This window comes from Chenopodium quinoa, unplaced genomic scaffold, assembly GCF_001683475.1.
Source record: "Chenopodium quinoa cultivar QQ74 unplaced genomic scaffold, ASM168347v1, whole genome shotgun sequence".
In the NCBI taxonomy this organism is placed as follows: Eukaryota; Viridiplantae; Streptophyta; class Magnoliopsida; order Caryophyllales; family Amaranthaceae; genus Chenopodium; species Chenopodium quinoa.
In genome coordinates this window covers 995,440-1,139,618 of record NW_018742292.1, presented here as the reverse complement: position 1 = coordinate 1,139,618, position 144,179 = coordinate 995,440, and the positions used below count along the sequence as shown (strand labels likewise).

General features: G+C 35.6%; 7 protein-coding genes and 1 long non-coding RNA gene across 14 annotated transcripts; 7 read left to right on the top strand and 1 right to left on the bottom strand.

The window, feature by feature from the left end:
• Window positions 1–8,856: 8,856 nt before the first annotated feature.
• Window positions 8,857–10,165, bottom strand: LOC110686613. The gene is made up of 4 exons (XM_021863214.1): window positions 10,036–10,165; window positions 9,741–9,994; window positions 9,615–9,661; window positions 8,857–9,280 (listed from the first exon to the last, which is right to left on the bottom strand). Exons 1-4 carry the CDS (start codon window positions 10,163–10,165, stop codon window positions 8,857–8,859), a joined length of 855 nt encoding a protein of 284 aa, XP_021718906.1.
• A 6,631-nt stretch (window positions 10,166–16,796) lies between these two features.
• LOC110685918 (heavy metal-associated isoprenylated plant protein 28-like) lies at window positions 16,797–17,946 on the top strand. Its single transcript, XM_021862476.1, has 3 exons — window positions 16,797–16,881; window positions 16,986–17,061; window positions 17,291–17,946. Exons 1-3 carry the CDS (start codon window positions 16,873–16,875, stop codon window positions 17,668–17,670), a joined length of 465 nt encoding a protein of 154 aa, XP_021718168.1. The 5' UTR covers window positions 16,797–16,872; the 3' UTR covers window positions 17,671–17,946.
• A 30,174-nt stretch (window positions 17,947–48,120) lies between these two features.
• On the top strand, window positions 48,121–58,414 carry LOC110686153. Of its 4 annotated transcripts, none has more exons than XM_021862754.1 (8): window positions 48,121–48,382; window positions 49,397–49,446; window positions 54,297–54,598; window positions 54,675–54,911; window positions 55,024–55,323; window positions 55,413–55,820; window positions 57,907–58,176; window positions 58,253–58,414. In XM_021862754.1, exons 3-8 carry the CDS (start codon window positions 54,323–54,325, stop codon window positions 58,283–58,285), a joined length of 1,524 nt encoding a protein of 507 aa, XP_021718446.1. In that variant the 5' UTR covers window positions 48,121–48,382; window positions 49,397–49,446; window positions 54,297–54,322; the 3' UTR covers window positions 58,286–58,414. The 4 variants fall into 4 exon arrangements, with proteins under 4 accessions (XP_021718446.1, XP_021718438.1, XP_021718452.1 ...); XM_021862746.1 differs by having other exon boundaries at window positions 49,397–49,827; XM_021862760.1 differs by lacking the exon at window positions 49,397–49,446.
• LOC110686603 lies at window positions 50,687–52,393 on the top strand. The gene has a single exon (XM_021863205.1). The coding sequence runs from the start codon at window positions 50,687–50,689 to the stop codon at window positions 52,391–52,393; it is 1,707 nt and encodes a 568-aa protein (XP_021718897.1).
• Window positions 58,390–59,919, top strand: LOC110686183. Of its 4 annotated transcripts, none has more exons than XM_021862786.1 (6): window positions 58,390–58,584; window positions 58,691–58,882; window positions 58,974–59,090; window positions 59,209–59,272; window positions 59,363–59,464; window positions 59,547–59,919. In XM_021862786.1, exons 1-6 carry the CDS (start codon window positions 58,409–58,411, stop codon window positions 59,646–59,648), a joined length of 753 nt encoding a protein of 250 aa, XP_021718478.1. In that variant the 5' UTR covers window positions 58,390–58,408; the 3' UTR covers window positions 59,649–59,919. The 4 variants fall into 4 exon arrangements, with proteins under 4 accessions (XP_021718478.1, XP_021718470.1, XP_021718495.1 ...); XM_021862778.1 differs by having other exon boundaries at window positions 59,191–59,272; XM_021862803.1 differs by lacking the exon at window positions 58,974–59,090.
• A 21,184-nt stretch (window positions 59,920–81,103) lies between these two features.
• On the top strand, window positions 81,104–102,648 carry LOC110686145 (uncharacterized protein C9orf78 homolog). Its single transcript, XM_021862734.1, has 7 exons — window positions 81,104–81,372; window positions 81,569–81,722; window positions 82,148–82,345; window positions 82,717–82,840; window positions 101,477–101,550; window positions 101,629–101,786; window positions 102,049–102,648. Exons 2-7 carry the CDS (start codon window positions 81,646–81,648, stop codon window positions 102,210–102,212), a joined length of 795 nt encoding a protein of 264 aa, XP_021718426.1. The 5' UTR covers window positions 81,104–81,372; window positions 81,569–81,645; the 3' UTR covers window positions 102,213–102,648.
• A 3,528-nt stretch (window positions 102,649–106,176) lies between these two features.
• On the top strand, window positions 106,177–110,096 carry LOC110686136 (14-3-3-like protein D). The gene is made up of 7 exons (XM_021862721.1): window positions 106,177–106,519; window positions 106,801–107,107; window positions 107,229–107,316; window positions 108,104–108,213; window positions 108,340–108,488; window positions 109,531–109,586; window positions 109,696–110,096. The coding sequence occupies exons 1-7, from the start codon at window positions 106,447–106,449 to the stop codon at window positions 109,696–109,698; spliced, it is 786 nt and encodes a 261-aa protein (XP_021718413.1). The 5' UTR covers window positions 106,177–106,446; the 3' UTR covers window positions 109,699–110,096.
• A 1,072-nt stretch (window positions 110,097–111,168) lies between these two features.
• On the top strand, window positions 111,169–113,224 carry LOC110685913. Its single transcript, XR_002504120.1, has 3 exons — window positions 111,169–112,215; window positions 112,304–112,842; window positions 113,014–113,224. It is a non-coding gene; the product is annotated as an uncharacterized LOC110685913 (long non-coding RNA).
• Window positions 113,225–144,179: the final 30,955 nt, after the last annotated feature.

Below are 144,179 nucleotides of genomic sequence, written 5' to 3'. Positions count from 1 at the left end.
TCATTGGGACAACTAATTGGCTCTAACCTATCATTTAAATGAAATCTATTATCAATCACAACTTTACTATGTTTGTCGCATACAATTTGAGATACTACTCTACATAAACAATTGATAATGTTTATCACTGTTTGAGATTCAGCTCCCTTCCAATGCAAGCCACCTTAAGACATTATATGTGATCGAGGCATTTGATCCCTAATATCGGTCAACCCTGTTGTGCTGGAAAAATGCCGAATCAAGGCGTTTGTATTATGAAAATATTGTTCCTGCATCAAAATTGGTTGGCGGTCTCCATGAGTTATTCACTCATGCTCTTGAAATTCCCTTTAGTTCCAAAGTGAAACTCGCCGTAAGTGATGAGCTGTCATCACGATAAGCTGAAGCGATCTGTAATACAAAAGTTAGACAAATTTTCACAAGATATTATATTAACTAACAAATAGTAAAATGTTATGAAAGATCATAAATAATCTTGCAGCGAAAACAATACTCGTTTTCCGATCGTGTATAAATAAAATAGGCTAACAATTATTTCTATAATATAATAGAATAACTCAAAATGTGTTTATAAACTATAAACTAATATTCGATAGTATATTATACTCTTAAAATTTAAGGTGTTTCTCTATTTCTGAATATGATTACAATGTTACAATTTCTGAACCCATTAACAATCAGTCTGATTACATAGCCTATTACTAGGAAGCTAATGATGCAAATTAACGCTAAATAATTTGCCATTAGTTATTTCTTTCTTTCTAATTACTCTCCTTTTTCTCTCCTTCTTTTTCTCTTATTATTTTACTAATTTAATCTTCTCCAAATAAGGAAGAATATATAAACTACAAATCTCCCCTTTCTGAATTATTATGAGATTTTGGATAAACTCACTTCCTCTCAACAAACATCAAGCTTCTGTATGGTCAACATCTTTGCATGTCATCATATCCGACCATGGTCAGTATGGATCTTTTCCAAATGTAATAGCTTGGCTTGGCTTGGCTTCAAAGAATTCTCGTATCCAATGATACCTTACATTTATACGTTTAGAAAGGGCATGGAGGGTAGGATTTTTCATAAGATGAATAACACTTTTGCTATCACAGTAAAGTATTTACTTATCTTGTTTAATTATTAACTCTTGTAGGAAATTCTTCATCCACAAGAGCTCTTTACAAAGCTTTTGTCACATCAATATACTCGGCTTTTGCTGTTGATAATGCAACATATTTTTGTAACCTTGATTGCCATGATATAGCCCCCCCCCCCCCCCAAGTGTAACTTGATACTGACTATCGCGAATCAAAATCATTAGATATATGCATCTATCTAACCTCTTAACACAGGGTCTCCTTGATCAAAACATAAGCACATTTTTTATGTGCCCCGCAGATACCTTAGAATCCATTTTACAACTTTCTAGTGTTCTTTCCCTGGATTCGAGAGAAATGTACTAACAACACCTACTAAAGACCATAACATACATCAAACTACCGTCTGCGGATGCATAAGGAACTTTATTCATGTCTACTTTTTCTTTCTCACTTGTAGGACATTAATGAAACTTAACTTAAATTGACCAGCAAGTGAAGAGCTCACCAGTTTTGACTTATGCATATTAACCTCTCAAGTAGCTTCTCAATGTATTTTCCCCGTGACAACCAAATTTTCATGCCCTCTACAAATCTTGTAACAAACACACAATGGTCTAATGTTGTCTTCTGATATTTATGTTCCTTCATATAGGATTCAAACTTTTGATACCACTGTCGCGGAGCTTGTTTTAAGCCATACAAGATCTTATTGAGAAGACATACCATGTGCTCTTTTCCCTTAACCTGAAATCCTTCTAGTTGTTCCATGTATATTTTTTCTTCCAAATCACCATTTAGGAAGGATATTTTCACATCTAGTTGTTCAATTTCTAAATCTTTGCATGTTGCCATGTTAAGAACAACTCGTATTGCTGACATTTTTGGAGAGCATTCAACGCGCCACATAAGTAAAGGTCTTATTTGACCAATTAAAAATTAGATTTCTATTTTATTTTAGAATTAAAAAATTCACTTGCCACCTAAGTAAAACTAACAAATGAGATTTAATAATTTTTCCAAGTTGATAAAAAAAACTAATAGTAATTTTTTAGATTGAAATTATTTAAAGAAACTAAAATTATCTTTAAAAAAAAGAAGATAAAAATCAACTTTAGATATTAGGATTTAAATAATTTTTAAAACCTAATGAAAAAATTATATTTTGATATTACATTTAAATTATTAATTAAAATATATATGTTAATAACAAAAAGATTTAATTGATTTAAATTTAAACATATCTACCATTTGTTTTTTTTTTTTTTTTTTTGAAAAAACATATCTACCATTTAAATGTTATTATCTACATAAGAAAGATTGAAAAGCAATAAAAAAAAACTACATTCATGTATAAAATTGTGAAAAAAATGTTCAATTAACATATTTGAAAAGTGATAAAAGTACAATATATGATTGTAACAAAATTAAATTTATTTAAGAAAGATAATTTCAACTAAAAAAGTAAAAAAAATCATGTTAAATTATTATAAAAAATATTCAATTTTGGATTTGATAAAATAATAATGTAATAAGAAAAGTAATATTCTTTCAAAAAAAAAAATTTGACAGAAGAATATACATTAAAAATAAACTAATAAAAAAATATAAACACGATCAATTTTGGATTAGATAAAAAAAATCATAAATCATTAAATTAAAAATATCCTTTCTTTTTATCTTGCAAATAAAAAATAATCTGTTAACCATTTATCATTTATTCTATTAAAAAATTAAATACTATATTAACAAAATTTATCATATTTAATGATAAAAATTTATCACAATATTAAATTTAGCACTCTTTTATAATCCTACATGACCAATCTATTGTTAATCTCATAGATTTACATAAATAAACATACAATTTTATAAGGATCCCAAGTGCCAACAATATTTACAGGCAAAGAGGCGTATTTTAGAAGTTGAACAATATAAAATTCTTGGTTTAGAACTCAACGACGGACACAATCAGCGATTCATTATATTTTATTTTAGTATTATAAGATTAAATGACGTCAATTGTCACTTAACTAACATCAACCGATAAGGTTACATTACAAATTACTTTCATTAAGATATTATATGGTTTAAGTAGGAAAATTATATTTTCTTGGAATAACATCAACCGATAAAGCCACATTTTTACATAAAAATAAAAAAAATATCTTTTTTGATAGACAATAGTAATTTCATTACATTACTATATGGTTTAACAAAGAAAGATAACTTTTCTTGAGATTTATGTATGAAAAAAACACCTATAAAAAAATATGTATGAAAAATCGAGTATCACACGCGGCTTTCATCTAGTTAACTATAAAATAAACAACTAAATCTTGTAACCATACATAAGTTTTGGATTGACGTCACTCAATCTGATGGTTGATAGACGACTCAATCATAATTTGTTAGATTTCGGGAAAACTCCTCAATTTGCATTGGAGTGTGTACCATTGATTAATATATAGTGTTTACGATGCCAGTCCTAATCACTTTAGGAAACATAGTACGATAAGGATACAAAATATACATTAAATCTATCCTAATCTGCGACAAATATTATCATAAATATAATATCTATCACACCCCGCAGTCGTAGCGGGAGGAGGTCGTACGCTAAGACTGGATTTAAAATCTAGAAATAATTCTCGTGGTAGGCCTTTAGTGAAAATGTCCGCGAACTGATATCTAGAAGGAACATGCAGAACCCGAACTTGCCCCAAAGTAACCTTTTCTCGAACAAAGTGAATAACCATCTCCACATGTTTGGTGCGTTGGTGTTGAACTGGGTTGCTAGAAAGGTAGATAACATTGCCATTATCACAATAAACAATAGTAGCCTGCCGTAGAGGACAATGTAACTCAAGCAAAAGATTACGAAGCCAACACGCCTCAGAGACAACATTTGCGACGCCTCGCTATTCTGCTTCTGCACTCGACTTAGACAAAGGATGTTGGCGCTTAGATGACCAAGACACGAGGTTTTCCCCAAGGAAACAACAATATCCTGAAGTTGTCATCGGGTATCGGGACAACCTCCCCAGTCAGCGTCAGTGTATGTAATTAATCGATGAGAAGCAGATGGATATTAATGTAAGTCGTGATTAATGGTACCCTGAACATAATGCAGAATGCGTTTCAATGCCTCATAATGAGGTTCCCGGGGATCATGCATAAAAAGACACACCTGTTGTACCGCATAGGTAATATCCGGCTTGGTGAAAGTGAGATACTAAAGAGCACCAGATAAACTGTGATACATAGTAGGATCCCGAAAAGTTGGTCCTGCATCTACACTAAGTTTAGAATTGTGTCAACTGGAGTAGCTGCAGGTTTACATGAGCCCATACCTACTCGCTCTAAAATATTCTGTGCATAATTTTCCTGTGAAAGTAGCAAATAAGAGGGTGTACAGGTTATCAAAATCCTTAAAAAATAACTCAATGGAACCAAATCAGTCATAGGAAACTCAGTTTGCAACTGAGAAATGATCCCTGCACGCAACCTGTCAGATAAGGTAGCTAAAATAATGTCATCAACATATAGTAGCAAATATGTCATATCATTACCCTGTCAAAAAGTAAAAAGAGAATTAGTTGTAACTCTTAGCAATAACAAAACCCAATGTGATCAGAAGTTTGCAAATCGCTAGTACCAAGCTCTGGGAGCTTGTTTCAAACCATAAAGAGCCTTTCTGAGTCAGAAAACATAAGAGGGAGCTCTCTGATCGACAAAACTTGGAGGTTGGTGCATATAAACAGTTTCCTGCAAATCACCATGTAAAAAGGCATTTTTTGACATCTAATTGATGAATCGACCACTTTTTAGCCATGGATAAACTGAGAACAGTACGAATAGTGACCGGTTTAACTACTAGACTAAACGTCTCATCACAATCCACACCAATTTCATGTGACCTGCCATCACATACAAGACGAGCTTTGTGCCTTTCGAGGTCACCATTAGACTTAATTGTATTTATGCTTAAATAGCAACATACAATATTCACCCCCGCAGGCCTAGGCACCAGTTCCCATGTCCCTGTTTTAATTAAAGCACTATACTCATCATTTATCGCTGAATTCCAATTTTGGTCATTTAAAGCTTGTTTATATGATTTTGGAAGAGGGGATTTAAGGTGAGGTGGACCCGAGTGTTAAATGGTGAGGTTACAATATTTCGGGTTAGGCTTAAAAATACCCCGTTGACTACGAGTGACTTGGGGAGAGGGGGGTGGTGGCCGAGTAGGCTGCGGTGGGGGGATGCCATGCATAGGTGGCGGAGAGTAGGTTGTGGATGACTAGGCTGGGCTGCTGACCGAGAGAGGGTGGAGCAGTGAAGTCCGCAAGGTGGCTGCGGCTAGGGAAGGAGTGCCGCAAGCCCCTTGTAGAGTATTCTGCTGATCAGGATTGTGAGTGGGTGAGTTAGGTGGGATGTGGGCTTGAAGTCCATTTGGAGTTGGGCTTGGTTGCATATGGGCTTGAGTGGATTGGAGCCGTATGAATTGGTGAGTCAGTAGTGGGGAATTCTCATCAAATTCCAAAAAATCATACTCCTTTAAAGTGTAATGTTCCAAGTTTTTAAAGGGAAAGGTAGACTCATCAAAAGTGACGTGACATGAGATGATGACTTTGTGGGTTGCTAGTTCAAGAGATTTGTAGCCACGATGGTTGAAAGGGTACCCAAAAAGATGCAAGGAGTGGATCTAAGAGCAAGTTTATTAGGAGCAATTGCCGAAAGATTAAGAAAACATAGACAACCAAAAATCTGTAAGTGGTCATATTATGGGTTCAACGAAACAAAGCCTGAGCCTGGGTCATTTGCTTAAGGGATTTGGTTGGTAAAATATTCAGAAGATATATGGCCATCTCAAGAGCATGTGACCAATAAGAAGGGGGCAATAAGGCATGAAATAATAAGGTGCGCTTGACATTATTTATGGTTCGAATCATACGTTAGGCTTTCCGATTTTGTGAAGATGTGGGGGACAAGAAAATAAAAAAAACCAAACCATTTTCAACACAAAACTTTTTGAATGGATCAATGTCAATTCTTGACCATGATCACTTTGAAAGGATTTAATAGGCCGTTCGAATTGTGTTTGCACATACTTTCTAAAGTGAATGAAAGATTGGAAGGCTTGAGATTTATAAGCAAGTGGTATGGCCCATGCATAATGAGTGAAATCATTGAGAATAACTAAATAGTATTTGTGACCATTAATACTTTGAATAGGAGAAGTCCATAAATCAGCATGAATAATGTTAAAAGCAGAGAAATTATTATTATTTAAATCACAAAAGGGAAGTCTATCATGTTATCTTGTTTGACAAGAATTGCAAAAGGAGGAATTATGCTCCTTATTACAAGAAATAAAATTATTGCTCCTAAGAAAATTTAAAGAAGAGATCATGTCATGGGGTGGCTGCAGTGAGAGTGGTGGCTAGGCAAGTACTTGGTGAACTTAAGGTGACTGGATAGAGTTCTCCGATGCTATTATATCTCGTTATTACCCTCCCCGTGTGAAGATATTTCACAGAAAATCCATTAGGGTCAAATTCTATAGACACCTTATTATCAGAAGTAAATTTTCGGACATAAATTAAATTCTTAATAATTTGAGGTGCAAGAAGGACATTGTTAAGGCTAAGGGAATTAATATTAGGGAGGGTGGTATTAAAATTAAAAGTTGCAGAAGCTAGATCGAAAACCTAGAGCTGTGATATTATGTTAGATTTCGGGAAAACTTCTCAATTTAAAGTGTGTACCATTGATCAATATATAGAGTTTACAATGTTAGTCCTAATCACGTTAGGAAACCTAGTACGATAAGGATACAAAATATACATTAAATCTATCTTAATCTACGACAAATATGATCATAAATATAAGGAAAAATTGTCTAGAAGGGACTTATATGTTGACTCTTTTGTCTGGAAGGACCTTATATGTTCAAAGTTGTCAAAAAGGACCTTATAAATATGTTTTGTTGTCCAAATGGACCTTTACGTCGGATTCTAGTGTTTGACTTATTTACTCTGGCGTTGACCAGTCACGTGATTATCACGTGAGTTTAAAAAATCACCCCCCTTCTTTTTTAATTTTTTCACCTTTTCCCTCAAATTCACATTCTCTCTCTTCAGTTTCCCTCATTTTTTCCCCAAATTGTTTCTCTCTCCTCATGAAACAAGGTTACTAAATCTAATCCATTGCATGTTCTTAATTTTCGAAGAAATTCAAGCAAGCAATTTTTGATTAAGGCCTTTCGCATCAGGTAAGAACAATTCTTATGGTTTTTTTTCCCCAATTGCATTCTTGTAAGATTGAGTGAAGTTGGTTGAAAAATTAGGGTTTATATCTCAATTGGTTCTGAAATCATTTTGTTTTGGTTGTTGAAGCATGTTTTCGACTAAAAGGAAGTTATCAAATTAAAGTGCAATTGTGGTCTTCCTATTGCGCAAAGGACTTCATGGACTCGTGAAAATCCAGGCAGAAGGTTTAAAGCTTGCAAATTTTATAATTTTGAGACAAGGGATAAGGGTTGTGACTACTTTGAATGGGTTGATAAAGATATTTTGGAGTGGCAGAAGGATGTAGCTAATGATCTATTATCTAAAAAACAAAGATTGACTACAGATATGAATGTTTCGAAGGCTAAGGTTGGCTTGTATGGAAAATGAGAAGCGAAGGTTGATTGATGAAAATGAGAACTTAAAGAACAAGATGATGAGGAGCAAGGAAGGTGTTCATAGAACTCAAATCAGGACTGATAATTGGGGAAGGATGGTGATTTATGTGATTTTGTCTATTATTTGTAGTGTGATTGTGGTGAAGCTATGTGTCTAATTAAATGTAGTTGTATTGAACTATGTAGAGAATGAAACAATGATGTAAATAATTCAAATGAATCAACAAAAATCAGTTTGCCTTTATTTTGGTGTTTTTAGCAATTTTTTAACAATTATACGAGCATATTGATATCATAAAAGGGATGGTAACATAATTTCCAAATATATATGAATAATAAAGAGTAGAAAATGTCTTGAAATCATTCAAACCAAAGATAACTACATTATTTCCAAAAGTGACTGTCATAATAACACATAAAGTTCCACAGGAACCTAAATAGCAGTTTGACAGCAAAAGTAGATAACATGCACACTAACACCCTCAAAATACATCATTCATGAGAAACACAACTTTTCTGAGATTGTTGTGAAGCTACCATAGCATTCAAAGAGGCTATTTTCGGTCTCTTGCCTCTGTTAGTTGGAACAAGTTGCTTATTGGCGGTCTTTCCAGTATCCCCAGTTGAAGAAGACCCTTTTCTTTTTGTTTTAGTAGCCCCCTTTCCTGATGCCCTAGCTGCTGATGCACCAGAACCCCTAGCTGTAGGATTTTCTAATGGAGCAGGACCTCCCCTTGTAGTTGGTCCAGAAGCTCTTCTTGAAGATGCTGCTGTACTAGATGCCATGAGTTGTGTAGGCACAGTTGATTGAGATGGTCTTGCCTCTTTTATTGTTTTAGGTCTCCCCCCCTTGTTTACAAGACCCTTTGGCTTTTGAGATTTGAAACAGGTGTTCCTACTATGACCAGCTTCTCCACACCTTGTACAGTTATTCAATTTCTTTGGCCTGTTCACAAACTTATCCTTCCATTCCCCTGGCTATTTCTTTCTTTTCTTCTTGGAGGGCCTTCCTGGCATTACTCCAAAGAGTGGTGGCAGTGGTTCAGCCAAAGCTACCCTTTCCCATTGCTTTTATCCAGGAATAGCGTGAAAGGAAGGTGTATAAGTAGTTGCATATGTGGCAACATGGTAGGCAAGGTGTACAAAGTCTTCATAATTCAACCTTCTCTTTGCTATACAAGCTAAAGCATGCCAGCATGGGATTCCCATTAGAGTCCTCCTATAACACCCACAAGTCTTGGTTTCTAAGTTAACCACAAATTTGTCTCCTTCATGATCAACCTCAAACTCATGCAAATCAGCTTGGGTTAATCTCATGCTTCCTACAATTTTCATACCCCTCTCAATCATTTTCACAACAGAGGGCATTATAACACCATCAAAGTTTTGTAACCCCTCTCTTTTAGCAGAACATCTTATCATGACATATTGTCTAATCCACTCCATTAGTGACAGACTTGGTTTAGCCCTAGCCTCTCTCAAGACATTGTTGAAACTTTCACAAAAATTGTTAAGTAACATACCAGATTTAGACTTAGGACTAAACCCATGCCTTGACCAATGGCATACATGAATTTCATCTAAATAATTAAAAGCCTCTATATTTAATTTTTTTATCTGAGCCATTTGTGATTCAAATTGATGATGTCCATAAATACATAAAGAAAATTTATACCAGTTCACTTTCAATTGCAAGCCATGTGTTTTAAACAGAATTAAAAAAATTTTGTACCTTAGTTGATGCTCTTGCAGCTTTCCAAAACATCTCTCTGAAAGCTTCTCCAGCAAACTTGGTCTTGAAATTAGACCATACATGTCTGCAGCAGTACCTTGTCTCAGCATTGAGAATTACCTTACTAAATGCATCAAGCATACCCTACATACAACAATAATAAACAGTTATGAAATGCTATGAAAATAATACAAAATGCACAAGTTTAGAGGGAAGGAATCACCTTTTGTCTATCTAACATAAAGGTCACATCATCTTCAATTTCACGAACCCATGTTACTGTATGAGCAACAGAAGCAATGTCTTCCACCAACAACTCTAGGAACCATGTCCATGTCTTTGCATTTTCTACTTCAACTATAGCCCATGACATAGGAAAGATGTTCTTGTTACCATCCTTTCCAATAGCTGTCAACAGAATTCCAGGAAAAGGCCCTTTGAGGTGAGCACCATCTACCCCCAATATTGGCCTGCAGCCTGCAATGAAACCTTCTTTGCAAGGTTGAAGGTAAATATACATTCTTTGAAAAAGGGGAGGGGGATTTCAATCCCAACTACTTTCACAACTACTGCACTGCCTGGGTTAGACTTCCTAATAGCCTCATTATATTCCCAAACCCTGTTATACTCATCCGATGTATCCCCCATTTATCATCTGTAATGCCATCTTCTTTGCATTATAACACTTGTAGTATCCAACTTCTGCACCTACCTCTCTCCTGACCCTCATCATAAATGTACTCAGTTTGTAACATGGATCATCCCTCCAATCATCTATGTATCTCTCAGCTAAATACTCAGTTGTTATCTTGGGGTTCACATCTCCTACTAAAGCACTTACATCCAACCCTCTTACCTTTCTTCCAAGGACATTTACACCTTTCAGCACATAAAACAGTTATTCTGTGACTTTTGTTGTGCAAGAAGTAGTAATTATAGTTATTTTCAATGGCATGATGCTGCAATGCCTTCCTAAACACCCACCTAGATGGAAATTTTAGCCCTAAACTGAATTTAATCTTCTGCTTGAAATCAACACTTGAATTGAATACAGGATATTGAATCTCATCATAATCAGATCTAGGGATTTCTTTGAAGTCCTCATCACTGTCATTAAGATCCTCATCACTCTACAGCTATATATCCCCTACCTCAGCTTCATCTCTGAACTCTACCTCCTTTTCATTACCCTCAATCTCTCTGTTCCTTCTCTTTAGCCCAACCAAACTCCTCTTAACAGTCTCAATAATCTGTAGATCTACATTAGCTGCAAATAGATCATCATCATTTTTATCCTCATAATCATCCTCACTCAAGCAAATATCAGAGTCCCTAACCTCACAGTCTAACTCCAAATCCTCATTTTCAGTCTCAAACTCAGGATTGGGTTCCAAAAACTGTCCTGAGTCTTTTTTTGGGGTTTTCCAGCAGCTGATTTAGAAGCCTCAGTTTCAGAGGCATTGAACATATAGGAATTTTGTGAAGGTTGGTAGGATTGAATTTCAAATTCAAGTTCTAGGTTTGTTTCAGAATATTTTTTCCTCAGTTTTCTCTTCTTTGGTTTCTCAACACCAGATTGAGTTGAAGGGGTCACAGTAGTTTCAATTTGTGGTGTGGTATGTGTAGATGAGAAAGGAGCAAATTGGGATGGCTTTGGAGGTTTGAATAAGCTGCTTCCATGAGTTTTTGCGGACTTGGGAAGGGATAAAGTACTAGATCTAGGGTTTGACACATCATCTTTTGACTGGGCCCCACTTACTCCATTACTTTCACGTACAGCTGAGTCACTTCTTAGGGAATTAGATATTGAAAAACTACTCAAACTACTGGACCCCCCCCCCTCAGATGAATCTGTGTAGAAACCTAATCTATTTGGTCCATACATTAGTGCCCTATTATCTTCAATAACATTCTCATCCTCATGCACTAAATAAAGATGGTACCATCCATCATCCTCTGTAGAAAACAGAAAGTCAACAATGTCTCCATCATCTTTTAGTTCTTTTCTACCACTAAACAAAGTGTGACTGTCCTTCCTAAACCAAAGCTTCCCCATTTTTGGGTACCCTAACTCTGTCTTAACCAAATGTACAAATTCAAAGTAACAAACCTCTTCCACATTAGGGTGTAATGACAGACCAAAGTAGTCACTATCACCCTTCTCATAGGTGGTCACCCCCTTTCTTGTCACAAGTCTACCCCCATAATACAACCTTATGTTAATAGGATCCATCACTTTATAAGCTGGGTATTTATGATTAAACCTGAATTACAAATAGTGACACTAATTAAACACAACACAACAAGCTAATCCATTCAAAACAACAACTTAAATAAGCCAACCAAGAATTACAGTACTAAATAACCACATTTTTACAACAATTCCAAGCAAGCCAAACCACACAGACCAAGAACTAAGCAAAAAAAAGGCAACTTTTCAACATACACATTTTTCGAATTTAAAAATCAACAATAAACAAATACTATCCCAGAATTCAACAATAAACAAAGGAATAAACAAATATTCAATTCATGATTCCAATTACCAAAACATACTCCAACATTCACAAAATTCATCAACATCGCAAAAGTAGCCAAAAACCCTAATTTCCATTCATCAATTTCAAAATTCAGTTGAATTTAGTTAGTTTACCTACTAGTTTTAGTGATTTTTTGAACAAAGAACAAAAATTCTCTGCCATGTTTTTGCCCTTTTTTCCCTTTCGCCATTGGAGACCAAAAAAAGAAAAAAAAAATTGATGTACAAAAGAGGAAATGAAAAGGATGGATGAGAGAGAAGAGAATAATCGTATATGGGCCAACTAAGTCCTCTACTTTCTGACTCGAATTCAGTTAGGTAGATGGGAGCAATAAGTTCTCAAATTCAATTCTTCAATCCTTCATTGATTAAGGCTTAGAGAATACGAAAGGAGAGAGAAAATGAGGGGAACAGAAAAGAGAGAATGTGAATCGGAGGGAAAAGGTGAAAAAAAAGGAAAGGGGTGATTTTTTAAAGTCACGTGATAGTCACGTGACTGGTCAACGCCGGAGTCAAAAAGTCAAACACTGGAATATGACGTCATGGTCCCTTTGGACAACAAAACATACTTATAAGGTCCTTTTTGACAACTTTGAACACATAAGGTCCTTCTACACAAAAGAGTCAACATATAAATCTCTTCTAGACAAATTTTCCTAAATATAATATCTATCATAATTAAAGAAAGAAATTAAAATCTTAAGCATGATTGCCTTTGATTCGTATCAATAATGTACTTCGTATAGCATTTATGAGAATGCAAGAGTATTTATCATTCGAAAACAAAATTCCTCCAAAATAATTTGTTACATTATGATGTATTTACATAAACAATGTGACAGCTAAATATAGACTTAAAAAAAAACATAATTTAGAGAAAAGCTAACCTCAAAATATTGCAACACCTCAACATAAATATAACGATAGCATAATACAATTTTCAATGGAAAATCTTTTTAGAACAAGACCATTTACCATTAACCCAATCTTGATGAACCCTCAACTCATGTGACCAATACTTACCCACTTCAACCTCACCATTACCCTCAAATCTAACATAATACCTTATTCCTTTCCCATTCCCTTTCCTTACTAACTTCTTGGTTACATTTCCTTTCCACCATCCGTCGTTCACGTAAGCATCAACTTCATCCTTGTGCTCAAACCTATCAAGCTCGATCACGGGCGGGACCGGTCGAAGATCAACAGCCGAAAGGAACTCTCGATGTGGGTGTAATTCATCTTCCGTCAACAAAGTGTTGTATTGAACTATAAAGAGATTGGTGTTGATTTCGGATATTATTGTTGCTGGATAGAATGAGTTTCGGAAGCCTTCATCTTTGCAGCAGACTTCTACTTGATCTCCTCGCTTGAAACTCGACATTAAATGATGATTTATTTATGTTCGGTTTATTTTTCAATTCTTGTTTCGTGAATGATAGGATGGTTTTTCTGATTTTAGTAATCGCTATTGATTTTGCAGCAATGTGGTATGAACGTATGATGGCTCAGAAACCCTAGACTTTCTTCTTCTTTTTTTTTTTCTTTTTTTTTTTTGGCTTATGAATAGGGACTTTTGTTTTACAGGCTAATAAAAAGTTAGGTTGTTTTTCCGAAATTCAAATTAAGAAAACTGAGTTAGTTTAAAAAAAATAAAAATAATGATGAGATTATTTCAATATATATCATTCATTAATCATTATAATTTATAATCTTTACAAAAAAAAAAAAAAAAAAAAGTTTGGCACCTCAATCTGTCCGTCAAATCTTCATCAGTAAAGTTATAATGCAACCTCATAAATTGCTTTTTTTTTTTTTAAAATGCAATCTCATAAATTCTTTGTAAAGATAAAAACTAATCTATTCAAAAAAAAAAAAAAAAAAAGACCTAATTGCATTGCAAAATGCCATTTACATTATAGCCTTCATTTTTTTAAGAGGAAAACATTCTACACTTTACGGATGATTTTATAGTAGTCGTTTGAAAAATGACTATCATATTATTTTAATAGTATACAATGTGATTGGTTTATTTTTTTCAACTTAAAAAATGGTCACAATTAGTCTTATTATATTTACTATGTATACACATTTATTGAAATTTTTAATTCAATATATAATAATTTTTTTTCGAGAAACTATAAAATAAGAATAAAAATTACATAAATGTTGCTAAAAATTTGATAAATCAAAAAAATGTTGATAATACTATTTTATACCTAAAATTAAGTAAAATAATTAATTATTTGAAAAAAATATCAATTATAAACTTTATAATCATGAAAACATTATGATAGTCATATTTCAAATGACTACTGTAAAATTTTCAACACTTTTAAAATACTTCATATAAGTATATAACGAGTAAATTTTTTTATAGAAATGTTGGACACATAGACCTATAGCTAGATTTGGACTCAGACAATGTCTCGGATCATTATACTGTTTTTTTTCTTTTTTTTGGGAACGGGACGGTTCATTATACTATAAGATTATACTCATTTTCTAGTATTTAATGGCTTATTTGGCATCATTTTTGGTTTTCAGTTTCTTTTTTTAAAAAAACTAAAAACCAAAAACAGGAAACAAGAAAAAGGTGTTTCCACTTTTCTGTTGTCAGTTTTCAAAATTATCATGATTTTAATAAGCCTAAATAACTTTTGATTCATTATGTGACATATATAATATATTTTTAAAAAACAAAAAACCAAAAAACAGAAAACCACAGTGATGCCAAACGAACCCTAAATTTTGAATAAGTTGGACAGCTAGATATTATACCAAGAGCAAAACCTATTACTAGCACTGTCAAAACGGTTTGACAGTTCGGGTTTGGATCAGTTTGAAATCGGTTCGGTATTAAATCGGGTCGGTTTGAAATCGGTTTAAGTGTCTCGCGAGTCGGTTTCAGTTTGATTTAAATAGTTATCGGTTCGATTCGGTTTTGGTTTATTCTTAAGCGGTTTTAATTCGGTTCGGGTTGTAAGCGGTTTGGGAAGTAAACGGTTCGGTGCAGTCGGGTTGCAGTTTGTTAACGGTTTGTATACCGGTTTCAAACAGTTTCGGGTTGGAAACAGTTTCGAGTTAGAAACGGTTCGGTTCTTTTTTGGTTCAGTTTTATTTTGGTTCGGTTTGTTCACGGGTTTGCCTTTTATATGGTTTAACGTTATTCGGATCAGTTCCATTTCACGTTTATTAAATTATGGTTCGAAACGGTTTATTATTTCAAAAAGTCGGTTTTTGGTCGTTTGGATTCGGATAGTTAAACGATTTTGGTTTGAAATTTCATAGTACTTGCTAACCTTTTGCTGGTTAACAAGTTTTATATCAAGACGAGACTTCATCACTTCATATTTAGGCATTAGGCATTATATTATACACAAATTCTCATCGATTTCAAAAATACATATCATGTTATTTTAAGTTTAGTCATACAGATCTTACTAGTTTATTACAAAGTAACGTAGATTATAAAAGTTTAGTGTATTAATGAATTATTATTGTTTTACTATCACATTATTAGCTGCTTCTTATTCAATCATCTAATTGATGTGTCATAATCATGATTTGATGAGTTATTGTGACATCGAAATTACAGTTTGATTTATAGACGGTTCGGTTTGTAAGTGGTTCGGTTTATAAACGGTTCGGTGCAAACGGGTTGCAGTTTGTTAACGGTTCAGTGTAAACGGTTTTTTTTACCTTGGTTCAAACAGTTTCGGGTTGGAAACGGTTTCGGGATAGAAACGGTTCGGTTCTTTTTCGGTTCGGTTTTATATCAGTTCGGTTTAGAACTGGTTCGGTTTGTTAACGGGTTTGATTTTTATACGGTTTGACATTATTCGGATCGATTCGGTTTCGGGTTTACTTAAATACGGTTCGGTCGGTTTTCGGTTTACAAAATCGGTTTTTAATCAGTTCGGTTCTCATTTGGGTCGGTCGGTTTCGGACAGTTAAACGGTTTCGGTTTGAAATTTGACAGCACTACCTATTACCCTTTATGCTTAACTTAATAGAATTGGATGTTCAAATCGATGGGCATTTGGTAAATGGAAAAAAATAAGAATGAAATAGCCTAAAGTGATGTACTTTTGGTGTAAACACTGGGTAAAATTGCTTTCCTTTTCACTTGTATTTGTTGAAATAATTTCCGGGGCATGAGGAGCAAAATAATGCTTTTCCAATTGGATTTTAACACTTGGCTGTCCATAAATAAAAGAAAATTTAAAGTGTGCCAATATTAAGTTGCAATTGAAGCGATTGAGACATGATCCGTTTGGCCCGCCATGATCACCATAATACCTTTTACCTCTCCCAATTGCCACAAATTTAGAATTTTAGAGCTAATAAGTTGAAAAACAAGGCAAAAATAACCCATTTGCAATTTCTATGTGCTAAGCTATGATCAATATCAAATTATTAAACCTTAATTAGTGATAAAGTCAACAACCCTAAGGCATAAGGTAACCTTTGCTTATATTTGACATAAATTAGACCACATGCACAACTAATCAAAACCCACCCTTGAAGCTTCCTTCATTAACATATCCCTAAGTTTCAATTGTACAATGGTACCATAATAATATTATTTTAAGAACTTATAGAAAAAGTGCAAATTAATCATAATCTCTACATAATTTTATTTTAATTGACTAAGGAAAACTAATACTTAATTTAGAGTAGAGAAAGTGCTCTTTATAAGATTGAAGAAATACTGAACCTTGAAACTATATTCAGTTGATCATACATAAACTTCTATAACAACTCAAAATTTCTAGTTTTTGTGTAATTATCATCAACTTCATTTCCTAAGAAAATGACAACGGTAAATTCTTATATTTTCTTCATGCAATGTAATACTATAATTTATCTTTTATATTTTCAAGTGTTAATTAACCAATGTTTTTTTTATCATATTCATATTTTCAGACCACAGAAATGAGAGTGCACATGTGCTGCCCTGGATGTGAAAGCAAGATCAAGAAAACACTAGATAAAATGAAAGGTAAGAAATTTTTTTTTTACCTTAAAATTTCACAAATTTAATCGATAAAACAAAAAGTTTAAGCTAATAGAAGATATCCTACGAATGATTTTATACATACATTATCACGCTTTTTCACTTAAAAGCATTTTAAATAAGTATTTTAAATAAGTTGAAGATAGTAAATCCTAAAATAGTTAACTTTTCAGTACTTATATACTAACATTATAATATAATGACACGTATGTAGGAGTGGACGGAGTTGAAATAGACATGGCAATGCAAAAAGTGACAGTAAACGGAATAGCAGACCAAAAGAAAGTATTGAAAGCAGTAAGAAGAACAGGGAGAAGAGCAGAATTATGGCAATTTCCATACAACCCAGAGCTAAGGAGTTTCACTCATCAATACCCAACTCAATGCCAAAGCAACGGGTCGATTGGGTCAGGTTCAACATCGGCATGTGGTAGTACACAGGCTCAACCAGCCTCATCTTACAACTACTTCAAGCATGGTTATGATGGACATGAATACCATGGCTATAACCCTTCACTTTCTTCGTCGTTCGCGACTGGAAGAACCGGTGATGCGTTTAGTGATGAGAATCCTAATGGTTGTTTCATAATGTGATACCATGGATATTGACAATTTGACATAGTTCTATATGATCGTATACTAGCTACGTTCGTTTATGTTGGTTACATTTTTTTTTTCATCTAGCTCTGTTTAGTAGAAAGTCGTTTTTCTTACACAAATTTCACTTATAACACCGTGTTTTTCTTTTTTTTTTGGAAAATTTTGTCAAGAATAAGTCAACGTTTTAATTAACTTAAAATAAGTTGACCTTCAAAAGTACAAGATGAAGTCCGTGCAATGCACGGTTTGTTTGAATTTTTTAAAACAAAAATTTTAAATTAATGTACTAAAATTGGTTATATATTTAGATAAAATTCCTAATTTTAAAAGATAATATTTTATATTTAATAAATTTAAATTTTAAAATGATATTCGCCAATTTTGCTTACGTGGCATTTGAATCATTTAATTATAATTTAAACTTAAAAATCTCATTTGCCAATTTTGATTACGTGGCATTTGAATTATTTAATTTTAAAAGAAATTAATAATCTCTTATTTAATTGACTATTACTAAAATTTATAATCCTACGTGGCACACTAAGAAAATTAGATCTTACATGGCTCTCTAAAAACTCGGGAAAAAACTCCCCTTTATACTATCTCCGTTTCATTTTATCTGCAACGATTTGACATAAAGTAGAGAGGAAAAATGTATAATAGTTACAAATAATATGAAACGGAGGTAGTCTATATATATTAGATTTTCTTTTAATAGGTCCAATAACCTACAACCTATTAAACAAGTCATTTCTTTAATTAAATAAGTTAATTAAGGTTAATTATAATTTCATTGAAAAAACAAAAAAAATAAAAATCCCAGCCAACTCCTCCCATCATTTCCCCTCAACGTCGGCAACCACCTTTCTCTCTTGGCACCGATAGTCCTGTGCCAGCGATCCTACCCCTCCCTTCCCCCCCACCGGCGACCAACGTCGAAACCCCCATCTCTCTCTTTCCCCCTACTTTATCGCTTCCCCTATCACCCTAAGTCGACCCCCATTCACTTCCGAGAAAATACAAGTTGATATCTGCTATCAACTTGTATTGTTAAAATCAGGGGTAATTCGGTCTTTTTGTCAGTTTAATGAGGGGCACGGAGGTCCATGTAAATAATCCAACTCATTTCCCGTTATGTCAGCCCCATTCTAAGGGTTCAAAGGAATAATACATCATCTTCAAGCTTAACAGTCGACCACCACCTGCCACGCGCTTCACCAACCAACCACTAACACCCTTTAGCTTCACTAGCCGACCATCGCACAACCTCCTTTTACCTTCACCAGTCGACCACCGCACATTTTCTAGCACTACTATTCGATCCTAGAAACACCACAAGTACGAGCTAATCCCTTCCCTAAGGGGTTTGTATTGGTCCAATTTTCATAATTTTCTACTAGGGTATCTATTGTTTGACCGGCCGGCCGGCCGCTTTTGATCCATGAAGGTGGCCGATCTTGGGCATAACCATGGGAATGGAGGAGAGATAAGGAAGTAGTAGCATGTGAGGGGAGGAGAGAGAAGGAAAAATTGGCCATACCTTCTTCAACCCAAGTTTGGAGCAATTTCATCAACAATTGAATCCACGAAACTTTCTTCAAGCTCGATTTTCGTCAAATTGAACCCCAAAGTTGTTCCATTGTTAAACCCAAATACCATTGCTCGAAGACACCTACCATTTTGGGGTTAGCATTCCCCTAATTTATGTATTATTTCTTAGGATTTTCTTTAAGTTTGGCGGCGAAGCCGCCGTCCGTTCGGTATGCATGGAATAAGGGGGTTGTTGGTAGAGTTCATGGAGTGAAAAAGAAGAAATTGTGGTGATGGTGGTGTGCTACTTTTTTTGCCTTGGGAGGAATTATAATACCGTTACAACTGACACAAAACGGTGTCCTTGTCACCATTCCACTACTAAAACATTACTTTTTAGAAATTCATGCCAACTCTTTACAGCTATGACATGTTATTAACAAACTTGGTTGATATCGGATATCAATGGGCACAGCCTTTCCCCTCACCGGCCACCAACGGCGAAACCCTCATCTCTCTCTTTCCCCTTACTTTCTCGCTTCCCCCATCACCCTGAGTCGACCCCCATTCACTTCCTAGCCACATACCACCGCCCCCAACGACCCAACCCCTTAATCCAAACCCTTAACCAACCTAGTTAACTTCGTTAAAGCGGTCGAAACTGTTGAGAAATGGACCTAAAATTTAATCAACGGAAGAAATGTTAACAATAAACCTTTTGTGCGTTGAATTTCCGATGGCTATAGAGCGAAAAAGGAAAGAGATAAGGGTGGGTGTCGAGGTGCTAGGGAAGTGATAAAAGGGGAAAGGGAGAAATATGGGTATTTGTGGCCGTGGGAAAGGGAGAGGGTAGGGTCGCCAACGTCGGGGCAGGTGGTCGTCGTCCGACGACCGGTGGTAGGGGAGCTTCTGGGAAGGGGTTTGAAGTTGGTAGGTAGTGGTTGGGATGTTTTTTATTTGATATTTTTGTTAATTGAAATTTAATTTTTGTAATTAATCAAAAATTAATCTTTAATTTTTTTTGACACATGGCATAATTTACTGAAACAACCGGTTATCTCAAAATTCAAGAGTTCATGATTTGTTTTGAGAAGATAATATATAAAGATCGACTTATTTTCAATTAATTAAAAGGTTTCTTATTTTGAGCTAATCGGATAAAGGTTGGCTTATTCTTAACAATTTTTTTTAAAATTGGTATTACTAAAACGAGTAAAACCACATTTTAATTCTATACAAAAAAGAGTATTTGTAGCTAAATTAAAGGATCGGTGTAGTATTAGCTCAAAAAAAAAAAAAAAGGGATCGATGTAAAATAAACTACAAGCATATTTTTCTCATTTTAATTAACTAGCTAATTGAATCCGTGCTATGTATTGAAACAAGGTTAGACCGCGTGCCATGCACGGTGATATATATATATATATATATATATATATATAACTTTAAGTATTATAATCATAAAATAGTTGAGGAATAATAAAAGTATGTGATATGTTGATTTGGAACTTGCATTTTTTTATTGTAGCATATGTAGGGAATATTTCAAGCATCCCACACTTGAGCCCCACTGTGATCATACACTTAAGCATGGTGGCGTCCAAAGGGAAGGAAGCCAGAGCAAAAGAGTCTCTAACAAGTTTTAAGAACTTGTAAACAGTTCACTGGGTGAAGGTTGCACCCCTTCACAATTCATGAGATCGCTAACTCCATAGTGGTCTAGAACCATGACTAGATATTCAGGGATGAAGGTACAAATCCAACCTAAAAGAGATTGAACCTGCCCTAAAAATAGGCCTATACTTTATTCTTCTCAATGCTTGCGATGAGCTAATACTCAGGCGCTTTAAGCTAAGTGAGACGATCATTTGTCAGGTCGATCACTTACTGCGATTGTAATCGAGCCGACTACTTAATCCTGTCAAATTGCTTATAACGGATAACTGGCGTACCAAGGAACCCGAATTTGCTATATAAGGTCCACATAATCGTTTATGGGGGCCATGCATCCTGTCGCCGCACCAGCGCACGCTGCTACGCTCTGTCGCCTGGCGAAAAGCATTAGCACCTAGCGACAAACTTGTCGTCTGGCGCTGGATTCAAGTTTTCGAAATAAAACCCCTTTCTTCTCCATTTTCGCTACTGCTGCTATTCGATTGCTCGGTTTTGCTCAGAATTTCAGCTTGCTCGTTCTCCTCCATTTCTCAACCAAATTTGCTCTAATTTGTTGCAAGTCAAAGCTTATTTCATCCAGTTTTCCGATCTATGTAAGTTTTTTTCAAACTCACGTTGGTTTTGCTGAATTTTGCATGTTTTGTTCACGAATTTTGGGAAATTCAAAACTCATATTACTTCATTTGCTTTGTTTTTGAATTTTATGCCATGAAATTGCTTGAGTATGCTTGTTTGTTGCCTTAAGAGTTAAGAGTATTTTGAGACTTGTTTGACTAAATTTGGTGAAGAAATGAGCGAATTGCCATTATTGAGCCCTTTGAGTTCGTGAGAACAATACGGCTCGTTCTTCGTATTTTTGCTAGCCATTCTTGTCTAATTTAACACAATATTTGTCATAGTATTACAAGAAATTGTTTTATTGCTGAAAAATTATATTTCTGCATGTATTCAAATTATGCTCTGTTTTAGTACTATGTACTCTGTTTTGACGAACATAGTATCATGCGGCTAGGTGAACCTTATATATTATAGAATCGTTAATATAGCATGGCTAGACAACGCGGCTCTGGTTCTCGTTCTAGGGAGGCTCACCCGGAGGATGATCCAGTTGACGCTGGCATGGGGACCTCTTCTTCTTTAGGGGAGTTCCCAGAGTGGGATGAGAGCACTCTGTATTTTACGCCCGAGTTCCACATCTCGGAGTGCGTTCGGCGCGGAATTCATAGCGGGAGAGTTTGTAGCCATGGTTCAGACAACGACACCACTGGCGTCTCTGTTCCGAGCTCAGCCACTCAGGCTCTTTATTCTTTTGGGCCTAGTGTTACGCGGTTCGAGCTTTGGTGGAGTTCTTGTGGGACACCACCAACACCTTTCATTTCCCCTGGGGTGAGGTGACTATTACCCCTACTAACTTCAGTCTCATCACGGGGGTGGAGTTTCGTTCGGTCGCGCTTTCGTTTGATAGCGAGATCATCGTATATTCTCTAGTGGCACTGGAGCTATTGGGCCCATTACTATTCAGGCTCGTAGCGAGGCCGAGCCAACGCATCTCAGCTCTCGGTGTATCTGCTGGTCCACACTTGCGGCGGTTTTCCAAGATGGTGCGACCACCCTAGAGCGGCGAGTGCACATCTTCACTCTCACCTTGTTGTTAGGGACCTTTTCTCCTAACAGAGGTAGTCGAGTCTTGCTCTATTACCTGCCTGCTCTTCACGACCTTCACATGGTCGGTTCTTATGATTGGGCCAGCTTTGCCTATGCGAACTTCCTAGTGGATTGCGAATTTTTAGTCGTCATGGTGCCTTTGAGGGAGATATTGCGCTCTCCAGCTTTTGGAGACTCGTAGAGGTATACTTTATTTCCTTTAATAAAGTTAGCTCTAGATTTTCATTATCATGTGTTGATACTTCTTTATCTTTGTAGATATGGTTCTACGAGTATTTCCCGTCTCTTGCGCCGGCGAGACCTTCGCCTCGCGAGCTTCCCGTTCCTGCCTGTTAGGGAGGCTGCCTTAATGACCAGGCTACTACCTCTTGCGTTTGAGAGTTGATCATCTCGGTATGTTCCTCGAATACTTGTCTTTTTTCACCTTTTAGTATGACTTCATCTCATGAATATGCGTTTTGTAGGAACCTGCTGTAAAGCTTTAGCCGTGGGCCAAATTAGACATTCCGGCGCTTGCTGCGCAGTACACTGCTCAGCGTTAGTATTTTCAGGGGACTTACGATGTTGTGGTGTACTTAGGCGAGAGAGTGGCTATTCAGCATTCCTCGGAGGCTTTTGTCGTTCCTCTTTGCCCTCCTCGTCACATATTTGACCAAACGAAGTTGAGGAACTTGGTGAGTAGGTCACCAGCGGGCACACATTGGCGAACTCATGCTCGTGCGGAGCTATGCTATAAGGAGATGTTTCTGCCGCTTCTGGCTCCACCACCTGTTTTGCTAGAGGGGGCGGAGGTATTCCTTATTTCCTGTGTTTGTCTTTTAGGTAGCCCCCAAGTATATTCTAATTACTTGGATTTGTTTGCCAGGATGCGCATGCAGAGTTTGTTCCTCCACCCGTATCCATTACCTAACAGGGGATGTATGGTCCGGTTGAGGAGATGATTCCTTTGGCTCGTCCGGAGCATTGCTTCATTGAGCGATCGATACCTTGGCACCAGACCTGGGTGAATAATTTAATTTATTTGTTGTTTACTTATCTTTGATTGTTATTAATTTTGTCTCTTGACAGTTCTCTCGCGAGATGGTAACGAGGATGGCAAGGGGTATGGACGACTTTCGCTATCAGCTGGTGAGACCGAGAGACCGAGCCTCCTTTCGTCGTGACGACACTGCTACAGAGGTATTTATCTTATCCTTATTACATGTTTTATTTGCCTATTTTTTCATCTAACTTGATTTATTTTTGCAAGGACAGCCTATTGCTCCGCCACATACTCGGACGAGACCTGAGGATAGGAGAGCTAGATCCGGTTCTGGCTCGAGACGTTGTGTACTTCTTCTAGGGGCCAGGGTGGCCGGTCGGAGACGGTTCTTGCCGAGAGATCGGAGGGTTCAGGCTCTTCGTCTGAGGGTGCACATGTTAGGCCGACAGGCCAAGGAGGTGTGACATCGGCTCCTATAAGGGGTGGTGGGACATACATGGTTGGCTCGTCATCGCAGCAGTGGTATCAGCCTCAGCTGTTGGCAATTTAGCATCAGGGTGAGCCTGGATGGGCTGGCCCTACTTTGTCGATCCCGACTTTCGATGATTATGGAGCTGGTGAGGGGCATATCCCATGGAGTACACTGTTCTTTGACACGTTGGGATTTCCTCCCCATCTGCGTCCTCCAGCACCGTAGTTGTACTTGTATTTATTTTTATTTGACTTTGTAGGAATTTGCTAGTTTGTATCATATGACTTCAAAAATGTTTGGACACATTGTATATACAAACTTTTATCTGCATGTGAGTGTGTGGAAAATTATGACTAATTTTGCGCAAAATTAATTAAGCACAAATTAATCGAAAAAAGTGTTTGAGATAATGTTGGATAATGCTTTGAGACAAGAGGTCAAAACCGTAAAGTAAATGTACAAAATCGAGTTATAGTTGGCAAAACGTGGTTTGCTATCAGAATAGTGTCCTCAAACAAGTGTATTATTCTGATAGTGGGTTCAAAATTATTAGAAAGCTAATATATTCAGTAAGTTCAAGTGATCGGAATGCCTGGGTGGAGGCCACTTCCGATCAGTAATATTAATGCATAATTAATATTTACAGCTTAATCTTGACTGAACCCTTCGGGTCACACCCAAGCAAACAACGAGCCGAAGCGACGAATTAATTCGGAAGGAATTAATGAGTCGACCGAGTAATAAATATTTAGACGTCGGAAATTCAAGCTTAGAGCGTCGAAATTGAGCGTCGGAAGTTGAGTCGAAAATAGTAAAAGACGAGACGTGCAAATAGTAATAAATCAACGTATTTTCCAAAATACCCCTAGCATCAAAGTGCCCTGAGCAAATCGAGTGCTAGGGGCACAATGCGTAGCATGGTGGCTAGCATGCGCACCAAGCCGAGCCATGGCTGTCTGGTGCGTGCTAGCAGCCAAGTGCACGCACAAGGAAGACCTCTGCACCAAGCCTCGGAAGCAGCTCGCACTTGGAGTGCGCGGCTTGCTGGCCGAGAACAGCAGCAGCCCGCAATACGTGGGTGCAAGGATGGTTGGACCGAGACTAGGGGAAGCAACAAATGAGAAGCCCACTTGGGTGCCTTGGTGCCCAAGTAGGAGTTCACATGTGGCGCAAGGTGAGGGAGAGAGTGAAGAGCAAGTTTGGTCCCCCCCTCTCCAAGTGGTCCTCACTTGCTCTCTCATGTATAGTTGACACTTGTTGATTTATTACTAGCTTGCTTAAATAATTTTATTTTAGCTTTAAAATAAAATGTGAAAATCTTATTATCCCACATTAGTGTTGAGCAAAACTACCCGAAAAACCGAAAACCTGAAAAATCGATCCGTATCGTTCCGAAAATTAGGGTACCCGATCCGATAACCATAACGGTTCGGGTAACCGTTCCGATAATTTGTTATCGGTTATGGTTATGGGTATCATTTTAAAATTAACCGTTACCCGATCCGATCCGATAAGAATTTTTTTAACTTTAATTCCCTACTTAAATCTATTAAATATAAATCTAAACTTTTACTTTACATCATAATCACTTTATAATATCAATGATGATAAGTAATATTATTAATAATTTGGTCAAGATCATATGGTATTTTTGTTAATTAGTTGTAAATTATATCATAATAACTAAATAATTAAGTTTATTATCATTATTGGATATCTTATTGGGTACTCGATAACCGATCCGAAAATCCGGATACCCGAAGTCCGGGTACCTGAACTTATCGGTTTCGGTTATGGGTATCACTTTTAGTGATTTTGGTTATTGGGTACCCAAACCGTTAGTACTAACGGTACGGGTACCCATCCCATGCTCACCCCTATCTCACATTGATGGGAGAGACAATCATACTCTCATCATTTCCTATAAATACCCAAGTAGGGGCATTGGAAATGATGCTTGAGTAAGAGTTGGAAAAGGGATCACTAGTAGTGAAAACCTTTGAACTCAAGAGTTAAAAAAGGTATCACATTTGTGAAAGCCTTTGAACTCAATTACTCGGGTTTTTCGGTCGGGTCTTGCTAACCTCAATACATTGGACTGACGAGGTGTGGAACTAGGTCGTTATCTAATCTTCCCTCGGTCAAACTAAATTTATAAACACTTAACAAACCTATATACTAGTATAGAGGCAAGTCAAGGGTCGAACCCAAAGGAACGGTAATGTTCAAGCGCTCTCAATTATGTTCTAAAGCTAGGTCGAAGACAAAGATAAAGAGAGAACACTAACAACTAACAAACAAAGAAACCAAACAAATAAAGCACTACAAATGGGGATCAACAAATAATCATGACAATTGTAGCAACTCGGGAACAATATGCAAATCAATGGTTGTGAAGACAAATGGAAAGCTCAATCAAAAGAGTTAACAAGCTATCTCCTAGAGGTTAAACTAGCGCCAACTACAAGAGACTCTAACTAGGAGCATCACTAATCAAGCTCAATCGACAATTGCAATTCCTAAATCAATGGTCTGTATCATTAGAAACTACAATGCAATCTAGCATAATTCTCAAGGCCTAATCGAATTACACACATGCAAACTTCCATTAATCACTTTAATCTCAACAATTAATCAACACAATCCCCAAATTAAGGACAATCAATCAATCAATCATACATGTTTCACCCAATTCCTAACAAACAACTACTCTAACATCATCATCAAATCAACTAACAACTAAAGAAATCAAGAATCAACAATGTATGAAGAACAATTACACTAATAAATAATCAAACATCAAAATCAAATCAAACAAACTTGAATATTAAACAAAGCAATAAAATGAGATAGAGTTAAGAATGCTCATTGATAATAGAGAAGATCACCAACACGATTGTCACCATTGAATCTTCAATCTCTTAATCACCATTAAAATTCCTCACTTTCTCTCTCTAAAATCTACTCCTAAACTAACCCTAAAACTAGAGTGAGAAGCTCTCAACTAAGCTAAGTAAAATGGTAAAATATGTGAAATGAAGTTTATTCTAAACTTGCCCCAAAAATCGGGTTTACAAAGGTATTTATTGAGGCGCGAAAATAAAAACCGAGCAAACTAATATCCAGGAAGGCGCGCCCGCGCTGCAGAGGAGGCGCGCCCGTGCTACAGGGGTGGCGCGCCCGCGCATGCTGTTAGGGCGCCCGCGCCCGTGCCTTGCGCGCCCGCGCATCTCTGGATTTCTCCAACTTTCTTGCGGCTTCGTGCATTCTCTAAGGTCGCACGATTATGAAAATGATGAACACTAAGAGAGGCAATCCTAAAAGCACTTGATTGTGGGTTCAACACCCCATCTTTATGAGAGCACGGCTTGAGAGCGCAAGAGCTAGAACTTGGAGGATCCACTTCCTTGCATCTTGAGCTTTCCAATTTCCATGAGCTTGCTCCAAAAGCATCTCCCACCTTAGTGATTCACCAATATCAATACCTGAACCTCAACAATGCCTACAACCACGAAAATAGAGCAAATAAAGGAGAAAAAAGTAGAAAAACCAACAAAATGCATAAAAGCTACAAAATAAGAGAGGAAAGGTAAAACCAATACCAAATGCATAAAAGTAGGCATTTATTGAGCATGAAAGCTAAGAAAAGAGGAAGAAAATAACCTAAATGCTCATCAAATGGGTGCCATTTATGACACCCATCAAATACCCCCAAGCTTACCTTTTGCTCGTCCTCGAGCAAAACAAAACCATGGGAGAAATTGATAAGCTTATTCAAACAAACAAAAAGAAGAGAAGAGACAAGAATATACACTAACTCACTTTCGTAGGAATCACGGTCAATTTTAGCAACTAAAGACAAGCCATTTAAACCCCTAGATTGCCCTAGAGGACGAGTGATGCTCTCGTAAAGGTTTCCTAAGAGATTAACCTATAACTCTCGTAATAATACAAACAAGGAAAAGCACGAAAAAGAAACCAAAATACAAGAAAAGCAAAAAAATGTTCATGAAAGGACTTTTCCAAATGTACAAGCACAAATGAATGCAAATCTTTATAAACAAGTAAGGGAGTGCACATTCCAAGATACCCGAGGTTGATTGGAACATAAATATTCTAAGCATAGGAACTAGAGAAACGCAATCCACTTCATCCCAAACGGTCTTACCGCGTTCTCCCTACTAGTCTCATATCTTCCCCTAGTGAACATCTCAAAAGTTCCCCGAAGGAACCGGAAAAAGAGATAATTTTGGGCTACTCGACGTCTTGATAATGCATCCCCTCTCTTTAGGCTTTAACTCATAATGTCCTCCCTCAGTATGTGACTCAACCATTAGGTCGAAAGGACTTTCCCAAAGGTTGTAATGTAAGAGCAAAAAGGAAAGGGTATGCTTAAAATTTTAAAATTTGGTGGTATTCCTAATTAGTGAAGCAAAGGGTGATCAAACCTTCTCCTCATAACCAAGCAATCGCCAAACAAAAACAAAATAACTCCCCCAAGCTTATTCAAAGCTATAACCACAATCATATATACAAAAAGCGTAAACGCTTCTCCCCCAAGCTTAAAGGAAGCATTGTCCTCAAAAGGGGAAAAGAATCCCATCAAAATATTTTTGTTTTTTTTTTCTTCTTATTTTCACTTATTTTGTATTTTCATTTCTTTTAAAGCAATTGTTCATTCCTCTTTAACTTAGGACGGCTTTTACAATTTTTCACTACAAGAAACTAACCTTTTCGTAGCAATTATTTTAACATTTAGTATCTACTTAATTGTAACAAAAAGTTTTCCCAACAAATGGTCATTTGATACAATATCCCCTGTTGCCTTAGCCTTTAGTAGTGGTTTTCAATATCGCTGGGGTTGGCCTCAATAATCGATACAAAAAACAACATCCAATCGTGGTGATTATCGTAGCGATTACAATCGCTATAAATGTTTAACTCATTTTCCTTAAAAAAAACATGCGTATGATCTTTACAAGATTCGAACATGCAACCTCAAACTCTTATATTAAATGTTTCACCAATAAGCTATGACATATTTTATGTAATCTTTGTCAAACAATATTTATATATCTAGTGTTGATAAGGCTTTTCGTGTCGATTTTTAAGATTTAGTGGCGATTGTAAATGATACGATTTCTCAAAATTATATAAATGTTTAAAAATAGTGTGGATATGTATTATTATGCTTTCCGTATAGATTTTATATGGGAAAACCATGGCGATTATAAAATTATACGACTTCCTTAATTATTTCACAAACATACCTACATATTGTAGCGAATGTACAATCGCTACGAAATAATCGAAATGAAAAGACATTTTTCTTGTAGTGTTTGCATTTGCATTGTCCTTGCCTTTTTACTTTGGACGGCTTTTTTCATTTATTCATTTGCCATTATTCACACAAATATCACAACATAAACTTGATTTCAAGAGAACCAAATATCCAAACTCCTCCACCACAAACTCCAACAATAATGATCAATTGCTTCACAAAAACCAAGAACGGAAACAAAATGAAACAAAAGGCTCGAGATCTAAGGATGTGGCTTGAAAAGAAGGGAAAAGACTCAAATTGTTAGCAAGAAGGCAAATGTAAACCCAATGAACTAAAAAGAAAGAAAATTAACCTAGAAAAGAAAAATTACCACCCCGGAAATATGCCTTTGTCCTCCCTAGATGGCTCAGTCTTGAGTTTGAGAATTATGAGTCAAGATTCTAGATTACGTCCGCAATAGTCAAGGATCCATGCCGCTCATGCAAATATATGTTGAAGGCTTGAAAAATAATGAACCTCACATAGATGTAGCAAAAAATCACTATTGGTGTCAATTCGACTATAGGAAGCAACTACCAACATGCCACAAATTAAACGAGTAGATCGAATCCGGTTTCATGGTCCCACTAGTTCTAGCAACTACCTTAGCATGCTTTATCCTAGAATCAACCAAGCGTACTCTCAAACCGTGCACACTGTTACCATTTAAGAAGAAAATCATTATATTATATAAGTCCAAAAGTATTATGTCCAAAGCAAGAACAAAACAAAGATACATTGCAAATTTTCCTTGATAGAAACAAAAATCTTTTTAGGATTTTTTTTTTCAGAAATAAAGAACATGGAAATGCATATACAAATGTGCAAAGCATATATTAATCAATATCCCATCAAACATGATAGAATACCCTCCCCTAAGCTTGAATGAGACAATTCACTCAAACATAAATCATAGAAACCATGGAAGGGGAAAACAAGGAGATCAATCCAACAAACCGACATATATCCAACAAGTCATCATCCACTTGAGAAAGAGCAAGGAAAGATATTACCGGATATTAGGTGGGCGTAAATACCCGCAAATGACCCAATTAAACCTTTCAAAGCTAATTTCCTCAAGAATTGAACCTTGCCTTCCATATGCTAGCAAAAATAGGAGTCAAACTTCCTTGGTTCTTGATCCAAATCGAAGCACCAAAGTATATCAAGTCATGTACCTAGTAAAAGGCACACAAACATTTCCATGAGAGAAAATCTAATCTAAAAAGAAAAGAAAATGAAACCAATAAAACACGGGTTACTTCCCGAGAAAGGCTTGCTTAAGGTCCAAGCTTGACCGCTCTAGTAAATAATAATTCAATGCACGCAAGAGCTTGTCAAGTGCACTACTACATATTTCGTAAGATAACAAGTAGGCAAATGACGGAAAAAGAACGTGCAACAAGATTGTTGCACGCAAGTGAGGAGGGAGGTGCTAAAAGAAAGAAGAAGAAGGATCAAAAGGGAAAACAAGAAAATAAGAAGAAGAAGGGGGAATAAAAGAATTGGAAAGAAAAAGAAAAAGGAAAATCCTCCTCACTAAAATATTTTTGGGTGGCAACATCACCCTTTTCCTCAATTAGGGACAATTGAGCCACATACAAATCATCATAGACAAGGGGGTCCCCAATAGGATCTTTGAGATAGGAAGGGAGAAAAATAGGGCAAGAAGGGATGTGGTCAAACTTTTGAGAAAAAGGGGTATGAGAAATGGGAAAAGGGGTAGCTACTCCCTCAACACAAGGTCTCACATCACTAATGAGGGCATGAAAATCAATCATAGGTTCCTCAAATGAAGAACTCTCACAATCTACACCCCCCTCATGCTTAAAAACTCCAAGGGAATCAACCTCATCCTCCTTTGCACCACGATAAACAACCTTTCCTTCAACTATCTCAAAACCTAAGTCCTCAAAACCGTGCATGAGTGGAGGTAGAGTCATCGTAAATTCATCTAAATCCCAATAAGCTTTCTCGATGAACTCATCCAAAAATCTATAAATTTTCATATGACTCTCACAAAACAAATGGAATATTACCTCAAAAGAGTCTATGTATTCATAGATTGAAGGCTCACAAACATACACTTGAGGCTCATTAAGATTGGAAAGAGGATTAGGATTTTCAAATTCAACTCTCTCTTTATTCTCAACTCTTTCACCATCACTCATATGCTCATCGAAGGGATCCTCACACCCTCTTGGTTGCTCAAAATTCAGATCATCATCCTCAACACACACATTAGATTGGAATTTTTCACATACAAGCATCAAGGATGACAATTCATTTTCTAACAAACTCTTCTTTTCTTTTCAATTCTTCATTAAAGAGATCCTCACCCTCTCTAATCATCTCCAATTGGCTCCTTAAAGTTTCCATCATTTGTCTCTCTAAGGGCCTAAGATTAGGATTCATCTCTAACTCCCTCAAGGATTCATCAATTTGGCTAAAGGGGACTAGAGACTCATCACAATAGTTTGGAGAATGAAAAGGCAAAGAGGGTTGATCAATAGTAAAAGAAGAGTTACAACCAAGGGTAGGAACATGCACATTAAAATCATGAGCATTTTCATTAAATAGGGGATTGGGGGCACATTCAATCATATGAGATTTGTCAACTTGAGCATGCACCTCATTATCATGACAAAAGAGGAAATAGAATTGGAAGCCTTTGTTATAGGTTCAACTATGGGATCATGTGACACATCATGGGAAATCATGCTAGAATTAGAAGAATTAACACATCGCACATCAAAATTAGAAACATGATAACCCCTATTATATATATCCCTAGCAAACCAAACATAAAAACCCCAAGCATCATCAATTGACAATGCTCTAAATCTACCATTATGCATGCATTCAACTTCATTCCTAGTTTGTTCATTTAAACCAAAATAAAAAATCTCACAAGCCTCCCAAATACTACAACAATGATAGTTAAGAAATCCCTCGAGTCTATTGAAATATTCACAAAAAGGCTCATTGTTGTATTGAGGAAATGAGAAACATGCCATTTTTTTACAAAGCAAACAAATATAAAATAAAAGAAAAGTATATACAAAGACCTAAACTCAAGCAATCAAAAATACTCAAACATAGACACCGTTCCCCGGCAACGGTGCCGTTTTTGACAAGGGGTGGAACTACGCCGTTATCTAATCTTCCCTCGGTCAAACTAAATTTATATAAACTTAACAAACCTATATAGTAGTATAGAGTCAAGTCAAGGGTAGAACCCAAAGGAACGGTAATGTTCAAGCGCTCTCAATTATGTGCCTAAGCTAGGTCGAAGACAAAGATAAAGAGAGAACATTAACAACTAACAAACAAAGAAATCAAACAAATAAAGCACTAGGAACGGGGATCAACTAATTATCATGACAATTGTAGCAACTTGGGAACAATATGCAAATCAATGGTTGTGAAGACAAATGGAAAGCTCAATCAAAAGAGTTAACAAGCTATCTCCTAGAGGTCAAACTAGCGCCAACTACGAGAGACTCTAACTAGGAGCATCACTAATCAAGCTCAATTGATAATTGCAATTCCTAAATCAATTGTTCGTTTCATTAGAAACTACAATGCAATCTAGCATAATTCTCAAGCCCTAATCGAATTACACACATGAAAACTTCCATTAATCACTTTAATCTCAACAATTAATCAACAAAATCCCCAAATTAAGCATAATCAATCAATCATACAAGTTTCACCCAATTCCTAGCAAACAACTACTCTAACATCATCATCAAATCAACTAACAACTAAAGAAATCAAGAATCAACAATATATGAAGAACAATTACACGAATCAAAAATCAAACATCAAAATCAAATCAAACAAACTTGAATATTAAACATAGCAATAAAATGAGATAGAGTTAATAATGCTCATTGATAATAGAGAAGATCTCCAACACAATTGTCACCATTGAATCTTCAATCTCTTAATCACCATTAAAATTCCTCACTTTCTCTCTCTAAAATCTACTCCTAAACTAACCCTAAAACTAGAGAGAGAATCTCTCAACTAAGCTAAGAAAAATGATAAAAAAATGTGAAATGAAGCTTATTCTAAACTTGCCCCAAAAATCGGGTTTAAAAAGGTATTTATAGAGGCGCGAAAATAAAAACCGAGCAAACAAGTACCCAGGAAGGCGTGCCCATGCTGCAGGGGAGGCGCACCCGTGCTACAGGGGTGGCGCGCCCGGGCATGCTGGTGGCGCGCCTGGGCATGCTGTTGGCGCGCCCGCGCCCAAGCATCTCTGGGTTTCTCCAACTTTCTCGCGACTTCGTGCGTTCGCTAAGGTCGCACGATTATGATGATGATGAACAATAAGAGAGGCAGTCCCAAAAGCACTTGATGTTGGGTTCAACACCCCATCTTCATAAGAGCACGACTTGAGAGCGCAAGAGCTAGAACTTGGAGGATTCACTTCCTTGCATCTTGAGCTTTCCAATTGCCATGAGCTTGCTCCAAAAGCATCTCCCACCTTAGTGATTTACCAATATCAAGACCCTAACCTCATACAATACCTACAACCACAAAAATAGAGCAAATAAAGGAGAAAAGAGTAGAAAAACCAACAAAATGCATAAAAGCTACAAAATAAGAGAGGAAAGGTAAAACCAATACCAAATTCATAATACTAGGCATTTATTGAGCATGAAAGATAAGAAAAGAGGAATAAAACAACTTAAATGCTCATCAAATGGGTGCCATTTATGACACCCATCATGGACCTAGTCGGTGATCGTGTTGTGAGTGGATCATCGTTAGAAGCCTTTGTAATTTCGAGGCTAGCTTTCAAATAAAATCCCTAGTGGTTGGGCGAAACACGCTCCAAAGGTAATCTTATTATCTTAATCTTGTCATTAAGTTAATAATGTTTATGGTTTTATTTATTGCGATTGCGGTCTTGTTTTTGGGTTTGTTTCCGCGGTGAGTCGGACTCACCAAACCCCAACAGCGGTATCGGAGCCTCGCTCGTTTATTTTTAAAATCATAATATTTTTCAAGGTGTTTTATGGATTAATTTTTCTAGTTTTAAGTTGCTAATTAGATTAGTAGCTCGTTTTATCCATTTTAACCTTGCATTAGAGCTGACTTCAGCTCTCGAACCCAGATTTTGACCCAAAAATAGTGATTTTTGGGTGAAAAAGGCTTTTTGGAAGTGGTTTTACCCGTTTAGGACTCGATTTTCAGCCAAAAAACAAGCATGAAATGCACTTTTCGAGGGGTTTTTTTGTTTTTACGAAAAATCTTAAGCCTTTCTAACCTTGAAAATTAATTGCATATTTATGGTGGTTATGTAATTGGTTCAATACATATTTTATATACAATTTTAAACCTCTTTAGGCATGATTACTTGGTTGTAATTTGTATTTGAAAGCTTGGTTTAATTTTTTCACATAATTGCAAATCAATTGCATTCAGTGTGAAATTGTTGTTCTTTGAGGCTTCTAAGTACTAAAGATTCAATCTTTAATTATGTTAAGTGATTGAAACGTTGAGTTACTAAATTCCATGAATTTTTGTTGAACTTTGTTGATTTAATCATTTTTTAGTTGATTGGAATCATAAAGTTTGAAACTTGTGATAGAAATTTGTTTATCTTCATATTGAAAGATATAATTTTTCAAGGATTCACAAGTATTAAAGTTGAAATCTTTATTGAACTTATGTTCATTTTTCCAACTCCCTTTTATTTTGTCAAAATCTCAAGATTAATTTAAGTTAATTAAATTAATAGTGAGTAATTGCCCTCTTATTTTTGTTGCACCAAGTTAAACCAATTTTATTAAAGAATGGTTCTTGGAATAATTTTGGTTTTATGCACTTGGGTGAATTTATTTAAGTTGAACTTGTTATATTTTCATTTTTCCTAAAATTAATTGATTCTAAAATTAATTTAGAATTGATTAAACATGTCACACACAGTCAGAATTTTTCCCGAGGCATGAGCACCAAATCGAGGCTTAAGAGCCCCAAGCATGCTCTCGGCAAGTCGGGTTGCTCACGCAACCATATGAAGCTGCTGAGGCTGCTGGGTGCCTCGAAGTGGTGCGTGTGTGCGAGGTGGCTGTTGTACGTGCAGCCCTTGGCGCACTATGGCAGCCATGTGGCTTGCCGTGGGTACGCCACTTAGGGTGCTTGCATTTGAGCTTACTTGAGGGATGTTTTTGTGCATAGCTTGGTACATCTTTAAGGGGAATATGCATAGACATTGCTTGCGAAGCAATGTGGTGCAATGAGATCATGCAACATGGCCATAAGGGGCCACGAATTGGTGTGTGAAAGTTCGTAGATGTGGGCGACGTAACGCCTAGCGACATCATAACCCACTCCCACGTTCCTTGAGCATCATTTGGTTGTGCGAATTATGAGCACTCCAAGTCTTAGTGCTAGGCACTTGGATATTTTGGACTACATAAAATTTTGCTTTTTTTGACGATTTAATTATTTTATTAATTTAATTTGGTTTAATTATTTTAATAAATTTTGGAGGCTAGGCCTCGGTTTGATAAGCGGCATTTGCAAAATTTTATTTGGCAAATAATTGGGATTTATCAGCTTAATTAATTGGATTAATTATGATGGATGTGGAATTTAGTGGGAGATTCAAATATTAATTGCGCTTATTTACATAATCGGTTAAAACAACTTTGACTAATTTTAATTAGGCATGTTAATTAGATTAACCACCTAGATTATTTACTAGTTATCGCGTGCTTATGCATTGTACTTGTTTATTGTTGTAAAATGCATGGGCCATTCACAAATAGTGAATGGATGAATGGAATGTATATTCTCTCACAGGTTTTATAAGATGGCAACTAGTGGGGCTCGATTAGGATAGAAAATACGGACTGCGATCCGTGATGTATTTTTGTAAATCTAAATACGGTCTGCGTACCGTTGAGTATTTTTGTACCTTAATATTTAGATTAGTCCTAACAGTAGATACTAGTAGTTGCATAATTTTGTTCACGTCTTGAAGACAGAGGTTCTTGGAAGACCAAGCCACGAAGTTGCAAAAGAAGACCTTTTGAAGACTTGAAGTATTCAAGGGGTCATGCTAGTTGCCAATATGCATCAAAATGATTATGCTTTACATATTTATTATCATTTATATATGAATTATATCTTACATGCATGTTTAAGATTTCAAATGTTGCAATGATTAATTAAGTTCACTTAAATCAAGCAACATAGAAACCCTAGGTCCCTAAATATTGAGTGAAATTGTCATTCGAAAACAACACTTATCGACCTATTGAGAGTTGTGATGGGTACGCCAAAGCGAGGCATCACTACTACTCCCTAGACTCATAAGGCATACCGGGTATGCAAGTTGGTTTTAGTTGTACTCAACGATATGAGTGATGGAGTCCTAACATGTCGTGGCAAATTGGATAAATTGTTGAGAGAGCATTAGATGCGACGATTTGTTCAACCAAAAATGGCTTAGAGCCATTAGCAAAGCGTTGCTTACCGTGGGAGATTAAGTGCTAAGACAAGCCAAAGCATGCTTATCCACTCTTTGTTTCCTTGGATCTTGGAATTGACTTATTCTCGCCAAATGGGGACAAATTTAATGCGTGGATAAGACGTTTAATATGATTGAGAATTTGCATGAACACCTTTTAATTTTCAAACATATTATGTTATTTACTTGATAAATGGCTATACTTTGCACTTATATTTGTAGAATTCCAAATCAAACTATGTTGTTTTCCATAATTAGTAAAGGAAATCTTTGAGAATGGTTCTAAAAGAAAAGTAAAGCATTTCTAAAATACAATTCTCATAAATGACTTTTATAACAAAGTCTGAAAGGACGGTTGGACATCATGTATTCAATATACTAGGTAGTTTTGATAAAACATGAAGTATTGAGTTGCAAAATCAAATTGTCAATATTGACAACCAACATAACTTTTCGCTTAATACATATATGAGTAAGACTCATTGATGTAGTAATTCAAGCGTGAATTAAAGGAAAATATGGAACTTTGTTTTACGGCGCATTAGATGCTTAATTATGCCTAACAAAGTATAAAAGTCAAAGACTCTTAATAAAGAAATGGTTCTTAAAGATTATGAGATAAAGTATGATAAGAAATATAGGAAACGAGGAACAAAGAAAAGGAATGAGATTCCATTTTACCAAAGAATTCGTGTTATTGAAGTTAACTTAAGAACTCATTATCTTCACAAAGTATCGGATACTCCTTGAGTGTTCCACTTCGAAAGTGACCTCAAGCTATTAAAGATAAGCTAAGTTATCGACTTACAAGCTTAGAATGAAGCAAGTGGTGCTACATTAGTTGTAAGGTCGTATGCTTTGTTTAAAGACCTTTAAGCTAAGGTTGGAACAAATAAATGGTTATTGTGTTCCATAATCAGCAATTGATCCGTTTACACACGGAAAGACTCACATTCAAAGCAATGAGCAATAGTTGCAAATTATTTGAATGGCATGGTTGTCTAAACCATGAGTCAAGAATGCTTTATTATAAACAAACATTTTCTTAACATGATAAACTGGCAAAAGCTCAAAGTCATGGGCATGATTTGCGTTTGGAACATCTTTAGCAATTTCACATCGACAAGAACGTACTCAAAGCTCTATTATATAGGCTCTTGATAGTTGATCGATTCGGAATCGTTCTAAGACAAGCAAGTATTACTTGTTAAATCCGACAAAGTAAAGAGCTATTTTTCTTGGTATAGATAATTGACTCCAAAAGCTAAAGTGGATTCATTTACTTCAACGTTTCACAAAGAATTTGAAAGAATATGGCTATATTCATCAAATGTGAACAAACTTGACCTTGAATAGTTCAAGAGTTCAGTGAAGTACATAATCGACTTGGCAAGATATCAAAACGTCTAGCTTAGATCGAGCGATGTTTGCTTGAGCCAAGCGTGACCATCAAAGAGTTATAAAATTGAAATTTTCATAAATAACTCCACAAAAAACATAGTGTGTCTTCACGGAGACCTCGATGCCATTTAAACATGACTCGAACAATGACGGATCACATCCTTTCCTATAAAGTTATTAAGATTTACACTAAGGACTAATGTTACACTAAAAAAATGTCGAAGCTAAGAAAGGATGCCATATTCAGTTATGGATAGAATTAACTTCTAAATGTCTTTTCAAGTATATGTCTAAGACTCTTAGCCACAGTGGGAGTTCACGGGCTCAGTGGGAGCTAAGTGACTCAGTGGGAGCTCACCGGCTTAGCAAGAGCTAGGTGGTTGAGTGGCAGCTTAATGGCTCATTAAAGGCTAAGATAGCTCAAGTGGGAGCTAACTATTTGTTTTACAACGAACTTTTACCCAAAGACAATATACATGTCTCTTTGTAAGCATTCAAGTGAGACCACGGGCATTACCTCCACAACCTAATTGAGAACATAGTGTTTGTTGCTCTAAGTGGTGTCTTTCTGGAAAGTAACACATTTCCAAAACGACAAGTGGGAGGAAAATGAACTCGATGACAATCTAGCTTAGCAACAAACTAGAACTGAGAATCTCTGAAGACCTTATAAGGGCTTCGTGAGAATACTTGATCAAGAAAGGACTTTACAAGTGCCTTAAAAGATGGCAACCGACACTTTACAAAACTTTTGAAAGTTGGAGTAAGATCAAGAAAATCAAAGGGCTTTGGAAGCGCCTTGAAACTCAGTGTTTGATGCAATTACCCCGTATAGGTATAGAATTCACCAAAGGCTTGGATTGGATCCTATAAATTTTCTATTAAGTTAGAAATAAAACTAAGACTTACAAGCATACTATTTACTATTAGATAGTAAGGGAATAATTTCTTTTAAAATATCTACGAAAAATCTAAATTCTGAATAATGGCTAGAGGCCATAAAATCCGAAATAGACTCCATGTTTGAAAATCATGTTTTAAAACTTGATTAATTTGCATAAAGGGTGAAAGACCCATCGATTGCAAATAAGTTTTCAAGGAGAAAACCAACATATGTGGAAATGTATATGTACACATAGCTAGATTGGTTGAAAAGGATACAATTAAATTCAGGGAGTTGATTTTAATAAAAACCTATTCACCAATCGGAATGCTAAATTCTTTTCGTGATTGTTCTAGCAAAATTGCACATATGAAATATGACAAAATAGATACCAAAACCGCCTTCCTAAAATAGGATTTTGGAAGTGACTATGAAAATATTCTAAGGGTTTTGAAAATCTTAATAATGCTAGATTTGAAAGCAAGCTCAAGGAATCAATTATGGGATTCAAGGAAGCATTGTATATAGGAAGTGGAACATGTTTTCTCATGAAGTTAATAAGAGGATTGACTTATGGAGAAACATTGAAATTCTTATGAATAAGAAGTTTAGTGGGAGCAAAAGTAAATTATATAAAGGTCCAACGAAAAGTTTACGAACTCTATTGTGAAATAACTATCAAATGCTAAATACTTAGATTTGAAAGTATTTTTGACAATGGACCAATCAAAAGACGATACTTAGTACATATAGGGTATTAAGATATATTTTAAAGACTTAATAACATGTTTGAACGTGTAAAGGAATTTACCGTGTTAAACATGAATTGAAAGACTTTTGAAAGACTTTCGACCCGTATGTATAAAACTAAGTAAATGTTTGAACTAAGTATGATCTAGGCTAAATACTAAGTCAAACAAGAAAGACTCTAGTAGAGACTTTCAACCATATCACATAGCAAACAATTTAAGCAAGACTTAGTGAAACTGAATGAGCTAAAATGTCACATGGATGGAATAAGATTGAGAATTACCCTGCAACTTAATCCATCATGTACGCTATGATTTGGAATCGTTGTAGGACTTACTTGCTTAGAGCATTTGAAGTATGTATGTATTACCAATCAACCTAAATCTATGTAATAGATCGTTAGATTATGGCCAAGAACATCCAAAGTACTTTGATAAGTAACATGATTAGTTCTTGACTTGTGGAAAAAATACAATTTGAGAATTGATGTTGCAAGCACAAACCTTAACAAGGATTAGATCCTTAACAAGTAAGCCATTTATAAGCACGAGCTAATAATGAGTCGTGGCTTGAGAATGGTAACATGGATGTGCATCCATGTGTAATGTGCAGGAATTTAAGGAAAGTTTCCATGATCACAAAATGATTAGGGTATCCTAAATCATTGTGAGCCGTTTGGAGTGAAACCCAAGCAAAGCATCATCAGTAAGTCTACTAAAATATATGTTGAGAATATTGTTGCCTTAAAGGCAATAATAAAGAAGGTGTTATATGGAAAGTTTGTTGTTGAACGTTAATGATTGTAAGTTGTCAAGTTGAATATCTCAATCATGAAAATGAGTGGGAGTCATCATGTGGATAATAAATCATAAATCACATATAATCCATGACACTCACAAATTTTATCATTTTATTATGAAAGTGATCAGTAATGAAGATGCTAAGATTAGCAAAGTAATTATAACTAAACCTATGCCATAAGTGAACGAAAACATTCACAATTGCATGAAAGAAATCAAGCATATTATATATGGGTGTGATTTCTATAGATGTTTTATAAAGAGTGATACTCTTAAAACATTCGGAAAAACCATTTATCTAAGATGAACCATTCAGGTTTTGGAGTAATTAAAAATTTCATGCAATTTTATCACTCCGTTTGCTATTTCATTATGGTTTAGGATTGAATAATGAGTCCATTCGATTTTGAGAATATTCAAAATAGGGTATCAAGACCAGTCTTGATAAGTAAACACCTATAAAGTGAACGTTGAATATTATAATCGAAAATTATCCCTAATCGAGGTCATTTAAATGATGGACGATTAATGACCATTTGAGATTAGTGTGTAGTTTGATTTATAGCACCGTTTCTTATGCTACAAGGACATGATCGTCATGAATCATTTGCACAGGTATTGGTTTAGAACCATACTGGATCGACCTATGAGAATACTTTAAGAGATGAAAATTTGTCATAAGTATACTTCTCATTATTGCTATCAGGACCTTTTTCCTCGACCATGAGTATTGTGAGCTTTCTTGTTTGAGTACTAGTCCGCTTTGATTATTGTCAAACGTCTGCCATAATAGAGGATTATAACGGCATCACTCGGGCGGCTAGGTCCTCTTTGTAAGAGAAGCTACATTACAAGACTGGAAATGTCCCCCTACTAAAATAGGGTAGATGTCTTTGTTGTTTACAAGGTCGGCCTCTCGTAGAGCGAGACTGTAAAATTGCATGGCCTTGCACGGATGGATTTTAGAAATCATCTGTTTATTGACAATCGGACTCGAAATCGAGAAACACTTCTGGACGTAATACGGATGACAAATAAATCTTACCTTATAGTTCATGAAGAGGCATTAAGCGACATAGGAAAAGGGATATACACTAATAGCACACTTGTCCGGAAGGACAAGTGGGAGATTGAAAGGAATAGTGTCCTTCGAACAAGTGTATTATTCTGATAGTGGGTTCAAAATTATTAGAAAGCTAATATATTCAGTAAAGTCAAGTGATCAGAATGCTTGGGTGGAGGCCGCTTCCGATCAGTGACATTAATGCATAATTAATACTACAACTTAATCTTTATTGAACCCTTCGGGTCACACCCAAGGAACCAACGAGCCGAAGCGACGAATTAATTCGGAAGGAATTAATGATTCGATCAAGTAATAAATATTTAGGCGTCAAAAATTCGATATTAGAGCGTCGAAACCGAGTGTCAAAAGTCGAGTCGAAAATAATAAAAGACGAAACGTGCAAATAGTAATAAATCTACGTATTTCTCAAAATAACCCTAGCATCGGAGTGCCCCGAGAAAACCGAGTTCTAGGGGCACAATGCGTAGCATGGTGGCTAGCATGCGCACCAAGACGAGCCTTGGATGGCTGGTGCGTGCTAGCGCACCAATGCTAGCAGCCAAGTGCATGCACAAGGCACACCTTAGCACCAAGCATCGGCAGCAGCCCAAACCTGGAGTGGGCGGCTTGCTGACCGAGAATAGCAGCAGCCCGCAATACATGGGTGCAGGGATGGCTGGGCCGAGACTAGGGGAAGCAAAAAATGAGAAGCCCGCTTGGGTGCCTTGGTGCCCAAGTGGGAGTTGACATGTGGCGTAAGGTGAGGGAGAGAGTGGGGGAGCAAGTTTTGTCCCCCCCCCCCTCTCCAAGTGGTCCTCACTTGCTCTCTCATGTATAGTTGACACTTGTTGATTTATTACTAGCTTGCTTAAATAATTTTATTTTAGCTTTAAAATAAAATGTGAAAATATCATTATCCCACGTTGATGGGAGAGACAATCATACTCTCATCATTTCGTATAAATACCCAAGTAGGGGCATTGGAAATGATGCTTGAGTAAGAGTTGGAAAAGGGATCACAAGTAGTGAAAACCTTTGAATTCAAGAGTTGATAAAGGTATCACATTTGTGAAAGCCTTTGAACTCAATTAATCGGGTTTTTTGGTCGGGTCTTGCTAACCCCAAGACATTGGACCTAGTCTGTGATCGTGTTGCAGGTGGAACATCATTTGAGGCCTTCGTAATTTCGAGGCTAGCTTTCAAGTAAGAGCCCTAGTGGTTGGACGAAGCACGCTCCAAAGGTAATCTTATTATCTTAATCTTGTCATTAAGTTAATTATGTTTATGGTTTTATTTATTGCGATTGCGGTCTTGTTTTTGGGTTTGTTTCAGCGCTGAGTTGGACTCACCAAACCCCAACACGAAATACAGCCAAATTTTCCCAAATTATCACAGAAAAATTAGCCCTGCAATTTTATGTATGTCGCCAGACGCTATTGTTTGTCGCCTAGCACTACATACTGTCTCCAGACGCTACAGTTTGTCGGCCGACGCTGATATCGGTCGTAGGATAACAGATTTTCTGTGATGCATTGGTCTTGAATTTTTTACGCCGATTGTCCTGAGTTGACTTGTCGATGATGGGATGCGAGATTTGTAAAAATTAAAGTGGCCGCACCCTATAAGGGTTGCCTACGTATCCTTTCCTAAGGAATCAGGCCAAACGTAGCTCTCTTAAGTATCCTACTTAAGTAATTATGGGTAGTACTTCTTAAGTTGGTCAAGATTTATCATGTTTGAGAACTCATTGCCATCCATATCAGTTAGTTTTGCAGCACCTCCTGATAGGATAGTTTTGACAATATATGGTCCAGACCAATTAGGCCTGAACTTGCCTCTTAAATCAAAAACATTTTTCCTTAATGCTTTTAACACCAAGTCTCCTACTTTGATGTTTCTTGTCTTGACTTTCTTGTTAAAGTGTCTAGCCATACGAGTTTGATAGCATTGAGTATGATGTAGAGCCTCTAGTCGCTTTTCATCGAGTAGAATTAGCTTTTCATATCTTGCTTTGGTCCATTCAACTTCATCGAGTTTACTTTCCAACGCGATGCGTAGGGAAGGTATTTTTGTCTCTACAGGTTGTACGACATCCATTCCATATACTAAGGAAAATGGCGTATTTCCTATTGACGAGCGAATTGACGTGCGATAACCCCACATAGCAAAGTGGAGTTTGTTAGGCCAATCCTTGTAATTTTCTGTCATCTTCTCAATGAAAGTCTTTAAATTTTGTTTAGTTGCCTCAACTGCACCATTTTCCTGAGGTCTGTATGGAGAAGAGTGATGATGTTTAATGTCATACTTTTGTAGAAATTCTTCACATCTGCTTGAAAGTGAGTTCCATTATCACTTATCATTTCACGTGGGACTCCATATCGACAAATAATGTTTCTTTCGATAAAGAGTGTTACATGCTTTGCAGTGAGTTTTGCATATGATGTTGCTTCAACCCATTTAGTGAAGTAGTTAGTTGCTACTAAGATGCATTCACGACCTCCTGTTCCGGGAGGAGTAATAAATCCAATAATATCTATTCCCCATGTTGAGAATGGCCATGGTGATGTATAGGTGTAGAGGTGAGATGGAGGAACATGTTGTAAGTCAGCGTATATTTGGCATTTAGGGCATCTTTTGACATGTTGATGACAGTCTCTATTCATGGTAGTCCAAAAATACCCTTTGCACATTATCTTTTGAACTAGCATTTTGCCATTTACATGTGTTCCACATACTCCTTCATGGACTATTCTCATAGCCCTTTGGGCTTCCTTTTTGCTTACACATAGAAGAGCTTGACCTTTAGGTACCATTTTAAGTAACTCGTCGTTTATGAGCACATATTGAGAAGCCAAAAGTCTTAAGGCTCGTTTTGCTCTTTTGTCAGCATGGAATGGGTATTCTCCTTTGGTGACATAGTTGAGGATGTCCGTATACCAAGGTTCTTCTTCTTCTTCTTCTTGGGCCACTTCATCATCCTCTATAGCTTGAACATATAAACCAGTTTATGCCTTTTTTCTATCTTTAAAGGCATTTACTCAATTTCTGTAGGAATTCTAACCATTGAGGCTAGTCTTGCCAAGCTTCATATTCTGCAGCGTTGTTGGTAACGTCGAAATCTAGCTTTATGGAGATTGAAATATGTTCTTCTTTAGGTGATATCAATAATACCCCTACACCACATCCCTTTTGGTTTGAGGCTCTGTCAAAGTATAGAGTCCAAGTATCATCTTCTGTGACCATCAAGTCCTTATCTGGAAAGTCATTCTCATGTATTAGTGTCGAATCTTTTATTGGGAAGTCCGCTAAGAAGTCTGAGACCACGGGTCCTTTAATAGACTTTTGGGGCATGAATCTTACATCAAATTGGGATAAGTTGACTACCCATCTTGATATTCACCCAATTAGCGTAGATTTTTCGAAAAGATACTTAAGTGGATCCATCCGAGATACTACAAAGATTGTGTAAACGAGCATGTAATTTCTTACTCAAGTGGCACAATTTCTCAAGTGGTGTATAGCGTATTTCATACTCGAGCATCTTTTTACTTAGATAGTAGATGGAATTCTCTTTTCCTTCTACTTCTTGTGTGAGCATAGCCCCCATTGTCTCTTTGGTGAATGTTAGGTACAACCTAAGAGGTACTCCTGGGAGTGCTGGTGCTAATACAGGAGGATTAGCGAGATAGGCTTTAATCTTTTCAAAGGCTTTTTGGCACTCTTCGTCTCATATTATTGGCACATTCTTCTTGAGCTTCTTGAATATTGGTTCACATATTGTTGTTAATTTGGATATGAACCTACTTATGTATTGCAACCGGCCAATGAATCCCCGAATTTACTTTTCGGTTTTGGGCGGTGTCATTAACATGATTGCCTTGATCTTGGTTGGGTGTATCTCTATTCCTCTAGAGCTGATGACATATCCCAAGAGTTTTCATGAGGTGAATCCAAAAGCACACTTAGATAGGTTCAGCCTCATGTTGTATTTTCTTAGCTTTTCAAAGAATTTTCTTAGAGCTACCAAATGCCCTAGGCGATCCTTAGATATCACAATCATGTCATCTACATAGACTTTGACTTCCTTGTGCATCATGTCATGGAGTAAAGCAGTTGCTGCTCGTTGGTAAGTGGCACCCGCGTTTTTCAACCCGAATGGCATCACCGTGTAACAGTAAGTGCCCCAAGGTGTTATAAATGTTGTCTTCTCCATGTATTCTTCTTCCATGAGAATCTAGATATACCCCGCGTATCCGTCCAAAAACGAGAGAAGTGCGTGATTCGATGTATTATCTACTAGAATATCAATGTGTGGTAAAGGGAAGTCGTCCTTTGGACTTGCCTTATTTAGATCTCGATAGTCGACACACATTCTTACTCTTCCATCCTTCTTGGAACTGGGACCACATTTGCAATCCATTTTGGGTATTTGGATACCCTGATAAAACCTGCAGTTATCTGTTTTTGTACTTCTTTTAGTTTAAGAGCTACGTCGGGCTTCACTTAACGTAACTTTTGTTTTACAAGTTTCATTCTTGGAATTAGTGGTATTTTGTGTTGACCTATTTCTCTATTTATTTCTGGCATATCTTCATATGACCAAGCGAATACATCAATAAAATCTTTTAGTAGATTAATTAAATCGGTTCTTTCATCTTTATTAAGTGTTAGTATGATTTTAACTTCTCTTTTAATGGTTGGATCTTTTAAGATATCAATTGTTTCAGTGTGTTCAATTACCGGCGTTTTATTTTCTAGTTTTTCCATTGCTTTAATTATTTATTTGTCATTTTCATTGTTAGTTAAGCAATGCTCGTCATGCTGGGTTAAAGAGTGACACGAGAAGTAAGCAAATGAAGACATATTTTTAAACTCAGAAACCATTACATCAAATAGAGATATGTCCATTGGGGCTTGACTACTAACTATTTTAGGAGAAGGTGCTAAAATAGAAGAATTAGGGGAAGGTGCTATAACTAGAGATTTAGAAGACTCGATAGGGGAAGAATCTGACTTGGACTCTGACTTAAACGATTCTTCAAACATTGATCCTTGTCCAGTTGTTATAGAGATCTTTCTTCCATTTGAAATAGTCACCTTCACGGTCTTACGCCATCCTTGAACTAATCCATCTGCTGGAGTGATAAGCTTAGAATGATCAAATTATCACTTTGTAGTACCGTTTGAATGAGCAAGGAATTATCTTCAATATATGTTGGCTCATTCTTCTCGTTCCCAAAGAGATGTCCCATGACATTAAAGTCAAAGCATGGAGGTGCTTTATTCTTATGGATAAGAGTTGGGATATCATCTAAAAAGTTGCAATCCAAGGAGATTTTAAACCCATGTTGTCTTATCCTATTCTTGACAAAGGGTTCAGGAAATTCATGACGTGGATAATCCTCTCCCTCTCTCATGAATTGCCAATTGAGGGTGAGAGGATAATAATCCATTGGGATTGCTTTCTTTTGGGTACGAGCATTCCTACGTGCGTTGGCTTTTTCCCGGACTCGCTTACGACCTTTTAGTGTCGATTCAAAACCAAGTCCAAAAGTGTCCAATTTAGGGAGGCCAGGTAGTCTCATTTGCTTTGCTATCCCTTTCTTCTTTCCAAGAGTCATTCCACGAAAGTGTCCCTGTTTTCTGAGGATAACATTTACTGTCATGTTAGAGTGGAGGTCGCAGTGAAGAGGGGTCCTTTCATCCTCCTCGATTAAGGATACCTCTTTGTTAAACACTAGTAGAAAAAATGCTATTTGTAACGCCCTAATAGTAACTGGCGTATATTATGCTAGTTACAGAAGTATCAGTAGTAACCGACTAAGATAATGCCAGTTACAAATTCCATGACATTAATAGCCAACATAGTAAATGTCAATTACTAATATGTGGAGTATCTTTATTTGAAGTTTTATTAGTAACTGACTAAATAAATGTCAGTTACAAATGTTCAGTCACAAAAAATTTGACTAAAAAACTTGTAACTAGCTTACAAACACCAGTTACAAATACTTAGTCAAAGAAAGTTTGACCAAAGCGTTTGTAACTAGCTTATAAACGCCAATTACAAATATTAAGTCAAAAAAAGTTGACCAAAACATTTGTAACTAGCTTATAAACGCCAGTTACAAATAACAAGTCAAAGAAAGGTTGACCAAAACATTTGTAACTAGCTTACAAACGCCAGTTACAAATAATAAGTCAAAGTAAAAAAATTTAACTAATTTACAAACGCTGGTTATAAATAATAAGTCTAACAATAACTTTTGTTTTTTTTAAACCAACAAATATTAAGTTTCTAGTTTACTTTTTTTTTTTTTTTTTTTTAAGGAAAGTTTCTAGTTTTATACTTTCTCTTAATTTTATTAATTTTTCATTAAATTTTTTTTTTTTTGAAAAATAATTTTTATTTAAATTTTGATTAAAGGTAAAAAAAAAATAAATAAATAAATTAAGGTAGGTATTACATACTCAGAATTCTCAAAAATCAAAAAAACTAACACTTTCGCTCCACCTTCACGACTGCTCCTCCTTCACCCCTTCACTGCGCGCTCCTCCCTCTCCATCACCTCTCTTCCTTCTCTGTCGCTGCATCTCACTCCATTAATTGTTGTTTTGGTTTGTTCGAATTTGGGATCAGCTTTAGGGGATTTTTATCAAAGTTTGAGGTATGTGTTCCTTTTGAATTAGGGTTATTTTACTTTCGAATTAGTGTTTTTACATGTAAATTCGAATTGACTGTTGTTGTTTTCAATTACTTGATTAATTTTTAATGAAATTAGAATATTAAAAAAAACCAAGGAAATTAAGTTTTGATGAATAATTTCGAACAAAAAAAATTAAGAAACGATTATTGTTTATGAACTGCTTTGTGTAATTGGGGTACATGCATGTCTAATTGGGTTACACTAGCCGAGTATGTCAGGTCTTTTTGGTTGGTTTGTTTGATTCCATGAAAATTATGTATTATGCTTCGTTTAGTTGCTGCTGTCATGTGGCGGTTCTGCTTGTGCTTTGTTTGTGCCCTGTGCTACTGATTGTTCCAGAAATTGTTCATGACCATGTGATGTTAAGACTTCTAGTATATAAATTTGTTATGCTTGACTATAAAGTCCTACAGCCCTATAGACTTAGGAAGAATGTAGCGCTTTCATTATGTAAGAAAATAGTGTGAATTCTCAATTTTTGATATGTTTTAAGATTATTTTGACCTAATTGAAGAATTAGGCTGCTCATTTGATTGATGTTAGGGGCTGTAATTTGTCAATTTCTGGTGTTTTCAGATCAGATTGATGACATCTTTTCATCGTTATTACGAATTAATGATCATTTCGAACTTTTGATGATTGATCATCATCTGATTTAATCTTACTACTTGAACTTACTGACCTGATTCATTGGTTTGTAATCTGTTTTCATCATTAAACAGTAGCCAATCAATTTGAAAATGTGTTAATTAAGTTGTTAGAGTCCTTTGTCCTTCAATTTAATTAAACGTCCATAGGTTTGGATTTGGCATTTCTAAGTGAAATTTCTGTAGGTTTTAGATCAAAATTTGTTATTTGTCGTGTTGGATGTTATATCCTTATGGTTGTACTCCTGCACTTTAGTGTCTAATAATGATTCTAAGAAGAAATATATGCTCTTAACTTGTGTGTGTTTATTAATGTCTGTTTTTCCAGTCTAAAACCATAAGGAGAGGGAGCAAGGTTGGAGATTTCCGGCTTGACAGGTCAACATTCGCCGCCACTGTTCAGGCTATCACACTTTAACATCAGAACTGATTTTAGAGCTGAAATTCAGAACTGATTTCGGAGCTGAAACTCAGAACTGATTTCAGTGCTGAAATTCAAAACTGATTTCAGAGCTGAAATTCAGAACTGATTTCAGTGCTGAAATTCAAAACTGATTTCAGAGCTGAATTTCATATCTGAAGTTCAGAACTGAAAATCAGAACTGAATCAAAACTGAAATTCAAGACTGAAAATCAGAACTAAAATCAAAGTTTTGGATCCTTTTGAGTTTTGAGTGACGAGATAGTACTTGACCAAATCGCTAATACTTCAACATTTAAGTTCAAATCCACAACTTGGATAGCTACAAAAATGGAATTGTAATATGCATTCATGAGTATTTCTTTGCTTCTTTTTTTTTTGGTGAATCCACAAATGTTTGTGTCTATGATCCATAGTTAAGTTTGATCAGTGAGATTTCCCACAACCTATCAAATTTATACATATTCTTAGGTGGATAGGCATTTCTTATAGAGATTACTGATTTGGGTTCTTATAGTATTTACAGTTTTACACTTTACTATGTGGGTTTGCAGTCATTTGTGTTGTACTTATGCATTAGGCTTAGTTGCTACTAGATGCCTGCACTAACTGAAATGTAAACGAAACACCGTGTGCCTTTGTTGTGGTGATTGGATATTTGGACATATTATGGAATATTCCCTGCCGGCATGCACTGTTTTCCATTTTGAGCATCTGTTATATACCTCTTTCATCTTAAGGAATTGAAGTTAACAATTAGCATTGTTTGTTAAGCAGAACATCTGCCGGCATGCACTATTTTGCACTAAATAAAGCTTATTCAGAGCTCAAATTCAGAACTGATTTCAGAGCTGAAATTCTAAACTAATAATCAGTACTAAAATGATTCGGGTTGAAATTCAAAGCTGAAAATGAGTTAACACACCAATTTTATTCGGTTATTCCAATTGGTTGAATTGATTTAACCGAACTATAATTATAGAGAGAAAATGAATTAGTGGTAGCCTGGTAGGCATATATGAAGTGTTCTTGCATTTTGTTCATACCTGTGAGTGTGACTATTTTTTGAGGTATTTTATCTTGTGGGAGTTGATTGATAATCTCTGGTTGCTGTTCTATTGTAATAGTCTTTGTTTGTTTCTAATGTACTTGTTCTAATAGTTATATGCTTGCTTTTTCTATAATTTGTAGTAAGAAATGAATCGTGATTGGATGTATGTTGAAAATCGAACTCAACCCGAGTTCTTGAACGGGATTGAGGAATTTTGTAGAACTGCTATTGAACACCAGAGGACTACTAAAGGAGAAACAATCTTTTGCCCTTGTCGTGATTGCAACAATGTGAAGAAGTGGAAGGAAATTAGTGTGGTTGAAAACCATTTATTTCGCCGTGGGTTCATGGCAAATTATACCATTTGGTATTGGCACGGTGAGAAAATAATTCCTACAACTAGTAGGTCATCAATCAATGACGCTGATATGGAGAATAGAGAACAATATGATGATAATGAAAGGGATACCGATGATTTTTTCGAGGAGGATCACATTCCTGAGATGATGGATGGTTTGGGTGATCATGTGAACGAAGAATCTCGTATGTTTGAAAATGTGTCAAAGGCCGCCGAGACACCTTTATATCCTGGATGTGCAAAGTACTCTAAGCTTTCAGGGGTTTTAACATTATTTAACTTGAAAGCAAAGAACGGTTGGACCGATACAAGTTTCAATTCGTTGTTAGAAGCTTTATCAGACATGCTTCCTGAAGGGAATGACATTCCTAAGTCTACCTACTATGCAAAGAAGCTATTGTGTCCCTTAGGTCTTGAGTACACGAAGATCGATGCATGTCCTAATGATTGTGTACTTTTTCGAAATGAGTATGAAAACCTTGATGCTTGTCCAAAGTGCGGTGTTGATCGCTACAAGCGCGAGGGTTCAAACCCCAATCGCAAGAAGTGGCCACCAGCTAAGGTGTTATGGTATCTGCCTATAATACCGAGGTTTAAACGACTTTTTTCTATCAAGAAGGATGCAAAAAACTTGGTGTGGCATGCACAAGAGAGGAAGAAAGATGGGTACATTAGGCATCCCGCTGATTCGAAGCAATGGAAACATATTGATGATACATTTCCGGAGTTTGGTAAAGAGGCTAGGAACCTGAGACTTGCATTAAGTACCGACGGGATGAATCCTTACGGTACCCTTAGCTCTCAACACAGCACATGGCCGGTGCTTTTGTCGATTTATAACTTGCCTCCTTGGCTATGCATGAAACGTAAGTACATCATGTTGTCGCTTCTAATATCGGGTCCCAAACAACCCGGTAATGACATAGATGTCTACTTGGAGCCTCTCTTGGAGGATTTGAGATTGTTATGGGATAAAGGTGTTCCAATGTTCGATGCCCATACAAGTACAAATTTTACTTTGCGGACCATGATTTTTTGCACTGTAAGTGATTTCCCGGCTTATGGGAACTTGTCTTGGTACAAAGTCAGAGGGAAAAAACCATGCCCCATTCGTGAGGACAAAATGGAACCAACACGCCTCAAGAATTTTGGAAAGGATGTTTATATGCATACTAGACGACTGCTTCGTCGAGATCACCCTTATCGTAAGAAAAAAGCTGAATTCAATGGGTTCCCAGAGAAACAGTGGTTGCGTGAGCCACTTAGTGGTATAGAGTTGTGGGAGAGAATCAAAGATGTTGAGACAATTTTCTGGAAAGTTGGTAAACCTACCTCTATTACGGGTCTTTGGAAAAAGGTGTCTACATTTTGGACTCTTCCTTATTGGATACACTTGTCTGTTAGACATTGTCTTGATGTTATGCATATTGAAAAAAATGTATGTGATTCAATCATCGGGACATTATTAAATATACCTAACAAGAAAGGATACTAAAGATGTCCGGAAAGACATGAAGCTTGCAAATATTCGACCAAAGTTATGGCCCGTGGAAAATGACGAAACAAAAAAGACATTTTTGCCTCGAGCTTGCTACACATTGTCTAGAGAGGAGAAAAAAATATTTTGTGAGTGTTTGTACGGCATCAAAGTACCTACAAGGTATTCGTCGAACATTAAGCGTCTAGTTTCATTGGCCGATAAGAGAGTAATTGGTATGAAATCCCATGATTGCCATGTCATGATGCAAGTGATGTTGCCTATTGCACTTCGAGGTCTTTTGCCAAAACATGTTAGGCACACTATTGTTAAACTTTGCCTATTTTTTAATGCCATATGTAACAAGGTGATTGATCTAGATAAACTTGATGAAATGCAAACTGGTGTTGTAGAAACATTATGCAAATTTGAGATGTATTTTCCTCCTTCATTTTTTGACATAATGGTTCATTTGGTTGTCCATCTAGTACGAGAAATTAAGGAATGTGGCCCGGTTTTTTGAGATGGATGCACCCTTATGAGAGACACATGGGAACTTTGAAAGAAAAGGCGACCAACAAAGCACATCCAGAAGGTAGTATTGTTGGAGGTATTATTGCAGGGGAGGCTAATAACTTTTATTCTGTGTTCTTAACTAAGGCTAAAGAAATTGGAGTTCCAACATCTCGTCATGAAGGCAGACTTCAAGGGCAAGGGACGATCGGTCGTCAGTTTGTGAAGCCTCCATCAGATAGAATCCAGAAAGCTCATCGTTATGTTCTTCAAAACCTTTCAGAAGTCCATCTTTATATAGAAACTCATCTCAATTTTTGAAAAGAATGAATCCAAGAATAGGTACATATGCTTTGATGCAAAAACATAATAATTCTTTTGTTGAATGGTTTCAAAACCAAGTGAAGTGTGAGTTAGGGCAACCGAATAATAATGTATCTGATACGATCAGATGACTTTCACGGGGTCCTCAATTGTTTGTGAACACTTATGAAGGCTATGACATCAATGGGTATTGTTTCTACACTAGTCGCCAAGATGGTAAGAGTGTACATCAAAATAGTGGTGTTATGGTTGTCGCATCTTCCTACGGAATACTCAAGCTCTAAGGATGCTAGGCCTATTAATGCAACACAGTCATATTATGGGGTCATTCAAGAGATATGGGAGCTGAATTATGTTGATTTTGTAGTTCCCGTTTTCCGATGCAGGTGGGCTGACAACCGGCGAGGCAAAAAGATAGATGAACTATTTGGTTTTACTTTAGTGGATTCAAGTCGATTTGTTGATGGGGAGGAGCCCTTTGTTTTAGCTTCACAAGCAAAACAAATTTTCTATATAAGGGATAACATTGATCATAACTGGCAGGTTGTTGTTCAAGGCAAGAGAAGAATTGTTGGTGTCTAAAATGCTGTCGATGAGGAAGAGTATGACCTATTTGATGATACACCGCCTCTATCTATTGGGGTTCAACCCCTAAGAGAGGGGGAAGACATTGTCGCTGATGAGAGTATGCCCATGAGGAGGGAGAATATGTTGATACCTAGGCTTCATTTTTTATCAATCTGTAGTTCTTTTTAATTCTTCGATTAATTTGTAACTATAATGCTAGACAATAATGTTAGATGACTATAAAACCTCTAGTTTCACTTGGATTTTAGTCTTTTGAGCTTTGACATATGAAATGGAATTTTACATAGTTCTTATATATGCGGCACAAGCTTGACTGTTTTTATTGGTATTATAACTTCAGGAATTGAAAAATAATGTCTCTGCAGGTTGCTTTTATTATTTATATTTGCTTTCTTTGTTACTTACTTGTAGATAGAAACCTTTTATAATCTGTAAAAATATAGCTCTGTTCATGTGATATTTAATTCTATCAGTTTTTGTATTTTGTTTTATGCAGGCACTTCTAGATCAAGGAGCATAAATATGGTCATTCAACAAAGTCAAGAGCAAACTTCCTCAAGCCAAGATGTTGCTTTGCAAGCCACATCATCTAAGAAGAGGAGTAGGGGGCCATCAAAGGCAATACAATCAAGTAAGCCTATGGTGCTTGAATTCAATGATTATGACTTGCCTACTGGTGAATGGGAACCCGTTTATGGAAAACAAATTGGTGCATGTGCTAAGAGATTAGACATCACTGTGAATGAGTATGCAAAAATAGATAAAGTGGATCGGGAAAATATATGGGAGGAGACAAAGGTATAAACTATTCACTTGCTAGTTAGTCATGTTGCTATTCAAAATATTAGTTAACTTTTTTTTTTTTAATCCACAGCGAATGTTCCACATTGAGGATCCAAGTGGAGAAAGGCAAAAAAGGTTTCATAGTGCTGTGGCTTCGCGATTCAGCTGTCACAAGTCGAATTTAAGGGAACGATTCATCACTTTTAAAAACCCATACCCGGCCACTTCTCCTAAAGCAAATATGAAGCCATGGGAAGTGTATGAAGGTTACTTTACAGAGGAGAAATGGAAGAGGTTCGAAATATATAGTAAATTAGCAGAATTCAAGGTAACTACATATTCACATGCACTGTTAATTAATCAAACAAAAACTGATTGTGAAGAATATGATAATGTTTAACTCTCTTTTCTTTTTTTTTTTTTTAAAAACAAAAAAACAGGAAAAGAGTGAAAAGGGGAAGGAAAATGCAAAGCTAAACAAATGTCGCCATCACTTGGGTCGAAACAGTTTTCAAAGAGCTCGGATAATTTGGAATAAGCAAAAGAGACTTGAAAATAGATTTCCTGCTCTGGTAGAATCTTCAACTACTGGCAACACTTCCCAGAGCAGTACATCAACTGGTTCTATTTTTGATCGTCGAGCTCTTGAGTGGGTTTTAGCTCATGAAAAGCGGTTGCCAGATGGAACATGGGGCATCGACCCAAAAGATACGGAGACTATTCGAATTGCCAATATAGTTGTATGTCATAGTTTATCAAAACAAAGAAATCTACTGGCATTACAGATTTCTGGTCATCTAATTAACTTTTTCTATGTTTTTTCAAACATGAAGAGAACTTGCAAAAACAAGCAAAGGAATCTGAGGAAGGAGAGTGTAAACAATCAGAGCGAGGCGTTGATGCCCTTACTTTGGCATTTGGGAAAAAGGACCATCGTGGATTTGTGAAAGGACTTGGTGGATGTGGGATTGGTGTCGGCTATAGAAAAGCATTTGGCCCGGTAAAAGGTAAAAACATGTCTAAAAGTGGTTGCTCATTACAAGAACTAGATGAATTTAAAGAGAACTTAACTCGGGAATTTGAAGAAAAATTAAAGGAAGGCATTGCAGCAGCTGTAAATTCTTATCTTTCTGATTTCATACCACACATAACTGCTAATGATTTGCAAGTAAATGATGCTCAACCTTCCCCATCTTCCTCAATCAATCCAACAGAGCTAAGTCCTCGCTTGTTAGAGGTAAACCTTCATTTGATAAAGATTGAACTCTTAATTATCATCACATGAGATGAATACAGAATTGATAATCAAAACTGAATTCAAAGTCGAATTTCAGAACTGAATGCAGAATTGATAATCAAAACTGAACTGAATTCAAAGCCGAATTTCAAAACTGAATTTAGAACTGAAAATCAGAACTGAATTTAGAGCCGACTTCCAGGATTGAATTCAGAACTGAAAATCAGACCTGAATTCAGAGCTTAAAATCAGACCTGAATTCAGAACTGAAAATCAGACCTGAATTCAGAACTGAAAATCAGACCTGAATTCAGAACTGAAAATCAGACCTGAATTCAGAGCTTAAAATCAAACCTGAATTCAGAGCTTAAACTCAGACCTGAATTCAGAGTTGAAAATCAGTCCTGAATTCAGATATGAAAATCAGAATTGAATTTAGAATTGAAAATCAGAACTGATTTCAGAGCTGAAATTCAGAACTGATTTCAGTGCTGAAACTCAGAACTGATTTCAGTTCTGAAATTCAAAACTGATTTCAGAGCTGAAATTCAGAACTGATTTCAGATATGAAACTCAGAACTGATTTCAGTGCTGAAATTCACAACTGATTTCAGAGCTGAAACTCAGAACTGATTTCAGAGCTGAAACTCAGAACTGATTTCAGAGCTGAAATTCAGAACTGATTTCAGAGCTGAAACTCAGAACTGATTTTAGTGCTGAAATTCAAAACTGATTTCAGAGTTGAAATTCAGAATTGAATTCAGAACTGAAAATCAGAACGCAATTCAGAGCTGACTTTCAGAACTGAATTCAGAACTGAGTTAAGATGGATAGTTTGTTCAGCATTGTTTAGTCTTCTTAATTTTAAGATTGTGGAGTTGGTTGGTATTGTTTGCAGAATTTACTGTTGGAGTGGTATTCTTTTTCTTGCTATTTGATGTATATGTCTCAGGTTTGCGACTCACAATTGACCCTTGCTGTCTCTGTTTTGCGCATTGTTGCTAATATGCTTCAAAAAGTCCTCTTATCCGGAGATGTATGAGTCAGCAGCTTTGTGAGTTTGGGTTAGAAAAAACTTTGTTAAATTTTGATAAGACAAAGAGTGGTTTTGAGAGTAAAAGTGTAGCAAAAGCATTCTCAGTTTCATATTCATAAATGGAGAGTTGGAGATTGTAGCAGGTCCAGTAGATTGGATTAGGGTGCTAGTGTATGTTAATGTTACGAGTAATTTCAACTTAATTCCTGAGTTTTATTATTAATTTGAACCAAGAAGGATGACTTTGATAAATTAAACATATGAGGTGTGACAGAGTGTTTGGAGTCTATCAGATTGGAGGTGGAACAGGGTCCAATGGATTTAATTAGGGTGCTAATGTTTGTTATTTATGAGTAATTTCAATGTAAATCCCAGAGAAATATTATTATCTGGAACCAAGAAGAATGACAAGGATATATTATGCACATGAGGTGTGAAAGTGTGTTTGGATTCTTGTCAGGTGTTGGAAGATCATATATCATGCAAGATACTGCTCTCATATAATTAAAAGGCACATTCAAGAGCTGTCAGATTCTCAGATAGACCATATCAACATGGAGTAGGTTTGGTGTATTCTTCTGATGATTTAACATTAAAACCTGAGATATATTAGCAACAATTGTGACATGAGCTTGTCATTGTTGCTCATTGTTGCTTCTCACAGATGCTCATTGTTGCTTATCACAATTGACCCTTGGTGTATTCATGCTGGTTTGCCATTTCATGATGAGGGTATTTTAAGTTTGGCATGATATTAGCCAGCTTAGATTCTTTTTTTCCTTAGTTCAAAGTTCCTCTTGCTTTGTGATATATATATATGCTGCAAATACATCATACTGTGAATTTTGCGGAGGTTGTCCATTAAGTACCCCTGCCCCCTTCCCCCCCGCCTGACCCATATGTTCCTCCCAAAACCCATTTGCCAGAGGTCAATTTAACAAAACATCAGTTTTTGTACAAAGAATCTTACCTGCTTTTATTTCTCATACTTATTAGTTGTTAACTATAGATTATGCTTTCATGTTTCTTACGACGTGATCAATTATGTAGGTCCCAACTAAATGTCGTCTTGCTTTAGTTGATGAGTTCAGTGGGAACTCAGTGATTGTGGCCGATGGAACGGCAGAACCTTGTCCTAGTGGAGTGATTCATAACAAAAAAATGAATTGTGACATTTATAGAGTTAGTGTTGACCATGTTTACAGTGATTATTCTCACCTAAATCTCCCAGAAGAGACTGATGACGGTATCACCACGTTGGGTGAGGCGAAAGGTTATTTTTTGGGGTGGCCGGCAGATTTAGTCTTCTTTACTGACGAGGTAATTCATTGATATGCTATGTAATGATCTAAGATATTTGTAACTAAATTATATTAATATTTATCTTTTCTTGAAGGTTATGACTTTGGCAAAAAAGACGGATAATTAATTGGTGCAAACCAAAGAGAAAGTTGATAGTTGCGGACCTATCAACTCAGAGCATTCAACTATTAAAGGCAAAGGCATAACTATTCTGGAAAATATTGTTGAGAGTCTTGGTGAACAGTGTTCTATGTTGTATTATTGCATGACTTCAGGAAGTGGAGATTATGATACTACGACAATTCCATTGAAGGCTCCATTGTTTTATCAAAAGGAAGACACACAAATTTATGTTACTAGTGATGATGTCTCTGAATTACTACGAGGAGCATGGGCTAATATTTCATTAATCCATGTCTACATATTGTAAATACTAACATTCATTTAAGTTATTTGAATTTGTTTTACTATGAAATATATTTCATTAGATCCATTTATTATACTAATTATTTATTTTTTCTATAAAATGCAGGTACTTAATTGAAGAGCATATCTCATTATTTCAGAAAACTAAAATCAAATTCTTGTGCCCCCAAAAAATTTCTGCAGCTGAAATCAAGAAAGATTTCCTTGAAGTCAAAATGTATTTGAAAAATGCTTTTCTTACTGAATTAAGGAAAAAGGATGCACAATGCAAATTCATTTTGGCTCCATATATGGAAGCGTATGTACTACTGATCCTTAAAATCTTTACTTTTACATAATTTTATTATTTTAATTATGTGAATAATACGAACAAGTTTATTAAAATGTAGGAATCATTGGGTACTCTATGTGATTGATTTGTGTATGAGTCTTGTGTATGAGTTTGATTCTGTTATTCAATCACCTCCGAACGCTCGAAACTCAGAGTTGTCCAAAGTAATGAAGATGTTAGTACACAACATTCGTAATACTACGTATTAATATGCATGTGATTAAAATTTATTTTTCATTCGTTTAATCTAATGATTTTTATGAATTTTTTTTTAGACCTTACAATGTATATAGGTCACACCTTAAAGGAAATGCTTTCAAAACGAGTAAGCCACAATTACTACACATAAGAAAGGAGGTAAGCGTATAATTTTTGCCTTTTCGTTCTATTAGTAATGAAAGTATTATTTAATATATTAAATAATTGTACTATGTTCATTTGAATTAGTGTGCTCAACAATGTGGTGGTACCGAATGTGCTTATTATGTGATGAGATATATGTATGAGATAGTATCTTTCCATAGCGATTGCAAGGGTAATTTGAAAGAGGTTAGTGATGAGATATATTACGAGTTTTAGTTGATGTTTTATTTTTATAAAGTATAATATATATACAAGTATTTTTTTTCAGGAGTATTTGGCAAGACTTGCAGCCTACAACGATGTAGAATTGGATGAGATTCGAGAACAATGGGCTAAGTTTTTTAGGCTTAATTTTTTGTTGAAAGACTAGTTATCTTATTAATCGATGTTATGATTTATCGCATTTAGCTTAATAAAATGATATAACACATTTTTATATATCTACTTTAATTTTATTTAGCCCATTGGTTATTGTTATTACATTTCTACATTATAAATCAATGCTTTTTTGATTCAAGTTTAATTGTTTTTTGGAAATTACAGTATAATTAATTTTTTTTGTATTGTATGGTTATGGATGAATAATTCGAGTTGTGCGGAACTATTTAGAGTGTTTGTATTGTATGGAAGTATTCGTAGTACATGTTTTGTTGGTTGAATTGTAACAGGTTATAACTCATTTGACGATGGGTCATTTGGTAGGATATACTACCATTTTTGTATTCGAATCAAATATTTTAAAAAAATTATATTTATTAGTAACTGGCGTAATCTAGTGCTACTTACTAATAGTATTTTTTTTTTTAAAAATAAAAAATATATTCGTAACCGGCGTTATGATTTGCCAGTTATTAATAATACCCTTATTGTAACCGACGTAACCTAATTCCAGTTACAAATAGTGTACTGTTTTACTTGAAAAATAGACTTTTTGTAACTGACGTTGGGTTATGCTAGTTACGAATATACCCTTATTGTAACCGACGTAACTTAATGCCATTACAAATAGTGTGATTTCTTACCTGGAAAATAGACTTTTTGTAACTGGCGTTGGGTTATGTCAGTTACGAATAATACATTATTTGTAACTAACATGAGCCGGTTACGAATAATTTTCACTAGTTGTAACGGTGGCATTCGCAACCAACAATGCCAGTTATAAAAAGTCAATTTCGCCAGTTACAAATAACACTTTTTCTACTAGTGAAAAGCCCCACAAATCTTCGTCATCTTCATCATGCTCTACATTTATGATTGGATTCTCGTTGGCCTTGATTCTCATTGGAGAAGCATCAATTGTAATAGGAATTCCTCAAACTATAGCCTTAACTTGTTGATGAAGGGATGAAGGAACGACCTTAAGGTCATGAAGCCAAGGGCGTCCCAACAATAAGTTGAAAGATGCTTTAATGTCTACCACTTGAAAAGTAGTAGCATGTTCTATGACTCCTGCAGTTACATTCATGGTGATTGTTCCAAGGGCTTGGCAGCGAGTATTGTCATAGGCTCTTATTCCCTGTGTAGATGGGGACAAGTCTTCATCCCTTATTCCTAACATTCTCGCAGTTCAAAGTGGACAAACATTAATTGCTGATCCATTATCTACAAGAGTCATTGGGACATTCATTCTCTTGCAGATTACTGTGAGATTTAAGGCTTTGTTGTGTTTTTCACCCTTTGAAGGTAGGTCCTTGTCAGAAAAGGAGATCAAATTGATGGGACTAGGAACATCACTCATGAGGAAGTTAGCCAACCCCTTAGGAGTGGTTTTAAAATCTATTCCTATCTTAGCTTGAGCATCCATTTCTACTACCCTATGTTGATGGGATGTAGCTAGTAGTTTCCATACATTCATCTCCACCTTAGTCTTTTTGAGTTGTTTGAAAACATCATTGTCTTCTAGATAATATGGGAACTTGTTGAGTAGTAAGAATAGGTTGTTGTGCGGTAATGGGAGGTTGCATTCTCCTAGGTCTTGTGAGAACATCTATGGGTGAATCTTCTTCATCCCAAATATCGTCCACTGGATATATTGTGGAGAGTGGGGTTTCCTCCATGTCTTCCTCATCATCACTTTCCTAAATTCCATTGATGGTAGCATCTTTCTCTTGAAGAATTTGGACTAACTTTTTATTATCAATCAGTTTTTGAATTAAATCCTTGAATTGAAAACAATGTTCTATAGTGTGTCCCCCTGATTGATGATATGGACAACGAAATCTGTCTGTCCTCTTTAGTAATTCAAATGGTCTCGCTTTGAGAGGTTTTATCTTGCCACTCTTGGAGATCATTTTGGACATATTTGCTATGTGGTCCCAATTGGAGTATAAGATTTATTGCTCCTTTTGGGTGTTTTGATTATTTGAAGAGAAAATGGCTTATTTTTAGTAGTCTCTATAGGTGTCACCTCTTTATTGACATGCTTACTTTTTTTTAACTTTGTGCATTCAAGAACTTTTCTACACATGTATATTGTTTTCCCCATTGTTTCTATGAAGAGCAAAACGTCTTCTCTAGTGGCCTGTTGTTGATTTGGGGCCCAATCACTCATAGCATCAAAAAAGATTTCCTCTTCTTCTTCAATGGCATGAGTTTCTTGGACTTGTTTGATTAGAGAAGAGGGGTCAACATAAATTTCTTCATCAGAAATAGCCAAGGAGTCAGAAAGTGGTGCACTGTTAATACTTGGCTTCTTGCTTGTAGGAGGCGTTGGGAGTTTATTGCTATCAATCAAGTCTTGGATATCTTCCTTTAGCTTCTAGCAATTCTCAGTAAGATGGCCCCTACCTTGATGGTATTTTCAGTGTGCATTGAGATTCCAATTAGTTGTTCTCCTTTCGACTAGTGGATCTCTAAATGGTCCAATAGGAGTTAAAGACCTTTTGCATGAAGACGGTCAAATGCGGTGTCATAACTTATACCAATAGGAGTAAAAAAGTTTCTCCTAAATGGTTTATTTTGTCCTTGATTATTCATGGCAAGGACTTAATTCAGATTAAAGGTGCTAACATTATTTGAGTGGGTGGTTTTGGAAGAAGAAGGGTTGTCGTTCTTCTTTCCTTTCCAGCCACTGTTGGAGTTATTGTTAACAACCTTTTGCTTCGCAAGGTCGTCTTCAATATTAATTCCAATGTCATAAACGGCCTTGAAAGTATTCAAGTTGCATTGCTACTTAAGATGTTTGGAATACTTTTCCTAGAGATTCTTTATGAACAATCTCACTTACTCTTTTTCAGTAGGCACCTCAATCATCTTAGCGGAAGTTTCCCTCCACTTATTAAATAAAGAAGTGAAACCTTCATTCTCATTTTTCTTAAGTATCTCAAGCTCCCTATGATCGGTTTCAACTTGAATATTACATTTTTATATATATATCAATGAAAGTGTTTACAATAGTATCCCAAGTAGAGGTTTTCTCTTTGTCAAGAGAAAAGAACCATTGTTGACAAACAGTTTTGAGAGATAGAGAAAATAGTGAATGAAAGACTTTCCTATCAATCTCCTTTATATTCATTATGGTCTCGAAAGCCCTTAGATGGAAATAAGGATTGTCTGTTGCCTTGAACCTAGGGATGTCATTGGCATTGAACTTCTTTGGAGGAAGCTCCTTGTCCATTGAGACCCCTTGTGAGCTAATGCCCTAGAATCTATAGTCATTGGAGAGTTTGCTCAAGCTTTCTTGCATGAGCTTCATTTGTTGTTGCTTCACAGGGTCATTAATTTGAAGGGCCATAGCCTTCATCAATTCAGTTATGTTGGCCACGTCCTTCCTAAGTTTGTTGACTTCTTCTTGAGTTGTCATTATCTTCTTAGCTTTTCATTTCCGACTAATTGGTTTGTCAAAAAGTAGTACTTGAACGAAGGTGTTGTCCTTGATTAATCGCCCTTCCTTTCTTGATAAATTAAACCATTTATTTGTTTTAATGACTTGACTTAAATTGAATTTGACTTTATTGGTTTTAAAAAAAGCAAAAATAGGATGAATATTTTGGGAATGAAGTAAGGGTTCAAACAAGGTTTCAAACAAGTATGGTTTAATTAGAGGATTAATATCCGACTTACCCCCTAAAAAATGACGGAAAACACGCGCATACAAGACTCTCTAGACATGGTCAAAGTGTGACATACATATTGGGTGTGTTCTTTAATAGTGAGTGCGAGTGACATGCTTTGACTCTTGTGTGAGACCATGGGACTATGTGCTTAGAATTAATTAAAAACATGACTACTGTCATTTATAAACTGATTAAACCGTTAGGCAAACTGATTAATTAGACTCGTCATGAGGACTCGAGCAAAAACATCACTAGTAGAAAAATACAATAAGGCACCCGCATAAAGGCACCGGTTCAGGCCAAACCGGTGCCCTAAACCGGCCCAAAATTGGGCGCAATTTTACACAAATAGAAAAGGCACCGGTTCAACCCAAACCGGTGCCAAAAATAAAAAGAGCACCGGTTTTAACCGGTGCCTTTTCGAACCGGTTCATTTAAATATTAAAAAAAATCGCCCTTATAACTATCCCCAAACCCTAATTCATTCGGTCGTTCTTTCTCCTCTTCTCTCCTCTTTCTCTCTCTTCCTCCTCCTCTTTCTCTCTCCTCTCCTCCTCTTTCGCCGATCTCCAACAATCCTTCATTCTTTATCTTTCTGGATCTCCTCCTCCTTTCTATCATCACTCGAAAACCACCAACAAATCGAAGACAACAACATGCAACACTGATTTTGAGGTTTTTCAATCGATTTCTTGTTTTTGTTTTCCATTTCAATCGATTTCTGGGTTTTTCGATTTCAATTTTTTTTTATTTTCAATTATTTCGATTTTGATTGTTTATTCCGATTTCTTGTTTTTTATAATTCAAATTAAATATTTTTTCTTCGATTTTGATTTTTTTTAATTTCTATTTCTGGGTTTTTTTTTCGATATCTTTTTTTATTGTGTTTTATTCGATTTTGATTTAGTTTTTCGATTTCAATTTCGATTTCTGGGTTAATTTTCTGTTAAAATAATTAATTAATTTGGGTTAATGCATGCGGTTTTGGGGTTTTTATTTTCGTGATTTTTAGGTTTTTTTCCTGAGTTTTTTTTCCCATTTCAATTCTCTTCAAATTGGGTTTTTTTTCGATTTTCATTTTTGATTTTGGATCTCTGGGTTTATTTTATTTTCGATTTCATTTTTGTTTTTCGATCTCTGGGTTTTTTTTTCAGATTTCAATTTTTTTTCGATTTCAAATTTTTTTGTTTTCTGGGTTTTTTTAATTTATTTTCTAGATTTTAATTTTTTTTATATTTATTTTCTAGGTTTTTTTAATCGAATTTAATTTTATTTATTTTCTGGGTTTTTTTTTATGAATTTCGATTTTGATTTTTATTTTATTCGATTTTTTTTCTGGGTTTTTTTTTATATTTTATTTTTCGATTTTCTTTTTGACTGATGTTCTGGGTGTTTTTTTCTTTTCAACTGCTTTTCTTTTTTATTTTTTTCGATTTTCTGGATTTTTTTTTTAAAAAATTTCGCAGCTTAATTAAATCATTTTATTCAATTTATTTTGGTTATTTTAATTGGTGCAGGTACTTAGATCTTAAATTGAAGAATCAAGATGCAAGTATATTGATTTAGATGTTGTATGTGTAAAGTTGTAAATTTTTATTTTGATTTATATTGTTTTTTTTTTTTGATTCATATGTTGTAATTTTTTTTTTTAATTTATATGTTGTAATTTTTTTTATTGATCTATATTGTAAAATTTTTTTTGTTATATATTTATTGAACAGATTTGATTTATATATTGTGATGTTCGATTTATATTGTGTATTCTCATTTAATTGTAGTTTATTTAATTTTTAAGAAAAAAAAATAATAATTTTTTTGGCACTTCTGGCACCGGTTAACCGGTGCCAAAAGTGGTGAATTAATTTTGTTGGTACTTTTTGGCACCGGTTAACAGGTGCCAATTTCATGTTTTGGCACCGGTTTGAACCGGTGCCTTTTTATACCCCTTTTTGGCACTCCCCACATTGGCATCGGTTCAAACCGGTGCCTTAGGCCGGGTTTAAACCGGTGCCAAATTCATTTTTTCACGTAGTGCATGGATTGTCGCCAAACGCTAAGGAACATTGCCAGACGACAACATTGTCGCCTGGCGCTAATCACTAGCGCATGGCTCTACAACCCAAACTTTTGCACCATTGCTGGAACATTGGGCTGGGACTATTTCCAGTATTTTACTCTAAAGGGACAATCCTAAAGTTGTACTAAGTAAAGTTCGATCAATTTATATAGATTTTAATCATTTATATCAATTAATTAATTTAGCAAAGTCCTTTAGTCATTAATTAGTTCATTTAGACTCATTCACAAGTCAAACAAACAGTTAGTGGAAACAAATATAAGTTATGCACAAGCAAATAATGCACAAGCATTCAAATAGTCACGATATGATGCAATGAGTTTGCAACCTAACCATGGCTTTAGCTCTCTAAAGCTCAAGGATATGGGTTAGTTAAAGAGGGTCCATGGTTATGAGTCTGGATGCACCGTGCGGAAGCCTTACCTTTGGAAGGGTTGGCGCGAGTGGATGGGACCCCGCGAGTTAAACTCGCTTCCACGGTTTGGTGAATTCAACAAACTCGGATGTACCCTTCGTTGCCAGGAGCGTTTGATTTGGTAGATGGAGCGTGAATTCCCGGAGGGTTATGGTCATATGTAGAACACGTATGGGTTTTGGAAAAAAGGGAAAAAACTCAATCAGGAAGTAAAACTGAGCAAACAGTACTAAAAACTAGTCGAAACAAGAAGGTAGATTTCTGGCTCAGTATTGGAAGAATTCGGCGTGAGACAAAAGTGCCTGTTGACAGGGTAAAGTCGTATCCCTAATCAAAAGTAATTCCTAAATCCTCTAACTAATGTAGATAGGGAAGTAGGGTCGAATCCACATAGAAACGAGTCTTTATATTCCTAATTATAAAGTAACCAAAATATAATAATCGAAGGAAACTAAACTACTAAGAGTAAAAGTGGGAAAGAGTAAAAATAGGAGGAGAAATAATGAATAAAAGACCTAGGGTATAGGTTCACCAATAAATAATATTCCAGGGTAAAACATAATAATCAATCATCAATGCATACATTAATCAGATCATAAAGGGCTTTCGCTACGTATTACAATCACACAATTAATTTACCGATATTAAATCTCATCTTTCGAATCTCGACTCAACCATTTATAAATTAACCTGCCTATTGAAACTAGACCTAAACATCAATTCTCATCTGTCGAATCTCGAATCAATATTGTTAAACTCATGCATAAAAGATATGCGCAAATCTAGTCACAGGGCATTAAATCAATCAATAAGAAATTAATCTAGCATTGACAATTAACAACCATAAATTACCTCTTCATATTATTCATGGATCCCCATAAACCCTAGAAAGAAAACTACTCACACATAGTAAAAACTAAACTAATCAAAGTAATAAAACAAGTCATGATGGAAGAAGTAATATAAATAACTAAGATTAAGAGAAGATAAATAGTTACCAAACTAATCTGTATTAATGGAAATTATTAAGAACAAGAGTTGAGAGAAAAGTTAAGAGAGAGAAAAATCCTAAGTAAAGAGAGAAAGTCTAAGAAAGAAGATCATCAAACTTCCGTACAAACCTCGTACTTAAACATTTCCTAAAATAAAAATTAAAACTAAACTAATCAGGCTATATAAAAACACGCACCCGATCGGGCGAAGGGCCGCCCGATCGGGCCCGCCTTTTTCTTCGCGTTCTTTCCCACCAGCATCGCCCGATCGTGCTAGACGCTCGCACGATCGGGCGCGCTATAAGCATGCACAACACCAAGCAACGCCGCGCCCGATCGTGCTAACCTTGCGCGATCGGGCCCTTGCTTCACTTCGAGGCTCGGACTTCGATTAGGCTTGATTTCTCGGCCCAATCCGAATTTCCTCTTCGGGTCTTGAATACTCGGTCCAAATACCTCGGGATCCCAATTATCGAGCCCTTAATCACTGGCTCGATGACTCTAACCGGCCTTGGTCTTCAAAGGTGGTCGTGCACTTCTAATTCTCGTAGTCGCTTCATGAAAAACCCGAGAAAATGCTTCAAAGGTGCAATTTCCTACAAAACTCAACAAAGACTACGAAAACACTAGAAAACACAAATTAGTAATAAAAGTGGCTCGAAAGAGCCAAAAACACTACTAATTATGACCAAGGGAAGGGGGTAAATTACTATATAAAATGGACATATCAAACTCCCCCAAGCCAAACCTTTGCTTGTCCCTAAGAAAAGATCTCATCAATGAATCAATAAATATGCTTCACCCCAAAAGTAAAAATCAAACACAAACGATTCAGGGTAAATCAAATAAACATGCTTCAAAATCAACCAATCAAATCCATCTAATACCAATCTTCCCTAACAATTGTCAAATAGAGTAAACCATAAGAGCATATAGAATTCAAGACTAGTGCTCACGCACTCAACTCTCATTTTTGTGGCGAGTAAAAGATGTACTCGATCGCTCTCCATCCAACCCCTTTATGTGAACAATGCCCTCCCAACTCACACTCTCGTGTGTATAAAAAGATGAACGCTCAATCCTACTAGTCGACTCAAAATATGCCAAATCATAACTTGCATTGATAAACAACACTTTCACATTCATACAATTCTATGCACAAAGGTCGGAAGGTCTTTAAAGCTTGTAATGTAAGGCTAGGGTAAAAGGTAGGATAAATTTGAGAGTATGTGAGAGAAAAGCTATGCATTAAGGGAGCCAAATCCTATCAAAACCCATGATCAAAATAAATAATGATCAACATCTCCTACATAACCAATTCTAACATCAACCAAATATACTCCAATCATAATAAACAATCCCAACACTTACAATTTCACTCATAAAAATATAATAATGAAGAAATAGAGTGAATAAACAAACTTTATTTTCCAAACTTGAATTTTTCATTGAGGCTCAAAATTATTTTTCTTTGATCAATCTCCAACTATAACATTTGAACACTTTTTTTTCTTTTGAAGTTCACTTATTTTTTCACATTTTTTTTTGAACTTCTCCTTTTATTTTTTCATAACATCATGCTTTATTTTTTTTCAAGAAAATATAACTCTCAAACTCATCAAAAATAAACATGATCAAAAACAAAACAACTTTCTCAAAACCCACCCAAATTATGCAAATAATAAGCACACTACAAACTCCCTCACCTTACTCACTAATAGATCCCCCAAGCCAAGCTTGGGACTAGTAACCAATGGGGCAAAATAGGCTTGTAATATGGCTAATAAAACAACAAAAAGTCAAGGCAACAACATGGGTAGCAAGAAGGGAACAAATGTATCTACAATGTCTGGAGGCTACCTAAAAGAACAAATGCCTTCGTCCTCCACAATGTGCATAATAATGAATCATATAAATATTACTAATAGTTGCAAACCAATACTCAAATTCATTGACATACCAGGAAATATGGAACTATCACACATTTCCTAACCAAATCAACTAGTCAAGCACTATATTCACAAGTAGTTGGACAAAATTGACGCATGTTAAAGTTTCAAGGCAATCAAACATCAAATCATGATCAACTAATCCATAATGCCTATCATCAAATACCAAGAATCAAAACAATTTTCTCAAGTAAGGGGCACAGGGAAGCATAATTTACAATTCATTGGAACGTATTTTTATTTTTCAATTTTTTTGTATTTTTCATATATAAGAAAGCAATAAAAACTACACTAGGAAAACAATAAAACTATACTAGAAAGCAAATAAAAAGAGAAAAAAAAAAGAATTGCCAAGCGAAAGAACACCCCCCCAAGCCAAATCAAGCAATGCCCTCATTGACTTGGGAGTGTAGCCTACTCCTCATCCTCATCCATCCTCGAATAGCCCCCTCCGTGGCTAGAACTGGCTCCTCCATGGTAGAGCCACCACCTCCATAACCCGAAGCACCTGCAAAGTAGTTAGGGTCCACATTCCCCCCAAGCCCACCAAAAGGTACATCGGTCCCATAACCATGGACCGATGAGTAGTCGACATAGGTATCGTAGGCACTTGGGTTCGTATATCCACCTTGCGGATATTGGAACCAATCGGGAACAAGTGAATCGGGGGGAATAGCCCCCCGACGGGCGTAATCATCATACATGGGGTATAAACCCCTCCCTAGGTTCCTCTCCACATACCCCACCCTTTCTATCTAGAGACCCTACTCTAGTGTCCAAGTCCCTAACCATACCCTCAACTCTCCCTTGCCCCATCTCAATCCTATCTAATTGGCTCCTAAAAGCCGAGAAGTCATAAGGGGCGTTGGGGTCAATGTTGTAGTTGGTTGAGGAAGTGGGAATATCATATGTAAAGGATGGAGGTGGTGGGTAGTGTGGTGAATGGTGATGAGGTGAGTGGTCTATGGGAGATTGGTGGGGTTGAGGTGAAGGGTGAGGTGGTTGAACCTCACCTTGACCGTTAATCTCGAAAGTGTAGGAAGGCTTCCCCTTCTCAAATTTGGTCAAGGTAGGGTTGGGTAAAGTGAAAGCATTATCCCTCCTACCCGATTCCCGTTGAATCACCCACCAAGTCTCACCTCCCATGACATTAATCCAATTAAGGCCACCTAAATAAGGTAGGTCCATAATAGTTGGGCCGGCTACCTTACCGTCATCGTTAGGGACAAAGTTAAGGTGTTTGACCGCTATGTGTGTTACTAGGCCACCAAAATAAATGGATACCCTAGACCTACCCGCCTCGGCCGCATTGGCCACCCATTGGAAGTGGTTGGCCATTTTGTGGACTATGTTGAGCTTTTCACTCCTAGGGATCATGTATGACCCTAGCAATTCAAGCTCATCCCGCCTAACATTAGCGAGTTCATGCCTTCCAAAGATGGTAAGGCCAACAAACCGTTGCCAAAACTTTGGCACGGGATGTTGTATCCAAGTGCCCTTGGCATGTTGGAGGTTCAAATTAGGATCCCCAGTAAGGGATTGATAGACAACGGCAATGTTGTCTTGGGGAGGTTCAATTGGCCTATCCGATTTTAACTCAAAAGGTTTGCCAAATTCTTTCAATGTCAATCTAACATCATTATTTAGTAATATAAATTGAACATGAGAAATTAAATCATTGGAGTTTATGACATTAAAACTAGAAACGAATTCTAAGGTTAAGTAATCATAAGTATCGTAATGCATGTTAAAGAAACCACTCATGCCAACTCCCTTGAACAACTTTTCTACATGCTTATCAATTACTAATCTAATAAGGGTGGGGTGATGAACAAAACGAGTGGGAATTACCTGCCTCAAAGTGAGGTTGATCATCCTTTGTTTTTGCTCTTAGGTGGTGATGACCATCCTCTCCCATCCCGAAACTTGCAAATCCGGGTCAATTCTAGCCTCTTGTTGCCTTGAGCTTTCCCCCCTTACAGTTCTTGATCTCTTGAGAGCCATTGTGATTAGAAAATATAGGAATTGAAGACTTTCTCTCTCTTATGGTTTAGAGAAAATTGAGAGAAAGTGGTAGAAATTAGGTGTAGATTGTAGAGAAAGATGAAAGGATTAAAAATATGCAAAAAATTTTGAGTTTTGATGGAAGGATTGGAGAAGATCTTGAAAATAAGTGAGTTTGAAGGTGTAAAAATGGAGGTTTTAGAGAGAGAAAGTAATGGTGAAGAAGATGGAAGAAAAATAAAGTGAGGAAAGAAAGAAGGGGAAAGGATATAGGGGATGGCCAAATAAGGCGCGCCCGATCGGGCAAGCCTCGCCCGATCGGGTGGACAATGCTGAAACCCAGAACCGTAGTTGCGCGCCCGATCTCCGCCCGATCGGGCGCGAACACGAACGAAAATTTTGCCCTTTCACTCGCCCGGTCAGGCGAGCTTCGCCCAACAATTCTTTTCCTTCACTCGATTTGCGCCCGATCGGGCAACCTCGCCCGGTCGGGCAAAATAAGCTTGAGATTCTAACTGCTCTTGCGCGCCCGATCGGGCAACTTCGCCCGATCGGGCTAATTTAGCTCCGATTTGCAACTCTACTTGCGCGCCCGATCAGGCAACCTCGCCCGATCGGGCGAATTAAAAGCTGAAAATTATCCTTGCTTGCGCGCCCGATCGGGCGAGCTTCGCCCGATCGGGCCCATGCCCAGTCAGATGTCCTTAGCTTTTTCTTCGTCTTCAAATCTTTCTAAGTCTTTTGACCTCTTAAACCTATACCTGTACAAAAACACTTATAAACGGTAAAATTTCACTCTCCTCGCCTCTCTAAAATTAAAAATAAAAATAAAGAAAAAGGAAAACTAGTCTAGAAAGCAAGAAATACGGGTTGCCTCCCGCAAAGCGCTGGTTTATCTAGGTCCCGCACGACCCTTTTACCACAGTGAAATAACTAGGACCCTTGGCCTAACATTTGATTGGGTGGTTTCTCACCCGGTCTAGCGGTGTTTAGGCTGCGATGCGGCTTCCTGACATACCCTGTGGGACGCCAAATCACCTTATCTTGTGGATCCTCCTTAACTTGGACTGGGGGATCTTCAATGCTACGCACCAAAGATCCTTCATTGATCGAGGATTGCTTCAAATTTTCATTGCATTCAACACTTGCAACTCGATCTGGCGAGGTACCTACCGTAGGCTCGATTTGCACAACTTGCTCGATTGGTTCCACCTTTTCATCTTCGAAACCAAGACGAACGGTGTAAAGTGCTCTTTCTATTGCATCGACTTCCTTCTGCCATTTGTCTATCTCATCTGAAAGGGATGCAACACAAGATACCGCCTCCAAGGGATCTTTTTCAAGAGCTTGGGGCTTGTTAGAATAATTTTCAACCACATTAACACAGAAACATTTATCCTCAGTCATGGAGCTTTTAGGGGCATTATTCAGATTAAAAACAACTTTATCATCCCCTACTGATAATGTTAACTTACCACTTCTTACATCTATGACTGCTCCTGCAGTGTTAAGGAATGGTCTACCTAAAATAATTGGGGTTTGCGCATCCTCAGCCATACCAAGAACAAAAAAATTAACAGGTATATAAAATTGACCTACTCTGACGGGGACATCCTCAAAAACACCTAAGGGGTATTTGAAAGAACGGTCGGCCATTTGTAGAGTTATATTAGTAACTTTTAATTTACCCATATTCAACTTAGAACACACAGATAATGGCATGACGCTAACACTTGCACCCAAATCACATAATTCATTATCAATCAAGAGATTGCCAATATGACAAGGGATAGAAAAACTACCCAGATATTTTAATTTAGGTGGAGACTTATTTTGAAGTACGGCACTACACTCCGCAGTGAAAGCTACTGTCTCTATCTCACTAATAGACCTTTTCCTCGTCAATATTACTTTCATAAATTTTGCATACGAGGGGATTTGTGTGATTAATTCAGTGAAGGGAACTGTTACCTTCAAATCTTTTACCACCTCCAGGAACTTACCAAACTGCTTATCCAAATTTGTCTTCAATTGACGATTGGGGAATGGAAGTTTGATAATTGGCTTAGGAGCATTGTTGCTCTTGTCTGGAGTAGCCACCTTCTCTGGAGTTGTACCCTGCAATGTAGAATTAGATATGTTAGTATTATCCTTTAGCCCTGCAGGGCAATCAACTACATTGTTTGGTTTAACGAAATCAAGATTAGCATTATTTAATAAAACAGGTTCATCAACTTTGGGCATAGGGGGCCCTTCATAGTTTGAACCACTCCTTAGAGTAATTGCAAATGCTTGATCCGTAGGCCGGGTCGGCTGTGTCGGCAGAGCTCCCTGTTGGCGGGCTTGTAGAGTAGCAGAAAGTTGCGCAATTTGATTGTCTACAATTTTATTGTGTGCTAGAATTTGATCAATTGTCGCATCTCTACTCTCCATGTGCTTTTGCATATTTACCAACATTGCTCTAATTTCCACCAGAGAAGGGTCGAAAGATGTGGAGGTTTGTTGTGGTTGGTTCTTCTGGGGGATGATAATATTTCTGTTGTTGTTGCTGTGGCGCCTGTGGTTCTTGTGGTGGTGAATTTTGAACATTAGTACTCCAGTAGGAAAGGTACGGATGATTCCGATACCCAGGATTGTAGGTGTTGGAGTATGGGTTATTTTGCCTATAGGCTTGAAAGGCATTAACTTGCTCTACGAGACTCCTGCAATCTTGTTCCCAATGACCTATAATACCACAATTTTCACAGAAAGCCTCATTAGAATTATTATTAATCGTAGAAACATTAGCTACATTAGCAGTGCTCAGATTATCTAATTTTTGGCAAATAGAGGTCAGTTGAGATTTCAAAAAGGATACAGAGTCAACACTATGCTTCCCCTTGTTAGCAAATCCTCTAGGAGTCCCATATTGGGAATTGTGTATCGCCATGTCTTCAATAACCTGACATGCATCATCAACATTAAGATTCATAAATCTCCCACTAGCTGCAGAATCTAAAATTATTCTAGAGGAATTTCCAATGCCATTAGAAAAGGCTTGAATTAACTGCCATTGTGTTAAATTATGGTGAGGGAATTCTCTTTGTAAGTCCTTGAACCTCTCCCAAGCCTCATATAAAGATTCATCGACTTCTTAGGAAAAGTTCTGAATCGCACTCCGTAGTATGGCTGTTCTCTCTGCAGGATAATACTTGTTATAAAAATTTAAAACAAGAGTTTCCCAGTCAGTTATACCAAGTGCAGTTCTTTTTAAACCATTAAACCACAATTTAGCTTTTCCAGTTAAAGAAAAGGGAAAGAGAATCTCCCTGATTTGGTCTTGAGTGACCCAGGCTTGCCTGATGGTGTTACAATATTGACAATAGTCGGCAATGTGAAGATTCGGGTCTTCACCCTTAGCTCCACTAAATTGCTTCCTCTCTATCATCGTTATAAATTGGGGCTTAATTTCGAATTGAACCCCATCAAGAGCCGGAGTAGGGGTGAGATGTGGAAAATCTGTAAGCTTTGGCTGTGAATAATCACTAAGCTTCTTTGGCGAGTAATGTAGATAGGGAAGTAGGGTCGAATCCACAGAGAAACGAGTCTTTCTATTCCTAATTAATTAATATAATCTAGATTATAAAGTAACCAAAATATAATAATCGAAGGAAACTAAACTACTAAGAGTAAAAGTGGGAAAGAGTAAAAGTAGGAGGAGAAACAATGAATAAAAGACCTAGGGTATAGGTTCACCAATAAATAATATTCCAGGGTAAAACATAATAATCAATCATCAATGCATACATTAATCAGATCATAAAGGGCTTTCGCTACGTATTACAATCACACAATTAATTTACCGGTATTAAATCTCATCTTTCGAATCTCGACTCAACCATTTATAAATTAACCTGCCTATTGAAACTAGACCTAAACATCGATTCTCATCTGTCGAATCTCGAATCAATATTGTTAAACTCATGCATAAAAGATATGCGCAAATCTAGTCACAGAGCATTAAATCAATCAATAGGAAATTAATCTAGCATTGACAATTAACAACCATAAATTACCTCTTCATATTATTCATGGATCCCCATAAACCCTAGAAAGAAAACTACTCACACATAGTAAAAACTAAACTAATCAAAGTAATAAAACAAGTCATGATGGAAGAAGTAAAATAAATAACTAAGATTAAGAGAAGAGAAATAGTTACCAAACTAATCTGTATTAATGGAAATAATTAAGAACAAAAGTTGAGAGAAAAGTTAAGGGAGAGAAAAATCCTAAGTAAAGAGAGAAAGTCTAAGAAAGAAGATCATCAAAATTCCGTACAAACCTCGTACTTAAACGTTTCCTAAAACAAAAATTAAAACTAAACTAATCAGGCTATATAAAAACACGCGCCCGATCGAGCGAAGGGCCGCCCGATCGGGCCCGCCTTTTTCTTCGCGTTCTTTCCCACCAGCATCGCCCGATTGTGCTAGACGCTCGCACGATCGGGCGCGCTATAAGCATGCACAGCACCAAGCAACGTCGCGCCTGATCGTGCTAGACCTTGCCCGATCGGGCACTTGCTTCACTTCGAGGCTCAGACTTCGATTGGGCTTGATTTCTCGGCCCAATCCGAATTTCCTCTTCGGGTCTTGAATACTCGGTCCAAATACCTCGGGATCCCAATTACCAAGCCCTTAATCATCGGCTCGATGACTCTAACCGACCTTGGGCTTCAAAGGTGGTCGTGCACTTCTAATTCCCGTAGTCGCTTCATGAAAAACCCGAGAAAATGCTCCAAAGGCGGAATTTCCTACAAAACTCAACAAAGACTACGAAAACACTAGAAAACACAAATTAGTAATAAAAGTGGCTCGAAAGAGCCAAAAACACTACTAAATATGACCAAGGGACGGGGGTAAATTACTATATAAAATGGACATATCACCTGTCTCCAGACGATGGCACCGTCGCTAGACGAAAATTACTGTCGCCATGTGACAAAGCTATCTCTTTGCGATGGCGCTATTTTCTCAGCGCTAATTCCTACATGCCTTGACATCTTTCTGTTCTTGAAATTTCTAGTTTTTTGCAGCGTTATTTTGATTTTAGTTGTGAAAGATATTTCCCTAATTTCCTACGTGTAAAATCCTATGTTTTTAACGCATTACGGATGGTCTTTCCAATGCAGACCTTTTTATGCATATGCCAATAATGCTAATCAAAATTACGCACATGAAATACTTAGAACTTTTCGAGTCTCATCCACTCATTCTAAATTATTGCCAAAATAAATTTTAGGAATTAAAATAGAAATCCTCCCCAGTGGAGTCGCCAAATAGGGAATATTTCAAGCATCCTACACTTGAGCCCCACTATGATCATACACTTAAGCATGGTGGCGTCCAAAGGGAAAGAAGCTATAGCAAAAAAGTCTCCAACAAGTTTTAGGAACTTGTAAACCGTTCACACGGTGAAGGTTAAACCCCTTCACGATCCATGAGATCGCTAACTCCATAGTGGCCTGGAACCATGACTAGATAATGGGGGATGAAGGTACAAATCCAACCTAAAAGAGATTGAACCTACCCTGAATCTACTTTATTCTTCTCGTATTCATGTGCGCTTTCTGACTAACAAGCAATCAATAGATCAATCTAAACTTGTTTAATCTATGCAGGTTGAATATTAATGCACAAACAAAACTATTATTGGTGATCACTTGAATTATAATCATATTAGCCTAAACAAGATTATTAATTATCTTATAATTAAGCGTGATTACAAGTACAAATTCCCTTTAATCCAACAAGAGAGGGCGTGATCAAGCAATAAAAACAATAATATATATCAGGCAACGTAATAATTATAATCATAATAATATTCTCAATCTCAATAAAGCATAATAATATTATTAGCAAGATCCTGGCATGATACTAACAAGATTAATGACAAACCCTAGCATGTCACTAAACAATAAAGATTAAAGCTTTGGTCCTAACACGATACTAACATGATAGAAGGAAAGAAATAGGAAACATCATAAGCATACATGATATTAGAAACTTTAGTTATTACCCTAAACATGATACTAGGAAGCAATAAAACATCCTAACATGATACTAGGAATTAAAAATCATCAAAGCATGATTTCTATATCAAAATAATAATTAAAGCAATTACTTACTTGGATGCCTCGTATCTCTTTCTAATAACAATATACACACGTTAGTAACTTCAAGGAAAATATATAATAAATCAAACAATTAAATTAAATAATTGAAATAGGGATTTGGGACCAAACCCTCAGTAATTATAAAACTTTCACGTGTAGGGCGAAGGCAACTTTGAACTTAGCTAGGTGTGACTAGAACTAATGTATGTGGAATTTTATGAGAGGGAAGGTTTAGAAAAAGAATAGAGAGAGAGTGACAGGGTAAAGTCGTATCCCCTAATCAAAAATAATTACCTAAATCACTAACTAAGGTAGATAGGGAAGTAGGGTCGATCTCCACAGGGAAACAAGTCTTTTTACTCCTAATTGATTATTATAATCTAAATTATTTAAGTAACCAATATTTATACTTAACTATGAAACTAAACTACAAAGAATAGGAATAGGGAGAAAACAATATATGAAAGGATTTAGGGCACAGGTTCACCAACAAATAATACTCCAGGGTAAAACATAGTAATCAATCATTGACATTGCATAAATAACATGATTAACAGGCTCTCACAATTTATTAATCAACATAGATCTAACAGGCTCTCGCAATTTACTAGATCTAAGTTCTTATTGAAAATAGCCTTTAATATCAAATTAACATCTGCTCGATTCATCAATTTAATATTGCTATACTTTTACAAGCCGCAATTGTAAAACATTAAAACAATCCAATAAGAAATTATCATGCAATACCAATAATCAATAATAGTCAATCATCAATGCATCAATTAACCAGATTGTAAAGGGCTCTCGCTACGTATTACAATCACACAATTAATTTACCGGTATTTAATCTCATCTCTCGAATCTTGACTTAACCATTTATAAATTAACTTGCCTATTGAAACTAGACCTAAACATTAATTCTCATCTCTCGATTCTTGAATCAATATTGTCAAACTCATGCATAAAAGATAGGCCTAATCTAGTCACAGAGCATTAAATCAATCAATAGGAAATTAATCTAGCATTAATAACCAACAACAATAATTTACCCCTTCATATTATTTATGGATCCCCATAAACCCTAGAAATTAAACTACTCACACATATTAAAAAGTAAACTAATCAAAGTAATAAAATAAATCATGATGAAAGGAATAGAATAAATAACTAAGATTAAAGGAAGAGAAATCGTTACCCAAAATAAATCTGGAATTAATGAAAGAATTAAGAACAAAAGTTTAGAGAGAGAGATTAAGAGAGAGAAAGTCTAAGGAAGAAGGAGATTAAGAGAAGAAGAAGAGATCCTAATTAAGCGTCCTAAAAATGTACTTAAACAAAACTAAAAACTACTCCTAATTAGAAACTAATTGCTCGTCAAAAGACCCTTCCAGAAACACGCGCCCGATCAGGCTAGAGGCCGCCCGATCGGGCCCGCCTTTTTTCTCGCACAGGTCTTCTCACAGCACCGCCCGATCGTGCTAAGCCTCGCACGATCGGGCGCGCCTTGGCTTGCTGCGCACCAGCACGCATCTTGCTCTTACGTGCATCCACTCGATCGGGCATATGCTTGCCCGATCGGGCCCGGTCTTCATCTTCAAGGCTTGGACTTCGATTGGGCTAGATTTCTCGGCCCAATCCATATTTCCTCTCGGGTCTCGAATACATGGTCCAATTTCCTCGTGATCCAAATAACCGAGCCCTAAGTCACCGGCTCTCACCGATCTTGGGCTCCGAAAGTGGTCGTGTCCTTCTAGCTTCCGTAGTCGATCCAATAAGGCCCGGGAAAATGCTCCAAGAGTGCAATTTCCTGTAAAATTTAACTAAAACTACGAAAACACTAGAACACACAAATTAGTAATAAAAGTGGCCCGAAAAAGCCAAAAACACTACTAATAATGACCACGGGACGGGGGTAAAACACTATATAAAATAGACATATCAGAGAGAAAGCTTCTAGCTTTTAGAAAGAGAATAGAAAGAGATGATGGTTGTGAATTTTTTAAAACGGGGAGATACAACCCCTATTTATAGAAAAAAATAGTCTGGAAACAAATCAAGTTCTATTCGGAATAAAATACCTCATGTCGCCAACGACAGGAGTTAGCGCCAGACGACAAGCTTAACGCCAGGCGACAACTATTAGCGCTAGGCGATAGACTTGTCGTCTTGTGCTTAGTCAGAAATAAAACACGCTTTGTATGCGGAGTCCTCTTCTTAATATGATTAAGCAGCTAATTCCACGTAGATCAGATTAAAATCAGGTTTGTGATAAATGACTGTTTTTTTATTTAAAATAAAATATAATTATTAATCTTTATCTCATTAAATTTAAAAGTACCTTCTAGATTATTCTAGAAGATTAAAATCAATCATAATAACATTAGATCATTAATAGGAATGATAATTAATAGGCCCTCCACTAGATCATTGGGCCACATATAAAATTCATTTCGGGCCAAATTTAATTTCAGCCATAACTTCCTCATTGTTCATGGTAATTGGGCTTATAATATATCGTTGGAAAGCTCTTTTCGAGCAAAATCCAACTATACTATTAATTACTACTAAAAAATTGGCCAAAGAGACCATATCAACATAGCCAAAGAGACTATTTTAGGGGTGGTCTCTAGCTCACAAGTCTTTTTGGCCTAAGAGACCACTTCATCAAAAGTGGTCTCTTGTTTAAAAACTGAGACCACTCCTTTAAGATAGATGGTCTCACTTTTTGAAAATCTAAGATCACTTAAAATAGATGGTCTTAGTTTTCCAAAAATTTAGACCATCTATTTCAAATAGATGGTCTCACTTTTTAAAAAACTGAGACCACCTATTTCAAATAAATGGTCTCTTTTTTCTTTTATTTTTTTTAAAAATTATTTGTATTTTAATATATACTCCGTATATGATTTCAATTAAACAAAAACATAATTTATTTATACAAAAATTAGCCTCGTAATTTATACAAAACGAATCCCAAAAACTCATTAATACGAATTATTTGAGTACAATCAATATTCTATCCAAATTTACACAAAACTCATACTCCGTACTAAAAAAATTCATTAACGCTAAATATGTTGTTTAGTACGAAGTATATTATTCGAGTATTAAATCTTCTAGAATACTGATTAAGTAAGTACGAAGTATATGTTGTTATATATATTTGCAAAATATTTGTTTCTTAAATACAAATTGTTTTAAAAAAATAAAATAAAATAAAAAATTTAAGTACATACCAGGACATGACACGTAGCATTGGTGGTGTGTCTTTTAATATATTGTTACTAGATTAGCACTCGTGCGATGCACGAATTAGAATAAAAAATTCAATACAATATAAAATAATTAATTAACAAAATGTGGGTTTTTGGAAAGAGAAATATCACCAATATGCTTTTGGTTAGTTGATGTTCACACTTTAATTTATTTAATAAAAGTTATTTTCCTAATTTTGAATTTGGAAGGAAAAAAATTTGATAAAATTGATGTCATAAGCAATTTTGTTGGGAAAAAATTTATGAGCAATTGACATGTGTACCATGGTGATGTAAGCGGTTTTTATTTTAGTGATTGATTGATTGCTTAACAAAACGGATAATAGGTGTGTGGTTCCTACAGGCGTGGGTACCTTGCATGGTACAGACGTTTTAAGGAAAGAACATATTATATAAATGTAGGGAACATATAGTTATAGTGAAAAGAACATACTATTAAAATGTACTGAACATATACCTAAGGTAAAAATAACATATTTGGACCCAAAAAAAGTGAAAAGAACATATGTCCATGTTCTTTGATTATCAGTGTAATATACTTTTATTTGTGATATAATGTTCATTACTTATTGTGAATTGTTCTTTAAATTTTGTCTTAAAATTATGATGGGTATATACAAGTAATGTTCATTAAATAGTAATATCATGTTCTTTATTAATATTACAGATGTTCTTTAGATATTAAAAAAACATAAAATTAAATGTTCTTTATAAAACTGTTATTTCTTTACAAAAAAAACTGTATGTTCTTTACAAAACAGATACATGTTCTTTCCGTATTTTTTTTTGTCTGTACCTAGCAAGGTACAGGCTGCTGCACCTTAAAATTTTCAATGGATAATTGTTCACAAATCAGCCTATCTTAAAGTAGTTTTACATAAAATTTCCTTATTTTGCCGACTAATGCCTAACTTGCGCAGCATCTAGCCCGGACTCTGGACGAGTCTCGTAATTCAATGCTCCTTTTCCCGGCCTATTCTTGTTAACGACGCACACCCAGCAATTTCATCAGTACGCACAGCACTCCTGCCGGCGACAAATCCACCATTGCTGCCTTCCTATATTACTCAATTCCTACGCTCTCAATCTTCTCTGCCAACCATTTTCCTTCTCTGTTTCTACTCCTTCATCTTCTTCCTCTGCTGCATTCTCTTTCTCCCGTCTGTAAATTAGGTATTTCTCCTCTCTCAATTTCTCTATTTTATGGTAAATTTCAGATTCAAATTAGGGTTTTCTATGCTCCAATTCTTAGCTTTGTATTTTTAATTGTTTTGTTCACTTTAATTCAAATATTAGAGTCGATTTTAGATTTTTCACTGCTTCCAAATCAATACTTTCTAGACAAATTCATCTCAATTTTTTGTTTCAGTGTTCAAATCGGTGATCAAGGCAAGTGCGCTAGTTTCCGCAATAATTCCTGGTGTAAAGTTGTTGTGATTTATTAACATGCCAAAGAATTTCCGGAAAAGGAAAGTTGAGGATGAAGCGGCAGACAATGTTTCAGATGACGAGGAGGATAGAAGGTGCTACTATTCATCATTCCGTATCTTGCTTCTACTGTATATATTTTGCATTTGTTGGTTAGTTACTTTGTATGTTTGCGCATTTTGAAACATTATGTGAATGTTAAAGGTTAGAAATTAGAATATGATTATGTTTGTAGGAGTAAGTGCAGTGTTAATTTCATCTTATGATGTCCCGAACATTTCGGATTACTTGCGTATGCATTCACATTGTTGGTTTGAGTGGGAAATTAAATGATAACAATTGTAAGAGTAAAAACAATGTTAATTACAATTGGTTCCGTCTTTGTTGGGTAGTATTTATATGTTATTCCGTATTCCTGTAGTACGTCGCTATGGGCACTGGGCAGGAGGGAGTATTTCTCTTCAAGCATGTTGCCGTTTCTCTATTCTAAGGTTTGACTTGCAAGTGTTGATTTGAGTAGGTTGGCATTAGAGGAGGTGAAATTGCTACAAAAGCAGAGGGAGAGGAGATCTGGAATTCCTGCTAATTCGATACCACAGACATCTAATGAAGCAACAAAGATAGGCGAAAAAGTCGAGGCTGATGGAGATAAAGAAGAGTTAGTTTTGCAGGATACGTTTGCACAAGAAACTGCTGTCATGATTGAAGACCCCAATATGTATGTTACCTGTCTCGTCTCTTTTCCCACTTCATTTAATTCAGACTGCTTTTTAGATTTGAGCATGCAAGTACACGTTAGAGTTAGTGTTCCTTTTCATGTAAGTATGTACTTTGACATCTTTGTTTTTCTAACATGCTTGCATTCATTTGTTTTGTATGTCAATATTTGATTGTTATTAGTTTTGCAATTTTGGAGTTTGTAGATAAAAGTTATAAAACCTTGATAAAACAAAACTTTTAACCTTGATTAAAGGTATACAACCTCGATTTAGTGCTTGTCTTTATGGGGAGCATATCTCCCAGGTTCTCAATAGTCTACATATATTTTAAAAAGACACATTCTCAGCCTTGCCTACTGTCAAACAACAGGTTAAAGTATATCGACCAAGAGTTAGCCAAGAAAAGAGGCAAGGAACTTGCTGCAATAGAACAATCTGAGAGTGAATTGACTCTTGCTGAAGAAGAGTTATACAAGATTCCGGATCATTTAAAAGTACGTGAACTTCTTATCTGTATTCTGAGTTGTGGCTAATAAAATATTTTGGTGGCCTTCCCTTGGCAATTTATCAATCTTTCCTATTGCATCATCTGCTATCATATTTTGTCTGTTTAGGATTTATTAACTGGTTGTTACAGCTTGTAGTCTTGTTGTATCTTTGCAATTGGTTTCATTTACCTTCTTGTTCTTTATTTTTTAATATATAATATCTTCTCTTTGTTGTAACTTGTAAGGTATTAAATTTTCTTGCTTAGAAACACAATAAAAGTGGTCTATCCTATCGTGTTCTTTGTTAATCTGATGTGGATGTTTTTTTTTTGCTGTACACGCCCCGACAATTTATGATAAGCACATGAAATTTATGATAACCTCTATGTATTGTTGGCTTGTTGCATGGACATGTAAATTGAAAAATGATGCAGTATGTATTAGTATGTGTTCATTGGTATCTCATTCAGAGTTGTAAGCTTATTATGGTAGTGAAAGTTTAGGATTCTATTATTTGAAACTATGACAAATATCTGTACAAATATTTTCTTGTTCCAGTTTTTTAATTAATGTACTGCTTACTATGATGTACTATATGTAGATCAGATAATGCTGTCTAACTCAAAGATTATGGGGTATCTTTAATTAATCTTAACGTTACTCACAATTCTAAGTTAAAAAGAAAGAAATTTCACAGGAGGCCTTATCTTTGTTTTTATAACAAAACAAAAGTTCACTTAAAATTTAAGTGGCTTAAATAAGCAAAAATAAGGTTTAATAAGTTTTGACTAGGGTATAAAGTAGCGTTGAATAAGTTTGGATAAGTCCACATGTAAGCAACAATAAGTTAAAAAGAATTGACCTAAGATGTCCAGTAACTTAATCATTGTTGAGGATGATGGGAAAACTTAAAAAGGATTCGGGGAGATTTTTTTAAAGTTTACTTGCATAGCCTAAAGTTGGAAGTAAAGTAGATGTGAATTATTGCAGATTTGAAGTATTGGGAGTTGGGAGTAGGAACAAGAGAGTTTTGATGAATGAGTTGGGGTTTATGTGCATAACAATTAATTAATTTAAATGCTCCATTAAAGCAAAAACAGATTTGAAAGTTTGAATTAAGAGAGTTTTAATGAATGAGTTTGGGGTTTATGTGCAATTAATTAATTAATGTTAGTTTTTGTTGTTGGCCGGTTGTTGCTCCTAATATATATATAAAAAGTCTTAATGTTAATTTTCATGTGTAATTGTAATCTCTAATTTGATATTCTGCATTTTTGCGTGTTACACCGTTAGACTGTATTGCTTGTATTGCTTTTATGCTTGAGAATAATTATTACAAATGTGCTTTTAGCGGGTCTGGTCATGGGCCGTATTGTTAATTACCCGAAAAAGCGGGTACTCGCTATTAGGGACGTTTGTGGCTTCATGTGTTGTAACTCGAATTTTTTGGATTTTTATGATCTCTAATAGAAATTAGATTAAATTGATAGCCTGCTTCTCTGATTTTAGGTTACTGCCATGACTTTTTCCTCAAATCAACCTCTAAAATTGTCCTCCAGCATTCGTAAAATGAAACTGTACGTGAAAGAAAAAATAAATTTGATGGAATCTTCCATTTTCTACAAACTTGTAAAAATTAATAATTTCAAAGAATCAAGTGTGACTTTGATTCTTGCTTTAGCACGCTCATTTGATGGGGAAAACTCATTTAATTTCAATAGTGATGCTACCGTTTGATTTTGTGTTGAGGAGGTTGCTCTTGTCCTTGGTATTGAAAATACATGGTCTCACTATGCTTCTCTTGATAATGCCAAGTCTCTTGACTCTCTTCTCGAATATATGAAGTATCTTAAGATTGAGTCTGATGAGAAAGAGGGTGAGATGAAAGAGTGTGAGGAGAAAGAGAGTGAGAAGAAAGAGTGTGAGGAGAAGGAGAGTGATGAGAAAAAAAAAAAAGAACTGACTGCAAGGTTAAGGGCTTGGTTGAAGGAAAAAAAAAATTGAAACTGAAAATGATAAAATAGTATTTAGGAAGTTATTGAGCCTTAATGGCGAGTTTGAATGAGGGTTGATCACTTTTGACTAAATCTGGCAAAAATCGACTCGCACCGAAATCCGATGCCAATCCAACCCGCAAACAGTGGGTGCAAACAGTGGGTTTTGACAAAAAAAAATAATAATGACCCGAAACCGTTTTGAACCCTTCAAAGACAACCCCTTTTAACCCGACCCGACCCAACCCAACCCAAAAATCAGTGTTATTGTATCAAACATATCATATTATGGTAAATTTTAGACAAAAACACTTCCAACCATTATAACTTTTGATTTAAAATTATTTTAATTGGACCACAACATTAATTATTTGCCTTAAATTGGCTATTGATGACGATATTTCTTATCATTTGTAATTTTTAGAACGTTTAAAGTACATTTTGGTACTAAAATATGAAAAATCATAGGGTGTTAAAATAGATCTCAACCCGCTGGTCAACCCCACACGAACCCGTTGATACCCAACCTGCTACAACCCGAACCTGAAACTGTTTTACACTAACCGACCTCGGTTGACAACTTTTGACGGTTCATTTTAATTAGATTGAATTGCTAATTTAAATTATGGGCTGGGTTGAATTGTTAATTGTTAATTTATATTTATTGCTAAAGAATTAGATCAAGCAAGCTAATTTGATGATTAAGCAATAAGGCCAAAAGCATACACATTCCACTTGAAGTTTTCATCTCTTAATAATATACCTTTTTAGAATATTTCCCAAACTTGTTAACATTGATTCTTCTAATTTAAACAATAAATTGGCCTGTACAATCACTATCACTCATGCCTGTTAAAATGTGAAGGCCTTCCTTGTTTTACTGACTCTCACCAAAATATATATAGTTAAGTTTGTTGTCATATGAATTGGCAATGTAAATTAATAGTTATGCATGTCAAATCAAGTTGGCATATATCAAATATAACTATGCCAATGTAACTAATCTTTCTATATAAGTCATTGTAAACTCAAAAAAAATATATAACATTATCAATAAAATCTTTTATAAACCCATTATACATATTTATATTTTTATATATATTATGCACAATTAGCACTATATCCTAACAGTTGTATCAAGAGCTAGTACGATCTAGAAGGCTCTAGCACTATTTCCGCGAAGTTAGAAATAATTCATAAAATATAATATTATTTTCCAAAAAAAAAAGGCATTTACAAGCATGATAAACCAATAACAAGTTCCATTATTCAATGGTAGCAACTACGAATATTGGAGCATTCGAATGAAAACTGTCTTACGTGCGTTTGGCATATGGGAAGTTGTTGAATCTGGTATACCAACAACTAAACCAAATGAAGGAGAATCTAGTGTAGGAGGAGTTAATTGGCAAAAGAAGGATGCCGAAGCATTAGCCAAAATTCACCTCGCTACTACAGACTCAGTTTTTTCTCAAATAATGAATGCTACCTCAGCAAAACAAGCCTGGGATACTTTGAAAAGCGAATTTCAAGGGACCCAGAGAATGAAAATTGTCAAATTACAATCTCGTCAACTTGAGTTTGATAATTTGCAAATGAAAAAAGATGAAAGTATAAAAGATTACTATGCAAGAGTAATAGAAATTGTGCAAAAAATGTTATTAACTTTATCAAAAAAGTTTAATCTCATTGCACAAATAATTGAAGAGTCAAAAGATATTACAACATTATCTCTTGCGGATTTTCTTGGTTCTCTACAAATACATGAATAAAAGATGAATATTAGGGATAATGAAACAGAAGGTCCGGAGGGAGCTTTCCAATCAAGGCATAATCCCTCATCATCGAAACTCATAATAATTCAATTCAAGAACAAGAATTCAAACAACAATACAGAGAGAAATCAACAAGGTAATTTTCCTCCTTGCAAAATTTGTAAGAAAACAAATCACGAAGAAAAGAATTGTTGGCACAAGGGAAAATCGCAATGTAATTATTGCAAGAAACTTGGTCATACTGAGAATGTTTGCAGGTTTAAGAAACAACAAGCAAGCGTTTAAGAGACAATTGATGAAGAAGGCTATCTATTCTATGCTAATCAAAATAATACTATAAAAAAATGATTGGCTTATAGATAGTGGATGCACAAATCATATGACAAAGCAATTTGATATATTCACCAGACACATCTATTAAAATCCCTATGAAAATGGGTAATGGATCAAATGGTGAAGTCTGAAGGCAAAGGCACAATTGTCGTTGAGACAAAATAAGGGACAAAGTTCATTAAAGATGTTCTTTATGTCCTTACTTGAATCAAAATTTGCTAAGTGTTCCTCAAATGGTTCAAAATGGATATTCTATCCATATCAAGGATGAATCATGTGCCATATTGGATAAAAAAAAAATCAAGTTGCTAATGTTAAAATGCAACATAAATGTTTTCCTTTAAATTGGCAATATGAAGGAAAAGAGAAGGCAATGCAAGCTCAAGGAGATGAAGCTACATAGCTATGGCACAAACGCTTTGGTCAGAGTAACTTTCAGAATCTAAAACTTCTTTCACAAAAAAAAAAAAATATGGTGTAGGGGATACGAACTATGTCAAACATAATCGGTGTTTGCACTGGTTGTCAATTGGGAAAAATGACAAGACAACCATTTCCCAAGGGACTTGCAAGAAGAGCAACAAAGAAATTATAGCTCGTACATACAGATGTATGTGGTCCAATGAAAACTCCTTCTCTTGATGATATCAAATATTTCATCTTATTTATTGATGATTATTTTAGAATGACATGGGTTTACTTCATGAAAGATCGTTCCGAGGTCTTTAAAACATTCCACAAATTCAAGAATTATGTTGATAAAGAAAGCTCTTCTGAAATCATGAATCTCAGCACATCAGAGTTTAACAAATTTTGTGATAATGAAGGCATACATCAACTCACTGTTCACCACAACAAAATGGTGTGACTGAAAGAAAGAACTGAACCGTTTTGGAGATGGCAAGATTAAAGCTCAAGGATAAGGCAATGCCTAACAAGTTTTGGGCAGAGCAGTTTATACATCCGTGTATCTTCAAAATCGACTCTCAACAAAAGCAATAGAAGGTCGAACACCAATTGAAGCATGGTCTGGATATAAACCATCTTAAGTCATTTAAGGGTATTTGGATGCATATGTTATGTTCATATACCTGATCAAAAGCGTCACAAACTTGATGATAAAGCTGTAAAAGGAATTTTATAGCTCTCAATCTAAAGGATATAGAGTATATAACCCATATACTCATAAAGTATAAGTTAGCACGGATGTAATCTTTGCGAAGGTGCATCATGGAATTGGGAGGAAAATGACATTGATAAAAGATGTGTGACACTACCATTACAACAACAACCACCTAACCTCAAATATCAATTCCAGATAATCAAATAGGTCAACACTCGGGTCAACACTTGCAGGAAGAGCTCGAAAATAATGAGCCGATTTCTCATGGTTTTGAGTATGGTAGCTCTATAGAATCACCTCCAAGGAGGACACGCAAAATCTCTGAAAGAATTCCAGATCTTGATCTCGAAGAATATGAGTTTTGTTGTCTTACAACTCATGAACCAGTAAATTATGAGCAAGCTTCTCAATACGAAGAATGGAGAACTGCTATGAAAGAAGAAATTTGCATGATTGAGAAAAATCAAACATGGGAATTGCAAGATAAGCCACCTAACAAAGATGTCATTGGTGTAAAGTGGATATTCAAAACGAAACTCAATCCAAATGGCTCAATTCAAAAGCATAAAGCCAGGTTGGTAGTAAAAGGATATTCACAACAATTCGGCATCGGTTACAATGAGACATTTGCTCCGGTTTCAAGACAAGATACAGTTAGAGTAATTCTTGCTCTAGCCACACAACGAAAATGGAAAATTTATCAACTTGATATCAAGTCAGCTTTTTTAAATGGATTTCTTGAGGAAGAAATTTATATTGAACAACCTCCAGGTTTTGTAGTGAAAGGTAAAGAAGATAAAGTACTGAGGCTAAAGAAAGCTCTATATGGGCTCAAGTAAGCTCCACGAGCATGGTATAGTCGAATTGATGGTTACTTTATTCAACAAGGATTCAAAAGGAGAGCAAATGAAGCAACATTATACATAAAAATGGATGGAACTTATATCATAATCTTATCACTTTATGTGGATGATTTAATCATTACAGGAAACAATCCAACAATGATAGAAGCATTTAAGCAAGACTTGAAGAAGCAATTTGAAATGACTGATCTTGGTCTAATGAATTACTTTCTTGGCATGGAGATTGAGCAAACAGAAGAGGGGATTTTCATAAGTTAAAAGAAATATGTTGAAAACATCTTAAGAAAGTTTAAGATGGAAAATTGCAAAAAGGTGTCCACCCCTTTAGCCAGAATGAAAAGTTGAGCAAGGAAGATGATTCTGAAGATGCTGATGTCTAACAATGTAGAAGCATAATTGGAAATCTAATATATCTAACAGCTACAAGACCAGATATGATGTATGCAGTAAGCATGCTTGCAAGGTTTATGCAAAAACCAAGCCAGGCACATTTACAAGCAATCAAGAGAGTTCTTTGTTATCTAAAAGGAACCTCATATTATGGAATATGGTACAAGCCCATCAAAAATTCTGAACTAGTTGGATATTCAGATAGCGATTGGGCTGGATCCATAGATGATATGAAAAGCACCTCAGGATATGTATGGAAATGGATATTTTCTTGGTTAAGTCAGAAGCAAGATACTGTGGCTCAATCAACTGCAGAAGCTGAGTATATTGCAGTATGTGCAGCAGCAAATTAAGCAATTTGGCTAAGAAGAATCTTAGCAGAAATGGGTGAAGTTCAAAACAGGCTACAAAAATATTCTGCGATAGTAAATCTGCTATTGCTATTGCTAAGAATCCAGTGCTTCATCGAAAGACTAAACATATAAAAATAAAGTGCAGCTTAATTCACTGTGCCGATATATTCACAAAAGCTCTTTCGAAAACAACTTTCGAGCACTTGAGAGAAAAGCTTGGGATACAAAGGAAGTTCTTCAAGGAGGAGTGTTAAAATGTGAAGGCGTTCCTTATTTTACTCACTCTCACCAAAATCTATATAGTTAAGTTTGTTGTCATATGAATTGGCAATGTAAATTAATAGTTATTCATGTAAAATCAAGTTGGCATATATCAAATATAACTATGCCAATGTAACTAATCTTTCTATATAAATCAATGTAAACTAAAAAAAAATATATATTATTATCAATAAAATCTTTTATAAACCCATTATACATATTTATATTTTTATATATATTATGCACTAGTAGCACTATATCCTAACAATGCCATATCCTTTTGAAAATTCTGTGCTATAGAATAAAATGCATTATAGAAAGAAAAAAATAATCAAAATTCAGATCTAAGACAGATTATTAGTAGGTTTGTGGTAAATTTCCTATTTTCTTTAATAATAAGGATAAAATAAAATAAATTGGGTATAACTAATTGTTACTCTAACATTACTCAATAACCTAACCTTTTTCAATATTTATTTATATTATAGTGATTATCCTAAAAACTTTTGTGTTTGCATGTATTTACATTTGCCTAACTAATAAAAATGATTTACATGTGCTTAAACAATAAAAATCAAATTAACGAGTAAATTTCAAAAAATACCTCCACGATAGGAGCAGCATTATCAAAAACATGTTGGTCCAAGAATTTTTTTTGTAGAGTTCAGCGGTAACAAGGTGGTCAAGGACGGCTTTTGTCCAATTAACCGTGTTGACCACCTCTAAATCATCCTTGGGCTATATAAATTGATAATGAGTAGAGGGGATTACAATTGGTCAATGATGTAAAGGCTTAATAACTTCCTAAATACTATTTTATCATTTTCAGTTTCTATTTTCTTTTCCTTCAACCTAGCAGTCCTCACTTCTTTTAATTTTTTATTCACATCACTCTCTTTCTCCTCACACCCTTTCTTCTCACACTCGTTCTCTTTACACTCTTTCTCATCAGACTCAATCTTAAGATACTTCAGATACTCGGGAAGAGAGTCAAGAGACTTGGCATTATCAAGAGAAGCATAGTCGGTCCCAGTATTTTCAATGCCAAGGACAAGAACAAATCTTCAACACAAAATTGAACGGTAGCATCACTATTGAAATTAAATGAGTTTTCCCATTAAATGAGCGTGCTAAAGCAAGAATCAAAGTCGCACTTGATTCTCTGGAGTTATTAATTTTTACAAGTTCGTAGAAAATGGAAGATTCCATGAAGTTTATTTTTTAATGCTGGAGGACAATTTTAGAGGTTAATTTGAGGAAGAAGTCATGACAGTAACCTAAAATCGGAAAAGTAGGCTATCAATTTAATCTAATTTCTGTGAGAGGTCATAAAAATTCAATTACAATACATGAAGCCTCAAACGTCCCTAATAGTGGGTACCCGCTTTTTTGGGTAATTAATAATACGGCCCACTAAAAGCACATTTGTAATAGTTATTCTCAAGCATAAAAGCAATACAATCTAACTTGCAGAATTGCAAATTAGAGATTACAATTACACATGAAAATTAACATTAAGATTTTTTTTATTTATATAAGTAGCAACAACCAGCTAACAATTAAAACTAAAATTAATTAATTAATTAATTGCACATAAACCCCAACTCATTTATCAAAACTCTCTTAATTCAAACTTTCAAATTTGTCTCTTGTTTCTTTCGCTTTAATAGAAGCATTTTAATTAATTGCTTGTTATGCACATAAACCCCAACTCATTCATCAAAACTCTCTGGTTCCTACTCTCAACTCCCAATACTTCAAATCTGCAATAATTCACATCTACTTTACTTCCAACTCTAGGCTATGTAAGTAAACTTTAAAAAAATTCCCTGAATCCTTTTTAAGTTAAACCATCATCCTCAACAATGATTAGATTAAGTTACTGGATATCTTAGGTCAATTCTTTTCAACTTATTGTTGCTTACATGTGAACTTATCCGAACTTATTCAACATTACTTTATACCCTAGTCAAAACTTATTAAACTTTATTTTTGCTTATTTAAGCCACTTAAATTTTAAGTGAACTTTTGTTTTGTTATAAAACAAAGATAAGGCGAAAAGAGCACATCCTCCGGTGAAATTTCTTTCTTTTTAACTTAGAATTGTGAGTAACTCTAAATGAGATGCCATGAACACATACTAATGCATACCGCATCATTTTTCAATTTACATGTCCATGCAACAAGCCAACAATACATAGAGGTTAATAGTCATCTAGTAAAAATTTCTGTACAAAACCAAGATCAAATAAAATGAACCAAACCAACCACATGAAAACATTATGTGCATCTCAGTTAGCCCTTTATAGCAACCTAGATTTTTCAGCAAATATTAATCACTTTTTTTTTGCTGATCATGATTTATCATAACCCATCATCCTTAGTTTAAATTCTTATTCTTAAATCCATCTCCATCCTTATCAACCCCTTTAATCATAAGATTACACTCCTTAAGACTGCAATCAGCAAAACCTAACCTCTTTAGTACATGATGCAACCCCTCTTAATCCATTCCTTTCCATTACATTTAGGATAGGAAAAATTGATTCTAATAATCCCACCTTTGGTCGGTTCGTTGATAATAATCCCACCTATTGATTATTATTTAATAATCTCACCTTTTGGTGTCATATTCTTCTAATAGTCCCTAACCTATTGGTAACTGGTTAGATAGGTTAACATGACACATGTCCTTTCGTGATTCGTCCAAATATATAATTTTTATTTATAAAAAAATTAAAACTTAATTCCCCTTTCCTCTTTCCTTTCTTTCCCATTAATCCATTATCCTCCATTAATGCCGGTGAAACCTTCATAAAAAAAATAAAAAATAAAAAAATAAAAACCAAACACTCAGCCACCTCACCTCCTCCACTGAAATCGGGCACCCACACGTAAAATCCGACCCACGATACCCCCCCATTGACCCACCCACAAAAGCCCCACCCACGTAAACGGCCGGCCATCTCCACCTACAAACCAACTTCCCCTACCTACGAAAAACCTTACCCAAGATCGACCAGCCACCCACGAAAGACGAAACTCCTACCCAAGACCGACTAGCCATCCAGCCCACGAAACCCTCATCCCCCGAAATTTCTTCCCCCAGGAAATTGATTTTATTGCTTGAAACCCGACGACCGACGCCTACAAGTAATGAATTTCCTTGAGATATAAGTACACTGCTACCATTGTTGTAGGAAGAGAGAGAAATTAAGGTGGGATTGGAAGGGGAGGGGAGGAGAGAGAATTAGGGCTAATTGACTATGGAGATGATGGAGATAAGAGAGTAAAAAAAATTACCTATTCTTTAGGTTAAAGGTCACTAAGGACCATTAAAAGAAGATGACCCCTAAAGGGGAGATTATTAGATAAGAATTAATAGGTGGGATTATTATTTGTAAACCGGATAAAGGTGGGATTATTAGAATCAATTTTTCCTTTAGGATAACCATACCAAACACCCCCTAAGGTTACTAATTGAACAAATTTGTTCAATTACATTAATTCTATAATTCCAAATCACTTGAGAAAACCAAATCATATATAAAAAAAATACAAGTAAAAAAAACCACTATTGATTACAAAATACAGAAATCAAAAGAAAAAAAAAGAGGCCATAAAATCAACAAGTGTTGGGTGCTCAAATCTCTATCTCTCTCTCTCTCTCTCTCTCTCTTTTTTCCCCACATAAATATTACTTACTACCTCCGTTTCGTATTAGTTGCAACTTTGGAATATTTTATATCTCACAAATAATACCCCAAAGTTGCAACTAATAAGAAACGAAGGTAGTATATTTTTTTAAAATATTTTTTATAAGGAACATATATAAATTTTATATATAATATGGATAAATTTTGTGTCCTCATGCCCGAGTCCAAATCTCGAATAGAGTCCCATGTCCTAAATTTTTGGAATTGCCTTACCAGACACTAGGATCTGCCCCCATATCCATACTTGGCACTATTAGGCGAGTCCTTGTAACATAGCTCAGTGATCACTTTGCTTGTGGCAGTAAAAGAAAGAGAGGAAGGAATATGTGAAGTGAGGAAGAATAAAATAATCCACAACAATTGCCCTTTGAACTACATTTTACGTTTACTTTATTGTCCTTTTGGTTGCTACTCTGAACTATACATTACTCTTTTTTGATCCATTTGGGGGGAGGGGGAGGGGTTAAAGTAGAAGCTTTACCCTACCCATTAACCACTTGTTCATGGCTCCCTCATCCAATCATCCTCCTAGGCTCCTACCGTCCTTTCTCAAATCAACGACCAATTAATAAAGCCTCACATAACCAATAGAGCAATATTTCACTATTTCATGCCTAGTGTCGGCTAAATCAATCATCTTTCAAGTGCACATTTTCTTAATGTTCATTTGATTGATTTTTAATAAGCTTTCAAAGTGGCAAATTCTGTTTAGTAATTAATCCTCCGTCTTATGTGGAGATTATGATTTTGACAATGAGATAGGTCTACTGGTCTTGTGATGATTGGTGGGGGGAGGAAGGTAGGGCTAGACCAACTAGTTTTTGTGTACCAATAAACCATTTATCTTAAGTTTGGGTAGTTGTCTCCTTTACTTTCAAGTTTATCCTCTTATTACCTAATATTATGATTAATGTTTCTCTAAGATGAAATCTGTTTGTGTTAGATGTTTTCATGTTACTTGGCTTTTTTCAACCCAACATAAGTTCAGATTAGTTTCAGTTAGGACTACTCCTTATAAATTTACCACAGAAATAAACTCATATTTCAGGTGAATAAAATCAAATTCTTAGGGGGCGTTTAGTATGGGGTATTTAGGAAATGGTAAGGGAATCAAAATGGTTGATTCCTTTTGCTGGTGTTTGTACTCCCATTATGTCATTCCATTTCCCCTCTCAGTTACTTTTTAGGCAATGCTTGGATTGGTAGTAATATATTAAGGGGGTAATAAAAGTCCAACTTGAAAAAAAAAAATTAATTAGAGGTGTTGTAGGAGTTAAGATGTTTACAAATGAAATAGGGTAGTTGTGCCATGAGGAAAAGAGTGAGATGGTGGAACTATTACCCTCATAATCAAGGTGATAGATACACACCTTACCCCTAGTGTAACTATTACCCCCAATTGGGGATAATAGTTCTTCTTTCATCATCTCATACCAAACAATCACTATATAATTTTCCTTACAATCACACCATCACTATCTCCTCCTTCCTATTCACTTTCATTTTCCTTACTTTGTCTTGTTTGGCAAAACTAGCGCTAAAAGGGGCAAGTAGATGTTAAAGTAGCGAGTAACCTTCAAATAGTAGTGGGTAGAGGTTAGTTGTTAATGTACCGGTTAATAGTATGAGTGTTTGGTAAAATAGCTGTTGAAATATTAAATACGATAAAAATACAATATTTATAAAAGTAAACAAAATATGTCAAAAGCTACCAGCTACCTTCAAATGCTAATATTATTAAAATTTGACAAAAGCTACCTCTACCGCTAGCTGCCACATGAATCGCTAACTTACTAAACACACATATTTTTTCTTACTAGTGTTTTGACTTGGTTCAAATGCTAACCACTACTTAAAACGCTACTGCCAAACAAGGCCTATGACTTTTATTACCCTAGTAATACATATTCTTCAATCCAAGCATGCCTAGTTTTCCATGTTGATCCCTCCCTCCCAAGGGTATTAGGACTCCCTTTATTTAACCGCCACCACGTCACCACTACTGCCGCCTTTACCAATGCACCACTGGGTTACTCGGACATGGCATTTTTGCCGTCATACTCGGGTCCGGATCCGGGTATGAAATCCGTTCCGGACACGTCACTTTGCTCTCGGGTGCGGCAAGGTTGTCGTGAAAAGGTTTTTCATAGCAAGGAGACCTTGAAAGCATTGGTTGAAGCTGTTGGAGGAAGATGAAGGATTTGTTTTTTTATTCTTTTATCTTTAATTAATAAGTTTTGTGGTTTCCCTGTACATTTATTTTTTAAAAAAAACTGTGGTTTCCCAAGGTAAGCTTTTTTGTACTGTATAGCAGTACAAAGATGGTAAGAAGGCTTTTTTTAAAGGATATAAAAGCTTTGTGTACTCATGTTTTGTTTTACTCCGTAATTGTTATTTTGGTTTGGCTTCCTAAACAAGCTTTCCCACTTATTTAAAAAATACGGTGTATGTATTAGTTATGTAATCAATTTTAATGAATATGTTTAATTTTGTTGTACTAATTATCTGTTATTATTTTTCTCTTAAAAAATTCATTGCCGTATCCGTGCCCGAGTCCAAAGTTAAGCCAGTGTCCCCGTGTCCTAAATTTTTTAAAATGACGTATCGGACACTCGGATCCGTACCAATATTGGATACCCGTACCCGTGTCAATGTAACATAGACCACTGCCTTATGCCTGCACCCCATTGCCACCACCTCAGTACGATATTGTCGTTGCCTCGCCACCCATCCACCACAAAACTCACTACCACCCTAGAATATTTACCCCCACTTATTGAAACCACAAATTATCCACCCCTATCACCTGAAACCCAATCCCCACCAACCGAAAAGCCACCCTACCCTCGAAAGCATAACCCTACCACCCAAAAACTACTCCACCCCTGAAAATACAACCCACCCTCATAAACTTAACCTACCCAAAAACCCACCCTACCACCGATTAGCGATTACACCCCAAAACCAACCAAAAAGCCACCCTAACCACACCCTTAACACCCGAAACCCCCATAACCTAGCTTAGATTTAGAAAAAAAAAAAAAAAGTTTAAAAGAAAAAGGGAGTGAGAAAAGTAAGGTGGGTGGCGGTGGCAACAAGGGGAGGGGTGGTGAAGAAGTCGGTGATTTAGGAGGGAGGGGCACCGGAAGAACCGAAAAATTAATGGGGCAATGATATTTGTATGGTGGTTTTCTGATTTTAGAGTGTTGTCGTGGTTGAAAGGAAGGGAAATGGTTGTTTATAACAAACAATTACATTAATCTGAGTGTTTTTGTTTCCATTCTCCTTGTTTCCCTTTCTTATGCTCATTCCCATTCCCTTTGTTAACCCCAAAGGCCCCTTAATGTTTGTTTCTTACATTAACTAATGATGGAAGTCATGGAATGATGATAATGTGTTGTTATTCAATTTCCAATTTGATGAATACTTTCTTCATCATACATATATGGGATTGTAAAAGCACCTATTTTAAGTTTCCTTAGGTTGTTGTAGTTGGAGCTAATCTTGATAGAATTTATAGGTGATTGTAGGCTTGTAGCTTTTACTCCTTTGTTATTTCTATGGATCTAGCTCATTTTCCCATTGAAATTATCTTTGAAGTATAATACTACATCCTACTAGAAAGTTAGCCGGTCCTTTTTTTTTTTTGACAAAAATCAAGATCTCCACTTTTTCAAATGAAAAATATAGGAATTGTGTCGGGATTTATGCAGAAAAAGAGAGTTTAATTATCGATAGGTGTGTTGCGTATCTGACGAAAATAATCTTACAAGACCACTATTAGGTAAATAGGCAAGTAAGGATTGAATCCCAAGAGACTATGGTTTGACGGATTAACCAGACTCAAGTAAATGCTAAGCAAGTAACTAAAATAATACTGGAATTAACTAAAGAACTAATCAAAACAATTTAATCTAAGTAATAAAATAAATCAAATGCTAAAAACATCCAAGATCAAGCATCACCACGAATACAATTAATGCAATAATCGCTCTACCCCTAACACATAATACAATCAACGAGAGGAAAAGTAATCCCTGGAAAGTACCAAAGGTCTCTCGTTTTATCAATGGCTTCCCTAATCACAATCAAGCCTACTCTGGTGGAATCATGCAAATTAGAGACATTAAACACATTACTCTAACTTCCTAATCATCCATGCAACTATTCTCGTGATGAACTTCAAACTCTTAATTGATCTATTCAAATCCGTTAAAACCCAACTCTCGCTGCGATTAAAACAAAGGAACAATGACAATACTAATTATCTTTAATCTAGTATTGGCATAATCACAATCACTTAAGCATGTCAATTGTAATTATCATTAAAGAATTTAAAGAAATAATTCATACATCAATCATATTCGGGTTTTGCTAGATCTTAGAATAAGAAAACTACTTACTCATGATAATAAAAAGAACAAGAATTAAAGAAAACATAATTAATAATAAAAGAAATTTAAAGAGAGTAAGAAAATATCAAATCTTGAATTGTAATGGAAAATAAGTAATACATAGAAAACTAGGTCTAAGAGTTCATAAAATAAATTTAAGGAAATAAAGAAGTATTTATACTCAAGTAGAAAAACCTAGACAAAAGATAGAAATTTTCATAAATTCTAAAATAAGAGTCCACGGACATGCCAAAATAAGGCACGTCCGTACGTGCCTGACCGCACGCGTATAAATCTTCTTCGATAGGGCACCTACGTGCCCGCATATAGGCACGTACGTGTCCGCATATAGGCACGTACAACAACTCCATGAAATCTTCCGCAACAGCACGGATGTGCCCCCTTCCAAAGTTGAGGCAGTAGCTTCACAAAATTTTTCATCAACCCGTGCCTGCAGTCCATGCCCGCACAAAGGCATGGACGCCTTACTCGGGCACGGACGTGCCTCCATCGAGCACGGACATGCTTGGCTTTTTTCTTCTTTTCTCAGCTTCTTTACTTCCTCTACTAAGCATGTCCATGCCTTATCCAACATGGAGGTGCTTGACTAGAATACTGCTCCAAATGAAAACATTATAAAATATCCAAATTAGCTCCGTTAACCCTACCCATAAAAGCACAAAATCATTGCAACTAAATCTTATCATGCCAATATGAACCAAAATCAACTAAACTAGACTCAAAAACTAAATAAAAAGACTTTAAAAATACGCATAATACATGATATATCTATTACTTTATTGCCCGTGTAATTAAAGGATAAGGAGAAGAGAGAACCTGTTATTCTAGTATTTGAGAGCCAAAACCCCACTTCCCCTTGGCCTCCTACAACCAACACCCTTCCCAAACTGACCATGTCCCTGCCACAAAAGCACCACTCTACCCTGCGGTCACAACCACACCACTTTCATTGGCCTACATTAACCCCCAACACACCCCCACCCCATAATGAACCTTGCCATTCCCACTACCATCAGGCTCACTTAGACCCTTACTCAAAACCATCGCCACCAGCTTTTAGAAATCAGCTAATAGGAAACAAATTATTCAACAAGTAACAACAAACAAAAATAAACAAACCTAGATCTGAAATTTACAGTAATAGCAAGCTTCTACCACTGGATACCTAAGGTGCTTCACCTGGGTTGCTTGGGTCTCTACCGGCGTTGTGGGTTGCTTGGATTTTCAACGGATGAAATTTTCATGACCTTTTGATGAATGGCAAAATTGAAGGGGTTTAATGGTGGAAAATTGAAGGATAGCCCTACAAAGGCAATGCCTTTTAAGTTTAATCTTAGGAGCAATGATGCTAAAGATTAAAAACTAATTGGGAACTTGATAAAGTTTGTTCAAGCAAAAGCTGAACAATCTACTTTTATTTCATACATGTCCCGGTTTAATTGTTGACACATGACTAATATATAGGAAATATAAAACTAACTTGCTTGCCTTGCCAACAAACTAAATAAGAAAGCCTTAATAATAATATTTAATGAACCTTGATGGCCCACTAACTAACCATATGAAGTATAACTTTGAAAGCCCAACATTCCATAACTAATACTAATACAAGATAAAAAAATAAAATAAAAAATAAAATAATAATACATGTAAAACCTTGGCCCCACTTTAAGAGTAAGGCAAAACCAAGAGAATACATAAATAAAGTAATAAAGATCGATACTTATAAGAATAGGTCTTGATTCACTTCATTGTGTGTGCATGAGAGAAAGAGAGGAGTGAGAAAATTTATGTTACATGGACTTGGGAACGGGTGTCGAACACGGATACATGTCCAAGTTTCTAATCCGGCAAGTTCCAAAATTTTAGGACACGAAGACTTTGTCTGATATTTGGACACGGGTACGGGGACACTTCAATACGTTACTTAAATTTATGTAAATAATTTATACATTAAAAAAACTTTAAAATTTTCATTACGTCCACCCTTATGTTTTTATTTTAATTCTTTCCTTGGTAAATTCTCCCAATATTACAGTCTTCTTCTCCCCATCTTCTCTATAGTAATGGTGGTCTTTGAACAAGATGTGTTTTTCTTTCAAGTTTCTCTTTTTTCCTCTCCACTTCTAATGGAAATGTCCGAGTGCACAATAAAGGGTTGGGCACGTGTCTTGTGTATTCACGGACACTTCGCAATTTTAGCCGTGTCCGATTAACATAGGAGAAAATTAAGGGCCAATTAGAAACTGATGTTGTGTTGTTAGTTTTCATTGTGGCAGTGGAGAAAACATGTAGATGATGGTGGTTGTGGTTTGATGTTCAATTTTGGAGATAGCTTTGGTGGTGTTTAGGTTTCTTTGTGAAAGTCCCTTGGGAGGAGAGAGAATGAAACAGGAGTTGGCCTGGTGGGTTAAAGATGAAATAATGGGCGATGGTGTTTTTGGTAATTAAAATTAAAATGGTTGGAGGTTGAAGATGTAGAAATCAGCTAGGTTGCACAGAAACAGATACGGGTACAAAAACGAGTACGGATACAGGGATGAAAAATGGCAATTACAGCTACTTTACCTTTCACCAATTGAAATGTTAGATAATTTTATAATTTAGTTTAAACAAAAAAAAAATATAAAAAAATTAAAAAAATAAAAAAAATAATCTTCCTCGGTTTCAGTTATGGCTGCTTGGAGATCGCCGACCACTAGTGCCCTCTGCAAGTGGTCGCCTCCAAGGAATCGTGAGTCGCAAAATTGTAGGTGGCTTCTTCAATTTTTAGGGATTTCAAGAAATCAAAATCAGGTAAGTAAAATTGGGGTGTTTTTAAAAAAAAAGTGGGTTGGACTTCTATTGGGGACGTCGGAAATGGAGGTGATCCGTCCCCGAAACGTTTATGAAGGTGCTCCAAGCCATCCCCAAATTTTCTTCCCGTACCACTTTTCAAGGGTACGCCTTGGGGACGTATCCAGGACATACCCGTACTGTGCCCGTCCCCGGTACGGAAACGGCAGGAGGTTGGTGTACCCATGCATCATTGGAAATCAGTGGTTGTGGATTGATAAGATAAGTCAGTAGGTTTGTTTGATAAGTTGGGTAATTCAATGCGTGTGGTTATATATATTGATTGAAGTGGTAACTTGATGTTTAGTTAGATGGCAATGGGTATTTATAGCAGGATAATCTTGGTTATCTACGGCTATTAAATGAGGTAATTTTAGAAGTATTGCATGACTTGCATCTGCTTCCAAACTTTACTTGTAGGACAGTTTCATTTTGTAAAACAGAAGATGTATTATGTGTGCTCCTGCAAACGTTTGATTGAATGGAATTGTAATTTCAATGTTTTCACAATCATTGTCATTTAGCAGAGAAAATTAATGAGAAATCTGTAACAATCTCATTTCATCTCAATTCTGCCTGGTTAGGTGAAAAAGAGAAATTCGGAAGAAAGCTCTACTCAGTGGACCACTGGTATTGCAGAAATACAGCTTCCTATCGAGTATGTTAACTCTATTCTCCAAATACCTTGTCCATCTGGAAAACATCATCTTATGTGTGATTCATTTTCTAATTGCAGGTTTAAGTTGAAAAATATCGAGGAAACTGAAGCTGCCAAAAAGCTTCTGCATGAAAAGAGATATACAGGTCAGACCAAGAAAGAATCAACCAATTCTTTGAATCACAATGCTGATTATTTCCAGCGTGGGAAAGATTATGCTGAAAAACTTAGGAGAGGTTTGTCACCACCACTTCTGTTATTGATACTCTGTCAGTAGTTTATTTTCTTAAGGTTTTCACACTGTAGAGTTAATTCAGTGGGTTTTTTTTCCCTGTAACTCTGTTGAAAAGTAATAGAGCTTTTTTAAAAACAATAAATTTTTTCACCTTGGTTGAGACAGGAGCCAAAAGCCCTTTCCTTGAAATGTTCTTGTATAATTGCTGTCAGTATTTAGTTTGAAAGAACTTTTCTAAGCTAAACTGGCTGGATTTTTTGCAGATCATCCAGAGCTGTACAAGGATAGAGGAACAGAGGATAGTGGAGCGGGTTCAAGGCCCAGTGACAGTGGTGCAGAACCAGCTGGGAGAAGGCTTGCAGCAACAGATGAGCTTATGCTTGAACGCTTCAGGAAACGAGAACGACAACGTGGAATGAGGAGATGAGATTAGCTAGCACGGCCAAATTCGTTGATTTAGTAGATCAGCGAGTGTTGTGTAACTTGTAGTGTAAGGATCATCTCAAGTTTTCTTTGATAATTCTTTTTTGGGCCAATTATTTGTAACATATGAGATATGACCTTTTTGCTAGTTTGTAATTTTTATTGCCATTTCAAGCTTATGAAATCATGATAGACAATAAGAAACCACACTTATAATTATCTGCTAACAATATCAACGACTAATATCTCCCTTTGCAACATTGCTTTAGAATACTCCAACCTTTTGTTGATTGTCTGAAAATAATCCAATCTTTAGATTATTCTAGAATAATCCGACCTTAAAGGGGTATTATCTCATAACAAACCTTAATAACCGATTACCTAGAATCCTAGATTATTGTTCTTTTTTTTTTTTTTTTTTTTTTTTTTCTTTTTAAGTTGAAACAATTTCTTATTTTTATTCCCTAAAATAAAACCCAACACCACCCCCATTACCTTCCCATGCCATCATCAAGCATAACCGTTGCCACCTTACCAAACTAACCACCTCACCACCCTTCCTACCGCCCATAGCACCCTCCAAACACCAAAGCCACATTCCAACCACCACCATAACCAATATCTGAGCCGCATCCATTGAAGCATACTGTGAGGTTTTAACAACCTACACCTTTTTGTCCACTCCATCACAAAAACCACCTCCACTTACACCTTTTGACCACCACCAACACCATTTGACCATTCCATAAAAAAAAAAAAAAAAAAAAAAAAAAAAAAAAAAAAAAAAAAAAAAAACTACTTTAATTCTCTTTTCAAGGATATGAAATAGCGCGATTAACCTTGAACCTAGCCCTCCCCTTTTTCATCATCACCCGTTCTCTCTCTCTCTCTCTCTCTCTTCATAATTTCTTTTTCCTCCATTAATATTTCTCAAAGTTCCTTGAAATTAAGCAACAAAAAATATATTATAGAAATCTAGTAAAAGATGATAAAGAAACCGTTATCATCGATAAGTTATCTAGTGAAAATAGGCTTTTTGGTGGGGCTGTGGAGGATGAGATATGGGATTTAGACGGACATGGAGGAAAGAGATGATTTTCTGGCGGAGATCAAGGAACGAAAGAGAAAAAGGAGAAGGTAATATTGTACTATCAGTCTACGTACCATTGGAGGGGAGGAGAGAGAAAATAGGAGAGGTTTTTTTTTTTTAAAAAAATATTAATTAGTAAATTCAGAAGGATAAAAGTAAAAATATAATTAAAATTAAAATAAATAAATAAATTAAACCAATGAGAAAGTGACACATGGATTGGTAACCGATTAAAATGGGTTGGTGACATGGGCTGAGGTTGCTACGAGCTGAGTAAATGGGTATCAAGGGTTAGGTTATTCAAGAATAATCGAAATGTTAGATAAGAAAATGGGTATTATGAAGCCTAAAGTTCCTTCAAGGTAGACTTATCTTTCTTAGCAAAATTTTAAAATGAGCCCTTATTTTCTTCCTTCTTTCTTGAAATCTTCGTGGTCACCGAACTAGTTGTTAGAGACAATGTCTCCTTAGTTGAATTTTTTGAGGACTTGTTACTTCATAGCACTCTTTTTCTTTCACTTCCCCAATCTAAAGATATCCCTTTATTCTTTTTGATATAATTAATTGAAATATTTAAACTTTATACCCTATTGGATATAACGAACATAAATCTCAATTTATACCGTTACAATAGAGATTTCAATCATGCATTATTTACACTCCAAATTTGGAGCATGCTAATGTTGATGTAATCAATGACATGCTATTTTGTCCATTCACCCCTACCACCTAAGGTAGCTAGCAAATTTGCATCCAACTAGCCCTACAAATCAACACAAGTTCTTCAGGTGCATTTTGTCCGTACTCTTATGCATCGTAGGAAACTTCCTAGAACGTCACTCATGACCTCCCTTGCTAGGCGATTGACCTCAGTATGTGGTCGTAAGGTTACTCTGATATACCATTTGTAACACCCCAACCACCTAGGGTAGTAGGGTAGCTACCAAGTGCTCGTCAAGGATTGACATTATCCCTACAAAACCAACAAAAGTTCTTCCGGCTCATTTTGTCCTCACTCATGCACACCATGACAACTTTGTAGGAGGTCACTCATCCTAAGATTACTACCAACCAAGCACGTGTAATTATGGAATAATATCTTAGCATTAGGGCTCTCTAAATAAAATATGCATCATGTTGATGTAAGTTGTACACCAAATCCGGTTTCAAAAGCAAAGCTGAGGCATCACACTAGGTGATTTAAGTTAGCTTAGTCATGCAAACCATCCACAAGCTCAGTGCTAAAGAACTGACTCAAAATTTCCATTTCCCATTTGATGCAAACTGTGAATGGATATAAATTGGCATACCAATAATAAAAGTGGTTTCCTTGAGAGCGCAATCATTGTTTAACAACCAATTCACATGTGGTACCATCTTTATTGAAAATCTATATAAAATGAGCAACATCATGTTTTATTTTACCTTAACTATTAAACAATTGAAATTAGTTGGTATTCGAATGGCGTTCTCAAATCATCGATTCTCTTAAGGTAAGACATATAACATCGATTATCATGTGTATCTCCTTTTCCAAGCCGAATCTTGAATGTCTCGGCTATTAAAGCATGAGCTTGTTGACCATTTATTAAAACATGAGAATCATTTGGCTTACCTCCCATCAAGCTAATTCGATCCTTCGAAATATTGTCATCACTTTCAATTTAAAAATGGTTCAACAATGTGTTGCGTGCTTGCTAAAATTCTTTGCAACTTTTTTGTACTTCCTTCGTTGCTCAAATATTGCAACAATTAACTTTATAAAAAAAATTAATAGATTAATTATCATATTTGCATATGATTTCTTTCTATCTCTCTTCTCACCACACGAGTTTTAATATTTACTTTTCTCCATTCCTTTTCTCATCTCGAATTCCTTGTTTAGTATTGAATATGCATATCTTCATGTGCATATGTCAATTTTGAAATAAAAGATAGTTTTCTCGAAGCTTAAGATAATATGCACATTCTATTAACATAAAATGTACGTGATTAATGAAAACGATGCACATTTAGTTTAAAAATATGCACAAAAGTGATCCGTTTCTATTTCATTATGACCATTGTTTAAAAATGAATGGTTATGTCCTTCTCATGTTAAGCATCCTTCTGATTTTGGCACAATTTACATTAATCACCCTTATTTGAAGTTGAGGTTAACTTGCAAGATTTTGACTTAGACACCATATTGTGGGTTTGACACATTGTAGATGCATATGTTTAATTCGGTTCGAGTTAAACCGAGCCAAAGTATAAAATCTCTTGCCAAACCCACAAAATATATAGTGTCAAGTCAAATCTAGCTTTTCTTGCATTGTCATATTTTGAAAACTAAAAAATACTCGTATATTTTTACAGCTGTCCAAACTACTACTCCCTCCGTTAAACATTTAAAGTAAGGACCTGTTCTCATTTACTTAATTTCAGTTCATTTTAATTCAGGTCCAATCAATTCAATTCAGCTCAGTTAGCTCCAATCAGTTCAGTTCAGTTCAGCTCCTAATTTTCCTCTCTCATAAAATATTCAGTTCAGTTCAGTTTAGTTTAGCTCCAATCAGTTCATTTCAGTTCAGTTCAGCTCCAATCAGTTCAGTTCAGTTCAATTCAGCTCAGTTCTGTAAATGTGAACTAACCCTAATTCATCGATGTACATGACAAGCCAAAAGTGTATCAATCATTATTGCATATACGCCTTCACTACTAACAAGAGTTAACTCAGGTGGTAAGCAACTTTGTGTAGCTCTAGGGAGGCTTCAAGTTCGAGCCTATCGGAGAACTGGATGGGTGTCTTAAAATACTTATACGCCTTCACCTTCTACGAGGAGTATTAACGATACGATTAAAAAGAAACCAAAAAGTTTCTTTTAAAGGGTTGAAAAAAGAGAAATGAAATAAATTAAAAAAAGAAAGGTACCCCGCCTAAACCCCAAAAAGATTCCGTGTCACTATCGTGTGAGCCCTTAACATCTCCCCACCACCACCATCACCATTCTACCATTCTCCCCTTCTCTCTCCTCTATCTTCCTCAACCTCCACTTTCTCTCTCCTCCTCCATTGTCGTTTTAGAGAGAGAAAGCTTCATCTCCACTTTTTACTCGTACCAGAGAACAATCATCAACTTGCTCATTTCTCAGATCTGCTCTTTTCAATGGCGTCTACTAAAGAACGTGAGAACTTCGTCTACATCGCCAAGCTTGCTGAGCAAGCTGAACGCTACGATGGTGATGATTTCTTCCTTTTTTTTTTTTTTTTTATTTTCTGGAATTGTGTTGTAAAATGATATCTAATTTTTGTAGTTTACTGTACTTTGACTTTTATTGTGAATTTGAAAAATTTAGGGATTCTTGATCTACTTATTGTTTGAATCAATACTGTTGATTTTCCGATTTTTCGGTATTAATTTGGAGGATTTTGCGTTAGATTGAGCAGAATTTGAATTTAGATTGATTAATTGGAGTTAATTTCAATTTTTGAGGTGATGGAATTTGATGAATTGTGACAGAAATGGTGGAAGCGATGAAGAATCTTGCGAAGCTTGATGTTGAGTTGACTGTAGAAGAGAGGAATTTACTTTCAGTAGGATATAAGAATGTTGTTGGAGCTCGGAGAGCTTCGTGGCGGATACTGTCGTCGATCGAGCAGAAGGAAGAGGGCAAAGGGAATGAACAGAATGTGAAGAGAATCAAGGAATATAGGCAGAAGGTGGAATTAGAGCTTACAAACATTTGTAGTGATATTATGACTGTTATCAATGAACATCTCATTCCTTCCGCAACTGCTGGCGAATCTACCGTCTTTTATTATAAGATGTGAGGGTCGTTTTTGGGTTTTATGTTGATGGAGGTTTTTTTTTTATGTATAATGTATGAATGTGTGTTTATGAATTTGGATGATTAATGGCGTGTTTTCGATGGTTTAATGTTATTGCAGGAAAGGTGATTACTATAGGTATCTTGCTGAGTTCAAGTTTGGTAATGAGAGGAAAGAGGCTTCTGATCAGTCTATGAAAGCATATGAGGTGAAATTAATTTAATGTTTGTTTTCTTGTACTTCGTATTATATTGTAATGAATCTATGCTTTATTGTAACTTAGGGTCTGATTGACTCAAATGGGATGTGATTTTGTGCTACATTTGATCGCTTTAGACTCTTTTGTATACGAGAGCCTTTAAGTGGCACTAGGTTAATGGTCTGTTTCATGTGTTAAATTGTTGATCCATGACAAAAAGAAGCTAGTTTTTTTGCCAGTGAAAAATGACTGATGAATACAAAATATTTAGCTATCATATTTTAACACCAGTATTCTTTATGTTTACAATCATAATTATTTTTGTGGGTGTATTCTAGAAATATCTGATATGTACTTGCGAATGTAATCAATGTATACCTTTCTACATAGATTTAGTAATGTATTTCTTTGTCTGCATGTTTTTTGATCTGTTGGTTTTCGTGCTATTATATTTCAAGGTTCATTTGTATATGGTATATATTTTTACCTTTGTTGCTCAAAAGGTATCTATGACACTGATCTGGTGGTTTTCTGTATATGTTCCCCTTTGCCTTTTGCCTTTCGCACTTATAATATGGCTATGAACAATTGATCATAATTACTGTGTTGGTGTTGGAGTTACAACTTTCATATTGTACAGGAAGTGTGACATTCACACTTTAATATTTGGGTGTTATGGGGATTACATGCTTGTATAACATATCAGGATACAAAATATGGATAACTATGCATTTATAGTGCATCTCAATTTATGGTGGTGGTTTGTCTGCTTATTTCAATACTTCCATTTTCACAGAGTGCCACCACAACAGCTGAGGCTGAGCTACCTCCTACCCACCCTATACGCTTGGGATTGGCTCTCAATTTCTCAGTATTTTATTATGAGATTATGAATTCTCCTGAAAGGTTTGTTTTCTTGTATATTTTTGTTCAACTTGAAGAGCTCCGCTCCTGTCAAAAAGAAAAAAAAATATGGAGAGGGCTACTTCTTGTGTACCTTCTAATTCATTTTCCTTCTTGAAATGTGTCCAGGGCCTGCCACCTTGCCAAGCAAGCTTTTGACGAAGCTATCTCAGAACTTGACTCTCTGAATGAGGATTCATACAAGGATAGTACCCTAATCATGCAGCTCCTTAGAGACAATCTCACCTTGTGGACTTCTGACATCCCCGAAGAAGGAGGTGATTTTTTTGCAAAAGTTTTCAACACAAATTTTTGTTTTCTATATATTATATAGGTTCTCAAGCTTAATATATATTTCGTGTCTTTTCTCTTATGTGAATTCCATAATGTAATCAATCATGTTTCCTTTGTCTCAAAGTCCTGACTAATATTTGGTTTCTGTACAAGCAAATTAAATATTAAATTGATGAAAGGGTAGGAGACTTGAAGGATAAAAGAAATATGATTAATTTAACTTTTGTAATCGGATGAAAGGAAGAGGAGGATTGTCTAGGCTACTTTTTTACTGGAATTTGCGTAACTTAGTATGCGGTGAATAATTAAAAGCCTGGCATTGCATGTTCACAGGTGCTTGAAAACGAAATTGCTAGGTGAATTCTTTAGTTGTCATGCCTCCCATTTTTTCTAGTCTTTAAAAAAAACCTATTGTAAAAGAGAAGCTTTGGAAAATGTTTGCTCCAGAAGTAATATTTACAAGTAGTATTCTTATCAGGAGCTATAAATATCAAGAAATTGTTTTATTACTTGTAAATATTTTGCGGAACCATGAGATGTACTTAACAAGGATGGTAAGTCAATGAATATGAATTGCCTCCTGGGAAAAGAAATAAGCATTTGGTTTGCTGTCAAGTGGATGTGGATCAGTCCATGACCCCATTTAAGTGGGATTCCCATTGGGTTATTGCTGATTGTGGAGGTATCAAATATTAACTTAATTGATTCAAGATGTCATGTGAAAGTTATCAGCATTAAACAAGGTCAAAATAATCCATAGATGGTTTGTGGTTATGTATTTAGGTTAAGTAGAAATTTGCGCACCTGTTAGAATTATCTTTCAGCATATCTATATAACGTTGGTTACCTTATCAGAAAAAGTTCCTTTTGTGGGACGTACTAAGTTTGATCAAAAATCTGGCACAGCTATTAGCTATATTTGGCCAAGTTATATTGCATTAGCTTCATGATTTGTTTTGTTATTATCTTTAGCTGCTTCTATCAGTTCATAAGCTCTGATACTCTTTTATCCTGATCTTAAAACAGAAGACTTCCTCCAAAAGGGAGATAATGCAAAATCACATGCTGGTGAAGATGCAGAGGTTAGTTGGTTTACGATCCATAATTTGCATGTTTTTTTCTCCTTTTTTTTCCCCCTTCTGATCCATCTATGACACCGATTGTAATTGTTGAAATACTCGTTCTTTGCAGTGAAGAGCATTGGCATGAACCTTGGGCTCGTGGTGTTTTAGTTAAGAAGTAGAGAAGATGATTTGGATCTTTCTTTTCTTTTGCTTTTTGTAACATGGCGTTGTGCCATGTGGGCTATTAGAGGCTTTGATGCACACAAAAATATGATACTCCCATTTGTGTCTCCTTGCTTCTCTTGACAGCCCTGGAAGATAAGGTTTGAGGCGTGGCTGATGATGCCATGAATCAGTTTCGACCATTTGATGTCTTTTAAGATTGATAGTAGTTCTTTTTTTCTCCTCCCTCCCAAACGATATTCTCTATTCCCATACTTCTTTGTATGTGTATCAGACCTCTTAACTTCATTATGGCTGCTCTTAAGGTTATTGAGTAATATTTTTCGAGGCCTTGTGTTGGTTTTATTTTTCCTTCCCCAAGTTATGTGTTTTATTGAAGGAGTAAAATTATTGTTTGTAATTCAAGGGACTGCTGCACATTTAGGGTTGAATGTGTTTCCTAACTCCAGCAATTCCTTTCTGGCTCACAGGAACAAAAATGAGAATAAAATTGGCTGATGTTTCCATAATATGCAAGAAACTGTGAGATGTCTTGGATTGCATCGTTGTTCAATTGCCTATTTCTTTAGTAAACAAATTATTGGCTTAGGCCTTGAGCATGCCATTGCTGCATACTGTTTATTTAATCGCCTATTTTCTTTAGTAAATAAATTATTGGCTTAGGCCTTGAGCATGCCATTGCTGCATACTGTTATTGTGGACTCGTGGTTTTTCATGCATTTAATTTTTTTAGTTGGCAAGGGCAAAATGTTTGTGAAAAGATTTAATTCATGCTTTCTTGTCAATTTGTCATGGTATAGTGTCCACCTTTGATCATGTTAATTGTTAAGTCAATTGTCTAAACTATTTTTTATTTTATATGAAGTAGTCCAAACTATTTTGATAGGAAATATAATATATTTTCTTTGAGAAAGAAAATATAATATTTTTATATAAATCTAAATACTGTTATGAAATATATTTGTGGATGTCTATTATACCATTGTATTACTCTATAACTTTGTAGATTTTAGGGATATATATATATAAAGCTAAACTTTTTGCCAAGTGTCACGCTACCTTAGATAGATTTTAATAGACTTCATACATAAAAATCGCCAAGTGTCGCACCACCTTGGATATATTTGGATAGATTTCATAAGATGAAAAATTAGTTTAGAATAAGATTGTTGGTTTAGAGTTTTATTTTCGATAAAATACCAAATAATAAACTTATAATTAGGCCACAAGACATCATTTAGCGTTTTAATTTTTCACGCACCAAGTGTTGTATCACGTTGGATAAATATAGATAGACTTTGTAGCAAAAAAAAAAGTTAATTTAAAATTCTATTTTCAATTAAATTGAATCATAATATAATTATATATATATATATATAGAGAGAGAGAGAGAGAGAGAGAGAGAGAGATTGGATCATGTGAAAACAAACCTAAAGCTGAAAACTGAAAACAGATGATCTAGACCATTGAATTTTCATCTGACGGATTAGATTACATTCGCGTTATTTGTAATCTTGACCGTCCATTCTCTCTGCTCTATTTTTATCTTTCTTCAATCTCACGATATCACTGGTTCTCTATCCTTCTCCTAAAAAATCATCAAATTTCAGAGGAATTTGCTTCAATCTTCATCAATAATTTGCTTCAATCTTCATCAATTTCGTCTTTAGCTTCAAAATTAAACCTGAAAAGTGAGTTTTGCGTTTCAACAATCAATTATGTGAGTTAATCATTTTCGTCGCTGAATATTCATCCCATTGAAGCGAGTTTTGAGCTTTCTCGATCCTCCATTGAAGCGAGTTTGAGCTTTCTTCTCCATTGAAGCGGCTTCTCAGGTAGTATTTCTTAAATTATCGACTATCAATTTCACAATCTAGGGTTTATTTCTAGTTAATTGCTCGAATGTTTTTGTTATGAAATATAAATTGTTGTTTGGATTCGAAATTTGTTGAATAGCATGCGAATTTTGTCGATTCAAGCATTTAATTGTTTTTAGATTTTATGTGTCATGTATTGTGAGTTTGTGACCCTTGAATTTATGTAAAATTGGGGGATTAGAGCAATCTTGAGCTCTTCATTGTGCCTTTTGCTTGGTCGGTTTGTTGTCAAGGATTCATGGGGGAATTCGAGTAGTTTAGCATCTGTTTCTTGTGATTGTACTGCCTTGCATTTTGATGCAGAGTAAAGATGAGAAATAGGGTTACATTTTTGGGAACTAGCAAGCTGAACTTGGTGAAATTGTATAATTTCTTGGATTATATTTTCTTTATGTTTAGTACTTTTAAGGCTTTATAAAGAGGCTTCCATTGCATATATTGAGGCTTCCATTGCAAATATTAAACAGATTTCTACATGTGAAGGAGACAGAAAATTGAAGTATGGCGATCATCATGGTTTTCTCGTAATTACACTTATTGACACGCCAAGAGCTTATGCTGATCTCAAATCTGAGGAACTTGGTCAGGTGAGTAGACAACTACTAGTTTATTTTAAGTTTATATTGACTAAACCTGTGGTAATGAGGATGAAATGATTTGTCTCTCTGAGCGCAGGGTGAAGCTATAGCTCAAAACATAAGGTCTATGTTTGGACTGAGAGTTCCTGTCATCTCAATAGTCACCGGTGAAGGTGGTTTTGGGGGAGCTCTGGCCATCTGTTGCTGCAATAAATTGTTTATGCTTGAGAATCCTGCTTTCTATGTTGCTAGGTTTTCTTCGCATCTATTGTCTATTTTTGGTTTCTTATTATTATTCAAATTCCTTCATCATTTTCCAATACATGCTTACCTTATTATTTCCCTTTTGACATTCCTGAAGCATCTATTGTATATGAATTTTTCTCTTGCTAGATAGTTAATAAGCTTTCATGGGATACAGCCTTATTAATTTCAGAAGAATCTATCTTTTTCATGAAAAGGCTGCTGAAAACATGAGGATAACAGCCCAAGAACACCTTCGGCTAAAAATTGATGATGTTATCATTCCTGCAAGCTTTTCTAAATTCTCAAATTTCTGCCTGAAATCAACATGATTTGTTTGGACACTTGGAATGCGTTCATTTGGACTGCATGCTTATTCCACATAATTGGCAGGTGTGATACTTTTGTGTTCTTTGTGTGATATTCTTTCTGATTATTTGTCTCGAACACTCTTCTTTTTTCTTTTTGCTGTTATTCTGAAATGTTGATTTGAAGCAAATTTCTTGTAGAGACATACTTCGTATACCTTAAAAATATTTGGGTCTAAATTATGTGATTTTGCAGATTGGTGAGTGTGTTGCTAACTGGTGGAGGCCCAATTTTGAAACAGTGATGTATCCCTACTGCCCTCCTCACATCACAATGAGTTAATAGCTATGGAGTATATTGTTTTTGTGTGCCGGAAGCCTATTAGCTTAATTGGTCGAGCATTGTGCACTTGCATTGCACATGATGTGGGTTCGAATCCTACATAGGCTTACATGTAGTGATCTTTTTAAAATGTAGTAAAAATGAATATAATTAACTTATTTTTATTTATAACGACTTTTATAATTACCTGAAGTTTATATATAGTTACCTTATTTTCGTATATAATGACCTTTTTGTAAATGTCATATAGTTACCTTATTTTTATATATAATGACCTCTGTGGAAGTGTCATCAAAATTGATATATATATATATATTGACCTATGTGCAAGTGTTATCAAAATAGATATAGTTATCTTATTTCTATATATAGTGACCTTCGTTATTTTTATATATAGTGGCCTCTGTATAAATGTGGTCAAATAGATATAGTTACCTTATTTTTATATATAGTGACCTTCATTATTTTTATTTTTATATATAGTGGCCTTTGTATAAATGTGGTCAAAATTGATATAGTTACCTTATTTTTGTATATAGTGACCTTTATGTAAATGTGGTCAAAATTGATATAATTATCCTATTTTTGTATACAGTGACCTCTAAGGAAATATTTTAAAAATTGATATAGTTACCTTATTTCTATATATAGTGACCTCGATGTAAATGTCATCAATTTTTAATATAACTCGATATAATTACCTTATTTTTGTATATAGTGACCTTTGGGTTGTTTCACACCATCAGATTATCTAGTGAATATTCAATGGCTAAGATTGCTTGTTTTTAGTTTTCACCATAAGCACTGTTTTCAGCGGAACCTCCCCGTATATATATATATATATATATATATATATATATATATATATATATATATATTTTATGTAGATCATGATTTATTTTTATCCTATATTAATAAGAAAAGGTCAATTATAAAGCATTGATTTCCTACAATTGAAAGTTGATGTGGAATATGAAAGTGGAAGTGTATTCGACAGAGTTTTATAAATTGGTTGTATTATTATTGTAATAAATTGTTATTGCTAACTAAGTAGATTTGTTTAGTGTGGGCGTGTGGCCATCAAAAGTGGTAAGAAAAATTTTAGGGATCTGGTCGAGCCGAATTATATTTGACAGAGTTAAACCGTAACTCTACGCAATCAGTCCAATTGTAATTAAAGGTACGCGTATACTATACTATATTATTTTATTATTGATTTATATACAATTAGCATGAATATTTTGAATAATAATTACTCCCAACAATTCATATTAGACTAAATAAGTACAATACAAATTCAATTACAAATCTATTATTTTTGTGCCCTGCGGATTGTTGTAATTATATACTTCGTATTGTTTTGTTCACTTTGAATCAATGCCATCGGTGCTCTTACAGTCTTACAAATGAAGTATATGTTTCACATATAGTCCTGGAATCATACTTTGAACTATGTATTTGGTTTGTTTTAACAATTATTTATGTATGATATCACATATTGATATTATGTGAGCAGTACTTTAAATTATCTAATTAAAATATAATGATAAACAAAATGTGTCATAAAATTGTATTATGTATCTAGAATCTAGATCTAACTTTCTTAGTAACTTGACCTCTATTATACATGATGGTTGCAATTATGTATGAGTCATTATATATACATTTTTGTTAATTTCTCTTATGAGTGAGATTGCTAATATATGTATGATGCCATATATTTAATATAATTGACTATTGGATATTTTCTAGTTGACCTCAAATTAAATTATGATAATATAAGTATACAACCCCGGCCCTTTGGCTTCAAATGCAATTTGAATACTTTAAAAACAAAATTATGGACAAATCCATTATTTTGTTAATCATATCAGAAAAGGATTATAGTTTAGAATAATAGTAATAAGTATGATATGATATACATATGAAATGGTAAAGACAAGTAGTGTAATACTATTAACTTGCAAACTAATACTCTATAAATGCGAACTCCTTATCAATTTTAGGACTTGAAATCCATATTTTGGTCTTAGACACTTAGAAATATTAATTTGTGTATGATTGATTTTGTTTATATGCCTATATACATGAAGTTGAATTGGATTATAAGAATAATGAATAAATTGATTTTGTTTATATGCCTATATACATGAAGTTGAATTGGATTATAAGAATAATGAATAAATTGAATATGAAATACTTACACATATATATGAACCTGAAGTTCCTTAAATTTATAAAGGTTTAAAAACCATAAAAATGATATAAAGATACGTATATGACTTAGAAAATTCTATTAGTTTCTAATAAAGTATGTTGCTAAAAAGCATCCGCGATACTAATGCGTCTATATATAGACACAATTCCATGAGAAAGAATATACAAAAGATTTTGAATGTATTTTAGATATTGAACTCTAAGTGAGTATTGAAGATACATAAATTACTATATTTACTCACTCCATACGTGAATGAGAGTTCATGTGATTGAAAGGAAGCATATTTTCATTATGTTGGTAATTACAAATCATTGAAAAGCTCAATTAGAATTGCAAAGATGATTACATATTAACTATTGGACCGAGAAATAATGTTTGTAAGTTTATAAATTGCAATATGACATTGTGAGAAACTTTACATAATCAATGTTTTATTATGCCTATAAATGTAAGAGGTTTCGTTATTATACAGATGAATGTAATTGGGCATGAGGAACATGATAAGTGTTCGATAAGTATAATTTTATATAAGCATGTTTTTGCTAAAAGGAACACGTTACTTGATACATGACATTATCAAAAGAATGCAAGGATTTTAAAGGTTGTTCGATTGATTCATTCCATACCCCCATATGCAAGGATTAGGGGGAGATTGTATGTAATCCTTGCATATAAATAATAAAATATATTGATGGTCAGTTTGATACATACAATAACTTAAATATCAACGATTTATTTAATTGAAGTGGCCACATGTTAATTAAATATTTTGAAATGATACCATCTTGAAGATGGATATAAACAAATGACATTTATCATATACTAGTTGCAAATGCTCTAATTTAAAATTGATGTCCTAGAAGTACAACATCAATTGTTGATGAACCTATAGCATGCCTGAAGCGTGATAAATCAATAGGTTGAAGATAATTAAGTATCTTTGAAAAGGAAAGGAGTCACTATTGACAATGACAAATTTAAGGAAGTGGTAAATTTCATTACATTTTTAGAAGAAATCACTTTTAGTAAAGTTCATATGTTTCATGATTATATAAAAGACTCCAGAGGAGTGTGAAATATCCAATAAGACTATCATGTATCAAGTTTATAGTTAAACTCCAGTAGAGTATGAATAATTATTGGATAAAATATTAATTGATTGTCTTGCCAATTGTATAAGGAAACACATATTGGTGTTATAATATCACATCATATTTCATGACCACGCTTAAAGTAAGTTTAATAAAGTAATCACTAGTGTTAGAAAACTGACCAAAGTTCAAATTTAGAGAAGTGACTGGATGGGATAATTAAATTAGGCCATCTGGGTTTAATAATTACCCGTTATGGAAACCTGATGTTTCATTCGATACTGTGTTGACGGTCTCTCAATGTTAGATATATGAAATGAATTGAACGGCAAAACATAACACTAAGATTGAGCTATATATATTTGGATTGTGATTCATACTAATTTGTATTGATGAAAATTTCAAGAGGTAATAGGTTATAAAAAAAAGAGTAATGGGTGATCAAAAGTTCATCAAAATAACGTATATATTATTGTAAACTATCAGAGGACCAGAAGCTCACCAAATACATTATGTAAAGCTTTAATCTAGAAGATCAACGCCTAGTAGAATTACAAGCAAGTGATCTATGCTTGTATAACAATTCTTTTGATTGGGGCTTGTAGGCGTCGCTCGAAGTGCGCCTACGTAAAAGCATGTGTGAATATGCTTGACACTCATAGGAAATGGGAATTGACATATACGATTAGGGACAAGGAAAGCAGGGAGCCGCCAACAAGTTTTTAAGGAACTTGTAAACCGTTCACGGATCATTATAAGGCAACCACGAATAAGGGACAACGATAGGTGTAGACACCCATTTGTGTCTCCCCAAAACCAAACCCAGTGATGAGTACCTTTCACGTCGAATCATAATCGAATGAAACAAAAGTGTGGAAAGTCTAGTGTTGCGGAAAGTTTTTATTTTCTTTTTCTCTCTGTTTTTGAAAACTTATTTTAAGAAAACAGCCAATCCATTTTGGTTGGTCCATGATATGGGTCCAATAATAGTGTAGTTGGATGGGGCTTGCAAAGACCTTTCCAACGATATATTATAAGCCCAATTCTGATGAATATTGAGGAAGTTATGGCCAATTTACCAAACTGGACCCGATTTGAGCTTTATGTACGACCCAATGACCTAGGGGAGGGCCTAATATGATTTATCATTCCTAATGCAATTAGGAATGGTTTTAGTCTTCTAGAATCTTCTAGAAGGTTCTTTTCATTCCTAATTCAATTAACATTGATAAATTGACTTTTGTTGACTTTTCAGAGTTTTAATCAAAATCAAATAGCATTTTCGAGGAAATTATATTATTTATCCTCCAGTACGGTAAACTTATCGGATTTTCGAAAACGCGTTGGAATCAGGCTTGGCGCCTAACCCCAGGCCTTGGCGCCTGGAACCAGGCCTGGCGCCTGGCGCTAGCCATTGGCGCCTGACGCTAGTGATGGTGCCTGGCGCCAGCTAGCCAGGGTTGGCGACAGTTCTGTTTTCTGAGCGTCAGATTCTGTTTTGTTAATTTATCTTTTTTGGCTGATTTTCTCTATAAATATTGTATTAAAAACTCTGTTTTCATTCACCATCATCATCAATTATCATCTACATCTATCATTCACCAATTCTCACCAATTGTTTTCAGTAATCATCAACAATCATTAATTCTTTAGCATTCTCTAAATTATTCATCTCTCTTAAAACATTCAATTCTTTTTTTCTAAACCTTTGCTTTTTCATACAAAATTCCGCATTCACAAGATCTAGAAACACCTAGCCATATTCGAAATTGCCTTCGCCCTAGACGTGAAAGGTTTAATTTATGAGGGTTTGGTCCCAAATCTCTATTTCAATTATTTAATTTAATTGTTTGATTTACTATTTTCCTTGAAGTTACTAACGTGTGTATTTTGTTATTAGAAAGAGGTACGAGGCATCAAAGTAAGTACTTTAATGGTTTTTATTGTTGTTATGATGTAGATATCATGTTTAGATTGTAATTATGATATTCTTAGTATCATGTCTAGGGTAATTTTAATATTAAATATGATTGTTATGATGCTTCCTATGTTCTTCCTAAAATTTATGATTGTTAGTATCATGTTAGGGCTAAAGATTTGATTTTTATTGCTTAGTGACATGCTAGGGTTTGTTATTAATCTTGTTAGTATCACGCCTAGGATCTTGCTATTTTTATTATGCTTTAATATTAACATGAACATGATTATGATTATGATGATTATAATTTATGATGATTATTATTATTGTGATGATGATATTTATTGTTGTTATAATTATAATTATTATGATTTTATTATTATGTTGCTTGATATTTATTATTATTGCTTGATTACACCTTTATGCATGTTTAAAGGGAATCTATACTTGTAATCATGCTTAATAAGATATTTAATAATCTTGTTTAGGGTTAATTGTGATTATAATTCAAGTGATCGCCAACAATAGATTTATTTGTGCATTAAATTCAACCAACATAGATTAAACAGGTTTAGGGTTAATCCTAATGATTGCATGTTAGTCAGAAAGCGCACATGAATACGATCAGAATAAAGTAGAGGCCTATTATTAGGGCAGGTTCAATCTCTTTTAAGTTGGATTTGTATCTTCATCCCCGGACCCTTATTTGGTTCATGACCTTATGGAGTTAACGATCTCTTGGATCGTTAAGGGGTGTAACCTTCACCTCGTGAACGGTTTACAAGTTCCTTAAAAACTTGTTGGCGACTCTTTTGCTCTATCTTCTTCCCTTTTGGACGCCACCGTACTTTAGTGTATGATCACAGTGGGGTTCAAGCTAGTGGGATTAAGGCTTGAAACTATTCCCTACAGAATTGTACCTTCATCCCCGAACCTTATTTGGTTCATGACCTTATGGAGTTGACGATCTCTTGGATCGTTAAGGGGTGTAACCTTCACCTCGTGAACGGTTTACAAGTTCCTAAAACTTGTTGGCGACTCTTTTTGGTTTATCTTCTTCCCTTTTGGACGCCACCGTACTTAAGTGTATGATCACAGTGAGGTTCAAGCTAGTGGGATTAAGGCTTGAAATTATTCCCTACAGTTTTTGGCGACTCCACTGGGGAGGATTTCTATTTTAATTCCTGAATTTGTTTCGGCAATGATTTAGAATGAGTGGATGAGACTCGAAAAGTTCTAAGTATTTCATGTGCGTAATTTTGATTAACATTATTGTCATATGCATAAAAAAAACCTCATTGGAAAGACCATCCGTAATGAGTTAAAAACATAGGATTTTACACGTAGGAAATTTGAGAAATATCTTTCACAACTAGGACCGAAATAACACCGCGCGAAGCTGGAAAATTTTATCGAGCACAGAAAGCTGCTGAGGCATGTGGGAAGTAGCGTCAGGGGCCAGAGCTTGGCGCCAGACTTTTAGCCGTAGCGCCAGACGCCAGTACTGGCGCCAGGCGCTACAGTTAAAATCTGACGCCAGTCTTTGTTTGCTGGCGCCAATTTCCCCCAATACCGAGCCAGAAATATGCGTTCTAATTTCGACCGGTTTTTCGTATTGTTTGCTCGATCCTACTTCTTGATTGAAATTTTTCTCACTTTTCTGAAACCCATATGTGTTCTACATATGGACATAACCCTCTGGGAATTCATGCTCCATCTACCCGATTGAACGCTCCGTGCAACAAAGGGTACATTCGAGATGTTGAATTCACCAAACCATGGAAGCGAGTTTTTTCTAAAAACTCGCGGTGTCCCATCCACTCGCGCCAACCCTTCACGGTTAGGCTTCCGCGCGGTGCATCCGGACAATTAACCGTGGACCCTCTATTGACTAAACCATATCCCGAACTTTAGAAAACTAGAGCCATGGTTAGGTTGCGAACTCATTGCATCATGTTTTTCCTACTTGACTAATTGTGCATTATTTGTTGTGCATATATATTCTATGTTTCTCTTAACCGTTTGTTGACTTGTGTTGAGACTAAATAAATTAATGGCTTAAAGAACTTTGCTTAATTAATTAATTAATTTGAGTCAATAAAGTCTAATCGGAATTGACTTAGTACGACTTTAGGCATACCCCAGTTGACTAATAACACCGAAAACAGTCCCAGACCGAAGCTCCAATACTGGCGCCAAGGTCTGAGCTATAGCGCCACACTATGGAGTGTAGCGCCTGACGACAGCTATGTTGTGTGGCGCCAAGCTCCACAGTGTGACGCCAGTCCTGTCGCTTGGCCGACAGTTCGGATTATTGGTCGAGTCATCACTTAGGGTCTAATTAATCAGTCTTCTGTTTAATTCGATTAATCTTGCTGTCAATAACACCTTGTCGAGTCATTAATCAAGTCTTAGTCACATAGTCTAGCCACATGGTCATGACACGAGTCTTAACGCACCATCTACACTCACTAGTCTTAGCACACACTTTGAGTACATCACCATGACCATGTCTTAGGTCCATGCATGATTCGGTCTTTCCGTCATTTGAGTTGGGGGTACATTTTATTCCTAATCCTTCATATCCCTCCATCTAAATCTTCTTCACATTCTATTCCAATCTTTTTTCACTTCCTCTATCCATTGCATGTTGAATAAAGTTTGAGTCAAATAATTAACAATAAGTATCCCCAAATTCCTTTTCCACAGTACTTGGTCAAGGAGAGAAGGGCGATTAATCAAGGATAACCTCTTTATTCAGGTCTCACTTTTTGATAAACCGATTCGTCAAAAGAGGAAGGCTAAGAAGATAATGGAAACTCAAGAAGAAGTCAATGATCTTAAGAATCAACTGGCTACTGTGACTGAGACACTGAAGCTTCTCGCACTTAGATTCGATGACTCCGTGAAGCAACAACAGATGGACCTCATGCAAGAGAGCCTAAGCAAGTTGTCTAGTGATTACAAGTTTCAAGAGCTTACATCACAAGGGGTCTCGGTGGACAAAGATCTTCTTCCGCAGAAATTCAACGCCAACGACATCCCAAAATTCAGAGCAATTGACAACCCTTACTTTCATTTAAAAGCATTTGAAACAATAATGAGTATCAAAGGTATCGATAAGAAGGTTATTCCCTCTCTGTTATCACTATCTCTCAAGACCGTTTGCCAACAATGGTTCTTTTCTCTCGAGAAAGAAAAGACCTCTGCCTGGGAGTCTATAACAAACTCTTTCATTGATAGGTACAAGTGCAATATTCAAGTTGAAACCGATCATAGACAACTTGAGATGCTAAGACAAAAAGAGAATGAAGGTTTTACTTCTTTCTTTAATAAATGGAGAGAAACTTCCACCAAGATGATTGAGGTCCCCACTGAAAAAGAATCCGTGAGGATGTTTATCAAGAATCTTCAAGAGAAGTATTCGAAGCATTTAAAATATCAACACAACTTGAATACTTTCAAGGCCGTTTATGACATCGGAATTGAAATCAAAGAAGACCTCGCAAAGAAAAAAGCTACTAACAATAGTAACCACGGTGGCTGGAAAGGAAAGAAGAGCGACAATCCTTCTTCTTCCGAAAATGCCCACTCTAGTAATAATGTTAGTACCTTTGACCATAATGATGTCTTAGCCATAGAAAATCAAGGATCTAAAAGGAAACCCAGGCGAGAGTTTACACCCATTGGAATGACCTACGATGCTGCTTTCGGCCGTCTTTATGATCGAGGACTAATCAAACCTATTGGCCCTACCAAGGATCCAACACCAGAAAATCGATCTTCAAGATGGAATCCAAATTCCTATGCAAGTACCATCGAGGGCGCGGTCATACTACTGATAAATGCTATAGGTTTCAAAACCTCATTCAAGATCTCATAGAGGCAAATAAGATCCCATTGCCTCTAGCCAGCGAGAAGACTGGATGATGTCCGAGCAAACAACACAAGACAGAGGCGAGCTTCAACAACAAGACTTCATGACCTCTTTTTCTATTTCTTTTTCATTTTTTCCTTTCCCCAACAAGTCTAGCATAGTGATAAGTGGCATTTATGCCACTATTTAGATCCTCTAATCGCGGTATTTTTCTACGTTTGTCCCTTGTTTGTACCCCTTTTGCTCCGTTTCTCTCTTTATTATGTTTTTGTGCTTTTCCTCGTGTTTTGTAGGCTTTTGGAGTTGATTTTGAGAGAATGAAAAGCTTGGAGAATTGGAGTTCATTTGAAGAGCTACAAAGGAAGTTAAGGAGCAAGCAAGCAAGGCCATGCGGACAGCGCGGGTCGCGCTTTCAGAATGGCGCGGGCGCGCCAAACCCAGCACGGGCGTGCCTAACATTGGGGTCGAAAATATTGGAGGCAGAATGTAGGCGCGATTTGGGCGCGGCTTAGGCGCGGGCGCTCCTAAGATAGGCGCGGGCGCTCCTAAGATAGGTGCGGGCGCTCAAGGGCCTGAACTCCAAAACTAACCTTTGTTCACTCTTTTAGCCATAACTTTTGATATACAAATTGGATTGAGGTGATTCAAGTTGCATTGGAAACTAGACTTAAAGAGGTTTCGAAAGGTAGGTCGCACGCCCCCAGAAGCCTCCTAGAACCGAAGTTATGGCCGTTTGAAAATGAATGTCGCTGCCAGGCCAATCCCAGTGCGCGGGCGCGCAAGAAAATATCGCGGGCGCGCACGAGCAGCTACGGGTCTTTTAAACGCTTCTTCCTCTCCTCTTTTTGGAAGTTTTGATGGTGGGTTTCTTTGGGGTTTTCTCTCTCCTCTTTGAGGGGTTAAACCCTAACATCTCTCCATCAATCTTCACATAAATTAGGCTTAGATTTAGTTTTAATCTTTGTTTTTATACTTTGTAATGTAGATTAAGAGTAATTTAGGGTATTTTAGAGAGAGAAAGTGAAGAGCTTCAATGGTGGATTGAAGAAGATGAAGATGCAAAGTGACATTGTTTTGGATTCCTTTTCAATACTTCAATGAGCATTCTAAACTCTATCTCATTTATTGTTCTTTCTTAATTTCTTGCTTGATTAGAGTAGCTGTTTAGTTTAATTGCTTCTCTTTGTTCTTCTTGCTGGGTTTTGTGTTAGTTGTTCATGATTAGTGAGTAATTCCCTTTACTAAGGGATTGGTGACAGCATGTGGTGAATCTTGAATGTATTAGGCTAGACAAATGTTGGTTATATGTGATTAAATATACCTTGTAACCATGTTTTACTAATTACTCCATGTGAATGGCCAATCATGTGTTGTAATTGGGTGGATTGAACTAAGTTATGACGATAGTGTAACTTAGGGATATCCATTAGGTGATCGATCCTATGCAAAAAACCTTAACTTTCATAGCTTATGACGATAGTATGAGCATGTGTTAAGTTGGGAAAGCCTTTGACCCCGATAGGTGGTTAGATGGTATTGTTGGTATTGCCTTATATGAGATATTTGGTTTGCATGTAAACTCATTTCCATTGCCTAACTTTATTGAAGATCATTGTCATGTTTGACCCTCTCCCTTGGTGCTAGTTTAACTTAATATTAATCTCATTTTGTTTATTGTTCTATCCATCTTATCTCTTTGACCTAGCTTAATTGGTGGTGGTGTTGATAGTGTTTATGTCTTCTCCGTGGTTCGACCCTCTACTTACCACTAAACTTGTTTAGTGTAGGTGTAGGTTTATAAATATTGTTTGGTTGAGGGTAGTTAGTCCAACGACCTAATTATCCTTCACCACATAGGCACCCTTTTAATCTCCTTAGATTTATTTTGTAGGATCATTATTTATTTTCTTTAAATAAAATGAGCATTTATTTCCTTGCATATGATCATTGCATTGCGTTAAAAAAAAATCCATGTCGAATCAAGCACAAGGTATACCAATGATTTGAGGCACCCCTTGTAGCCACATCATATCTCCTTTCACCATTCAAATATACAATCCTTTCTTCATAAACCACTTTGAGCCTCGTCTAACGATAGACCCTTCTTTTTTCAACCTACATCTACCTAACCTTGGGATAGGATGGTGTGTAACTTATGCAATTCTAAAAAAGCTTGAGTGATTTCAAAAGATCAAAATAAATAGCAAAAATAAGCATAAGCAAAAAATGAAAACAAGTGTACAAAAGGGAAAGTGTTCCAATGTCTTTGATATGAAAATATCTTCGATAAGAACACGTCTCAGATTGCGTCTCTTATCGAGTGCTCGGTACCGTACCTGAGAAACATGAATGCCAAGTGAGTGATAGACCGCATGATCGGGATTGCCCACACTTACAAAAATAAAAATAAATGCTAAAGCAAAAGGAGCTAATAAGAGTAGAAACTCAAGCATAAAATTATAAAGATGCAAAAGCAAAGTTGCACACCTTGGGGGCTTATCTAGGGTCTTGAGCCTTTATCCCCTTCTTCTATAAAATTTAGCCTAACCGCGTTACAACCCTTAAAAAGACCTTTTGAGATATACACACGTGTGCGAGGTTCGGCTAGAGCTACGTTCGGCCTGATTCCTAACGGATACGTAGGCAATCTCACAAAGAGGTGCGGCTGTAATAAACATGCACTCATATTCACATTCACACACTTACACCATGATCATATCAAGGGATCTCCAATGCTCATCCCTATTCACTTAGAGCTAGACTTGGGGGCTTGATCCTTATACTATTAGCTTATCTAGCCTAGGATTCACCATCATTTGACTTTTTTCAACATATCTTTCCACACTTAGCTCTTGCGGCCTAACTTCAGTGTCACTTTCACACACATCACAGATACATGACCAAATATACTTCCCTTAGGAACCAACGTTGAAGCATGCCTTGTCATATCAACATCACTCATCAATCATAATCATCATAGAATCGAAGTATGAAGTGCTTAGCCTCCGTGTCTAAGTTACCCAAATACTTTCATCATTGGGTCAACCATTGAGATAGCCTAGGATGAATTAATCCTTGCACCCTGAGAGATAGCATCAAACAACATTTGACTAAGCTCATTCAACATGCACCTTCAAAACTTCGATTCTTTTTTTTTCGCGTCTTTCTTTTTAGGGGAGAAAGTCGGTACCCTCCACAAAAATGACAGAAATTTTTTGCTTTTTTGCTTTTTTGCATTTTCAAGTTGCACGAGTCATGTTCACATTGAGTCATGTCGTGTCATATCACTTTGATTTGAGTCTAACACATGTGTCAAACAGTTTGACTCGAGTCAACTTCGAGTCAATCACAGAGAGTCAAGTTTATACCTTGAGTCGTGTCAAGTCGATGAATCAAGCAACATTAAACCTTAAGTCAACCTAAGATGATTAAAAGATTGGCAAAGTTCTATAGTCAAAAATAAATACAGGTGTAGCAGAACAGGGAAAACCCTACCCCAATTTCAACCAACAACGACAGAGCTCGAAGCCTCTCAAAAAGGTGATTTCGACCTCATGCAGCAATTTTGGGTTCCTTGGTACGCCAGTTAGCCCCTATAAGCAATTTGACATGATTAAGTAGTCAGTTTGATTACAACCACAATAAGTGGTCGACCTGATGAAAGATCGTCTCACTTAGCTTAAGCGCCTAAAACACTGGCTCATTACAATCGGTTCAAAAGCAAGCACTTAAACGACAATATTTCCAAATATGGATTGTCGCGCATTCTTAATTAAACGACAAAGTTTTCCAAAAATTGGATTGTCATCCCAAACTGACAATATTTCCGAAAATGGATTGTCGTGTATCTTCTTCATCGACAATTTTTCCAAGATTTGATTGTCATCTCTGGCAAAGTTTCCAAGCGTGGATTGTCGTGCTCCTTCTTTATTGGCAAGTTTTTCCAATTTCGGATTGTCATACATTCATAGATCGCTGGCAAGTTTTCCGAGATTGGATTGTCATACACCCAGTTCCCTATGGCAAAGTTTCCTAAAGGATTGTTGTAGGTCTCTACTCATCATAAATTTCGGCAAAGGTTCCTCAACGTGGATTGTCTTCAGCAAGTGGCAAATTTTCCCGAAGAGGATTGTCGGTCGACTCTTTTTTGCAAATGTTCCAAGACGTGGATTGTCAATAGTGGAAATATTTCCCCAAAAGGATTGTCGCATAGCGTTTGGCAAATTTCCAAGGTGGGTTGCTTTCAAGAGTTATATTCCAAGACATGGATTGTCGATCGTAGCAAAGTTCTTATGAAAGATTGTTACAAAGCATTGGCAACTTTTCCAAAGATTGGATTTTTGGCAAATTTTCCGAGATACGGATTGTCGCTTCATCGTGGCAACATTTCCAAGGATGGATTGTTACGAAGCATCGACAACTTTCCCTAAATCGGATTGTCATACATTACACAAGAGTTGTGTTGACAACTATTCCCAAATAAAAGAGGATTGCCGACATACTGGTTCACAAGCAGCAAAGCGCCGACGTACTGGCATAGCAAATATTAAAAGGCAGTGATCTTTTCGAAGACTATCACAGCAGGAAAAAAAAAGCTCTTTGTTCAGAACGTCAAAGCAGCAAGGTGGCATTCCCTAGCTTGCAGAGAGTTGTCACAAACAATTGGAGGTAATTTCGGGCGAAGTTATCTTCGATGGTATTCCCTAGGATGTGGAATATTATCAATGCGGATGGAGATTGTTTCAAGAGAAATTATCTTCAATAGTATTCCTTAGGATGTGGAATATTATCAATGCGGATGAAGATTGTTTCGAGAGAAATAATCTTCGATAGTGTTCCCTTGGAAATGGAATATTATCATTGCGGGGAGGATCGTTTCAGGCGAAGCAATCTTCCAAAATTTGGAAGCAGTTACAGGCGTAGCGGTTTTCAAGCAGGATAGCATTCTCTAGCTTGCAGGAGGTCATCAAAACAATTGGTTACTTTCAGAGACGTGTGCTGGACGGTGCAAGATATGCGTTTCTTAACTCTTTTATCTGTTTAAATAACGTTAGTTTTGTAGGTATCGGCGTTACAAGATTGGTTTAGGATCGCAGAACGTTCTGAATCATTTTTCGTTACTATCGCTACTTTGGCTTTCGTTTTTTTGAAACTTGCGTTTCTCCAAACTCAGTCAAAGTGGGGGCTTTTATAGACACCCATTTGTGTATTCCGAAAACCAAACCCAGTGATGAGTACCTTTCACGTCGAATCATAATCGAATGAAACGAAAGTGTGGAAAGTCTAGTGTTGCGGAAAGTTTTTATTTTCTTTTCTCTTCTCTCTGTTTTTGAAAACTTATTTTAAGAAAACAGCCAATCCAGTTTGGTTGGTCCATGATATGGGTCCAATATTAGTGTATTTGGATGGGGCTTGCAAAGACCTTTCCAACGATATATTATAAGCCCAATTCCGATGAATATTGAGGAAGTTATGGCCAATTTACCAAACTGGGCCCGGTTTGAGCTTTATGTACGGCACAATGACCTAGGGGAGGGACTAATATGATTTATCATTCCTAATGCAATTAGGAATGGTTTTAGTCTTCTAGAATCTTCTAGAAGGTTCTTTTCATTCCTAATTCAATTAACATTGATAAATTGACTTTTGTTGACTTTTCAGAGTTTTAATCAAAATCAAATAGCATTTTCGAGGAAATTATATTATTTATCCTCCAGTACGGTAAACTTATCGGATTTTCGAAAACGCGTTGGAATCAGGCTTGGCGCCTAACCCCAGGCCTTGGCGCCTGGAACCAGGCCTGGCGCCTGGCGCTAGCCATTGGCGCCTGGCGTCAGACTCTGTTTTGTTAATTTATCTTTTTTGGCTGATTTTCTCTAAAAATATCGTATTAAAAACTCCGTTTTCATTCACCATTCATCATCAATTATCATCTACATCTATCATTCACCAATTCTCACCAATTGTTTTCATTAATCATCAACAATCATTAATTCTTTAGCATTCTCTAAATTATTCATCTCTCTTAAAACATTCAATTCTTTTTTTCTAAACCTTTGCTTTTTCATACAAAATTCCGCATTCACAAGACCTAGAAACACCTAGCCATATTCGAAGTTGCCTTCGCCCTAGACGTGAAAGGTTTAATTTCTGAGGGTTTGGTCCCAAATCTCTATTTCAATTATTTAATTTAATTGTTTGATTTATTATTTTCCTTGAAGTTACTAACGTGTGTATTTTGTTATTAGAAAGAGGTAAGAGGCATCAAAGTAAGTACTTTAATGGTTTTTATTGTTGTTATGATGTAGATATCATGTTTAGATTGTTATTATGATATTCCTAGTATCATGTCTAGGGTAATTTTAATATTAAATATGATTGTTATGATGCTTCCTATGTTCTTCCTAATATTTATGATTGTTAGTATCATGTTAGGGCTAAAGATTTGATTTTTATTGCTTAGGGACATGCTAGGGTTTGTTATTAATCTTGTTAGTATCACGCCTAGGATCTTGCTATTCTTATTATGCTTTAATATTAACATGAACATGATTATGATGATTATAATTTATGATGATTATTATTATTGTGATGATGATATTTATTGTTGTTATAATTATAATTATTATGATTTTATTATTATGTTGCTTGATATTTATTTTTATTGCTTGATCACACCTTTATGCATGTTTAAAGGGAATCTATACTTGTAATCACGCTTAATAAGATATTTAATAATCTTGTTTAGGGTTAATTATGATTATAATTCAAGTGATCGCCAACAATAGATTTATTTGTGCATTAAATTCAACCAACATAGATTAAACAGGTTTAGGGTTAATCATATTGATTGCATGTTAGTCAGAAAGCGCACATGAATACGATCAGAATAAAGTAGAGGCCTATTATTAGGGCAGGTTCAATCTCTTTTAGGTTGGATTTGTACCTTCATCCCCGAACCCTTATTTGGTTCATGACCTTATGGAGTTGACTATCTCTTGGATCGTTAAGGGGTGTAACCTTCACCTCGTGAACGGTTTACAAGTTCCTAAAACTTGTTGGCGACTCTTTTACTCTATCTTCTTCCCTTTTGGACGCCACCGTACTTTAGTGTATGATCACAGTGGGGTTCAAGCTAGTGGGATTAAGGCTTGAAATTATTCCCTACAATAGGAAACAATGATTGACCCGTGAAAGGTACACCCCATTCATAATCCATGAGATTACTAACTCCATATGGTTCGGAACCACGAAAGGAGGATCGGGGATGATGGTACGAAGTGAGTCATGGAGTCAAATTCCCTCGTATTGGCCTCTACTCGATTCTTATAGTGAAAAGCATTCCTGCGATCTCAAAGGCATACAAACAGAGATTCAATTTGATCCAATCTATTATTAAGCTAAATTGGTTTAATATTAATGCAACACATAATTCTAAAATATTTGTGATCACTTGAATTAAACAACAAGATTAAACGGAACCTAAACCAGTCGTCCAAATTATCTTATTAGGCGTGATTTTCAATTACATATTCCCTTTAAACATGCAATATGGTGATCATAAATATAATAGTATAACATCAATATTGGAAGCAATTTAACCATAATTCCAACAATATAAAATCGTTAGAAAAAATAATAGAAATAAAAGGAACATAATTCTTACTTTGATTTTGTTTGCTTGCAACTACAAAATAATAAACGAGTTAGTAACTTCAAGGAAATAATAATAGAACAATAATTAAATTAAATTAAATAAAGTAGCGTTGATTTGGGGCCAAACCCTCAAACAGTTCTACCTTTCACGCCTTGGCTTAAGGACAGAACCACGAGTAAAGTACGGACTCCTTGGAGTTCTTGAAGAAGGAATTTTGAAAGAAAAAGGGTAGTCTAGTGTTTAGGATAGAGCATAGAAGAGAGAGAAAAATAGAGAATTAATTGATGCCCCGTACATCAGAAATGAGGGTGTATTTATAGAAAAAATGTGCTGAGGGAACACACAGAACCCTAAAATGATAAAAACCTTAAAAAAGTATACCGCGACACGGCACTGTGTACCGTGACACGGGAATTCCCACCGTCAGACGGGAAAAATTCCCGTGACGCGATGAACAGTTGTGTGACGCGGGAAATATTTTAGGGTACATCGAATAAAATGCGTGAAGGGTTTACGCGGAACGGACACGGAAACTCCCGTGTCACAGCAGGTTTCCCATGTCACTGGAAATCCCACCGTCAGACGGGACAGTTTCCCGTGACACGGTGGACTATTGCCGTGACGCGAGAATTTTTTGTCCGTTTTTCCGTCTAAATTCATTTTTAACCCTAATTTCGTTCAGCATTTTAAGTGGCGATTGATAATTTCGGGCCATTTGTGATTTATTATTATTTGGGCTATAAAAAAGAAAATAAGTAAATAAAATAAATAAAAGGTTTGGGCCAAAATAAATAATAAAACAATAAAATAAAAAAGGTTTGGGCTTGTAGGGAATATTTCAAGCATTATCCCTAGCTTGAACCCCACTGTGATCATACACTTAAGTACGGTGGCGTCCAAAGGGAAAGAAGATAGAGCAAAGAGTCGCCAACAAGTTATAGGAACTTGTAAACCGTTCACGAGGTGAAGGTTACACCCCTTAACGATCTAGGAGATCGTCAACTCCAATAGGTCTTGAACCATGACTGGTAGTTCGGGGATGAAGGTACAAATCCAACCTAAAAGAGATTGAACTTGCCTAATAATAGGCCTCTACTTTATTCTGATCGTATTCGTGTGCGCTTTCTGACTAATATGCAATCAATAGGTTTACCCTAAACCTGTTTAATCTATGTTGGTTGAATTTAATGCACAAATAAAACTATTATTGGCAATCACTTGAATTATAATCATATTAATCCTAGCTAAACAAGATTATTAATTATCTTATTAAGCGTGATTACAAATACAAAAATCCCTTTAAACATGCATAAAAGGCGTGATCAAGCAATAGCAATAATATATATCAAGCAACATAATAATAATCATCATAATAAAATTAAAATAATAATAATATTCATAACCATAATCATGAATCATAAAAATAATCATAATCATAATTAATAATCATAAATCATGTTAAAGCATAATAATAGCAAGATCCTATGCATGATACTAACAAGATTAATAACAAACCCTAGCATGTCACTAAACAATAAAGATCAAATATATAGCCCTAACATGAATATTAGGAAAGAAAATAGGAAGCATCATAGAAATCATAATTGACATTATATTCTTTACCCTAAACATGATACTAGGACTTTATTGTTGTCACCCTAAACATCAAATTAAGAAAAACATCCTAACATGATACTAGGAATCATAATAACAACCTAGACATGATTTCTATCATAATATCAATTAAACAATTAAAGTACTTACTTAGATGCCTCGTACCTCTTTCTAATAACAAAACACACACGTTAGTAACTTCAAGGAAAACAATAAAAAAAACAATTAAATTAAATAACTGAAATAGAGATTTGGGACCAAACCATTTGAAATTAAAACCTTTCACGTCTAGGGTGAAGGCAACTTCGAACTTGGCTAGGTGTGTCTAGTGCTAATGTATGAGGAATTGTGTTTGTAAAAGGCTAGGCTAGAAAGAGGGAGAGAGAATCAAGAAATTCTTGATGAGAGTTGGCGATTGAAAAAGGGGAGATATGACCTCTATTTATAGAGAAAAAAGAGAGTCGAAGAATAAGAAAAGAATCTGAATTTGAATCGAAATAGAACTTGATGGACAACAGTTTTTGTGGATTTTGTTTTTATCATATCTTTTGTTCCAGAAGTCCAAATATGACATATAATATTTTGTTGTAAAGCTCTTGAAGTCTAATTTCCAACCCAATTAGAATCAGATTAAAATATTTTGTAGATAAAAAGATATGGCCGAAATAGTAGGACGGTATCAGTTTTGGATAGAGTTTCATATCTCATTCATGTCTTTTTCGCTATAACTCGGATTTAATATTATAATATATCATTGGAAAGATAATTTAAAGATCTATCCAATCATATAAAATTTGGATAAATATTATGAGGCACGAAAATAAAATCTGACTGTCTTTGAACATCTTTAAATTCAAATAGAATTAGGATTTAAGAAAAACGAAAGTTTTTATTTAACTCAAATTCTTTGATTTTATCTTTTCAAAAAGGATAATTAAGATCTTTTAGAAACTTATAGAAGCTTCTAATTAATCCTAATTAGTTTAGGAATAGGATTAAACTTTTGGACCCTCCACATGATCATTGGGTCGTAGGTAAAATCCGGTTTGGACCCAGTTTAGTATTTTGGCCATAACTTCCTCATTATTCATCGGAATTGAGCTTATAATATATCGTTGGAAAGGTCTTTTCAAGCCCCATCCAACTACACCATTATTGGACCCATATCATTGAACAAACTAAACTGGAATGCACATTTTTCAAAAATAAGGTAAGAAAAGAAATATTTTCAAAAACAGAAAGAAGAGATATTTTAATAAAAACATCCTCATCACTAGACTTTTCACACTTTCGCGTTATTCGATAATCAAATGACATGAAAGGTATTCATCACTGGTTTTGGTTTTGGGGAGACACATTTGGGTGTCTACAGGGTTGAAATTAAAAAATCTATGCTTTGACCAAACATCAAGACTGGTCCATGGACTATCAAAAAATTGAATTTAATTAAATACGATTTTTTAAGTACTCTTAAGATTAAATACTGAACCCGACCAATAGTGACGGTGAAAGGTTGTTTATCATCGGGTTTGGTTTTGGGGAGACAGTTTTAGGTGTCTACAGAAGCCCCCACTTTGACTGAGTTTGTAGAAACATCAGTTTTGAAAACGATAGTCAAAGTAGCCGATAGGGATGGAGAATGATTTAAGACGTTCTGCAATCCTAAACCACTCCGTATACGCCGATACCTGCAGAAAAATGTTAATTCCACAGATAAAAGAGTAAAAGGATAGAATACGTATCTAGCACCAGTGTATCGGTGACAAATGAGTTTGGCAGCTTCCTATGCTTGAAGGAATCAACCGGATGACGTTTGTTGAAACGTTTTCCATGCCTGAGGAAAGCCGACTGATGAATTTGGTAACATCCTAAGCCTGAAGAAATCTACCAGATGATACTTTCCATGCTTGAGGAAAGCCGACATATGAATTTGGCGGTTTTCTATGCTTGAAGAAATCCACCGGATAATACTTTCCATGCTTAAGGAAAGTCGACAGATGATGAGATTGCAAGTCTCTGTGTATCGAGAACCTTGAACCGTGAAATGATGGTGGTTCGATTGTCCCCAAACGTGGGCTGTAGTTGGTTCGCTTGTCCCCGAACGTGGCTGTAGATGGTCCGCTTGTCCCTGGACGTGGGCTGTAAATGGTTCGCTTGTCCCCGGACGTGGGCTGTATATGGTCCGCTTGTCCCCGGACGTGGGCTATAGATGGTTGATAAGTGTCATTTATGTCGCTAATTTTAAGAGTTTTCTAGTTAGTTTTTCATAGTTTTTATATCTTTTTACTTGGTTTTAATAACGTTTTACTATATTTGTCATGATTGCATGTGAAATGTCGCTATTGCTCAATTTTGGCTTTTCTTGCATATTTTGGTTGCTTATGGCATTACATTAAACTTTATTGGTTTATTCTTATGTTTAGGAACACTTGGATAAGTTCATTGCTCAAGATTGAAGAAATATAAAACATAAAAGAACAAGTAATGAAGAAATGTGCACTTGATTTGCAATGATCGAACTTCAAACGCCTATATCTTTAGATCTACAAAACATTTTTGGGAGATTCTAATTAGAGATGAAAGCTTATCTCGAGAGCTTTCCAACAACAGGTCATATGCCCAATTCCGTTGTAAAACGTGGGAGATATGCTCATTTGAAGTTGAGCGGTTTGCCCAGTCCGATAGGAGCGGGCGCGCACCCTTTGAGAAGCGCCCGCTCCAAACTTTCTGGAACGATTCTGCCATATTTTGCTGAAGCTAGGAGCACCTGTGCACGAAATTGGAGCGCCCGGTCCTTTGCGCGCTGCTCGACTTTTTGCGGGGCTTCCTAGGCAATTTAGTAAGGGGTATAAATAGATTTTTTGCTCATTTTAGAGGGAGGAATTCATTTCTTTAGTAGTTTTTAGATTAGTTTTAGGTTTTTAGAGAGAGAAACTCTCAAATTTAAGAGAGAGAAAGTGAGAAACACAATGGTTTTCATGGATTTTGGATAATCAAAGGAGGAATTTGATGATGTGAAGATCTCCATCTTATATCAATGAGCATTCTTACTCTCTTTTCTCCTTATGCTTTCTTTAATTGCTTTGTTAATCATGTTTTAGTAGGTTTCCTTCTACTAGGTGTTGAGTGAAGCTTTGTAATGGTTAATTGAGTTATTTGAGATAAATTTGATGATAATTGTGTGATTAAATTGATTGAATTGATGATGGCATGTTATTTGTTTTAGATTGGATTGATTTCCCATGATATTAGCTCTAGTTTAACAAGGGATTGTGAATTAGAATTGTTATATTTGATTGCATATTGGGTAAATTTCTTCTATGCACCTAGTCAATGAGGAATATAGGCTAGGAATTTGAGAGATTGCTCTTGAGTGTAATTAATTCCCATTTTAATTCTTTCTTTGGATGATTAATTTTCAATTGGATTCTCATTAACTTGTTAATTGTTCAAAGTGGATCTTTGCCCCTAGTAGACTTTATAATATCTTGGTCTTTATATGTGTGTTAGTGTAGTTGTAGTGTCCAATATCCATAAACCGAATTCGACGTAGCTTAAGCATTAGATCGAGAACAATCTAACATTACCGTTCCTTATAGTTCGACTCCGAACTTACCACTAGACTTGTTTAGGAGTTAGTTTAGGATTATAATAAATTTTGTTTGGCCGTGAGGAGGTTAGTCAACGACCTAATTTCCCCGCGCTCAATGGTCCGCTTGTCCCCGGGCGTGGGCTGGTTGTAAATGGTCCGCTTGTCCCCGGACGTGGGCTGTAGATGGTCCTCTTGTCCCCGAACATGGGTTGTAGATGGTCCGCTTGTCCCCGGACGTGGGCTGTAATTGAGACCTGCAAAATAAAATTTGCCAAGGGACTCGTATAGACTATGATTGACTTGACCAACTGACTTGACCAAGTTTGACTTGACACGACATGACATGACATGAGTATGACTTGTGATTGTGTGTATAGTTTGAGTGTGTGTGTGCAGACACAAGCAACCGAAAATGCAAAAGCAAGAAATTTTCCATCATTTTTGTCATGAGATTTTCCATCATTTTTGTCATGAGACAAGTGGAGGGTACTAACTTTCTCCCGAAAAAGAAAGACGTGAAAAATGAAATTTTATTTTCGAACTTCCCTTGATAAAAATTTTGAAAAAGTTTTTGAACTTCCCCAAAATAAAATAATGAAAAAGGGAAGAAGTTTTGAACTTCCTCCTTGAGCAAGACGAAATGAATCGTATGGATTAAATTGCTTGTCCTGAAAATAATGTATGCATGATGCATGTTCTTAAGCCAGGAGGCTAAGGACAATTACATCATGTGATATGATAGATGAATGAACTTAAGTCATGGAGCTAAGCATCATATATGGTGTAAAGAAACGATCTTGAACGTCACTTAGGTCTGGAAGCTAAGCACGTATATAGATGAAGTGATTATGAACGTTGCTTAGGTCAAGGAGCTAAGAACGATATGCTTTGTATTATTACAAATCATTGATATAGAAATGTTACTCAGCACATTATGCGATGCATGAAACAATGAACATTGCTCAAGTCAAGAAGCTAAGCAGGTATACAACTTTTCTTCTGATAAATGTTGTCTTGAAAGATGATGAACCATGCGCAGTAGGGAAACAAGATTTCATGATAAAGGGTTCCTAAGGGAAAGATCATATGGATATGTATGTGTGAAAGAAGTGTGTGAAAGTGATACTAAGGTGAGGCTGCAAAGGTTATGGTGATGGAAATATATGCGTGAAGAGTCAAAGATGATGACTCTTTAGGCTGGGTAAGCTAATGTGATGTGGGTTCATGCCCCCAAGTCTATCTCTAAATGGGTAGGGATATAGAGATAAGCATTGGATATTCTTTGACTCGATCATGCATAGATATGAATATGAATGTGGCCGCACCTCAATGTGAGGTTGCCTACGTATCCGTTAGGAATTAGGCCGAACGTAGCTCTAACCGAACTTTGCACAAGTGTGTGTACACCTCAAAGAGGTCTTTCAAGGGTTGTAATGTGTTTAAGCCGAAGGTTTAAGGATGAAAGGGGTAAAAGGCTCAGGACCCGAGAGAAGCCCCTAAGATATGCAATTATGTATTAGACTTTGCAAGGTTTATTTTTCATATATATATATAGATTTTTTTGTTTTGATTTTTTTTCCTTTCTTTTTTCATTCTTGTGAATCAATATAGGCAATCTCAGATCATGCGGTCCATCACTCACTTAGCATTCATGTTTCTCAGGCACGGTACCAAGCACTCGATAAGAGACGCAATTTGAGACATGTTCATATCGAAGACATTGGAACACTTGCCTTTAGACATTGTTTTTTTTAATTTACTTATTATTTTCCCTTTTTAAAAAAAAAAATTTTGAACTTGCTTTCTGACTGTTACACAAATTGCACACCTTCCCATCCCAGTGTTAAGTGAATGTGGGTTGAATAAATAAGGTCAATCGTTAGACGAGGCTCAAAGTGGTTGACGAAGAAATGGATATGTGATTGAATGGTTAATAGGGAATGATAAGGGTTCCAAAGGTGCCTCCTCAAGTCATTGGTGTACCTTGTGTTTAGTTCGGCAATTTTTTTTTATTTTTGCTAATTACGTGATCGAATGTAAGAAAGAGATGCTCATTTATGAAGAAGGTAAGAAATGTGACACATAGACACATGGATAAGGAGAACCTATGCTAGACTTTTAGGGGGAAGGGTTTGAAACAAAAGAAGAAGAAAACATGAAATCTTGGTAAGAATCTTGCATTGTGCTTTATCTTCATGGCTGTTTATGAGTAACTTCTTGCCGCCTGGTGAGTAAAAAAGTTTCTTGTTGTTGATGCTTTGATTGGAAGGAAAGAAGGAAGGAGTGATGTTCCCCTTATTCTTCCAACTATTGCCTAGTGATTTTAGACTCAAGTAATGTGTAAGGAAGAAATCACTTAATGCATTCACTCAATACTCGAATTGGAAAGGAAGAGTGTATGAAACAATTTTAAAAACTGATGGGATATACTCCACTCATTCCTATTACGACGGAAAGTGATGCATGCATGGTCCTAGTATACGATCATAAACAATATAGTGCATTACTCGAAGACAAAGTTTGTGCAATGACTCAACATGTGTGATTAGGTGAGTTTATTAAGACTCGTGGTATGATTGCATGGCTAGACATGAGGACGTTGTGAAAAACAAAGGACCCAATGACTAAATAACACGGAAGACTAAAAGACAAACTAACTTGATTAATTTTGTCCAATTTTAATGTTTATGCTATTTACTAGGTGAAAACGGTCCATTGGCAATCGTTAGTGATAAATAAGATCAAAAACAATCAAATAAAAAAACACATGTTAAGATTAGCACAAAAAATCACAAGAAACTAGGAAGATGACTAGAATTCTAGAAGAGTTATGACTCATGGGTATAAAAAATAAATAAATAAATAAATAAAAATAAAAATCTATAATCCTGTGTTATATGAGTTGACACGGATTAAAGGATTTGGCTAATACTAGCTTGACACGAAAAGATATACAAAAAAAATTTAAAAAAATAAAACAAACGAAAGTTAACGCTAAAAAGACACCTAAACTGGACAGGCTATAGTATATCGGTTATAAAATTTTATCTGTCACTCTGATTTGGACGAAACCAACTCCAAATGAAATATAAAACTCAGAGCTACAGATCCATAGGTGGTACGACACGTAACTCTTTCTAAAACTTCGTTTATGACCAAAACAAGTTGACTCTTGTGCAGGATACGAAAATAAATATCCGGGTTGACTCAAATTAAAAAAAAAAATCTATGACTCGACTATAAAAAAAATAAAAAAGGTTTTATAAGAGAAAAAAATAAATTAGAAAAAGCTAATAAAAAAAATGCACATAAAAGCACATCGTCAAGCATGATGCAATGAAGTTCGCAACCTAAAGTTAAGATCTATGTTCCACTATGATCAAGCTTTTGGGTGTCAAAGGGTACCATGGTTAAGAGTTTGGACGCGTTAGCAAGGAAGCCTCCCTTGAGGGTGTATGCCAATGGGCGGCTCTGCGATTTCGTGATGAAATCGAACTCGACTCCATGGTTTGGGTGGATTTAAAAACTCGGATGAACCCTTATTGCCATGAGCGTTTTCGGGTTGATAGAGCTTCAATCCCCTGGGCTAGCCACATACGTAGAACACGTACTATAGTGGCAAAATAGGTATTTTAAAAAGCATATGCATATGTGACTATGCCAATTAAATCGCAGGAATACAATTCAAGAATCTTTCAAATCTCATCCACTCATCTTAATTAAATACCGATAACTCAAATCGATAAATAACAAAGAATCCTCCCCAATTGAGTCGCCAAATTGTAGGCGTCACTCGAAGTGCGTCTACCTTAAGCATGTGGTGAATATGCTTGGCACTCATAGGAAGTGGGAATTGACATATACGATTAGGGACAAGGAAAGTAGGTGTAGACACCCATTTGTGTCTCCCCAAAACCAAACCTGGTGATGAGTACCTTTCGTGTCGAATCATAATCGAATAAAGTGAAAGTGTGTAAAGTCTAGTGTTGCGGATAATTTTAATTTCTTTTCTCTTCTCTCTGTTTTTGAAAACTTATTTTAAGGAAAACAGCCAATCCAGTTTAGTTGGTCCATGATATGGGTCCAATAGTAGTGTAGTTGGATGGGGCTTGACAAGAGCTTTCCAACGATATATTATAAGCCCAATTCCGATGAATATTGAGGAAGTTATGGCCAATTTACTGAACTGCGCCCGGTTTGAGCCTTATATGCGGCCCAATGATCTAGAGGAGGGCCTAATAGATTTATCATTCCTAATGCGATTAGGAATGGTTTTAGTCTTCTAGATTCTTCTAGAAGGTTCTTTTCATTCCTAATTCAATTAGCATTGATAAATTGACTTTTATTGACTTTTCAGAGTTTTTAATTAAAATCAAAGAGCATTTTTTAGGAAAAATACGATTTTATCCTCCTGTACGGCAATTTTATCTGATTTTAAGAAAACACGAGAATTTCCAGATCAGCGCCAAACGCCAGCTGTAGCGCATGGCGCTACGCTTGGCGCCTGGCGCTAGCATTGGCGCCTGGCGCCAATAGCCAGCGTTGGCGCTAATCAGGTTTTACGTGCGCGAAAACTCTGTTTTGATATTTTATCTTTTTGGCTGATTTTCTCTATAAATAACGTTGTAAAAACTCCGTTTTCATTCACCAGTTTTCATCAACAATCTACAATCTCTCATTCTCTTCAATAATCATATACCAACTCTCATCAAGATTTTCTTGATTGCTTTCTCTCTCTCTTTTCTAAACTAGCTTCTCTCAAATACAAAATTCCGCATTCGCAAGACTTAGATACACCTAGCCATATTCGAAGTTGCCTTCGCCCTAGACGTGAAAAGTTTAATTTATGAGGGTTTGGTCCCAAATCTCTATTTCAATTATTTGATTTAATTGTTTTGCTTATTATTTTCCTTGAAGTTACTAACGTGTGTATTTTGTTATTAGAAAGAGGTACGAGGCATCAAAGTAAGTATTTTAATGGTTTTTTTTTTTTTATGTTATGATGTAGAGATCATGTTTAGATTGTTATTATGATTCCTAGTATCATGTCTAGGGTAATTTTAATATTAAGTATGGTTAAAAGTATGATGCCTTTTATGTTCTTCCTAATATTTATGATTGTTAGTATTATGTTAGGGCTACGTATATGATTTTTATTGCTTAGTGACATGCTAGGGTTTGTTATTAATCTTGTTAGTATCATACCTAGGATCTTGCTATTATTATGCTTTAACATGATTTATGATTATAATTTTATGATGATTATATATTGTGTTTCTTGATATATTCATTGTTATTGCTTGATCACGCTTTTTATGCATGTTTAAAGGGAATATTGGTACATGTAATCACGCTTATATAAGATAATTTAATAATCTTGTTTAGGGTTAATGTGATTATAATTCAAGTGATCGCCAATAATAGATTTATTTGTGCATTAATATTCAACCAACATAGATAAACAGGTTTAGGGTTAATCCTATTGATTACATGTTAATCAGAAAGCACACATGAATACGATCAGAATAAAGTAGAGGCCTATTATTAAGGCAGGTTCAATCTCTTTTAGGTTGGATTTGTACCTTCATCCCCGAACCCTATTTGGTTCAAGACCTTATGGAGTTGACGATCTCTTGGATCGTCAAGGGGTGTAACCTTCACCCTGTGAATGGTTTATAAGTTCCTAAAAAAACTTGTTGGCGACTCTTTTGCTATATCTTCTTTCCCTTTGGACGCCACCGTACTTTAGTGTATGACCACAGTGGGGTTCAAGCTAGGGGATTAACGCTTGAAATATTCCCTACAGTAGGGAGCTACCAACAAGTTTTTAAGGAACTTGTAAACCGTTCACGGATCATTATAAGACAACCACGAATAAGGGACAACGATTGACCCGTGAAAGTTACACCCCATTCATAATCCATGAGATTACTAACTCCATATAATTCGGAACCACGAAAGGAGAATCGGGGATGATGGTACGAAGTGAGTCATGGAGTCACATTCGCCCGTATTGGCCTCTACTCGATTCTTAAAGTGAAAAGCATTCCTGCGATCTCAAAGGCACACAAACAGAGATTCAATTTGCTCCAATCTATTATTAAGCTAAATTGTTTTAATATTAATGCAACACATAATTCTAAAATATTTGTGATCACTTGAATTAAACAACAAGATTAAAAGGAACCTAAACCGGTCGTCCAAATTATCTTATTAGGCGTGATTTTCAATTACATATTCCCTTTAAACATGCAATATGGTGATCATAAATATAATAGAATAACATCAATATTGGAAGCAATTTAACCATAATTCCAACAATATAAAATCGTTAGAAAAAATAATAGAAATAAAAGGAATATAATTCTTACTTTGATTCTGTTTGCTTGCAACTACAAAATAATAAACGAGTTAGTAACTTCAAGGAAATAATAATAGAACAATAATTAAATTAAATTAAATTAAGTAGAGTTGATTTGGGGCCAAACCCTCAAAAAGTTCTACCTTTCACGCCTTGGCTTAAGGACAGAACCACGAGTAAAGTACGGACTCCTTGGAGTGCTTGAAGAAGGAATTTTGAAAGAAAAAGGGTAGGCTAGTGTTTAGGCTAGAGCATAGAAGAGAGAAAAAAATAGAGAATTAATTGATGCCCCGTACATCATAAATGAGGGGGTATTTATAGAAAAAATGTGCTGAGGGAACACACAGAATCCTAAAATGATAAAAACCTTTCAAAAGTATACCGCGACACGTCACTGTGTATCGTGACACGGGAATTCCCACCGTCAGATGGGAAAAATTCCCGTGACGCGGTGAACAGTTGTGTGACGCGGGAAATATTTTAGGGTACGGGGAATAAAATGCGTGAAGGGTTTACGTGGAACGAACACGGAAACTCCCGTGTCACATGAAATCCCATCGTCAGACGGGACAGTTTCCCGTGACACGGTGGACTATTGTCGTGACGCGGGAATTTTTTGTCCGTTTGTCCGTCTAAATTCATTTTTAACCCTAATTTTTGTTCAGCATTTTAAGTGCCGATTGATAATTTCGGGCCATTTCTAATTTATTATTATTTAGGCTAAAAAAAGAAAATAAGTAAATAAAATAAATAAAAGGTTTGGGCCAAAATAAATAATAAAACAATAAAATAAAAAAGGTTTGAGATGAAATTAAAAAATCTATGCTTTGACCAAACCTCAAGACTGATCCATGGACTATCAAAAAATTGAATTTAATTAAATACGTTTTTTAAGCACTCTCGGGATTAAATAATACTGAACCCGACCAATAGTGACGGTGAAAGGTTGTTCATCATCGGGTTTGGTTTTGGGGAGACATTTTTAGGTGTCTACAGGGCTATTATATGTCAGCACATAAAAAATTGGAAAAGAATGGAAAACGTACAACTGTACAACACAATGTCTCCCCATTGACATTGTTTTCCAAAAGTTTTTATGAAAAAGGTAATATATAATAAATACACATGCAATGTAAAATTAACGAAGAAATGATTCTTCATTAAAGTTATTCTCCAGAAGAGATGAAACTTGTTTAATACAAATCTTTTGAGAAATAAATTTTAATTGTGATCCTCCTAATGAAGTGAATTTCATTAATGTAAATTTGTCTACTAAGTTGGTATAAAATAAGACGCCCCTATAAATGAGATATTTTACCAACTTAGGGGGAGAAGAACGAATTAGAAAAAGTTGGAAAAATTAATTAAAATAAATAAATGATAAATATGATTCCTATAATGGTAGTTTGAAAAGTTATATGCCAACTTTTGTATATATATTATCAAGATGTGTTGCACATTTATGATTTGATTTGTATTTAGTTATGACTCGTGTTACATAGCGTTGAAGATACATTTTGGTCATATTAATTATGTGTATACATTGATATAGAATCTTGCCAATTATACCTGAATCACTTCACCTGAAGTGTAGGTTGTATGATCGGTTCCAAAAAAATAAAATAAAGATATGTCTAATAGATATGATATTTGGCAAGATAGTGCAGTTGAAACTAATAGTGTAATAGTATATAAATATTATTGTGTATGAAATACCTAAAAGTGGTATAGATATCTGAATTATTATAATAGATGGCGTATGATGTAAGAAAAGTTATGATGGTACTAATGAAAAATGTATTCAGATATCATAGTAAAATAGCATGCAGAATATAAGTTAAAAGAATTTTATGATACCGATACACAATGGAACCGATGAATGAATAAAATGGACTAATGAGAAAGGGATTTGAAATATATGTACATTTTGATGTCGACATAATGATAATGATCATAAGTTTATCATGGACCCGAAGTCCAATGAAATATGGATTTTTAAATCCACATTGTACAGTGTCTTGCATCATTTTGAGTCTTATGTTCATGTGCATGTGAGTCATAGGTTAATGGTTTATTGCATATGTAGGAAGTTAGATGCATCACTCATTGTATATTTTGTTTAATATGTTATCATGTTTTCTATATCTCATATTGCATGGACTAATTTCTTATAATGACTATGGTGTATGTGAATGTTCATTCAAAGTATAGTAAGACATATTTACAACTTTGATTAAAAATTAGAAATAGATATTTATATTCCAATTGGCTTATAATTGTAATGAAATTATTGATGACACCTATTTAATTGCACGTTATGAATCATGTAAGAAGAGTTCCTGAAAAACTTATATACGACGTATTTATATATCCAGCCCTACAAAGTTTATCTCTTGAATAATGCAATTACTATCAAACTCTTGAAAAGTCTATGTAACTACATTAGTGACATCTCAACCTGAAGTTTGAGCATATGAGAGTTAATGAGATTTAATATTTGTATTTGCAAGAGACCTATCGTGTTAATTATGAAACGTCTAAAAAATATCAATGGAATACTTATGCGTGATAATGTTTTCTTATGGTACAGAAGAACCATGATTGCGTATATAATTAATGTGTTATATTATAATTCATATGAGATTTAAAAATGACATTAATATATCAAGTTTTGTCATCAAATTATTATTAATGAATGTTTGATCAAATAATGATCATCATTAACGACTTCCAGAAGAAATCATAACTTCA

What these genes read in the sequence shown, in the direction of transcription:
- LOC110686183 (XM_021862778.1), top strand. Translation starts at nt 58,409, where the DNA reads ATGTTGTATTATTGCATGACTTCAGGAAGTGGAGATTATGATACTACG. An exon ending in TTGTCCAAAGTAATGAAGAT is followed by an intron (nt 59,091 to 59,190) that starts GTTAGTACACAA and finishes ATTTTTTTTTAG; the next exon opens with ACCTTACAATGTATATAGGT. An exon ending in TACTACACATAAGAAAGGAG is followed by an intron (nt 59,273 to 59,362) that starts GTAAGCGTATAA and finishes CATTTGAATTAG; the next exon opens with TGTGCTCAACAATGTGGTGG.
- LOC110686613 (XM_021863214.1), bottom strand. Translation starts at nt 10,165, where the DNA reads ATGGGGGATACATCGGATGAGTATAACAGGGTTTGGGAATATAATGAG. An exon ending in CCTCCCCTTTTTCAAAGAAT is followed by an intron (nt 9,995 to 10,035) that starts GTATATTTACCT and finishes GTTTCATTGCAG; the next exon opens with GCTGCAGGCCAATATTGGGG. An exon ending in TTATGTTAGATAGACAAAAG is followed by an intron (nt 9,662 to 9,740) that starts GTGATTCCTTCC and finishes TGTTGTATGTAG; the next exon opens with GGTATGCTTGATGCATTTAG.
- LOC110686145 (XM_021862734.1), top strand. Translation starts at nt 81,646, where the DNA reads ATGCCAAAGAATTTCCGGAAAAGGAAAGTTGAGGATGAAGCGGCAGAC. An exon ending in GATGACGAGGAGGATAGAAG is followed by an intron (nt 81,723 to 82,147) that starts GTGCTACTATTC and finishes TGATTTGAGTAG; the next exon opens with GTTGGCATTAGAGGAGGTGA. An exon ending in TGCTGAAAAACTTAGGAGAG is followed by an intron (nt 101,787 to 102,048) that starts GTTTGTCACCAC and finishes GATTTTTTGCAG; the next exon opens with ATCATCCAGAGCTGTACAAG.
- LOC110686603 (XM_021863205.1), top strand. Translation starts at nt 50,687, where the DNA reads ATGAATCGTGATTGGATGTATGTTGAAAATCGAACTCAACCCGAGTTC.
- LOC110686153 (XM_021862760.1), top strand. Translation starts at nt 54,323, where the DNA reads ATGGTCATTCAACAAAGTCAAGAGCAAACTTCCTCAAGCCAAGATGTT. An exon ending in ATATATGGGAGGAGACAAAG is followed by an intron (nt 54,599 to 54,674) that starts GTATAAACTATT and finishes TTTAATCCACAG; the next exon opens with CGAATGTTCCACATTGAGGA. An exon ending in TTCGAATTGCCAATATAGTT is followed by an intron (nt 55,324 to 55,412) that starts GTATGTCATAGT and finishes TTTTTCAAACAT; the next exon opens with GAAGAGAACTTGCAAAAACA.
- LOC110686136 (XM_021862721.1), top strand. Translation starts at nt 106,447, where the DNA reads ATGGCGTCTACTAAAGAACGTGAGAACTTCGTCTACATCGCCAAGCTT. An exon ending in GCAAGCTGAACGCTACGATG is followed by an intron (nt 106,520 to 106,800) that starts GTGATGATTTCT and finishes GAATTGTGACAG; the next exon opens with AAATGGTGGAAGCGATGAAG. An exon ending in ACCGTCTTTTATTATAAGAT is followed by an intron (nt 107,108 to 107,228) that starts GTGAGGGTCGTT and finishes ATGTTATTGCAG; the next exon opens with GAAAGGTGATTACTATAGGT.
- LOC110685918 (XM_021862476.1), top strand. An exon ending in AACACTAGATAAAATGAAAG is followed by an intron (nt 17,062 to 17,290) that starts GTAAGAAATTTT and finishes ACACGTATGTAG; the next exon opens with GAGTGGACGGAGTTGAAATA.